Genomic DNA, 121,896 nt, shown 5'->3' with positions numbered 1-121,896 from the left:
AAGAGCTTGAAAGTTTTTTGGAGAGAACAATCACTGCATGGTTACTTGGTTGGATCTTTGCAAGGGACAAACAACAGTATACTTTGCAATACATTGGTAAATGAAGCAGCTTGTGACAGAGAAACCTTGTATGTATTGGAGCAATACATGAGAAAACACAATGTTTAAGGATGTATTTATAGTCATTGAGCCTCTTGACATAATATCTTTTCCAAGGATGAGTTGTAAAATACTTGGATCCATGTAAATATGTGAATTGGATTTTATTTTCTATCTTGGTGTTCCCTTCAATTCCAAAATTTGTTTTTGATTATTTTAGATTCTTTTCATTGTTGATATAGCCAATTCTTTAACGTTTATCTCAAAGTTGAGCTACTGATTCAAATAACTTTTTTCACATGAAGAATGTTGTATAATGCAAATTGATTTTGGTGCCATGCTTCCCTCATGCTTTTGATGTCAATGTGGTTGATGCATATAACTATGTATTTAAATACACATGTCCCTATAGATATGTGTTAAGGGATATATGGGACATAGAGTGTAACCGCCAATAGATGATAGCTCAAACTACACAAAATCACTAAGTTTTTCAATAGCGTTATAAGAAACGAGACTTCAATAATTCCCAATATTCATAAATATGTCTTAGTGTATAAATCTTGAAAAAAAAAACATTGTTTTGAGTGGAAGCACACAACTACAATAAAAAATTGGTGCAATTTTAACAAACAATTTGTAAATTGAATAGAACGTCTTACATCCAAAAAGTGTGCATATATCTTTTTTAATTGAATGTATATTAGCTATTTGTAGACATAGAAAACAACCTGCATCCACCGCCATCATCGTGTTCGTGATTGTGGCAACTTGGATCAACATTGGAAAGGGAGACTGCTTGGGTTGTTGCTCAACGTGTAGCATGAGAAGGAGGGAGAGGAGGAGTTGGTATAAGAGAGCGGAGGAGGGAGAGGTTGAGGTAACAGAAGAGGGAGAGGCAAAAGAGGGTGAGGGACAGGAGGCTCACTTCTTCAAGTGTTTTTTATGGAGGAATATTGATTTTTTTAAAAATATTTTGAGTATGATGTATAAGAGTTTCTATGATTTGAGCATTTCAAAACTCCTCAAAACAATCCAAGACGTAGCGAACTGTTTGCAGGATTTTTTGGACCTCTTTAAGACGAGAGAGAGAGAGAGAGAGAGAGAGAGAGAGAGAGAGAGAGAGATGTCAAGGATCCCAACCTTTATTGGCACAGTGGGAGATGCACTCACCATTCTTTATCATCCTTCTTCCTACATCTCCCCCTTCTTTGTTTTGTCTTCTTTTGCACCCTCTTTTGTGTGTGCCTTCTCTGGCACGATGACTTAGCAATTCAGTGGAGAGTAGATCATGAAGTTCTAAGAAGCTTCAATCTAGGAGATGATCAATGGAGTGGATGTGGATGGCAATGGAACGATCAATTTTTATGAGTTCTTGAATCTGATGCACAAGATGAAGTATAGTGACTCTGGGGAGGAGTTGAAAGAAGCATTCAAGGATTTTGATAAGGACCAAAATAGGTTTAATTCTAATACAGGGCTTTGCCATGTGATGAAAAATCTAGGAGAGAAGTTGACAGTTGGAAGAGGTTGACGAAATGATTCGAGAGGCATATGTTGATGGTGATGGACAAGTGAATTATGAGGCATTTGTGAGGATGATGCCCTCAAAGTAGTGCTTTTGATGGTGTAAAAGTTAAATGATACTAAATTCAAAACTCTACGTTGCTTTGGAGTGGCAACATTCTTCTTGTTGTTATTCCACCATCATATAAAGTAGTGGTGGTTTAATTGTTTGTACAATTTAAATATGAAATTTATTCATTGCTGCCTAGTTTTATTGAGAGAGAGAGAGAGAGAGAGAGAGAGAGAGAGCCTACATAAAGAGCCTAGCATGTAGTGAGTGGATTCAATTTAGCCACCCTTAGCCATCATTTGTCTAAGCCACTAGTGGCCCCACTCAGACAGCTTTTAGCTTGGGCCTATCCATTTACCTCCACCAGTGGCTTCAAAGCTCAAAAGCTAGGCTACAGCTATCTATATCTCTCTCTCTCTATCCCAAGTTCCTCTCAGAATCTTGCTAAACTATGGAAAACATAGACAAAGGTAAAGTAGGCAAGAGGGGGGGGGGGGGCAAGTTGGCACACTATAGCCACTACGAACCCAAGAGATTGGCAAAGACAAAGGCTAAGCAACCACCAGTATGCAAAGAGGCCACGACGATGTGTGCTTGGCATATAGCCTGTTCGCGCTCTCTCCTCGTCCTTGTAGGTGTCATCCCAACAAAGGTCTGACAAGATAGCCTTCTTTTGCCTCTCTTTGTTGGTACCTTTCATGTGTCTTCTGGTGGTGCTTGCTTTCCTTACAATAATGCATTGGCACTTAAACTCACCTAGAGGCATAATCTAGACTATGGAGAGTTGATCAACAAAATACTGCACTCTACATAGTGTGGACCATGTTTGTAGAATTGAGTAAGATTTCTACAATGGAAATTTCTTTGGTTGTGCTAAGATGTTGATTTGTGCATTCCTTCTTACTCGAACTTCATTCTAGATGGATTCTATATGTTTGCCCTGTATGCGCGCGTATTGCTTCTTCGTAATGATGGTTGGTTCACATCTGGTGCATTTTTCCTTGCTTCAAGGAATTCCAATTATTTTGGGATAGTTGCAAGAATGGTGACGTGAAGGTTATATACGGAAAATTCTTTCTTGAACCCAGTCAAAGGCTGTCTTGTGAGTAATTCCTTTCGCAACGGGCACCCTAAGTGTCGAAAGATGTTACCTCTCTTAATAACCTCTCCAATCCAACCTGAAGGATCAAAATTATCTTCTTTCGACAAAGAGACAAGACTTGTTTTTTCATGTTACATTGAGACCTTGACGCCGTGGAAAACACCTAGACAATCTCCAAGGCTTTTCTAACATTATTCCCGTCCGCTTGGAGGAAGAGTAATGAGTCATCAATAAACATCTTAATAAGCAATTGTTTACCATTTTGGATTTGAATCCCTTTAATCTCTCCTCTTGCCTTCTCTTGCTGCCGCTTGCTTTAACATAACAATTAGAGGGTGGGTGCATGCGGAAAACCAAAGCGACGCTAGTGGACACCCTTGACGAATGGACCTCTTGACATCAAAGCAGCCAACTATTCTTGAATTGAAGAGCAATTCTGAGGACCTCCCTTCCCTAAGAGCACTTATAGCTTGACAGATTCGTGGACCGAACCCCAAAGTTTGCAACGTTTCTTGCACAAATGACCAAGTATTCCTATCTTATGCCTTATCTAGGTCTAGTTGCAATAAGATCCATTCCTGTTTCTTTTAAACTTGGCATATCCCATACCTATCATGGCCACCAATATGTTAATCGTATATTGATCTACCTTTAATAAATCCATGTTGGTGGGGAGAGATAACATCAACTAGCACAAGGGTCATTCTTTTAGCAATGAGTTTAGCCAACACCTTGTACACCATAGTCATCATTGTGATTGGTCTCCAGTGTTTGAGTTGAGAGCATGCTAATTGCTTGGGAATGAGCTTAATTATTTCTTTCTCCACACATGATTCAAGCGTACCTTTAGTAAAGGCTCTGTTGGCCATATGCAAGAAAGACGAGCCCATAACTTACTAGAACTCGATTGTGATCCCATCCCATTCTGGCAATTTTTCTTTGCCCAGCTTTTTGAGTGTCATCCACCAACACTCATCCAAGGTAAAGGGCCTTTCCAAGTAGTTCGCTCGGTTTGAGTCCACCAATCTTGGGGTGGCTATACATATCTTAGCCCTGGCTTCTCTAATCATGTGAGAGGGAGAATCTTCCATTCCAATGATTTGGCTAAGATGATCTAACATTGCTTTGCTCATCTGAGTCAAGGTTGTTAATATGAACTCCTTGATTGTTGATCAAGGAAGAGATGGTAGCCTTTCGTTTTCTTAACTTGATCGTTTTGAGTAGTGTGTCTTGGCATGAAGCCTAAGGAGTTTAGTCTCCTCCAATTCCCTTTCATGCAAGGTATGTTTGATCTTCAACCATTCCATGTGGTCTTGGTCAGAGACCTTGCCTTGCATTTTCTTTTCGCCTAGTTTCTCAAATCTAGATCTGAAGATTGAAATTGCATGGCTGTTAGCTTTTTGAGCATTGGTCCAACTCTCTTGATTGCAGTTTGGATTTTTTCAATGCTATAGCATGTCCATGTTTTTCTAAACTATACGGGCATCTTAATGAACTCCCCTTCCATTGAGAGGTACCCTATTTTATTCCCCATTTTCAATTGAAGGGCAAATTTCAAACAAAGCCTTCAATAACATGCATACTACTTGTTTTCCCATTTTCCTTCGCTCTTCTCCCAGCACCACATGGAGACAAACAATGACCATGCATTGGTGGGATTCAAATCGGGGCTTTCTCCCCTCTTTTTCATTATATTTTTGAACCCACTACGCTGACCATCCCATCATGAGGCCTTTGCTATCCCTTGTGTGAAGCCTTCACCATACAAAAAATATGCACTCGAAGGTCCTCCCCCAACCCCTCCTGCTTTATCTAGAGAGCTAGCCACTCTCGACACTGACATGCTTACTTGGCCCGCCACGCTCCCCTCCTTGCCCTGCATGCCATCCTCCTCTCATATGCTAGCTGCCTTCGATGCCTACCATCTGGCGGCTCCCCCCCTTTCCTATTCAACCACAAAATGGGCATTTCCCGAGATTCATGCTAATTAACAACAAAACCACAAACGTGCCCACACACTTGATGTCTCCTACTAGAGCATAAAATCAAGATATATCCCCCAGCCCCCTTTTCCCCTTAGTAAAGCCATGAGGCATGTTGACGACTTTGCACCTCCTCCCTCTATCGCCATCTGCGCCCCTCAAGGCCCCTTCCCTCTTTCACGCTAGCAACAACCCCCCACTAACAATCTTATTGCGAATCCCCCTCTCTCCTCAAGACACTTTCTCCAACAACCCTCGACGTTATTCCCTTTGCAACTCCGACAGCACGCGCGCGCGCGCGCGAGAGAGAGAGAGAGAGAGAGAGAGAGAGAGAGAGAGAGAGAGAGAGAGAGAGAGAGAGAGAGGTCTGACAAGTGGCCACCTTCGAATAAAAAGAGAGACAGCTCCACGTATGCACAATTCTGAAATTTGAAAAAAAACCACCTCCCTACCTCACGCACACGCAAAAGGCATCTTCAACAGATTTAATTTCAGTTGGTACCACTCATGAAAATATCGACAAGCTCCCTTCCTAGTTAGGCTGGGTTCACAGTAGGCGGCGGTAGCACGCAGGTGAACACAACAGCCTGTCAAATGCACCCATGTGGGCATGCGCGTTCACATAGGCGGAGGAACTGCGCGCTGTTTGTTGTCAGCGCATGGAAGGGTTGCCCCTTTTTGCTTCCAACCCCCTTCCCCCCCCCCCACTTGCCCAAAGGGCTTCCACCCTCCACGTCGGACGTTGGACCCGCCATGCTCAGCTTAACTTTTCCTAGCCTATAACCATCCCACCTTATTAAACAAAAATGTCTCAACGTTCCTTTCTTTCCATTTGAGGAGATTACCTTCCCCACCTCCCCCCCAAAAAAAACAACAAACGGCTCTCACTCCAACATTCACAAAAGGACCCCCCCCCCCCCCCCCCCCCCCCCCCCCGCGCCAATTTCCTTATAAAATGGAGCAAAATCTTCTATTGTGAGCCTGTCACATCACACAGAGATCAAGGCTATGGCTATGCTCTTTTGCATTTGAGGGATTCTACAAGCACATGAAACCTTCTCCTCCTCCCCCCCTTATACTAAGCTTAAAATGTATCATTATCTTCTATCGTGAGCCTGTCACATCAACACAGAGAACAAGGCCATGCTCTTTTGCATTTGAGGACTCTACAAGCTTAGTGGGTAATATCAAATTTTAAGCTTATTTGACATGCTCTTTTTTAACATTAAGCTTGTTTGATATGCTCTATGGTGTACCAACATTTTATATGATGGCGTTCTTGTAGGATTGAAGTGTCAAGTGGCCAACGGTGGTTCAAATGGGCTCATTAAGGTCGCATTGATCTTTGCAATTCACACTTTTATGTATTGATCTCAACTTTGTGTGCACATCTTTAACACTATTATTTTTTTATAGTGGTACAATGGACTCCAACCCAAATCAATTTTTCGACTCCCAATGGGAAGATGACGACCCTATTCTCTCCCAACCTCCGTTTTCTCACTTACTATCCATATCCCCACCCTTCATTCCACATGCCACCTCATGGCTACCAAGCCATGATGAACTCTCCCTCCATCTCTCCTCATTCGCCCTTTATGTTAAGACCCCTGAATTATGGTTCTCAAATTCCACCACCTCATCCCTCTCCTTCTCTAAATGCTCATAGCCCACATTCTCCTATGGCTACACACCCTTCTCATCCTCACCCCCTTGAGTGCCAATAGTCCTAACTTCAATATGGATGCCGCTCTCGACAATGTGGCGTCCACTCCATCAGCCAACCCTACCCCTAATGCCATGCGAGCTTCTCAACCCAAGGCAAGCCGTGCCAAATCGACGAAGAGGCAAGAAGCCACAAATGAGGAGGCTGTGCTACAAAACCAAACCGCAACAAAGAAGCCCAAAGCCTCGAAGAAGAAGAGCACCATCGACTTGGGAGACGATGACGACGGCGACAACAAGAAAAGCAAGTGGAAAGATTGGTGGGTGGACCAACTCATTCATATCCGAGGGGGCATGAATGAGGAGTTCAATAATCCCGGGAAGCAAGGGGTCAATTTATGGGCAAAGGTGGCTACTAAACTAGTCGCCACTTACCCTAACTTTGATAAAGATAATGAAAGTTGCCGCAAAAAGTGGCAAGCAGTATTGAAAATACCGTTAAGACAAAGCCCATAACTCAATTTCTGGTAATGATAGGAGGCATATATGCAAATGGTTCGACATAGTGGATGAATACTACCACGCCAGAACCACTGCTACTCCTGTTAGCCACGCTTCTTCGTCCACAATGGAGGATGTTACCCCTACAAACGGTGACACCTTAGAAGAAAACCCCTCTCCACATCAAGAGAAGACCCAACCCACTCTGTCCTCAAGCCGTAAAGTTGCTCCGAAGTACGAGGAGTCCTTGGCCGAGATGGCCGGCACAGGGAAACTTCTCTTGGAGCATCTCAAGGAGACCGCTAGCCAGAATATTGCCTTGGAGAAGGAGAGGCTCAATATACTAGCTGCAATGCGCATGACTATGAGTGATTTTTTGAAGGAGTCTAGGGGGGTGACAAATAGTTTTTCACAGCTTCTATGTTTTTTCAAAATTTTGTTGTAATTTGTCAAAGCTTTCAAAGCTTGCGGATTTTATTGTTGTGCTTCCGAAGTGTATGAAGATGTCTCAAGGTTTCAAAGTATGATAAAAATGCAGAAAATTAAAGTGGACCATGTACTAAATACCTTGCATCATTTCAACGATTGTAGGTTTCAATGGCCATATCCAAGGAAATGGTTCTCTATTGTGCATGGTTGTGTTCTTTAGCCATTTATGAATTGCTAAAGGAGCCCAGCTTTCACAATGATGAGTCCATAGTGCAAACTTGGTTGCAGTGCATGGCACGGTCTGTAAGCCTCAAGAAGATCGCCAACAGAAGGAGTGGTCATGAACGATGGCGTGCGTGGGCATACCCACATCCACAAGGCTTTGTTCGATGCTATCTCCTAAGTGCTTACAATGCTAGCATGTTCAAGCGGTGTCTAAGGGTCAACAAAGAAACCTTAAAATACCTTTGTGGGAAGCTTGCACCCTTCATGCAGAAGAAATCCACAAACTTTCGCAAGGCTGTGCCAACAGAAGATAGAGTAGCAATCGCTCTTACCAGACTTGCTACTGGAGATGGACTCTTGGGCCTTGGTGACATTTATGGATGTGCCAAGAGTACATCTTGTGGAATTGTACTTGATTTTTGCAAGGCAATTGTGAAATCTGGCCTTAGGGATATGTACATTAGATGGCCCACAAGCTCTCGACTTGCGACATTGGCGCGCGAGTTTGAGGCTACAAGAGGAATCCCCTTTGTTGTTGGTGCGATAGATGGTTCCCACATTCCCATCATTGCACCAAGGGACAACCATGTTGACTACTTCAATCGAAAAGGTTTCCACTCTATTTTGCTGCAACTAACCGTATCTGCTAATTGTTCAATATGGAATTATGATGTTGGATGGGCAGGATCAGTGCATGACTCCTTGAATTTCACTAGAAGTGAGCTAGGACAAAGATGTGCAAAAGAGGAGCTAGGCAACTATTGTCTAGTTGGTGATTGAGCTTATCCGGCACGGCCATATATGCTAGTGCCTTTCAAAGGGTGCAAAGAAGGGCTGTCACGCCTCAAGTACTATTGGAATTTCATTCAATCCAGTACAAGGATGCTAGTTTAGGGAGCGTTTGGAATGTTGAAGGCAAGGTTTAGAATTTTGTTAAATCTACGCTATGTGCCATATCTTGTAGCAGCTTGTCTTGTGCTTCACAACCTTTGTATTTTCCACGGAGAATCTTTTGATATGGAGTGGGTGCAGGAGGCAGAAGCAGAATTGGCGGGTCACGTTGGGCGTGTGATAAAGGATCGAAGAGCAGGTGCTACATCCATGATGGAGCTTATGGCAACACGGGAAGTCGGAGTAGAGGAGGCTATGAAGCTGCTCAAGGCAGTGATGAAGGAGGTTCCAATGACCTTGGAGTAAGCTCCGAGAGGCGAGACAGTATTGCAAAGGCAATCTACAAAGAGCATGCATGGATGAATGTCTAAGAAATTTTTGAAAATGAGGCTTTAGAGGAAGTAGATTCATCATCATCTTCAAGTTAGAGCTTTTGTAACAAATGCATTTAATTTAATAAATTTTATGCTATGGTTTGTACTATGCTTTATTGATGCAAATGCTAAATGCTTCTTCCTTTCACTCTTTGTTCCGCGGCTGCCCAATGTTCACACAAGCCGACGGAAGAAAATTGAGTAACTTTTTCTTCTACCCTCTATGTGAACAAACGGGTGGCGGAAGTGTGCATTATGTAACTCTACCACCCGGAAAAACAATTTTTGGAGCCTCTCTTCCGCCTCCTCAATGTGAACCCAGCCTTAGGCTGAACACTTCTTTGCCACGTCACATGTGGGGCCCAGCTGACGAGTTCCCGCCATATGCAATTTGAGAGCGAGAACGAGAGAGAGAGAGATGGCTGGACAGAGCAACCCTCAACTCTCCATCTTTACCGCAGCCGAGGTAAAGTCTCTGTGTCCACCTCAATTCTATTCCAGATGCAAACATTTGTGTAAGTCGCTGCTCCACAGGTGGAATTCTTGGCAGAAGATGAGCAAATCGATATTGTTCCAAACGTCAGGATGGACACCTTGCATATGATCTGTGTAAGGACTTTGTTCCTTCCATTCTTCTTCTCATATATTGTCTGGTTTTGCTTTCAACTTGTCTGAATCATCCTTGAATCACTATTCGTAGAATAAAGTTGGTTGTCTAAAAGAGAATGCAGTAACAATGAAGTTAAAAAATCTAAACTGAAAATCTGAGTGGATGCTAGATCAAGGGTGCACTTACGCAATAGGTTACCAACTTACCACAACACAAGATACCATTTTTTCACCCAATGTCCGGAGTTTTAAATCAATTGAAGGGAGATTTATTGTTTTTGTCTTAGCCAGTGCTTATCTAGTTATTCAAAGTCTATTTGTTATAGATAGGAGTTGTTACTTGTGTAGAGCATGCCCAGAACCTGGTTTTTTGAATAAACTAGGTTTTAATTTATCCCATAACCCTATCTCAAGCTAGACATTGTCAAGCATTTCATTTATGGTGCTTCCTTCTTTGTAGATCGTTTGATGAGAATGACAAGGAACCTTTTTTGTAACCATCTGACACAGCCATCCCTCAAAGGGCTTGGGTTGAGGGAGGAGGGCTATTCTCATCCCGGCATGACATAAATGACATCCTTATGAAAGATGGCATATATAACCTTGTCTTGCTATAAGATAAAACAAATTGCATCCATCTAAAGTGGTGTGGGGATGACAGATGTGCATAGAAAATGTACAAAATTTGTGGGGAATGCGTGTGCGTGTGTGTTTTGGAGCAAAGGGGCGCGGGGGGAGGGGAGGGCTTTGCCCATATGCCTGGGAAAGTACCACAGCACAAAAGTGCAACTTTAGTCAGCTCCGTTGTGTGGCAATGGGTGCTTGTAGTATGTCATACATGGGGCAACCCTCTACGGAGACTCGCATGATGAATTTTGAGCCATGCGTGGCAACCTTAGGGTAGTTGGGAAGGCAATGGCCCTTGGACTCCGCAAGATAGATGGAAACTCTTGGAAAGCCTTATAACCCCATATGGAAAACTCTTGATACAACCACAAAGTAAAGAGTCCCCTAGCCCACATATATAGTAGCCGGTGTGAGGTCGGGCAATTGTCTGTTGTCAAATACCATGACCAAATAAAACTTTCATCCATAAAAATAAGACAATGATCAGAACAGGAATGAAAACAGGCAAAGTGTCTGCACAAACCTTAAATCATGAAATCCTTCTCCAATAGGTGTACGGGTGACCAACCTTCAACCAAGGGTCAATTCATGTGATGAGAAGCCTGCTCGTAGGATGAGAAGCATCTGGAAGGTAAACATAATGCTCTTAATATTCTCCCTCAACAACAGATGCTAAAAAGCTGCCAAGGAAATTGCAATACGCCTACCAAATTTGGAAAAGAAGGAAATCTTGAAGGCATGGGGGCCAAGCTAATAAAACGATGACTTGTACAACAACAATGTGAGTGTGGCAAAGACGGAAGAGGGTAATGTGGGAATCCCCCTTGAAGAACAATTCTTTGACCAAAAGGAGAGAGAGCTGCCAAGGTGACAACACTCTGACATTGTCTTTTTGGGAGGTCGTTTCTCAGAAGCCTCCAAGGTACGAAGGGTGGCGTCTTATCTGAAAGGTGACGTCCAAACATGGGGGTCTACCTTGCTATTGCACAGAGAAGCCTGCCCCTAAGAAGTGGATCAAATTGAATAGAATTTTCACTTTAGCATGGTTAACAGAAGAATATGAAAAAGATGGCATCACGGCTTGACATCATTTGAGGATGAAAAAGGAAGACACTTAGGCTGCCTATTGCGAGAGGTTTCGGGATTTTTACGAGTGTCCTTTGTTCGGAGAACATCGGGGACTCCTATTGGCATTCCAGATTGTAGAGAAGCAAAGGAGCTGATGACGTGGCATTACTTTGACCAAAAGGAGAGAGCTGCCAAGGTGACAGCACTTTGACCAAAAGGAGAGAGTTGCCAAGGTGACAACACTTTGACATTGTCTTTTCGAGAGGTCGTTTCTCAGAAGCCTCCAAGGTACGAAGGGTGGCGTCTTATCTGAAAGGTATGTCCAAACATGGGTGGTCTACCTTGCTTTTGCACAGAGAAGCCTGCCCCTAAGAAGTGGATCAAATTGAATAGAATTTTCACTTTAGCATGGTTAACAGAACAATATGAAAAAGATGGCATCATGGCTTGACATTGTTTGAGGATGAAAAAGGAAGACACTTAGGTTGCCTATTGCGAGAGGTTTTGGGATTTTTACGAGTGTCCTTTGTTCGGAGAACGTCGAGGACTCCTTTTGGCATTTCAGATTGTAGAGAAGCAAAGGAGCTGATGATGTGGCATGACCTAAAGAAAGGACTCTGGACAGAGGGGTAAAATATCCTATGAAAGATGGAAAAGAAGTTTTACCATTTTCAAGTCTTGCTGAGTGGCCCAAATTTTAAAAGTTCAGTTTCTACCAACTTATGGGACCCTGTCCGATGGGGCCAAGGGGACACTAAGGGTTAAAAGATTTGCGTGGAGGGTTCAAAATGTGGCAGTTGTACGGACCTCCGTGAATTGCGCTAATGACGTGGTAGTTGTACCGACTTCCGTGTTTTACGTTGCTCACGTGGCAGGTCGTACGGATTTCCGCAAATCATGTTGGTAGCTCCTAGCGCTAGCTTTTGGGCCCAAATGCTTTTAGACTTGAAGATTTTCATGAACTTGCCTTTGGAAGGCCCAGGGCCTCAATCTTAGGTAGGTTAGCTTGGGAGCACTGCGGAGACAAGGACCCTCGAACATTGTACTTTTTGAAGCATTAATAATAAAGAAATACCGATAGGGGTGCCAGTCTTTGGGGCCAATCTCTCTGGGTGTGGAACTTTGATGTGCCGTGTCTTCTCCCTCTCAACTTTGTTCAGTTCTCTTAGTTTTCTCACGTGTGTTGTAGTAGGGAGTGTCCAAGCCTGTTACAGTGGAACCAGATTGAAAAACATGATGTTCAGTGTGAACTAAGTGTGAGTTTGTGGACTGCATGCTATGTGGATGTACTGTCTTGGGGATCGTCATGGGCATGGTTTGCTCGATTGAAATGTGAAAAGAAAGGATATGAATCTAGAAGTTTTAGTTGATCAAGACATCTGTAAAAAGATCCGCGCGGTCTTGAAGTGATTGCTAAATGGTAACAATGATCAAGATTTGTATCTGATACCCTCGACAAAAATGTGATTGATCAGTGATTGATGTCTTTGTAGAAGTGTTGGATTGGTGGAGTCTGGTCCATGAGTACATAGTCATTGTCTACTGAAGAAAGTTTGTCCTTTGGCTGTTCTTGCAGGCAAAATCGAGAGTGAATACAATTCTTTCAAGAGGGAGGAATGTCACAAAATGATGATGCGGCATGCCCACCTCGAAGAGAAATGGCTGAGTGGACAAGAGAAATTGAGCCAACCAATTGAAAGAACTTATGGAGCACCGGGCGAGGAGGCTAAAGCCCTAAGAACCCAAAGCTTGGACTCTGAGGATCAATTCCGTATAACGCGCTGGCATGTTGACGTGGCGAATGGTACGGATGTTGACGTGGCGAATGGTACGAAATTTTCGCGAATTACATTGGCTGTGCCACCTGGCAGATTGTACGGATGTTTGCAAATTACGATGGCAAATTTGGCTATTTTCAGCGCTAGCTTCTATGAGCAGATGCTTTTGGGTTTTAATGCTTTTGAGAGAAGTGATTTTGGGGCTCTGCTCTTGGGCATCCCTTGTAAGTTTAAAAGGACCCTAGGGCCTCACTCTGCAGGGTATCTAAACGTAGAGTCTGAGAGCAGAGGACCCTCGGGAGTTGTACTTTGCCGTGAGCAATAATAAATAGATATCGAAAGGGGAGCCAGTCTTTGGGGCCAGTGCTTCTAGGCGTGGAGCTCCGCCGTGCCATGTCCACTCTCTCTCTCTCTCTCGCGTAAAGTTTAGTGATTTTGCAGTTTCTGATTTCTCCCTTAAATGTCCAAGCCTGTAACAGTATGTCACAAAGTGATGACGTGGCATGCCCAATTGAAAGAGAAATGGCCGAGTGGACTAGAGAAATTGAGCCAACCAATTGAAAGAACTTATGGAGCACTGGCCGAGGGGCCTAAAGCCCTAAAATCCCAAAGCTTGGACTATGAGGATAAATTCCGTAAAACGTGTTGCATGCTTACGTGGCAAACAATACGGATGTTGACGTGGCAACCGTTGTACGGAATTTCCACGAATTGTGCTGGTTGTGCCACGTGGCAGGCTATACGGATGTCTGCAAATTACGTTGGTAGACTTGGCTGTTTCAGCGCTAGCTTTTGGGAGCAGATGCTTTTGAGAGAAGTGATTTTGGGGCTCTGCTTTTGGACATCCCTTGTAAGTTTAAAAGGACCCTAGGGCCTCACCAGATTTTTCACCTACATGGTATGCCTTAGTCTAAAGTAACTAAGGGGCTAGGAATTAAATAACTCTAACCCCTATCAACTTATGGAGCACTGGTTGAGGGACCTAAAACCCAAAGATTAAAAGCTTGAACTCTGGAGCTGATTTCGCAAATCGTGCTGACATGCCACGTGGCGCTGCTGTCCACGTTTTGTGCTTGCAAATTTCAGTAGCTTTTGGCACCAACTTTTAGGAGCAGATGCTTTGGACTTAAGTGCTTTTAGAACTGATGCCTTTGGGCATCCCTTGTAAGTTTATAAGTGCCTAGAGGGCCACTTCTCAAAGAGCGTCTGGACTCAGAGTCTCAGAGAGAGTTGAATTTCGAGAGGTGTACTTTGCGAAGCATAATAATAAAGAAATACTGAAAGGGGCGCCGGTCTTTGGGTTCATTGCGTCTTGGCTTAGAACTCCATAGTGCCGTATGTGTGTGTGTGTGTGTGTGTGTGTGTGTGTGTGTGTGTGTGTGTGTGTGTGTGAGAGAGAGTGATTGTCCGGTATACTATGAGATACGAGGCCGCTTTCATTGTCTATTTAGAGAGGGCTTTGGACCATTGCCTAGAGTTTGGGAGAGCTAGACGCCCATGTCTATGAGGGCGACCATGATATCTAGGGAAGCTCCATCAGAGGATCAAGACTATTCTAGCACATGTGAGACGCCCAGTACGACTATTTACAGAGGTGGACATTGACGAAGCTCTTCAGCGACCGATGTAGTACTTTCTTGGACAACGCCTGATGCCGGGCATCCTTAGGCATTGATGATGATGATGATGTTTTTAGTCTTTCATTGTACTTCACTTTACTCACTTTATTTAATTTTTGACATTTGTACCGAGACATTGGATTAGATCCATCAAGATTGTATTGGTTTGGTCTCATAGGTCATTTTGGCCTTTTGAAGACGTTTGATATAACATTTCAATTTCATCTCTCTCTCTCTCTCTCTCTCTCTCTCACACACACACACACACACACACACACACACACACACACACACAGTTATTCAAGTGTTTTGGAGTGCTGAAAGTGTTGCCAAGTGTGAGATTGCAGTTATCTCTGTGTCTCCGTCGGATCCCTTGTCGGAAGTGATTATACTATCAGAGCCATGGCTTGACGATGTCAGACTTCGGGAGCGCGTGGAGGGCTGATTTGGGCTGCCGATTTTCACTTGCCGGAGGATGACTTGTGGCTGCATTTCATCACGGAGACGTCCCCCATATCTGTGTTTTTGCATTGAGAGGGGGGACTGATGATATATTGCTTCGATTTTGTCGCAAAGAATCCTTGAGAACCTGCGTTCTTCAATTGGTAGATGGCAGAGGGAGTGCTGCTGTTTGGACGTGTTTGTGGCTGTGTTTTGAAGGCAAGAAGGGGCTTGCGTGTTGCAATTTGTGCCGAATTTCGGCCCAGTGTCTATTTCGAGATTCAACCAGCGAGCAAGAGTGCTTTGTGCAATAGAGGGTGCTAATCTTGGACTCGTTTTCGCTCGGTCTATCTGTCCTTTGTTGAGGAGCTTTGAGCCTTGTCATGGGTTGCTTGCATCCTTGAGCCCTGTTTGTACTGTCTAGAGGGGATTCTGTTTTGCCCGTGGGGTGTCTTGGCTAGAGAGTTTTAGTGGTGGAGACGACATTATTGATGGTACCTCGGAGCATTTAAGGAGGCCTACTCATGATAAAAAGTGCAAGAGGTACTTGACAGGAAGGTGCCAGTGTTCCTGGTGTTTCCACAAGCTCAAAAGCTTGGTGCCACCAATTCCCAGGATTGAAAGCGCTTATGGGACGGTGTTATTTTTATATGCTCAGGTGGTCATCAATTTCACGTTACTAGGGATCTGTGACATGGCAGTTTCATTACTAGTCACAAGGACGTGTGGAAAAACAGCAGTTATCATGCAACTGTGTGGGTCACTGAGTAGAATGTGTGAGCCCTTGACCTGGCAGCAGAGCTCGACTTGCTGGAAGTTGTGCATGGCATAAAATGCAACTTACAAGTAGATATCTTGTGATAAAATCGTGGGCACTTTGTGGCTGACTTGAGAATATTGGTAGAGCTTAACGTATAATCTTGCTGATGCTTGTGTGTGGTTGTCTTATTACTTTCATGTCTCAAAGCAATGTTAGTTGCTTGCTTCCAATGACTCAAACCTATCTTGTATGACAATGTATGTTCTTGCTGTCCCCAAACTTTTGACTTTAGAACACTGTATACGAAGTTGAATTCGGAGGACCTTAATTTAGAGTCAAGTCTCTTATTTCAAAATTTTTCGCGTACAAGTTTGAGAAGGATAGTGTATAAGGCATTGCTAGTAGAAAAGCCAACCTTGAACTTTGACTTTTTATGGACGTAGACAAAGGAAGAAAGAGATTCACAAGGATTGTAGATGACATCGACATCATATCTTGGCTAGATTTCCTTTTGGATAATTTATAAATAACCGTCGATTCTCTTTTCAAGCAAACAATTGGTATCCGTATGGGCACCAATTGTGCTGTTTTCCTTGCTAAGCTCTATCTTTTTACTTATGAGTTTGATTTTATGGAGCGTCTTGTCCTTGCTAACACTTGCCCAATATTTTTCAACAAGTCATGCAATGTGTAGATGATCTTTTTGTTTGGTTCTTTCTTTTCAAAATTTTATGTACTTGGACTTGAGTTTTGCAGATGGAGGAATTTATTACAAGGAGTTTTGTGAACTTAACTGTACCTATGATAAACACCTTGAACCGGAATTTGCCAAGCTAAATATCATCCGTATGCTTCACATTTCTTCAAACATTTCTCATTTAGCGAACTATGGTGTCATTTGCTCTCAACTATTTAGATTTTTTTGTCTTTCTTCTAGTAAATCTACTTTTGTCGTTCAGTCGTGCCATCTTATTTCTTTACTCCTTGAGAAAGGATACTCATTCAAAAGAATCATGAAAAATGTTTGTTCATTTTTGCATTGTAGTAAGTTTATTTTCATTGTTTCTTTCTTTTGATTGTTCAAGATAATCAGTAGTAAATTCAATAAAAGTGGGGTGCTTAAAAGCCCACTTATTGTTTGACTTAGTAACACACTATTTTGATGTTTAAATTTTTAGTGCTTCTAGTATTTTTGCTCTTGCTTGACAAATGCTAGCCTTTATCATGGTTGAGTATGCCCATCACCTTCGGAGGGTGATAGAAACTCAGTTCGTTGGTTTTATAGAGTACGTGAATGACCTCTATTCAAACCTGCACCTACCTCTTGGGCACTGACGACATGAGAAGAGATGTCATAGCTATTGACCAAGCTATGCATGATAAAGGTGATAATTTTATTCTTCCTGTTTGGACAAGCAACGAAGTTGAGGTCACATATTGTCAAGTTTGGATCGTTGTACTTCTTTGGTTATTTTCAGCCTCTTCTTCGTAGGTTCGTAGTAGTATTCATTTCTAGTATTTAGCTTACATTAGGACTTAAGATTTTGTTCCTTTAGAAGTTGTTGTGTGGAGTCTGATTTCTAGGATTAAGTCTTTGAGATGTCTTATTGTTGTTAGTTTAAAGTTGAGTACTTGTTTCAAGTTGTAAGTCAAGTAAGTTGCTTCAACTTATTTTGCTTATGCCTTTTTTAAAAACATTTCTAAGTGAATAATGGTTTGTTTTATCTAGTTTCGTTTAGTAGCAAATATAGTGTTGTAGTTTGGTTTTCTTGTGTCCCTTGCTTTTGTAGTTTTGTGAGTGTTCTATACCCTCTTATAATTCGTTAGTTCAGACTATTGTGAACTTATGAAGGTATATATATGTTCTTGTTGTTGTCAATCAGGGTGATTATGGGCCGTTCAGACCCCAAATACCAGTGAGAGTTCCTCTTTGGTTGGCCATTGCTTTGAAGAAACGCAGCAAGTGCAGAATCCAGCCGCCTGATTGGATGAGCGTAGGTACACTCGGGCACATACAGTTTCCATTTCTGTAATTGTCTGTTGATTATTATACCCCACATTAATTCTTGTTCCTGCAATACAACGTTTTGAGAAATAATCAGAAAGCTGTGCGTTTATTCTGTGCAAGCTCGCTGAAGTAGTATATGACTTGTCTTGCCGATAAAGCTTTATATGAATTTGGGTATCTTGTTGCTTTTGATGAATACTTGTTCCTAGGATATGGATATAAATTTAAACAGGGACAGAATCGTTTTCCGTGGGATAGTAAGGCTACGGTGAACTATACTGCAAGATGATTGCTGAAGAATTTAAGCAAGCAGTTTTTCTTAACATAATTGACATGCTACTATAGAACATTTTCGTAAGAAATTAACCACTCAGTACCTGGTCAAGAAAACACGGGGAAACAGGGCTTGGCACTAACCATGCATGGCGAAGGCTAAAGCACAAAGCCAAACATTATTGGCACAAAGCTTTCAATAGTCGAAAGAGTAGCTAGGGGAAAAGACTAATATATCTGGAGAATAGGCTTGTCACTGCAAATTACTGCAATAGGCACCAAGGCAACAACTGGCAATCAACAGCGGAGAATGCAAAAGCACCTCTGTGTCTTTACAAAAACATGCTGCAATGCAAGTTGAAAGGAGATGCAAGAGCAAGCCACCAAAACTGAGGAGAGTAGAGGCTCCAAAGAGACCAGAAACTGAAAAGACAGGACACTATCTTGAGAGGCATGGAAGACAGTGCAAACTGCTTGGAGGGTGGATAGTGCCGCACTACTCTATTGCACAACCGTAGAGGCATAAACAACTTGCGGCGGGCACTTGATTGGACTGCAACAGCTGTCAAGGCGGAACCATCCACATAGGGAGAGAGTGCCCATTTAAAGGCCAACAGTTGCTCGGTTTACACACCTTAGATGCACTGCCACACATCTAACCCCCCCCCCCCCCCCCCCCCCCCGCAAACCCCCTAAAAAGAAAGAAGAAAAACACCCACACCCACACCCACCCACCCACCACACACATGGGTGCACATGCACATGCGGGCTCGCGCACACAAAATAGGAACACATGTACACATATGGCGTAGCCACACCCAAAGTGGTTGAAGCTTTGGGAGAGGCTCAAAGAGGTCATTAGAATGCCTCAAATTGTTGACATGAAATGTCTTCAAAATGAAAACAATCAATCGGAAGAAACTGAGTATGAAGTTATGGATAGGCCGGAATGGGAATGAATGTTTCGACAATTTTCTTCTAGTGATAGTTGGATGGCACCAACTAGTGCATTTGGCAGATTATGATGATGGCAATGTAGATGCACATTATCTTTGGTCTTTTGTAATTGAGAAGATCTTGAAGCAAGAACATGAGAATAGTAGGGGCTCTATGGGAGCGAGACAATGCTTGTCATCGTCTTCAATTGTACTGCACAGGTCTTGGAACATGTTAAGTTGTTGACAACTTGACACATGCTAAGGAGATTTGGCATCCATTGCATCTTTCGTATCAAGTGAAACTGACAGGTCACTTGAATAGGAAGTAGAATCATTGCAAAACGCCAAACTAAACTAGACAGCCAACACAAATTAAAAGTTCACTTTTTTCTCGAGCAAGAGGGGAGGCTAAGAAGCACTGGCCCCCGAGTCGGGTGCTCCATTGTAGTAATTCTTTGTTGTTGATCAATAACTGCGTAAAATTGTCGATTAAGACCACTCACATAATCTGGGATATACCTTGCACTTTGGCCACATACTTATAGGTCTTTAGAACCTGAGCAACTATAAAAGCATAACTTTTTTACAACAATATACAAAGAAACGTTGACTTAACACTAGGGTTGTGTAACAGACTTGAACACCCCAAGTTGAGAATCTAGCACGACACAAGAGAGAGAATCACTTTAAAATACTTCACACTTAAATCACAATTCAATTGAGTCGACACGGCCCGGCGTAGTTCCATGCCCAGAGAGATTGGCTCCAAAGACTGGCGCCCCTCTCGGTATTTCTTTTTGTATTAATGCTTGAGCAAAGAACAATTGCCCGTGGGTCCTCTTTGCTCAGGCTCGTCAACACATATGAGCCAAAGAGAGACCTAGGGGCATTGTTACTCAAAACGGGAACGGGGAACAGGAACGGGAGGGTCCGGAACGGAACGGAACGGGAACGGGGAGGAGGAGGGGGGGCCGGAACAGGAACGGGGCTAGAACGGTCCACCTAAAGTAAGGATTGAATTACCTCCATTCAGCCTAGTCTCAAATAAACTCCTGAACAACTGCAAAATTGCCCCCAAATCTGCCCCCTAACTTGCCCTCAAACTGCACCAAATATGTTCCCCGAACAACCCTAAATCTGCCCCCAAAAGCCCACCTTTTTTCCCCCAAATGCCTACTTTTGCCCATTCTGCCCCGCGTTTCGCTGTTCCACCTCATGTTCCGCCCATTCTGGAACATCGTTCCGGTTACACCCCGTTCTGGAACGGCATTCCGTTCCCATCTCCGTTTCGGAACGTTTGGGTTGTGTTCCTCTCGTTCCCTGTTACAGTGCCTAGGGGTCTTATTTAAAGGCCCTTGGCCATGGAAAAACAGTTACATGAAAAGCCTTCAAACTCAAAAGCATAGGCTCCCCAAAAGCTGGCGCTAAATCAGCAAGCGGAATTAGCGGAAATCTGTACGTTGCCACGTGACTTGAGCCAGGGCAAAATCCAGAATTCCATACGGCATGTTAGGGCGATTTGTGGATATCTGTACAGTGAGCCCGCTAGTCTTGTTTCTTTCTCTAGTGTTCCTAGGTAAAGGGGTGTGCCGTCTTTTTGGGAATCACCTGATTCCATAAGAATGGCCTTTTGGTCTCATAATGCTCTTGCAATGCACAATAGATGATGATGGATGGGATTTTTAGAGAGTATCGGTCATCTGTGGGCACCTTTTTGACGACATCATCGTATTCTCCAAGAGTGAGGTAGAGTATAGACACTATCTATTACAGCTTTTCCAGGCTCTATGGCAACATAGATTGGTGGTTAATGGGAAAAAGAGCGAGTTTTCTTTGCCAGAGATACACTTTTTGGGACACATTGTCTCTTAGGAGGGTGTAAAGATGGACCTGGCCAAGGTTGAAACTAATTGCGATTGGTCATATTTGAAGAATGTACATGAAGTTCGCAGCTTTTAGGGTGTATGTTCATACTGCAGGCGGTTCATTCGAAAGTTTGTAGAGATTGCTTCTCCATTACACAATTTGATTTAGAAAGGGGTTCATTTTTCTTGGAGACCAATAGAGATTGCAGCATTCAAAACTCTACAGGAAAAGTTGACGTCTGGTCTAGTGTTGATTCTACCAGATTTGCAGAAACAAGTTGAGATTTACTGCGATGTGTGTGGACGCAGTCTTAATGCACAGATTAGAATGTTCTTGGAGAGTAGAATGTTGTAGCGTATGAGAGTAGAATGTTCTTGGAACCGTAGCCGGCTGCACATATTTACGAAAAGGAGCTATTTGGCAGTCATCCATGCTCTCACTCAATGGTGCCATTTTCTACTCGGAGCAGATTTTACAGTTTTCATTGATCACCAAAGTCTGAGATATTTCTTGTCCTAGAAACAACTATTGGACAAACAGATGAGATGGACAAAATTTTGTTACAATTTCATATTCAAATCATCCATGTTAAGGGAAAGAAGAACTTGGTGGCAGACGCGTTGTCTCTCAAGCCACAGGTATTGGCTATGTTGGTGATTCCCTATCAGAACTTTGAGTATATGGTTGATGAGTATGACATAGACCCAGATTTTGTAGACATCTTTGACCGGTTACAGAGTGGGAAGATAGTTGCAGGCTATGCTCTAAAGGAAGGTCATTTAATGCAGAAGACAAGGTTGTGTGCTACTCAAGGGTTGAGGAACAAGGTTTTGAGAGAGTGCCATTGTCCACCTTGTGCAAGGCATCGCGGCATTGACACCACCTTGAAAGGTGTGGAGAAATATTTCTATGGCCAAGGCTCAAGAAGGATGTGGATGATGTCACAAAGTGATGACGTGGCCGGATTGATGATGTGGCTTGATCACTCGTGGACATGGCAGACAGTACGGATGATGACATGGCAGATAGTACGAATGATGACGTGGCAGACAATATGGATTTTCGAAATCTACGTTGACATGCTGACGTGGTAGACAATGCGGATTTTCGTGTTTTGCGTTGATAGGTGTTGACGTGGCACCGTGTACGTATTTTTGTAAATTGCGTTGAGTGCTTTTCTGACAGGATTTTGGAACAAGTTTCTTTTGGGACTTTTTGCTTTTGAGTTTACTGCTTTTGGGGCTCTGCTTTTGGCATCTCTTAAAAGAATAAAAGGAGCCCGAGGGCCTCATTCTGCAGAGCATTTGGACGCAGAGTCTGAGAGGTGAGGACCTACGGGAGTAGTAATTTTCTCAAAGATTAATACAAAAAGAAATACCAAAAGGGGGCGCCAGTCTTTGGGGCCAATACCTCTGGCCACGGAACTACGCTGGGCTGTGTCGACTGTAACCGGCCTATTAACTTCAAAAAGGGCGGTAGACTTTACTTCAAACCTTGATCTAGCTTTCACCCATTATTAGTCGTCTATTCTACCTGTGCTATAATGACACAAGATAGGGGAATGGGATACAGATGCTAGAATGCATCTGTATGCGAGTCAGACACTAGATTGGCCCCTTAATAGGCGCTCCTTTCGGTATTTCTTTATACTTTGAGAGGGTAAATTTACAAAGTAGAGTCCTGGGAATCCTTTGTCTATATCCAACTAGATACCACTTGATTTGGCCAAATTTTGGCAGCATAACAGCCCCAAAACTTGCGCGAAACCAATTCCCCTGTTGGAACTCACTTCCATTGGCATAAACCCTCTGATTCCAACTCAAAAAGAGCAATTACAGCTCGTTGGAATTTCTGGTTTTTCACTTGTTTTGAGCCCCAACACTTCCCATAAGTGTTCTCTGACAAGTGGGCACTGTTCCCAATGCATCTGGCATCCATACGGCTGCAAAACAATAAATTTCAGACCGCTGTATTTTCTGGTTAGGACCTGTTTTTGACCCATTTCAGCTGTCAACTGTCCCTGCACTGTTCCCAATGCCTTGGACTACGTGCCCCTTGATTTTGGCATGATTCCGAGCACAAAACAGTCCCAAAACAGCCCAAAATCAGCAATAAAACAGTACTGATTTTTGTGTGTTTACTTGAGAGGTTATCACCCTCTCGTTTCCCTGCTTTGGAGTAGCAGTTAGCTACTCCTGTTCCTGTTCAGGGAGGCTCTTGCCTCAGCAATAGAGTATCAAACCACAAGACTGTACATGGTCAATCTGATGAGCCCACTAGAGGGGCATAACCATAAAGAATAGGGGAGAGAGAGAGCAGTGAGAGGTGTGCAGGTCATGACATCCTGCACCTCACTGTACATAGAGGGTAAGCCAACACTCCATGAAGCTCTCCCACCTGTGATAGCACTCAAAAACGAGCTCACAGTTGAAAATCTCGTTTTTGCCTTCTCTTTAAGTAGTAAACTGGCCTCAAAGTGCCAAGTGTCACTCATTTGTGCATTTTCCCGCTTTAGACCCTCGGGTCTAAAAATATCTCACCTGCAGCCTCTGTTGACTTGGCCACAGAGTAACAAAATGATCCCCATGTCAAACTGCACGTAATGACGCGAAGGCATTTTGCCGTCCAAAAATAGCAGTCCCTAAAATTTAGGAGTTTCTGCCATTACATTCTTCTAGGTCATCTGACCCTCTTTGTACATTGCAGCCACACCCAGAACTGAAATGTAGCCTATGTATCAAAGGATTCCGCTTTGGCTGGCCAATGACTCCACTTTGGCTAACCATAGTCCTTGTCCAACCTTAGTGCTCTTTAGCCCTCAAGCCTGGACTCTCTCTGAACAGTTCCACACTGGCTATGCAATGCAAGGCAGTTAGATTTCCAGAATGTTGCTATTGATTTCTTGCTTGGAGTGTCCAAGCCGGTAACAGTGGTATCAAAGCACAGAAAGATTCTTCTTCTACGGAGGGTCAGATCCTTTCTGCCACTAATTGCAGGTTTTTTTAAAAAGAATCTTCGGGTCCCGACCTCGGACTTATTAGCCACTCCCACCCTTCGTACATCGTGCATCGGGCACGCTCCCGCTTTCATCGTTTTGTCTTACAGGACATAAATCTATAAAGAATCCCAGATTACACATGGGTTCTTGTGGAGAATGTGACAGAGATAACACCTCTCAGTAAGAAGGTAGATTAAAGTTGAAAAATCCGGCGCGAGAACTGAAGAAAAGAATGAAGATTTGGGCAAATTTTTTGGTGGAAAAGTTTGCGAGAACAGAGTACAAATGTCAATTGCAGATTGGCATATGTGTGAACAGATTGATTAAGTACTCCAGGGACACGAGATTGGCGAAACACCTGAAGAATTACCTGATCGATGAGATTTACTTGAGAAGGCGTGAGGCCATTGATTCTCCTCTTAGGTCAGGAGGAAAGTTGGAAGGAGAGATGAGTACAGATAAGCGAAACCTGTCCTCGCAGAAAGAGATGGACAAGAACTCTAGAAAAGAAGAAGAACCAAAGGACCATCAAAAGATAAGCCAGAGGGTTACAAAGTAGCAGCCGAGTGCGGAAGAAAAGATGTTCAGTGACTGTCGTCTTCCTGCAAGTGCCGGTAGGATATGCGTGATCTAGTACGCGGGTACTTAGAGTCAGTGCCTACTGAACTAGTTTTTGTCTTATGTCTGTTTTGCAGGCGTAATCGAGGGTGATTACAATTCTTTCAAGAGGGGGGTATGTCACAAAGTGATGACGTGGCATGGCCTAAAGGACGGAGCGCAGACAGGAAGGGCTTAAACCTCCCGAGAAGAAGCAAACGAAGTTTTAACCAACTTACTTAGCCCAGTTGAGTGGCCTAGAAGGGGTTATGTTTAACAACCTAACCCATAACTTGCTCCAACTTATGGACCCCGGCCGAGGGGCGTAATGCTGACGTGGCAACACTGTACGGAGTGGCCTTCAAATCGTGGTTACTGACATGGCATTGTATGGACGTCCGTGATTTACGGAACCTGCCTGAGGGTGCACGCTTTAGGATTGGAGCTTTTGGGATCACTGCTTTTCATGTAATTGCTTTTGAACAGGCGAGGGGTCCTTAAATAAGCCTTACTTTTGGCAGATTAACTTGGGAGCTTACCGGAGAGAGGACCCTCGGACATTGTGCTTATTGAAGCTTAATAGAAAATAAATACCGATAAGGGGCGCCAATCTTTAAGGCTAGTGCATCTAGGCGCGAAACTCCGCCGTCCCTTGTCGTCTCTCTCTCTCTCTCTCTCTGTCTCTCTCTCTTCTCAATTGTGTTCAATTGTTTTTAGTTTCTCTCATGTGTGTTGCTTCAGATCTTTGGCTCGGAGTGTTTAAGTCTATTACAAAGGCTCCCATTGTCACAAACTGCTGATGTGTTAAGCCACTGAGAATCCGATCGGGTTAGGGCTCTCAAGTCCCCGAGCCTAACCCTAGCCAATTTGCATATCCCGGCCGAGGGGCCTAAACCCTAGAAGAAGCAAAAGAAGACAAAGTTCTCACCAACTTACAACTCTTCACCGAGTGGGCCAAATATTAAACGTTTTATCAACTTATGGGACCTTGTCCAATGGGGCCTAATAATAAAGCAACCACACACACATAGGGCTTGTTGTAAACAATGATGACGTGACAACAATACGGTTCACCTACAAATCACACTGACCTGCTGACGTGGCATACTGTACGGACACTTGTGCGTTTTTCGTTGACTGTTTATTGACGTGGCATGTTGTTCGGACAACCCATGGGGCGCATGCTTATGGAGACGAGATGCTTTTAGACTTGTAGCTTTTCACATACTACTTTTGGAATGGCCATGGGCCTTTAAATATGAAGGGTGGGTTCTCTCTCTAGCATTCTTGTGGGAGCAGATGTTGAGCAAAGCCACTGGTGCTGTAACCTGTTGAAGAAATATAAAAGATTCGCCATCGTTTTGGGCTAGTGCTCTCTTGGGGTGAAATTCTGCCACTCCGCGTCTCGTGTGTCGTGCATCTCTTTCCGTTTCGTTGTTTTGAAGTGCTTAAAGTTTGTTCCATGTGTTCTTTTATGTTGGCTCGTGGTGCCCTCTCGTTATAGTGGTATCAGAGCTCCAGTCGTGTGCTTTTCTAAAAGCATACCATTCCTACCAAGAATTGACAGAGCACAATGGCGTTTTCGGACTTTATAGGAGTACTTGGAGTTTCTTTCCGACGAGCTTCGTGACATACTTTCGCTTCATCCTCAGCAGAATCTCCCGATGCTGTTAAGTTTTCAACAGTTTCTAACTACATGTTGTCTCTTCTACTACCCTAGGTGGACCCCCTTCTTCGGCACCAGAAAGTGTAAGAACCTCTAACCGGCAACCTTCTTAGCCATCCGCCCAATTGGGGGAGTCTTTAAGAACACGGTGTAGTCGTCTCTAATCCAGTGCAAGTGCCTTTGCCACCATCTCCCCCACCACCACCGCCATCTGGATACAATGGTTGGAGCCTGTATGGATTTCTCTACTATCCACATCTCGGGTTTGTGCCTAACCAACCAAAGGAATTCAGGATGGCAACATGATAGTAAAATTTTTACTTTTTCCATAGTGAAAGATCGGATGAAAGCCTTGCAGTTTTTATAACAACTTGACAACATCTATGCTTTGGGGAACTATATGGAAGAATCAAAGATTTCTCGAGTAGCGGGGTTGCTCAAATATAATGCTATACAGTGGTGGAATTTGATCGTGACACAACCGCATGCCCCAAGGACTTGGCAAGCTTTCAAGACTATTTTTGCACGAAGCTATATGACCTCCCTGTTTGAAGTCCGTATTTTGTCAGAATGGGGCAACTTGAAAATGCTTGCCACGGAGACCATGGAAGACCACTACCAAAGGTTTCTCGACGTCTACCTCCCGGTGTCTTTCTTCGAGTTGATTTTCTTAGAGGACCAATGCGAGCGACATACCATTGGACTGCCGTCACCCTTACATGAATACTGTCTGTCTAAACAAGTATCGACAATGCTAGAGCTTATTGACCATGCCGTGGCTGGCTACAAGCTTATGAAGCGGAAGCTAGAGTTTACTATAGAAGAAACTCCGACAACAAATCAGACACTCGACCACAACAAACAACTCCTCGAGAATCTTGTGAAAGTCAACCTCAAAGGCCTTGTTTGACGCATCAACAACGAGACACTTTATTACATGAAGGCCGATGTTTTGGATGTTTTCAATTAAGGCATAATTATTCAATTGTCCCCTTCGAACAGCAGGTCAATTGTCCCCTTCAAATCGACAGACCTGCTGAGTCGACGCTTGCTTCGACAGCCGATAGAGCCTCAAGACTTGTAACAAATTGCTGACATGTCGAAACCCTAATTCTGTTGAAGTCCTAACCCTAAAATCAGAAACCCTAATTTTGCTCAAAACCCTAATTTTACTGAAACCCTAACTCTAAAATCAGAAACCCTAATTCTGCCCAAAACCCTAATCCAGTTGAAACCCTAACCCTAAAATAAAAAACCCTAATTCTGTTGAAACTCTAACCCAAAAATCAAAAACTCTAATTCTGCCCGAAATCCTAACCCTAACCCTGATTTGCAGATGTGTTGGATTGACACGTGGCCTGTTGTACAGACACCAACGCGATTTACAAAAAGCTGGCAGCTTTTGGCATTGCTTTTTGGACCAGGAGCTTTTGAGTTTTGAAGGCTTTTCACTGTAATTGCTTTTTAGGCCAAGGGCCTTTAAATATGAGGTTAGGGCTCATTCTCTGGCATGCTTCCTGGAGAAGGTGCAGAGTCTGGAGTACCGGCTTGTACTTTGATGATGCAATATAAAGAAATACCGAAAGGGGCGCCAAGGTTTGGAGCCAATACTCTCTGGGGTGGAATTCCGCCACTTCGTGTCGCGTGTCGTCTCTCTCTATTTCAATTGAGTTGTTATTTGACGTGCTTAAAGTTGTTCAGTCTGTTCTTTTCTATTGGCACGTGGAGCCCGTCTTGTGACATTGGTATCAGAGTATCAGGCGTGTGCTTTTCTGAAAGCATACCGGTCCTACAAAAGAGCAGACAGAGCTACTGACGGAATTTTATTTGAGAGATCTTCGCCCTCCCACCTTGACCTATTAGCGACTCCCACCCTTACTTCATCGCGCATCGGGCGCCTTCCCGTCTCACCGCTCATGTCTTACAGGGCATAAGCCAATTAAGATCACTTGCAAGAGAAGGATCCAGATTTGTTTCAAGTCATTGTTTTTCTCAGAAGCAGTGCCATGCAAATGTTGATGTCTACAGCTACCAAGCAGCATACTTCAAGTACTTGGTAAGCTTTCAAGAAAAAAAATAAAAAATTTGCCCGAAGTTATACGGTTTCTGACATCTTCCTTCGGAGTGCAACTTCTGGCAGAGTGGGGTATCCTGAAATGCTTGCCATGGAAACCCTAGCAGATTATATATTGAAATTTCTCGACATCTCTCAGTAAATGTCTCTTCACGAGCAGATGACCTTGGAGGTTTAGTGCTATTGCTATCTTGGGACTATCATCGCCGCCAAAGCAACACTGTTTGTCCAAGAGCTGACGAACCATGCTGTGCTCGGCTAGGACCTCATGGAAGGAACCTAACCCTAATTTTTGGTGCAGGTTTCAAGATGGAAATTCAGTCGACTTTTCGAGCTCGACTGATGTCGAGATTGCATTTTAAGTTTGACTTCTGTTTGATCTTGTTTGGTGATCCTGTTTGGAATTTGTTTGAAATGGATGGTATCTGTTTTGAACCTGTTTTGGTGCCGATTTGAATTGTTTTGACTCTGGTTTGATACTGTTATCAATGATTGGTGATTTTACTCCCGGGTGGAGAAGTGAGAAATACTATTTTGGTATTGTTTGAACCTCAGAACGACGCAGGCCGATGCTTGGGGAGCGTTTCCTTATATGTTTGAAAACCTCCGCAGGCTGATGCCTGGGGAGCGTTTGGTTGTATGCTTGTAAAATAATTGTTGTTGTGACTCCCAGCCCGGACCTGGATGGTTATGCGGGAGGAGTATTAAGAAGTCTGAGCAGTGGTTACTCTCAGCACCTCCAAATGACGCAGGATGCGGTCTGGGGGGCGTTTGGTTGTAAAAGGCCTCTATATCTCTCGGCCCGGACCTTTTTAGGTTATGCGGGAGGAGTGATGAGGGAGTCATTGAATATCTCCCGGCCCAGACCTTGTTAGGTTATGCGGGAGGAGTGTTCATCGGTGGCTTTATGTTTCTATGTCTTGTAACATGCATATGTAAGCATTTGTGTTGCATTGTGATGTGCCAACTACTGAATATTCCTAATTGGATGAGATTGCCTGGGTATGTAATTTTAGTGCATCAAGACACCTGTGGAAGGTTAGTACGGTCTAGGTGTGATGGCTAATTTTACTACGCCGGAATATCAAGAGTTCCGATCTGGACGAAAGGAGAAGCTAACTCCTTGATCAAAACAGCCGAAAGGAGAAGCTAACTCCTTGATCAAAAGAGCAGAAAGGAGAAGCTAATTCCTTAATAAAAAGAGCAAACTGATTGTCCCTCGGAATGACCCTCGGAAATTTTTGAGCTAACTTGAGTTGTTTTGCAGATATGCTGTAATCGCGGACGATTACTCTCTTTCAAGAAGGGGAGATGTAACAAACTACTGACGTGTCGAAACCCTAATTCTGTTGAAACCCTAACCCTAAAATCAAAAACCCTAATTTACCCAAAATCCTAATTTTGTTGAAACCCTAACCCTAAAATCAAAAACCCTAATTCTGTCCAAAACCCTAATTTTGTTGAACCCTAACTCTAAAATCAGAAATCCTAATTTTTTCCAAAACCCTAATTTTGTTGAAACTCTAACTCTAAAATCAAAAACTCTAATTTTGCCCGAAACCCTAACCCTAAAATAAAAAACCCTAACCCTAACCCTAACCTTGATTTGGTGACGTAGCGGGCTGACACGTGGCCTACTGTACGGACACCAGAGCGATTTACAAAAAGCTGGCAGCGCTTTTTAGACCAGGAGCTTTTGAGTTTTAAAGGCTTTTCACTATAATTGCTTTTTAGGCTAAGGGCCTTTAAATATGAGGTTAGGGCTCATTCTCTGGCATGCTTCCTAGAGAAGGTGCAGAGTCTGGAGTACCAGCTTGTACTTTGATGATGCAATATAAAGAAATACCGAAAGGGGTGCCAAGGTTTGGGGCCAATACTCTCTGGGGTGGAATTCCGCCACTTCGTGTCGCGTGTCGTCTCTCTCTATTTCATTTCAGTTGTTATTTGAAGTGCTTAAAGTTGTTCAGTCTGTTCTTTTCTATTGGCACGTGGAGCCCGTCTTGTGACAAGACCACCTCCAGCTAAGCAAGCTAGACATGCAATTGGGCTTCTACTTGATATTTATGTCATAAACATTGAAAGTTCAAATGAATTGTGCAAAGCATATGGAAAAATCAATGGCTTCAAAGCCCTATTTTTCTTTGATCCGGGAGCTACTAAGAATTTCATCCATCGAATTTCATCCATCCCGACTTCCTCGAGTAGATGGATTTTGATTATGATTCCCAAGGGGGAGAACTTGAAGGCGAACTAGCTACAGGGAAAACTTGGAAGGTGGCACCTCTTATGAGTACTCTTCCAATAACCATCCAAGGATATCATGGAAAAGCCGATTTCCACATCATGAAGTTGGGCAATTGCGATGCTCTCTTGGGCATGCCTTGGCACGACGAGAATGAGGCGACACTCCAGTTCCGGAACCGAATGATCACCTTGATATAGAAGGACAAGCCAATCGTCCTCAAAGTTTGATTGTCCGAACTAAGCCCTAAATGAATTTTCTAATTGCCTTGTATTTAAATACCTTTTTTTGAACTTTGTTTGATATATTGTTTGGAATTTGTTTGAAATGGATGTTATCTATTTTGAACATGTCTTGGTATCGATTTAGAGAATTGCTCGACTCTTATTTTGATACTGGTTTCAATTATTGGTGATTTACTCCCGGGAGGAGTATTGAAAAGAATTGATGCTTGAAAATGCTTGCACGTACTCATGGTCTGGACCCTTGTGGTTATTTGGAGGGGGAGTATTGAATGTTTGAAAAGTGCTGTTTTTACTCATGGCTCGGACTTGGATGGTTATTTATGCGGGGAGTACTAAGAAAGAAAGTTTGAGCAGGGGTTACTCTCAGCACATCCAAGCGATGCAGGCTGCAGCCTGAGGAGCGTTTGATTGTAAAAGTCCTGTATATGTCATGGCCTAGATCTCTTTAGGTTATTTGTGGGAGAAGTGATAAGGGAGTCGTTGAACAACTCATGGCTTGGATCAGGATGGTTATTTGTGGGGGGATGTGAACATTCCTAATTGAATGAGATTGCATGGGTATGTATTTTAGTGCATTGAGACACCCGTTCAAGATCAATGCAGTTTGGGTGTGATGGCTAATTTTGCTACGCCAGAATATCAAGAGGTTCAATATGGAATGAGAAAAAATGAATGACTCTCGGAATGACACTTGGATATTTTCGAGCTAACTTGAGTTGTTTTGCAGATATATTGTATTGCGGATGATTCAAGAAGGGGGGATGTCACAATCTGCTGATGTGTCAAGTCACTGAAGATCCAACTGGGTTAGAACTCCCTGAGCCTAACCCTAGCCAACTTGCTAATCTTGACCGAGGGGCCTAAACCCTAGAAGAAGCAGAAGAAGACAAAGTTCTCACCAACCTACAGATCCTCACCGAGTGGGCCAAATATTAAAAGTTTTACCAACTTATGGGACCTTGTCCGATGGGGCCTAATCTTAAAGCAAACACACACACACACACACACACACACACACACACACACACACACACACACACACACACACACACACACACACACACACACACACACACACACACACACACACACACACACACACACACACACACACACACACACACACACACACACACACACACAGGACTGGGCGTAAATAATGATGACATGGCAGCAGTACGGATCACCCGTAAACCACGCTGATTTGTTTACGTGGTAGATTGTACGGACGACCCGGTTTTTGTGCTGATCTGCTGATGTGGCAAACTGTATGGATAGTTTTGCATTTTCCGCTGACTATTTGCTGATATTGCACGTTGTATGGACAGCCTATGGGGTGCACACTTTTGGAGACCAAATTCTTTTAGACTTGTAGCTTTCATGTGCTGCTTTTGGAATGGCCATGGGCCTTTAAATATGAAGAATGGGCTCTCTCTGCATTCTTGTGGGAGCAGATACAGAGCAAAGCCACTGGTGCTGTAACTTGTTGAGGAAATATAAAGAAATACCGAAAGGGGCGCCATTGTTTGGGGCCAGTGCTCTCTTGGGGTGCAACTCTGTCACTCCGCCTCTTGTGTGTCGTGCATCTCTTTTCGTTTCGTTGTTTTGAACTGCTTAAAGTTTGTTCCGTCTGTTCTTTTCTGTTGGCACGTGGTGCTCTCCCGTTACACCCACGATAGCAAACTACCATGTATCTGTATGTACAATGGCATGCTCCATAGTTGTATAGATGCCAAAAATGACATGTCACCTGTGGCAAGTCATCAAGTGCCATGTGAGCAGATTGCTGCCACATCAACATTGGAGTTTGTGAGCTCTCTCCTCTTTCTTCTCTATAATAGGGTTTTGCAATGCCTCAATCTTTGACATACCCCCCTCGATTACATCTGTCAAAACCAACATAACACCAAGTGGCAAGGATTAGTAAACACCGACTCCATGTAAACATGCTCATTACCATCCAAGCATGCTCCACAAAGCATGCATCAACACGTGTTACAACGGTGAACATCATATCTTGGAACATATTGGACTTGCAACCGCTTCCCACGAGTGGTTGAATGAACTTTAATACTTCAAAACAATCGAACAAACTGAACCAAAAAATAAAGTGAAGGGAGATGGAGAAGATGGTGGAGCGAGATGCTTTTGCACAAGAGAGTTGGTGGCCTTTAACCACCATTGTCAATGCCCTCGGTTGGGTTTTTGTTTATTTGAATAGTTTTGAAATGTGGCGGCAAAGAACTGCTAGTCCTCTTTGTGTCGAGGCATCAACCTTCATGGATCAAAGGCAACTTTTCTGCTGTTAATGTATCAAAGTGCCTAGTCCTACTCCGACTCTTATATAGGTTCTTCCTGAAAAGTTTAAAAGCAATTTCTTAACAGTTTTGAGGTTACGTCCACACACACGTGGTTTAAAGTAAAAACAAATTCTAAAAACAAAACACAAAAGTAAGTGCTTTTTAGAGAAAAGCAAGAAGCACATGCTTTTCAAGAAAAGCAAAAAAACAAGCGCTTTTGGGAAAAAAGCAAAATGCAAACACTAATTGGGGACTAAAAAACAAGATAAACGGTCTTTCAATTCTAGTGAAAGCAAATCAGGTTTGTTTTAGAGAGGAATTCTGTAGGAATTTTTAGAGAAAGAAAACACTAGATTCTCAAAAGAAAATTGTGCCAAGATACTGAAGACAATCCCCAAACTGCTAGAGGGAAAAATTCATTTTTCCAAGAGAGAGAAGCATTTTAGAGAGGAAAAAACAAAAAAATCATGGTTTGGATTGAGTAAATCAGCACCGTTCACAAAGAAAAGGGACTAGAGAGAAAGTGAGCGCGTTAGAGATTGGCATGGATCACCTGTTCAGGGAGAGAGTTTGTGACTGGCTACGGAGTGATCGGTTGGGTTTCCGGTGGCTAGATGCAAAAACCTAACCTTAGAATCTGTCACACATTGTTGGGTAAGCTCAGAATATTATTTGCTGGTTGTGAGTCCAAATCTGAAGAAAGAAGATGGAATTTGTATAATCCATTCTCCAGTGTACCCCTTGGCCGGAGAGTGTCTCAAATAACTGGTGACGTGGCTAACCCCGGACACACTGAAATGCGCCGAAAAGGCCGACATGTGGCAGTAGTACGAAATTCCCGCAAAATGTGTTGGCAGTTGCACGGACCCGCAGATTACGCTGATTGTTGACGTGGCCTCCCCGCAAAACACGCTGACCTGTTGACGTGGCAGTGCGTACAGATTTCCGGAAATAACATTGGCTGTTTTTTAATGGAAGCTTTTGGGCAAATTGCTTTTGAAGATTAAAACAACTTTTAGTTTAGAGATTTTGGGACTATGCTTTTGGGGCATCCCTTGTACTTATAATTAAGTGGGCAAGGCCTCACTTCTCAGAGCATCTGGATGTAGAGTCAGAGAGTTAGCACCTGCCTACTCTCTTGTACTTTGAACTCACATTAATAAAAAAAGAAATACCGAACGGGGCGCAAGTCTTTGGGACCAATACCTCTGGGCAAGGAACTCGGTCGGGCTGTGTCAACTTTGTGAATTGTTTTGAAGTGATCTCTATTGTGTCGCGGTAGAATCTCGACTTGGGGTGTCCAAGTTTGTTAGAGTGGTATCAGAGCACAGAAAGGTTCTTCTACGGAGGATCCGATCCTTTTTGAAGCGCACACAGCTTTTGGGAAAGAATCCGTGTCACGATCCCGGATTTATTAGCCACCCACCCTTCATACATCTGCATCAGGTGCGCTCCCGTCTTCATCGCTCTGTCTTACAAGGCATAAAGCCATAAAGAATCTCAGATTACACATGGGGTCCCGTGAAGAATCTGACAGAGATGACACCTCTCAGTGGGAAGGCAAAGAAAAGTTGAAAATCCGGCGCAAGAACCGAAGAAAAGAATGAAGATTTGGGCAAATTTTTTCGGACAAGTTTGGCAGAAAGGAGTACAAACGTCAATTGTAGATTGGCATATGTGTGAACAGATTGATTAAGTACTCCAGGGACCCGAGATTGGCGAAACATCTGAAGAATTACCCGATTAATAAGATTTACTTGAGATGGCGTGTGGCCATCGCTTCTCCTCTCAGGTAGGGAGGAAAGCCGAAAAGACAGACGAGTGTAGAAAAGCGGAACCTGTACTTGCAGAAAGACATGGACAAGCACTCTTGAAAAGAAGCACTTCTACAGAGCCAACCAATATGACTTCCTCGAAGACAAGAGCAAGAAAACAAAAGAATTTAAAGAAGGTGGACACTCGATTAAATTTGAATTCTTTTTTGGGTTCCGAGATGCTCGAATATGGTGGTCCACTCTTCTTCTTAGGAAGGAAGCTCCAGTTAAATGGTTGAAATTCAAAAGGCTTTTTATTTCTTCTTGGTTGACTCGGGAGTACGAAAGAGATATACAAACTGCTTGGAATCATCTTCAGATGACCAAGGGAGATTCTGTTGACGCTTATTGTGAGAAATTTTGAAACTCTTTTCTACCAACCTCTTCATTTAAGAAGGTCTCTTTTAAGGAACTGATTGAGCGGTTTTTCTGCGAACTCCCTACAGAGATCCGAGACTACTGCTTGGAACAAAAGTCAAATTCTATTCAAGACTTGATGGGTCATGCGAAACGGGGTTTTGCGGTACATTCGGGAAATTTGACTTACCCCACTGATGAGATCTCGACTTAAAGAACCAAACAGACCTCTCACAATGAAAGTAGAAAGAGAAAGAGTTCCTAGGATAGAGAAAACAGAGATACACGTCCTTGACTGACTCTTAGAGAAAGGGCTATCTATCTCAAAGAGGGGAAGTGTTTAGGTTGCGGGGAATTTGGACACATCTCCGCAAAGTGCCCCAAAAAGGCACAGCAAGAACAGATCGAAGACAGGCCAGAGAGTTCTAGAGCAGCAGAGGAACGTGGCAGAAAAGGCAGATGAAAGCAGAATTGGTATCACATTGGGTGGGGCCCGAACCGAATCAGATGACCGAAGGTACAAAACTTTGCCGCACTTAGGGCAAAGTGAAAGATCAGGAAGCCCTCATTTTTCTTTGATGGAGGAGCCAAGGCCAACTTCTTGAATTGGCGGCTTGACTTGGAATTACGCCCAACAGGCTGAGGCCACAGGTGGAGGCAGTTCTAGCGGCACCCGGACGGGATGTTGCCATTACACCGATCATCGGCAAACTTTGTTTGCGATGTCAGGGGTATTTAGGGTTCGAGGACTTCTACGTAATTCCCTTAGGAAGGTTGTGACGTCCTCCTCGAAATCCCTTGGTACCACAAGAACAACGCCGTGGTTGACTATCGGATTGAGAAAGCGACTTTGACAAATGAAGGGCAAAGAGATTGTACTTTATGAAATGTAGTTTCTTTACTCAATTTTCTGGAGAGCTTTGAATGATGATTGAAGGTCGAATATGTTTTGACCTCGAAAAAGAACGCCAAGATTTTCTCCACACTCATGCCGATTGCTTTTCTGAGGGCTTGCCAGGCAAGTTGCCACCATCTCGTCCTGAGGATCATACCATTGGTATGATGCCTAGAAGCACACCACCAAACCGGCCACCTTACCGTGTGAGCCGAGCCCAAAATGAAGAGATTATGAACCAAGTGAAAGACCTCTTGGAAAAGGGTCTTATCTAGCCGAGTACTTCACCCTATTGCTCTCTGGTGTTGGTTTTAAAGAAAAACGGATCTTGGAGAATGTGCAGAGCTCTCAATAAAATCACCATCAAGAACAGATTTCCGATTCCGAGGATCGATGATATTCTTGACAGATTACAGGGATCCTCTTGTTTCAGTAGGTTGATTTGAAAAGCAGATATCATCAGATCCGAATCGTGTCGGGAGATGTCTACAAGACAACTTTTTGGACGAGCTTTGGTTTATATGAATTTTTGGTGATGCCTTTTGGCCTTGTCAATGCTCCAACGACTTTTAACCGAATGATGGATAGGATTTTCAGAGAGTACATATTTTTTGTTGGCACTTTCTTTGATGACATTATAGTCTTCTCCAAGGATGAGGCAGAACATAAACAACATCTGCTACAGGTCTTTCAGGCATTGCGAGATTACAAGTTAGTAATCAATGCCAAGAAGAGTGAATTTTTCTTACCGGAGATACGCTTTTTGGACACATCGTCTCAGCAGCAGGAGTACAGATGGACCCGGCCAAGATTGAGACTATATGTGATTGGCCCGATTTGAAGAATGTTCATGAAGTTAGAAGCTTCTTGGGCTTATGTTCTTACTACCGGCGGTTCATTAGAAAGTTTGCAGAGGTTGCTTCTCCTTTGCACATTCTGACATAGAAAGGAGTCCCTTTTTCGTGGGGACCCACAGAGGTGATTGCCTTTCAGACTTCGAAAGAGAAATTGACTATGGAACCGGTTTTGACTTTGCTGAATTTGCAAAAGTCATTCGAAGTATATTGTGATGCTTGTGGTTGTAGTCTGGGTGCGGTCTCAATGCAAGAAGGCCCATTGCCTATGAGAGTCGATTGTTTTCAAGGCCGGAATTGACAACACAGATTTATGAGAAAGAGCTTTTGGCGGTTATCCATGCTCTTACTCAGTGGCGACATTACCTACTCGAAGTTGATTTTACGGTCTTCATTGATCATCAAAGTTTACGCTACTTCTTGTCACAGAAGCAGCTTTCAGTAAGGCAGATGCGGTGGGCTAACATCTTGTTAGAGTTTCACTTCCAGATTGTCCATGTTCAGGGACAAAAGTGCTTGGTTGCAAATGCTTTGTTTCGGAAGCAGTTAGTCTTGGCTATTTCCGCGATTCATCATAGAAGCTTCGAGGACATGGTCGAACAGTACGCCATAGATCCAGATTTTTTTGATGTATTCACTCGAATACAGAATGGGGAGGTAGTAGCGGGATATTCCATATGGGATGGCTACTTGATGAAGAAAACGATGTTGTGCGTTACACAACCGTTGAGGGAAAAGGTTCTAACCGAATGCCACTGTCCACCTTTTACAGGTCACCGCGGCATTGACACCACCTTGAAGGGTACAAAGCGTTACTTCTTTTTGGCCGAGACTCAAGAAGGACGTGGACGATTTTGTACGCAGTTGCTTGGTATGCTAGAAGGTCAAGTTTGACAGGCATAAAGCACAGGGATTGTTACAGCCTTTACCCATTCCCACTCGCCCCTGGGAAAGTATTGCTATGGATTTCATTTTTGATCTCCCGAAGACACAAGAGTGGGCATTGGTATCTGGACTGTTATTGACAAATTTAGCAAGCAAGCTCATTTCATTCCAGTGAAGAAAACAATCAAGCCGGACCATTTAGCGAGACTGTTCATTGCCCATATATTCAGATTACATGGCATGCCTGAGACAATCGTCTCTGACAGAGATCCCCGATTCACGAGTTTGTTTTGGAAGGCTATTTGGGAGAACATTGGCACACGGTTGCAGTTCTTGTCATCTTTCCACCCGCAGACAGATAGGCAATCTGAGATTACAAATGTAGTCGTACTGGATTTATTGAAGTGTTACATTTCTGATGAGAAGACTCAATGGGAAAAAATTTTGCCCTTGGTTTGCCTGCAATAACACGATCCACTCTTCGATGGGGAAGGTGCCATTTGAGATTATTGAAGGTGCTACGAAGGTTCCGCCCTTAGTACGAAAGATAAATTTTTTGAAGCAGACCAGTACACGAGGGACTTGGACATTTTGCTTTCGGGAGGCTTTAGCAAAATCTTAGGAAAGACACAAGAAGGCAGTGGATCCACACCGTCACGATTTGAAATTAAAGGAAGACGATTGGGTGCTCTTACGATTTGAGAAGGCACGCCTAAGAAAGAAAAAGGGAAAGGAGCGGCTTTTTCCAAAGCTTAGCATGAGATACTATGGACCTTTCCAGATAAAAGAAAAGATAAATGATGTCTCCTTTAGTTTGAATTTGCCCGATACTTGGAGAATTTACAATGCTTTTCATGTGAGTCTCTTGAAGCCTTTTAAAGGCGATGTGCTCGATGATGGGGAGCCAGATGAGCAACCCGACGTGGAGGAAAGCGAGGAGATACTCGTTCCAGAACAGATGCTGGCACATAAAGATAGAAAGATTATAGGTAAAGTGATTAGGCGGTTCTTGGTTAATATCACAAAGTGATGACGTAGCTACTCTGCAGAAACCCTAAAACGTGCAAACCCTAATTTCTGCCAAAAACCCTAATCTGCAGAAACCCTAATTCTGGAAACCCAAACCCTAACTGCTTTTGAAACCCTAAATGTGGCTGAAACCCTAATTCGGACGGCAGAAATGCCACGTGGTAGCAGTACAGATATTCCGGGATTTGCGATGAGATTTACGAAGCTGAATTCTCAGCTTTTGAGCGACGACAGTTTGTTGCTTTTCTTCTACGCAATTTGAGCTAGAGAGATAGAGAGAGAGAGTTTCATTGCCGATAAATCATGGTCTAAGATCCGAATGAATGTTGAATGTCATGTGATGTCCTGTCTAGGGATGTCCTGTGATGTCATGTGATGTGACTGTCGATTTGGTACATGTGCTAGATGTGTGTTCCTAGTACGTAGGTACTAACAGTCAGTGTCTGCTAAGACGGTTTATGGCTTCTGTCTGTTTTGCAGGCGTAATCGAGGGCGATTACAATGCTTTCAAGAGGGGGGTATTTCACAAAGTGATGACGTGGCTACTTTGCAGAAACCCTGAAACCTGCAAACCCTAATTTTTGTCAAAAACCCTAATCTACAAAAACCCTAATTTTGGAAACCCTAACCCTAACTGCTGCTGAAACCCTAAATGTGGCTGAAACCCTAATTCGGGTGGCAAAAATGCCACGTGGCAGTAGTACTGATATTCCGCGATTTGTTGTAGGATTGATGGCGCTGAATTCTCAGCTTTTGAGCGACAGCAGTTTGCTGCTTTTCTTCTACTCAATTTGAGCAAGAGATAGAGAGAGAGAGTTCCATTGCTTTATGTCGATTAAAGTCCTAAAGAGGGCTTGTGAGAGAAAGAGTTTGCTTTTGATTGGAAGCTTTTGGGGCTCTGCTTTTGGCATCCCTTGTAAAACTTTAAATACGCGATTTTGGGCTCACTCTGGAGAGCATTTGGACGCAGAGTCTGAGAGTGAAACCCGAACCACTCTCTTGTACTTTGAACATTGATTAATACATAAAAAATACCGAAAGGGGCGCCAGTCTTTGGGGCCAATATCTCTAGGCACGGAACTCCGCCGGGCCAGTGTCACATCAATTGTGAACTGTTTTGAAGTGAATTCTTGTGGTGTCGCGGTAGAATCTCGACTTGGAGTGTCCAAGTCTGTTATAGTAGTATCAGAGCCAAGCACGATGAACGAGAGTACAGAACTTTGCCGAGCATGTGTTATGAGCGCGTATAGAGCTAGGAGAGAGCAAGAGGAGGCGCTCACAATGTACAAGAACTTGGACTTGATGATAAGCTTAATATTGATTATAAGACTTAATACTTTATTAAGAGAGCTAGATACAAGACTTGGATTACATGACTTGAGTACAAGACAAGGCTTGATTGCAAGGACAAGACTTGAACATGAGAACTAGAAGAGGGATTTCCTCATAGGAGCCTCACAATTGGTGTTGGCAAGACTGAGGGGCTTGTGGCCCAAGACCCCTATTTATACTAGTGCTTGAGGAGGTTACTTGAGGAGGTTAGGACTTTCTGGGTTCTTCTTGAGGAGGTTAGAAAATTCTAGAACCTTCTTGATCCTTCTAGTTCTTCTAGAACCTTTTGGATCCTTCTTCAACTTTTCTAGAGCTTTCCAGAAACTTCTAGATTCTTCCGGAATCTTCTCCATGCTTCTAGAAACTTCTAGAATCTCCTTGATACTTTTAGAACCTTCTAGAATCTGCTAGATCCTTCTAGATTCTTCTAGAGCCTTCTAGTGATGATGTAGGCGATGACACATGCGATGATGCAGGCAGCGACTGACTCTCAGCATCCATGAAAGCATGGGGCAAAGTGAAAGACAAAGAAGCCCTGATCTTCTTTGATGGAGGAGCCAAGGCCAACTTCATTTCACCTGAATTGGCGGCGCGGCTCGAGATCACACCCGATCGGATGGGACCACTAGCAGAGGCAGTTCTAGCGGCACCCGGCAGAAGGGTAGAACCACTGTACTTGATGTAAAACTTAAGGGCGAGTTTGTCCCTATTGTATCGGCTTCGGCCATTTCAAAATTAATGAAATCCAATCTGTTTGTTTACTCGATCTTCTTGAGAGAGGTTAATGATGAGAATAGGACAAATATGTATGAACTTGATAAAGAACGCCAAGATTTTCTCCACACTCATGTCGATTGCTTCTTAGAGGGCCTGCCAGGCGAGTTACCACCCGCTCGTCCTGAGGATCATACCATTGATTTGATACCTGGAAGCACACCATCGAACCGGCCACCTTACCGTGTGAGTTGAGACCAAAACGAAGAAATTATGAAAGATCAGGGTCTTGTCTAGCCTAGTACTTCACCGTACGGCTCTCTAGTGTTGTTGGTTTTGAAGAAAGATGGATCTTGGAGAATGTGCATCGATTATAGAGCTCTCAACAAAATCACTATCAAGAACAGATTTTCGATTCCTAGAATCGATGACATACTTGACCAACTACAGGGATCCTCGTGCTTTAGTAGGATCGACTTGAAAAGTGGATATCATCAGATATAAATCGGCCGGGAGATGTCTACAAGACAACTTTTCGGACGACTTTTGGGTTATTTGAGTTTTTGATGATGCCTTTTGGCCTAACCAATGCTCTTGCGACATTTAACCAGATGATGGACAGGATTTTTTGAGAGTATAGACTATTTGTTGGCACTTTCTTTGACGACATCATTGTTTTCTCCAAGGATGAGGCAAAACATAGAGAACATCTGCTTCAAGACTTTCAGGATTACGAGATCACAAGTTGGTGATTAATGCGAAGAAAAATGAATTTTTCCTATCGGAGATACACTTTTTGGGACACTTTGTCTCAGCAGTAAGAGTACAGATGGACCCGGCCAAGATAGAGACTATCCGTGATTGACCCGATTTGAAGAATGTCCATGAAGCTGGAAGCTTCTTGGGCTTGTGTTCGTACTACGTGCGGTTCATCAGAAAGTTTGCAGAGGTTGCTTCCCCTTTGCATATCTTGACACAAAAAGGAGTCCCTTTCTCGTGGGGACCCACAGAGGTGAGTGCCTATCAGACATTGAAAGAGACATTGACTACCGGACCACTTTTGACTTTGCTGGACTTGCAGAAGTCATTTGAAATATATTGTGATGCTTGTGGTCGTAGTCTGGGTGCGGTCTAAATGCAAGAAGGCCATGTCATTGCCTACGAGAGCTGACTGTTCTCAAGGCCGGAATTGACAACACAGATTTACGAGAAAGAGCTTCTGGCGGTTATCCATGCTCGTACTCAGTGGCGACATTACCTACTCGGAGCGGATTTTACTGTCTTCACAGACCATCAGAGTTTACGCTACTTCTTGTCACAGAAGCAGCTATTGGAAAAGCAGATGAGGTGGACGAACATCTTGTCACAGTTTCACTTCCAGATTGTCCATGTACAGGGACAGAAGAATTTGGTGGCAGATGCTTTGTCTCGGAAGTCGTCGATTCTGGCTATTTTCGCGATACTTCATAGGAGCTTCGAGGATATGGTCGATAAGTATGCCACAGATACAGCTTTTGTAGACATTTTCACACGGATACGGGATGGGGAGACAATAGCGGGATATTCTATTCGGGATGGCTTAACATGATGAGGAAAACCATGTTGTGCGTTACACAGCTGTTGAGAGAAAAGGTTATGACGGAATGCCATTGTCCACCTTTTACGGGTCACTGCGGCATTGCTACCACCTTGAAAGGGGTAGAGAGATACTTCTTTTGGTCGAGATTCAAGAAGGATGTGGACGAGTTTGTGCGCAGTTGCTTGGTATGCTAGAAGGTCAAGTTTGACAGGCATAAAGCAGAGGAATTGTTACAACCTTTTCCCATGTCCACCTGCCCTTGGGAAAGTATTGCAATGGATTTCATTTTTGATCTCCCGAGAACACAGAGTGATCACGATGGTATCTGGACTGTTATTGACAAATTTAGCAAGCATGCTCATTTCATTCCAGTGAAGAAAACAGTCAAGCCGGATGACTTAGCGAGACCGTTTGTGGCCCATATCTTCAGATTACATGGCATGCCCGAGACGATTGTCTGCGACAGGGACCCAGATTCACGAGTTTGTTTTGGAAGGCTATTTGGGAGAACATTGGCATGCGGTTGCAATTCTCGTCATCTTTCCACCCGCAGACTGACGGGCAATCTGAAATTGCCAATTCAGTGGTACTAGATTTATTGAAGTCTTACGTCTTGGATCATAAGACTCAATGGGAAAAGTATCTACCTTTGGTGGAATTTGCCTACAACAACACGATACACTCTTCGACAGGGAAGGCGCCATTTGAGATTATTGAAGGTGCTACGAAGGTTCCACCTTGAAGCCGATGAGTACACACGTGACTTGGACACGGCTTTTGCCAAGGTCCACGAGGCTTTGCAGAAATCTCTAGAAAGACAGAAAAAGGTAGCAGATAGCCATCGTAGCAATTTGAAATTGAAGGAGAACGATTGGGTGCTCTTACGTTTTGAGAAGGCATGCATGAGAAGAACAAGGGAAAGGAGAGGCTTTTTCCAAAGCTTAGTATGCGGTACAACGGACCTTTCCAGATCTCAGAAAAAATAAACGATGTCTCCTTCCGACTGAAGCTGCCCGACACTTGGAGGATTCACAATGCTTTTCATGTGAGTCTCTTGAAGCTTTTTAAAGGCAATGTGTCCAAAGATGGGGAGCATGATGAGCAACCCGAAGTGGAAGAAAACGAGGAGATCCTTGTTCCCGAACAGATATTGGCACATAAAGACAGAAAGATTGAGGGTAAAGTGATAAGGCGGTTCTTAGTTAAAGTCAAGAACTATCCTGCATTGGATGCAAAGTGGATGGAGGAGGAGGACCTAGCAGATACTCCTCAGATTGTGAAACTTTACCTTGAAGCTTTTGGTTTAGCATAGTCTATTCCAAATGGAACCCCGAATTCAGCTTGGCCGGATATTTGGTGCAACGGGTATGCACAAGAGGGGAGTTACTCCGCTCCTTTGTCAACAGATGCCTCGATTTTTGATACTAGCGTCACTGATGTCCCTTTGAGCTTCAGGGATACTGAGAGCTAACAATATTCTGCTGTAATGACTTTATGAATTGGAATTCTCGAGCATGATACTGACTTGTTCTTGCAGAAACTGATAGACGAAATGATTGCAGCATTTTGGTCTGAATGATTTCGATAGACATGGTCGCAATAGGGATTAGTCAATCGGGCATCTATGAGGTCTTGAGTGGATGTAGATGCGATTGCTAATTACATTGCCGATAAATCATGGTTTGAGATCCGAATGAATGTTCAACGTAATTTGTCATATGATGTCTTGTGATGTCGTGTGATGTGATTGTCGATTGGTACATGAGCTAGATGTGACATTTTATGGCTTCTGTCTGTTTTGCAGGCATAATCGAGGGCGATTACAATGCTTTTAAGAGGGGGGTATGTCACAAACTGGTGATGTGGCTGCCCAATACACACACACACACCCTTTCTTGGCATGGAATGCAGTCTGGCTGGAATATGGCACCGAAAATTGCACAGCATGCTGACGTGGCATTGTCGTACGAATCCCCGTGATTTACGGCGGAGTTTTTGGGCTGCTAACGTGGCAGATTTGCGTACGGAAATCTTGTCAGCTTTTTATGTGGGCTGGAATTCTACGCAAGGAGAGAGAGAGAGAGCCTTTTGCTTTATTTTTAACAGCTTTTGATTTACAAGCTTTCAGGGCTCTGCTTTTGGCATCCCTTGTAACCTCTTTATAAGAGTTGTTGGGCTCTCACTTCTCAGAGCATCAGGACGCAGAGTCTGAGAGTGAGTCCCGACCACTCCCTAGTACTTTGAGTTGCAGATTAATACAAAAAGAAATATCGAAAGGGGTGCCAGTCTTTGGGGCCAATATCTCTAGGCACGAAACTCCGCCGGGCCAGTGTCGAATCAATTGTGAACTGTGAACTGTTTTGGAGTGAATTCTTGTGGTGTCGCGGTAGAATCTCGATTTGGAGTGTCCAAGTCTGTTACAAAATACGTTGCCGATTAATCATGGTATGAGATTTGGAATGAATTTGAATGTGATTTGTCATGTGATGTCTTGTGATGGCCGGTGATGTGATTGTCGATTGGTACATGTGCTAGATGTGTTGTGCCTAGTGCGTCGGTACTAACAGTCAGCGTCTGCTAATACAGTTTATGGCCTCTGTCTGTTTTGCAGGCGTAATCGAGGGCGATTACAATTCTTTCAAAAAGGGGGTATGTCACAAACTGGTGACGTGGCTAACCCCGACACACTGAAATGCGCTGAAAAGGCTGACACGTGGCAGCAGTACGAAATCCCCGCAAAATGCAATGGCAGCTGTACGGACCCGCAGATTACGTGATTGTTGACGTGGCATCCTCGCAAAACGCGTCGACCTCCTGATGTGGGAGTGCGTACGGATTTCCAAAAATAACGTTGGCTGTTTTTTCATGGCAGCTTTTGGGCAAATTGCTTTTGAAGATTAAAAAAGATTTTAATTTAGAGATTTTGGGGCTCTGCTTTTTGGGCATCCGTTGTACTTATAAATAAGTGGGTAGAGCCTCACTTCTCAGAGCATCTGGACGTAGAGTCGGAGAGTGAGCACCTGCCTACTCTCTTGTACTTTGAACTCAGATTAATACAAAAAGAAATACCGAAAGGGGCACTAGTCTTTGGGGCCAATACCTCTGGGCACGGAACTCCGCCGGGCCGTGTCAGTTTTGTGAACTGTTTGAAGTGAATCTCTGTTGTGTTGCGGTAGAATCTTGACTTGGGGTGTCCAAGTTTGTTACAACTTCCCTCTTAGTTGTCTGGAATAAGCTCCATAGCCCCCTCACGTTGTACAGGAGTGAATGCTCTTTCTGCGAAAATGACTTCACCTTTGTACAGCCTCAGATCGTCTATCATGTTATGATAAGTCATGTGCATAGCAGCTCCATGTCAATGATCAAATCAGGGGAGTCCAATAGGGTAAGCTCTCCCTCCTAAGCCAGTGGTATCTAACCTTGGAAGGTCTGCATTTGTGTAACAAAGGCAGGGGTTTTTACCGGAGTCGTAGCTTAAGACTCAGTTTTCCACAAAGGACATTTTACGCCAACAATGACTCTCCTCACCACGATTACTGCAATGTCTCTTGGCTCAAGGCTTTCCGCACTGCATTGATTTACGGCCCACTCTGTCCAACCTTTTGTTTCCCTTTGGAATGCCGTGCCAAAGCTTTGGTTGTATAGGAGTCTCTAGATCTAGCTTGGTTTTGGAGCTGCTCCTCCTAGAGCTGATGATGGTTCCAGCTATTTCCTTCACAGCAAAGGTAAATGCAGGGTTTTGCAAGATTCATCTAGGTATGTATCAATTAGCTCACCTAGCACTTAGCTACAATCATTACTTTCAAACAAGTAACCACGTCCTTTATCCCTCTTGAGCGCTACATCTCAAGTTAAAGATTTGTCGGCAGATATGACGTTTAAAAGTCTCCATTCTCTCTCTCTTTTTGAATCATCAATTAGGGACACAAATATCTGGTCTCTTAACCACAACCAATAAAAACATGCTCAATTTTGTACATGCATGCTAACAATCAATTACTCACGTCATGTATACTACATGTATCACATCCATACTCATTGTTTTGTGTGTTCTCATACGTCATTGAATCTGTACTTGATTATCTGGACTCCTAAGAACAAGTGTTGAATATATGCTCACATAGCTATGATGTATGCTTAGTCAGTGATTCCATGCATCAATCATCCAATCGAAGGTGCTCCTTGCTCTACGTAAAGTTGCTTTGTCGCACATCATCTAAATGGGTCTATGATTTTGTAGACAAACTCAGTAGCAAGCCTTGTTGTAGTCCACAAGTAAATGCTCACCAAAGAATCACACAAAATGCCAAGCATTCTAAATACTCGTGTGCAAGAAATCCATTAACACATGGCTAGCATACTTTCAACCATGAAAAGTAAGCCTTATAAACATTTTTCCATACTAAACCAAACCATGGGTGGGGCCTTCCAAAAATTCATGCAGGGATATTGAGGGCATTACATGCCAGGCTCACTACTTGCTCCTCTTTCGATGCAACTTAGACGAGAGTTTTGGTGTCCATACGTTTATGTGTACAGCTGCATGGTGTCAGGCCAGTGCGGCTTTGGTACTTTCTAATGCATAGTACAGCTCTCTCTCCCCCAGCGCCCCCCAAAAAAACAAAAAAGGAAAGAGTTGTGTACCGAAGTGCATAGCTGGTGGAAGGATGAATGGTGGGGCTTTATTGATGGGATTTTTTCTAATTGTTACTTTGTTCGTTTCCATCAGAAAAGCTTACTCAAGTCCTAGAAGATGAGCGGGAAGCACCTCGAGAATTTCAACCACTTCCATTCCATTATGTGGAGATATCCAGATTACTTTTTGACCAGTGAGTATTGATGGCTATTGCCAGCATTTTCAGGATTTGTGGGTCTTTTGACATTTCTATGCTGACTAAATTCTACAGTGCACGGGATGACATTACAGATCCATACCTTGTGAGTACATTTGTAAAAGATTCTCAACTCAAGAAAGCAGCTTAAGAAGCTTAAGTTAGCAGGATTGTGTGATAATGTTTTTATCTGAATTAAGAGTGGGAGTACTGTTGTAACCTTCATGGCTTGCAGGTGCGATCACTTCTTGAGGATATTCGGGATGTGAGGTTTCATAAAGTGGAAAGTGGACTGGAAACCCTGTCAGGGAAAACGCATGCCGTTAAGGTGCATTTTTTATATGCCATGAGTAATCACAGTGCATAATGGGGGTGTGATAAGCAACTGATTTCTTGATATGCAACCGCAGCTGAAAAATCTTGCAGCAATGGAGGTTAACATAGTTCGTCCTTTCATTGTGAGGGCCCTACAATGTTTCTACAAGCATGACAATGAGGATTTGATAAAGCAAGCCGCAAATGAACTGGATAGCCAGCCGGTTGCATCAGACAGGGTTCCTCGAGTACGTAAAGAGTATTGCCTTGTTTCAATGGTAGGAAGTTTTGGGCACGAGTTCAGAAGTTTTTCAGTAACTGAATGCGTTTAATTGCTTGATGCAGAGAACGCTCCGACCTAGATGACAGAAATCTCTTAATTCAGGTGAAGTGGATCCAGGAAAAGAAAATTGCCACTGGGACAGCCCCACTTCTAGCAGGAATGAGAAATCCCTGCACAAAGGCGGTGAACAGATTGCATTTACTCAGATGCCAACTGCTTTCTCTAAGACTCAAACTGCAAATCTTGCAGGATACACAACCTCTGCACTGCTTCGCTTGCCCAATCAGTCAATTGGTACTTTGTCTCATTCTGATGCCTTTTATCCTGGCATTGACATGCAAGAGCAGTTGGCCCTCGTTTTTGCTATTGGAGCAGCATAATGAGATAGAGTCTTCAAACTACCCTCCAGTTGATGAATAACTCCGGCGAACTTCGGCATAGTTATTAAGAAGTTGAGATTGAAGGAATATATTACCAATTTATTGGAGGGCTCATAAAAAAGCCATGAAGTGGATACTGTGTATTATTGAAGGTTTTCAAAAATTTAGATTAAAGAGGTTTGTAACACATTTGAGAATTATTTTTAAGTTTGGCATTTGGCGTTTCATGAGTCATGGTGCTGTTCTCTCTTTATTCTTGATGAAAAACAAAGACAGCTGAATTGAGGGAGTTTTTAATGTGGCTAGCATTGTCTGTGCCTCCGCCGGCGACTCAGAGATTGTTGAAGATGTTTAAATTGATTTGTTTTAAGCAAGAGGTCAACGGGTGAAAAAACTACTGAGAGCATCAACCACATGGATGGCTTGAAACCATTACCATTTTGCCCATTTTCAAGAAATGTGTCAAAGCCATGTGGTACAACAGGAAGCTAACCTTTGGAATTGGCACCACGTGGCATGCACTATGTTTGCAGCAAGCAGATTGACCACATCATTATCAAACATGAGGGCATGCTCAAAGGGCCAGAACATTGCTTGGCTTCAGACATCTGCTTCATTTTGATCACATCAAGAAGCCCCTGTTTACTTCATTTTCCCAAATTAAATTGTTCTTGGCAAGGAATGGGAAGAAATCCTTCTTAATTACGAGTCGTGTACACGGAAGAAGAGATGGAAGAGGAGGCTGAGGATGAAGCTGCTAACAATGAAGGCCGGTGATGATGATGGCCAAGCAGGGCAGTTCCAGGCACAGCATAATCTTTTCGACGTGGAAAAAGCTAAGGAAAACAAAGTAAACATCCTCATGAAGGTCAAGCTGATGAAGCGTCGTCGTGAAGCAGCAAACGTCCTATATTCTTAGATATAGTAGCCAAGCGTCAGTTTCATTTGGTCTTATGCAGTAAGTCTTTTTGGCCCATATGGAAAAAGGATGTCTTGATTTATGGGATTGGTATAAGAGAGCAACACACTTCAATAACCTAATGTGTAGAGTCACCTTTTGATGGAGGGGCAAAAGGATTACAAAGAAGGGGGCTAGAATGTCAAGTTCGACGCTTTTTCCAAGGCCTTGCGACGATAAGAAAGTGCTTGCTTTTCTAGCAGTTTGATAGACTTTCTCAATCTTCTACATCGTTGGCATCAACTTGCTTTCTTTGCCAACCAAATGCTTTACTTCGGCATTAGCTTTTTTGTGTGGATACCACTTCTCCGAGGGCAATTTCATCGAAGCCTCCTCAAAGAAAAAAAAAGGCCTCTTTTTTCGAGGGGAATGCACATCAATGGTGGTTGACTTTATTGCTACATGGACATATGTGGGATTCAAATAATTGTTTTGCTTTTCTATAGTTAACATCAACATATGGAGCACAACTTTTGATAGCTTGGAACCACTTGCAGTTCAAGAAGAATGACACTTTATAGTCTTACAACCGAAAGTTTTGGGCTTTTCAAGAATGACTCATTTGTCTTTGGAAGGTAGCTAGGGCATTAATTAACCCACATGACACGACTGTTGTAAGCCGAAATTTCCCATTTAGTTGCAAAAGCTAATACGTGTCGGTTCTTAGGGTGTATGGTCAATTGGTTATACCTCAAGAATCTATCCAAAAAGATATTTGCTTCTTTTCTTTCTACACATTTTTGATGATCGGAAGAGGATAGTTATCTCTAATGGTAGTTACATTTGCTTTTATGAGATTTACGCAAACTCAAAGCTTGTCATTTTTCTTAGGTACAACCGCAAATGAGATCTATCTGCTCAATCTTGTAGATGAATTTTGCATCCTTCAGTTTCTTAATTTCTTCCTTTATCTTCTTAGCAAAGGTCTATAACTATATGGCATTTGTCTTTATGGTTTCACCTAATCTTGCATTGACAAATGTCTGTTTTCGGAGGGTCAACCTCGAAGAGTAGTTGTAGAGATATTACTTTGGGTTACCTCTTGAGTTGTAGAATTGTTGCCTAAAGTAGAAACCTTCAAGCATAAAGGGGTGATGGCCCAATCAAATTGATATTCATGGATGAGAATTTAGATGAGAAGTTGCATGACAAAAATTAGAAGAAGGGCAAGAAGAATACAATGAGGTTCGACAAGAGAAAGCTAGGTCAAAGGATTAGTAAGTCACAGGTTTTAGTGGACTGGTACAAGTAAGGAAAGTTGTACACTTGTGCTATCACAAAGTGATGAAGTGGCATGATTGATTGGACATATGAGAAAAAGAGTTGACTATACAATCCAAGATTCGTATATAATTCATGACGAAAAACACATCGAAGATTCACAATGATACACGCGTGCAGTCGTACTGCCTACTACAGACAGATTGCTTTTTTGTCGATTATTGAAACCATTGACTTTCTGGGGCGCCATAGATTTTGGGTGCGAGTTTTTGATAGCTTTTCCTTTTGGGCCCATGGCCTTTGAACTAGAGGCCTCAAGATCTTTCTATAGATCTTTGCTTTGAAGGGTTGTAGGTCGAAAGGAGGTTTTGGTGGTAGAAAATAGGTTGTCCTTGACATCACATTGCATTGGGGATTTTGTAGTGAAAAGAAACTCTTCTGGATTGGTTTTGAAGAGTTAAAAGTGAGGAGGAAAATGGAATTTTTGAAGCATGCAGGGTTGTAAAAAAAGTCTTTTAATATTTCTAACAATTTGTGGGTGGGACCTTACAAGAACGCGGATCTAGATGGATTCACGATAGGAGTTGCCAAGCTTGCTCATGAGGCAGCTTGCTCTTGCTACACACTCTCCATGGCCAAGAAGTTCTCTCTATATGGGCTGCTTACTATACCTTGGTGAGCCATCTCTCTCTCTCTCTCCTCTCTCTCTCTATTTGTCTAGCAACATCCACCTATGTCCTCCACAACCATCTCTCTCTCTCTCTCTCTCTCTCTCACACACACACACACACACACACACACACACACACACACACACACACACACACACACACACACACACACACACACACACACACACACACACACACACACACACACACACACACACATGGAGTGTGAAGCAAGCCCTTCCACTGATGTGTACTCAGAGATACAAAGCGCAATGAATACGATGGAAATTGGTTATCCTAGTCTCATAAAAAACGAACTCTCAGTAACCAAGCCTATATGTGCAATGATTGGGTAGAAAAGAAACACAATCAATGAAAGGAAGGAGTCTTCTTGGTACCATCAAGGTGGGATTGCCAAATAACAAGTCAAGAAAGGATACCCGCAAAGCAATGGCTTAGTCTTGAAAAAGGCAGATTTAGGGACTTCAAGTATCCAAACAAGAGGAGATATTCGAGGGGCTCATGCAGCATCATACATTTTCCAAGCTGAGAAAATGAGATAGTGAATCAAGTCTTGTTTTTTAAGTTCATAATATATTGACTCAGCTCAAGGTACCTCACTCCCACGAGTGATCTTTTTGTGAAAAGAACCTCTTCAATGATGATCTTGAATAGCTGCGAAAGAACAACAACATTGAATCAGCCAAAGATTGCTAGCCTGTTGGGTGTTCATCAAAGAAACATAGCAGTAGTGAGTACTTGGTTCGAGTTGAGAGATGAGAATGAAGTGTTGTCACTTACTCCTTCTCAGAGACAATTACCTCGACATAGCAGTATCACATGCGAAATCGGAGATTTGGTTTGTGCCTTCGCAACATTGGAGACCGGACTTTCACCCAACAAAGGACATATGCAATACAATAATTGACTCAAAGTGTGTCACCAAACATCCCATACATTTTCTCGATGACTCTCAGGTAGCACATTCAGATAACAATAGTCTTTAATTGCATGGAATTTTGTTTGGTTGATATTCATAAGACATCCTTGCAAAATAGCCCTAGGATATATTTTGGACAATACCACATTTGTTATTGTATCGCAAATTAGGTACCATGAAATAGTGCCATTGTTTTCTAGAAATTAGTACAAAAGTATAATTGTTCAAGACCCTACCAACATCGGTCTTGGAACATATTTGGTGCTCTATCAAATTTGGTGGATCAACCATTTTAGATCACCATGTTCATTAAAGCACATGATCAATATCAACTTTGGTTCTTATTTGTATTGCATTGGTTTAGACAACACCAATTTTGGTGCTTTCACTCACCTTCGATATTACCAAGCGTGTGACCCGAATATAAATCTACCCAAAAGTATATAAGTTTGGCACCTCCACCAAAATTATACATCTTTCTTTTATGGTACTCCTTTGTAGTTTGATATAGTGTTTTATTTTGGTTCTCTATCCAATTTTGGTTCTAACTGGGGACTTTTTGTTTTTGTTTTGGTATTCTCTACCACCAGGTTTGGTACTCTATTGATTTCATGGGTGATTTTTATAGCCATGTTGCACCTAGACCAATTGATGCATCTTTCTTCTATGTCACTCCTCTATAGTTTAGTATGGAGTTTTGTTTTAGTAGTTTATCTGAATTTGGTTCTAGATGGGTACTTTTTTTTGGGTATTCTCTACGACCAGTTTTGATACTATATTTATTTCATGGGTGATTTTTATAGCCCTACTCAATAGCAGAGCACCTTGACTAGTTGGTACATCTTTCTGCTTTGGTGCTCTTTTAAAGTTTGGTATGTGTTTTCTTTTGGACTCTATCGAATTTCGATCCTAGTTAGGTCCTTTTGTTTTTGTTTTAGTATTCTCTACGACTAGTTTTGGTACTATTGATTTTAACGGTGCTTTTTATAGCACTATTCAATACCATAGCACTTGGACTAGTTTGGTATCTTTTTTGAATTTGGTACCTGCATCAGTTTGGTATTTTTTTGAATTTACTATATTATACTTTTATATGGAGTACTCTATATGTGTTTTTGTTTTGGTACTCTGTTTTTGCTTCAATTTTAGGACTCTGTTATCGTTCCTGTTTGGCTATCTATTTATGTGTGTCATTCAAGGTTGTTTTGCTCTAATTTGGACTGTACTGATTTGATAGATGGACCTGTATAAAAGATTCAAGGTACTTACCCTATAGTGAGGTTGTGTTTAGATCCTTGGAGGTAATAAAATCATTTTTTGTTAAGAATTTAAAAGAGTGCTGTACGTTCTGGTGAGTATCTCATGTCCATATGATATATTTTAAGGAGACTTTTAATCAGATGCGCCAAAACAAGTTTGGGCATCAGGGAAATTTTTATATTTGTACATGCTCCATTTGTTGTGGAAGGGGTCACTTAGGTGAGTAGGATGTATTTTGGCACATTAGTATTTTGTGGGAATCCATATGTGCCCTAAACTTGCCGATGGCGAATATCATGCAGAATAAATGCCTATTTGGTAATTGCACCTGATGTGGGGTTAGCAACTTAACATTTTGCTCAAATGAGATTGCATTAGACAATAGATAAGTGATTGTGAAAGTCTTCAAGGATGTGGAAACTGGATAGGTCCATGCCAAAGGAAGTGAGAATAAGTGAAAGGATCTGTTATGAAAAGAATTCAAAGTACTGTATTTATTCGTCTCTTCTCTCATCATCTCAAAAGCTTTGTCAAGCACAAATTCTCCTTTTTAGGTGGTGGACCCAACAGTTTAACGATTGCTTTCTTAAGTTTTCAAGCCACGTAGTTGTGTCCGTTGTTGATTTTGTAAAGAATTTGAAGTGCAAAACGAAATTCAATTGATGCATTGGTGGTCAACCCACGTAACCATATTGGTGCAAATTTTTTATGTGAGAAAATCAGTAGATTTGTTGAGAAGATGCTACACTTTTTAAAATATAAGACAACAAACACCATGACACACTATTTGTTCAATGTGTTTTATGCTTCATGAGTAGTGGCTTAAACAACAAGGGCATCGTTTGCACTCTCATTGGGTATGGTCAAATGGTGCTGCTTCCCGGTTTAGGGCACTTATTTTTGGGGCAAGGTACTATTAGTTGATAGGCTTACATATGACGCATCACTTCTCCACTTCAAGATACTAGAAAGGAGAGCATGAATGGTGTAAGTGCTGTGATCAAAAGAACGCTTTCACATGAGGAGCTCAAACCAGATGGTTGGCCTGTGTGCAAGTGATGTGGTCAGCTTTCTTAATGCAAAATTTTAGCCCACATGAGAAGCCCATAGCAGCTGTAGTACTCAAAGAGATTGCTGGATGGTGTCATAAAATGATGTGCAGATTTTTTTGTGGATACCACTTCTCCCAGGGCAATTTCATCAAAGCCTCCAGAATAAAAAAAGGCCTCTTTTTTCGAGGGGAATGCACATCAATGGTGGTTGACTTTATTGCTACATGGACATATGTGGGATTCAAATAGTTGTTTTGCTTTTCTATAGTTAACATCGGGATATGAAGCACAACTTTTGATAGCTTGGAACCACTTGCAGTTCAAGAAGAATGACACTCTATAGTCTTACAACTGAAAGTTTTGGGACTCTTTTCAAGAATGATTCATTTGTCTTTAGAAGGTAGCTAGGGCATTAATTAACCCAAATGACATGAATGTTGTAAGCCGAGATTCCCCATTTAGTTGCAAAAGCTATTTTGTGTTGGTTCTTAGGGTGTATGGTCAGTTGGTTGTACCTCAAGAATCTATTCAAAAAGATACTTCTTTTCTTTCTACACATTTTCTATGATCGGAAGAGGATAGTTATCTCTAATGGTAGTTGCATTTGCTTTTATGAGATTTACGCAAACTCAAAGTTTGTCATTTTTCTTAGGTACAACGACAAATGAGATCTATCTGCTCAATCTTGTAGATGAATTTTGCATCCTTGAGCTTCTTAATTTCTTCCTTTATCTTCTTAGCAAAGGTCTCACTTTAAGTATATGGAATTTGTCTTTATGGGTTCACATCATCTCGCATTGGCAAATATCTCTTTTCCGAGGGACAACCTCAAGGAGTAGCTGTAGAGATATTGCTGTGGATTACGTCTTGAGTTGTAGAAGTGTTGCCTAAAATAGAAACCTTTAAGCATAAAGGGGTGATGGCCCAATCAAAGTAATTGATATTCATGGATAAAGATTTAGATGAGAAGTTGCATGACAAAAATTAGAAGAAGGGCGAGAAGAATACAAAGACGTTTGACAAGAGAAAGCTAGGTCAAAGGACTAGCAGGTCACAGGTTTTAGTGGACTGCTACAAGTAAGGAAAATTGTACACTTGTGGTGTCACAAAGTGATGAGGTGGCATGATTGACTGGACAAATGAGAAAAAGAGTTGACTATACAATCCTAGATTTGTATTCAATTCATGATGAAAAACACATAGAAGATTTACGATGATACATGCGTGCAGTCGTACTGCCTACTACAGACAAATTGCTTTCTCGTCAATTATTGAAAGCATTGACTTTTTGGGGTGCCATAGATTTTGGGTGCCAGTTTTTGATAGCTTTTCCTTTTGGGTCCACGGCCTTTGAACTAGAGGCCTCGAGGTCTTTCTATAGATCTTTGCTTCGAAGGGTTGTAGGTCAAAAGGAGGTTTTGGTGGTAGAAAATGGGTTGTCCTTGACATCACATTGGATTGGGGATTTTGTGCAAGAGAATAATTCACTCAAAATGTGTCATCAAACCATCCCATACATTTTCTCGATGACTCTCATGTAGCACAATTAGATAACAATAGTCTTTAATTGCATGAAATTTTGTTTGGTTGATATTCATAAGACATCCTTGTAGAATAGTCCTAGGATATATTCTGGACAATACCACATTTGGTACTATATTGCAAATTTGGTACCATGAAATAGTGCCATTGTTTTCTAGAGATCAGTATAAAAAGTATCATTGTTCAAGACCCTGCCAAAGTTGGTCTTGGAACATATATTTTAAGGAGACTTTTAATCAGATGCGCCAAAACAAGTTTTGGCATCAGGGAAATTTTTATACTTCTACATGCTCCATTTGTTGTGGAAGGGGTCACTTAGGTGAGTAGGCTATATTTTGGCACACTAATATTTTGTGGGAACCCATTCTGTGCCCTAAACTTGCTGATGGTGAATATCATGCAAAATAAATGCTTATTTAATTACACCTAATGTGGGGTTAGCAAGTTAACATTTTTCCCAAATGAGATTGCATTAGACAGTAGATAAGTGATCCTAAAAGTCTTCAAGGATGTGGAAACTGGACAAATCCATACCAAAGGAAGTGAGAAGAAATGAAAGGATCTGGTTATGAAAAGAATTCAAAGTACTGCATTTATTCGTCTCTTCTCTCATCATCTCAAAAGCTTTGTCAAGCACAAATTCCTCTTTAGGTGGTTGGCCCAACAATTTAAAGATTGCTTTCTTAAGTTCCCTAGCAACACAGTTGTGTCTGTTGTTGATTTTGTAAATAGTTGTAAGTGCAGAACAAGATTCAATCTATGCATTGGTGGTCAACCCACGTAACCATATTGGTGCAGATGTTTTATGTGAGAAACTCAAAAGATGTTGTTGAGAAGACGCTACACTTTTAATATAAGATGAAAAACACCATGACACACTATTTGTTCAATGTGTTTTTGCTTCATGACTAGTGGCTTAAACAACAAGGGCATCGTTTGCGCTCTCATTGGGTATGGTCAAATGGTGCTGCTTCTTGGTTTAAGGCACTTAGAGATCAGAACAAAATAAGAGAAAGAATAATAAATTACTCCAATTTCTATAACACAAAACTTTGGGTTTTCAAAAAAGTCTACAAATGTCTCAAAAGCTTGTAATAAATCTTAATGGCTCTGACATAATGCACTTGGTAATATCCATTGTGACATCCACCCACCAATGGAGCATAGTGGTGCCATTCCTTGAGTATGTCTGATGGTTGACTCCAACAATCCTTTACGATCTTTGGCTTGAACATTTTTTCATTGGCATATGAGTCATACCATTCTTGAGTAAGGGATTTTCTGGTTACAGGTACTCCCATCTTGGTATGGATAATTGCCTTCCTATATCCAAAGTAGTCATCAAATAAAGCAGATTCTTTTGGAAACACATCCGATGTGTCCCATCCCACTGAGCTGTGTATATTTGCACAATCTGCAAGGCAATGAGGTATGCTGTAGGCATTGTATAAATTTTTTACATTGCAAGGATTGTGGATCAATGAATTCCCAAATAAGTCAAAGAATAACTTCCAACGTATAGGACTATAGGAATGTCGGTCATTGTTTTTGCACTGCCGTCCCCGTACATTAAACATAACAATGTCAAAGCATCCTATAGATATTACTAAAGGAAGTATGTTTCTGGCCATCCACGTTTCCTTTGTCGGTCTTAGGGTAAGTTCATAAGCATTTATGTACAATATTTGATTAGTGACTACAATCTCCATTCCCAACTTAGATTGTATCCACTCAATACTCCCAACAAGCGAGGGTTTATGCTTAGGGGGTCTAAATTCAGGATTCCCTACAACATAATGATACCAAGCTTGGAAGGTATTTGGTACAATGAAATCCGTAGACATCAATATTTTCTTCTCTTCCCTGTTATTTGTGGTAGTGACAAGTCTTTGTACTTCCACTCCAGTTTGGAAATGCTCCTCCACCATAAGGTGAGAGAGTATATCCGCCCATATCCCTCAAGGTAAGATGTCAATCATCTACACACACACACACCATCACTCAAGTTAGTTAGAATGATAAAACCAAGATTCAAACTCAATTCTCATGCCTTCAAAACAATATGTGTTATATCAAAACCAAATTTTTATAACCGTAGTGGACAAAAAAAATACATAGTGTTTCTAGGGAGATACATAAATACAAAAAGGTCCAATGCACCAATTTTTTTTGGTTCCTACAACTGAGGTTCTATCCCTATATTTGTTCACATCTCGGGTGCCAAAGTTTAGCACTTCAACTTGTGCACTAAAAGTCATGTCTTTCTTTTTGTACCATTCTTCCCCCCGTGATACATCTTTAGGTGATAATCCAGTAAAGCAGTTTACATGAGCATGTCGTTCGTTTACGTCATTTTTGTAGAAGTATCTACTCAAGTTTATTGTTATTGGTTGTGCTCAGGCAAAGTCACCAATGCACCTTGGTTTCTCGTAGTTATCAAAAGTAATGGTAACATTGTGAGGGTTGTATTTGAGAATAGGTCCATAGACTCTATTAAACCAATCCTGGGGTACATAATAGAATTGGTTTCCACCATTTGCCTTTTTTCACACTCTAATTATGACCTTCTCACAAAAGCCGTATCTTTGGTTTAACATAAGGACCTTCTTACTAAGTATGAGTTCATGACTTGATATATCCAAAAGAGAGCATAAGTTAAGATAAAGAACATATCCTTGCACTTTAACATCACCTTCTTGGATCTTTTCCTTCACCCAACGCTATGGGTTGGTCATAAACCTATCAGGCACTTGTGTTTGTTCAGGCTGAGCTTCAATATATAACTCCCATGCTACGTAAGTGTTGGGTAAATAACCTCTAGTCCCCTTTGAAATTTGAACCACTTCAATTTCCCAATGGAGACTGAATCCAATCGCATAACTCAAATAGACTCTTTGTGCAAAGTCACTCAAGAGTTCATCTAGACAATTAAGAAATTCCATCTAAACAAGACAATGAGAGAGAGAAAACTTAGTACATATCTGAACCAAAACTGAGCCTACGCTTCTTTTATTCATCAAAATTTGATTTTTATGATTTCATTACAATATTATGGGTGTCTTGCAGCTAATTCTCTAAATATTCTTTTAACTCTCATACCAAGATATTCCCTCAGACCTCCCACGTGAGAACGTGGTCTGTAGTTATCTTCCAACTTTTCTTTTCCTATGATAGCTGCAAGAGCTTCAAACTTCTTAGCAACTTCGGCAATTCTTAACATTTGGGAACGCATTGTGTAATAGAACATGTCTTCTAGGCCTATCCATATTGAGTTGAAGTAGTATGAGGTTGGCAAACCAATCTCATCGACTGTCGTCAATATAAATGAAGAATTGACGGAAAGGTTCCTGGTGACGGGTAAGGTAACTACGGTCAACACTCTTCCAACAAGTTGTGCTTCCTGGTATGCCAAACATTTTGGTCCCGATTTCTAAGTAAAAGAGTTCCCGTTCATCCTTGTACAACCATGTCGCCATATTGTTGAACACTATGGCCAAAACCTCATTCCCCTAGCTAAAGCATTCAGACGTCACTCTGGGATCCATTTTTTACTACAAAAAGAAACACTCAAAGATATTAAAATGATGTTGTTTGAACACTTCAACCATAACTCAAACCAAACACTCCCACTCAAGAAGACAAGTCAAATAAGTATCACCAACCAATGTCACTTATAGATGCATCATGAATACAATGTTCTTTCTCAAACAGCAGGCATGAAGCGTACACGATGTATAACTAAACCAACTAGTATCACGCTTTAGGCTATCTCCGTAACCTTAAGCATTGGCTCTGATACCATCTAAGAGATACGGCTCCCCAAGGGTCTATGCACAAACTATACAATTTACACTTTTATACAATTTCATGATACATCAGAGTTGAGGAAGCATTTGCATAGGGAAGGAGTTCTCAACGTCCTACCAAGCATGGAGTTTAGGCCATAAGCCGGACTGCATCTAGAGGTACCTAGCGACTAGTGCTACCCTTGAATGGGTGTTATGAATGAAAGCGTACTCAAGAAAAATATAACATTGTGGAGGGTGAATATATGTGTACACCGCGTTGCACAGAGAGAGAGAGAGAGAGAGAGAGAGAGAGAGAGAGAGAGAGAGAGAGAGAATATAGTGGAGGGTGAAATAGAGTGCATAGAGACATGAGAAGATGACAACAGAGAATCTTTAAATGCCCATCTAAATGGAACAGACAACCATGTATTAATGCAATGACAAAATCTGGGTATACCATAACATCAAAAAAAAAAAAGACGAAATAACTAGCTGAGCACCGGACCCTGTGTAGGGATCTACCGATCCACCCATCCACTTCCACTCTACTACAGATTTCCACTTCACCGGTGGGAGTGAGCTAGAACACCTCCAACCTACCTGAGCCAGACATAGGCTGAGGCCGCTTCGCCTCCCTCCATGAACCCGCGCTATGAAAGGATCCCAAGTACCACTAGGTGGTAGGGTATCAACACCAACCATATCAGTTTAGGCGCCACGCCTCTTCAATGCCCAACACCGGAGGTTTAGGCAAAGCCAAGGAAAAATCCTCGACCTGTTAGCCGTGTAGGTCATTCAAACGCCGACGCGCTAACCGTGTAGATGAGCCGAACAAAAAGAAGAAGACCTAGGCAACACCCCCGATCCAGCAAAGCCCCAGGTCAACAACCCTTTTGTCTAAGGGTAAGTGATGTAGGTGATCCTAGTCTTGTAGTGATGTTGCCATGAGAAACATAACACATGAGTCCAATCACAATAGCACTTCCCAGATGCACAAACAATCTTTTCCAAGCAGTTAGACTGTACAGGGTCTCTATCCTTACACATCTACCATAAACCATCCAAATCACTTCATGATCCAGCCTCAAAACCATAAACCATAATCCAATCACATCGCACGGGCGAGCACTCCACCCAACTTGTGCGAGCTCAAAATCACTACTTTTTCACCTTTACCTTCTTAGATCTTCAAAAATCTCCTTAGATTCAAAGATATGTATCCAAATGAGATGAATTTTTGCAAACAAGCTTAACACATCATTTCCAAACCTCCTATGTGGTAAAAAAATGCAATTGGACCTTCAAATCTTGACTTGAGACATCATGCACATATGATGTCTATGTGCTCAGAATTAGCACAAACTTGGTATCTAAGCTTGTTTGGGGTGCTATACACCGTGGTATGCTCTGATGTCAACTTTGGTCCTTAAAATTTCCCTTTAGACATTATACACGTATGATGTCTAACTGGCGAAATTGAAGTGAAATTCACTATAAATGTCTCCCACCTCACAAGCAACTCACAACAGCTTTCAGAATTAATTTCAACACTTTTGTGCAAGATATGATCAATTTAAGGATTCACTTTGCCTAGATCCATCTTATGGTCTTTACAAGCCCAAAAATGCTTTAAATTCAATGGGATTTTTCATATTTTCTTCTTAACCGCTCTAGATCACAAGGGTGCACTCAGATGTATCTTTTGTCCTCAAATTTGGCGTCTAGGATATCATACGCGTATGATGTCTATTTGGTCAGAATGGACTTTTATTTCTATCCCAGTGCTTCTTGGTATGTACAACATGCACATGTGCTCACAACAAAATTTGGATATCAAAATTGCACAAATTTACCACTTTTTGACAAGAAAATCCCTCGAAAAAGTAAAATCCCCTCAATTATCACTCTATATGTCCAAATAAAATGAAATCTGGTGTATGTCCTCAACACAACATACAAAATATGGGTGTAAAGTCAAAAGTTCTTTTTGGCTGTCAGAATTACCCTTCAAACATCATATGCGTATGATGTTTGCTGATGAATTTTTGGCCTGAAGTTAGTCACAAGCATCCCCAAGTCTCCAGTACTAGTTTTCAAGCACTTTTCCCAATTTTCATGCAAAAATATGCTTAAAAACACATTTTTTCTCTTTTTTCTGTTTCTCACACTGTCTTTTGTCTTTTGGGTACCAAGGGTTGATCAAAACCCTAGTCTCAAGGTGCACTTAGGGTAAAACACCCCTTTTGAATACTCTGGTGCAGTCAGATTTTGTCCCTAGATGCCTCTTGAGACATCATACGTGTGTGATGTCCAAGTTTTTATAATTTTAGTTTTTCTTCACAAACCTCGTGCAAATGTCCTCTTATATGCACGTCATCAATCAATCATGAAAAAATGTTGACAGAAACCTGTTTATTACATTTTTACCCTCAAAATCAGACCTTTTCGTGATTTTAAATGCGAACAAGCACTTCAGCAAGTAATTCAGTGATGAATAGCTCTAGATCAAAATCAAATCACTTACCTAAAGCTACTCCTAGTCATCATATGGGGTTTTGCATTTATGAGTAGAAAAATGCTTCACTGCCATACACGAGCTAGTAACACTTTTATCACCTCACAAATCACTGGACCACCAACAACTACTCTAATCTACAACTAATACTACAAATCCTAACTAAATCTATCTAGTCAAAGACCCTCGCCAAAACACATGCTTCCTGACTGTCCACTTGATCTCGGAATATCCTCTTCTGGATCCACTTAAGAAAAATGTTTTCATTAGTTGAAACTAAAGCAAGAAACCCTACATGCACTTCATCATTAGGACTACTCATCACATATGGATGTGTCATGGTGGCCGACACTAGGATGGCTATGTCCCTCTCATCCATATGTGGAACCATGTATCCTAGCATCAACTCATCAACCTCTAGTATGAGCATAACAAAGTACTTGTGCTCTATGGAGCAAACTCACTCTCACAATTGTATAAATGGATAAATCAATTTAGCAAGTCTCTGTACTTAATTTGAAGATTCAACAAAAATAATGCTCAACATTTAAATTTAGGTTTGCAAGAGCCCAAACTTGTCTAGATAGTAGTTGTATGAGAGCCCTTCTGAAGCTCTCTTGATCATTACCCAACATAATATTATTGTGGCTTGCTCATTATTTAGTTAAGCTCACCTCATTATCCAAGTACACCATCTGTGCTTGTAGGAAGTCATACTTGATTTCCAAATTGGATCTGCCCACTGTGTCATGCCTTTGCAGACAACGGCCACATTCAATTTGACAATCAAGTATGTGGACTTCTAGATGGTGTGCTTAATCAAATGAGGTGGGATTCATAATAATCACCTTCATATCTTTATCTTATCCTTTATCTTGTGCCTTTTCTTCTATTAGACTTCAATTTTTTCAATTGAGAATCTGTATATGTGTGCACTAATTCATTTGAAGATTTAATAAGTCAAAGAGTGCTCAACATTTTATTTGAAAAGTAGGAGCACATCATACAAATTTTAGGGTATGTAACTCTTGACACCCATCAATCACAGGCACTAGATCATTGATCTCATCTTGGTCAAAATTCTTTGATGCCATTTCATCATTATCCACTGGTTTTGAGGCAATGCTTTCATGTGTCTGTGGTCGGTGGAATTGTGGGTTGAAGTGGTCATGCACTTACTTTGCTTCAATTGATAATGGAGCTTGAATTAAACACATGTTGCAAAAAACATATTGGATATCTTTGACACACTCGCAAGTAAGATGACTCCTATGGTTGAGTGAATGAAATCATAGGCAAAACAATTGCATTTCAACTGCCATAAGAGGTAGCAATTGATAGCACTCAAGTGGTCACAAGCTAGACTTCCAGTTTGTCTCCCCATATTCTTTTTGCCAAACTAGAGTTGAGTTCTTCTTGATTGCTTCAATGTGCCATGGATCTTTGAAGCTACTTTCTCTATTCCTTCTCTATTAGCATAATAATTCTCTCTACCCTCATCACATGTTGTGAGCAACTGTTTGCATAATATCTTTTTGAAGTCTCCCATGACCTCTTTGTTAGAGCTCTAACTATGTAGTCAAAATTTGGGATCCAAAACAAATACCACCCCATACAAACATGCATGCATTTGTGCCTAATGTATTTCTGTATCCCTTGCCACTTGTGCCTTTTCTCTAGCATTAAATTTGTTAAATTCTACTAGCATTAGACATCAACTAGTACACCTTTTCTCTAGCAGTAAATTGGTTAGATTCTTTTGTTTGTCTATCTTCAAACATTAACTAGTACACCTTGCCATTTACAATTTTTTTAGTGTCAACAATCCTTAGGAGCTCCACATAATCCTTGCTCATAACACGTATCTTCTCTATATTACACTAAAAAACCAATGATTGGACAAGAGACACACATCTTTGTGGAGTGGCTTGATAACTTGGATACATTGAGAGCCATCCTTCCTATCTTTGGTTGGTGCCAGTCTCTATCAATGCTCCTTTAATACTCTATAAATCATTCAAAATATAGTATACCATTACAAAGCAAGCGCCACAAAATATTTAGAGGGCCTTGCTAGGTGGCTCGACATGAAATTGGGCATAGGTGAACTAATGCTCCATGATAAATTTCACCACATGATTAATATCTAGCAAAACCTGCTTTAAAAGTTTCATTTTTCCAATGTCTTTCAAGAGTAGATTCAATGTATAGGGTGCACATGGTACCCATGTGAGCAACGGTACTGGTGACCTAGGACTCTCCACAGCAGTATCAAAGCAAACAAAAAAACCCTTGCTAATAGAGCAAATATCAGCACTTGTCTCAAGCGTAATATCTCAATTGAGCTGCTACTCTTTGCCATGTCTATTCTAAATAAGCAAACAAACAAACCAAACAAAGTTAGATTCTAGAAATCCCTTTGTTGGTTGCACAAGCCCTCCACGTTCCTGTTACATCTTACCAACTATGTGTTACCAAAAAGTAACTTCATTACAATAGAACTAAGATTTTCTTTTAGAGTGCACTTATATGTAGGAGAAGGATAAACCATAGATGAAATTGAGAAACAAAAAATGGGAGCGTTGTGAACAAGCTGCTTTTTAAATATACCTAGATGAATCTAGGATAAGCCCAGATTCACCCATTAAAGGAAACTGTAAGGTATAGACCCATGGTAGTCACCCAGAAGACAATATAACCATCCCCTCCATCATGCATAGTATTGACTAAATACCACGACATTTTCAAATGGTCAAGCTTGCACCCTTGTAGTTTGAGGCATTGTTGGTCACAATTTCTATGACATTTTGGGACCCCCCTACAAGATGGATGGCATGTTCATACACCTTTGTGAAAAAGTTAATTGTTTTCTCTTTTGAAGAGGTATCAATTGACTCTAAAAACATTGTGCCCTTTGGGCAAATCACTATTATGCTGAAAAATGGTTTTTTTTGGCAATTGGTCCACGCATCTAGCACTATTGCAGCCAAACATTGACAAAAAATCAAGTGTTGTTTGTTAAGTATCTCCTCGTGGCACCCTTAAATTCATCAACATAATTTGTATGCATTTTGTGATAGTGGGGTTAGATTAACACTAATGGGTCAAGTTGCAAAGAATATCCCAACATTCCATTTAATTTTGGTATTTTTTAAAACGGGTAGCACCTACTTCGTGAAAATTGTAGAAACATATGAGACATGCTGGCAACTTGCATATTTTATTGGATGAATCTTCCTAGATTTGTTCTTGTATCTACTCGTAGGAACACAGGAAGCATCAAAACTACTGTCCATCAGCTTGAAGCCCGGACTTAGATTCACACGGTTGATAACCTTTGCGCTAACCACCTCGTTCGGGTGGCTTTCTTGTTGCTATTCCTCCCCTTTGATATAAAAGAAAATGTCTACAAGCTCTTGACCCCTCATCCATGTGCGTCTTGCTCTCATTGTCGACGAACGCAAAACCCCTCTCCCCCGTCCTCGTGCACACATTGCTCATCAGACTTGGATCACCCCACATATGTCAATAGCTCTTTCTTTTCACTCGTTAGGTAAAAATGGCATTTAGTACAAATTCCTGCAAATATATTATTTTTCAAAGATCATATGTAGGTACTTTGCCAAAACATGCAAAAAGCCATTATAATTTCTTGAAATTCTCAAAATGGCTTGTTACTTTGTTAGCGTAGTGGACAAAATTGCAAATTTGGAAGCACGTTCGTCCACGTGGCTGATTCCCAAGATTTTTTTAACGCAGGCAAAAAAATCTCTCCCGGAATAACGTTGCCCTCACGTAGCCTCCGATCAACCTCCCGCCCCCTCTCCTGCATACCTCAGCCATCCACCTTTTCTGCATGTAGTGTGCCCCGGGGGGCTGACCGACACCAAGCATGCTGGGCAGAAAGAGGCCATGCACGCATTTGTTTTGTCTGCCCATCTGGTTGGTTCTCAATGCCCTTTGCTGGTGCAGATTGGAGCCCAAACGAAGTAATGGGCACAATAAAAAATCTGGAAGCACGTTCGTCCACGTGGATGATTCACAAGTTTTTTTTAACGCAGGCAAAAAAAAGCTCTCCCGGAACAACGTTGCCCTCGTGCAGCCTCCGATCAACCTCCTACCCCGCTTCTTCTCACCTCAGCCTTCCACCTTTTCTGCACGCAGTGTGCCCCGGGGGGCTGATCGACACCAAACACGCTGGGCAGAAAGAAGCCATGCACGCATTTGTTTTGTCTTCCCATCTAGTTGGTTCTCATGCCCTTTGCTGGTGCAGATTGGATCCCTGCTTCAGAGTGTCGCGCTTCCCGTCCAAGCCTCTCTCTCTCTCTCTCTCTCTTCTCTCTCTCTCTCTCTCTCTCTCTCTCTCTCTCTCTCTCTCTCCAAAGGCAATTTCACGAGATAGCCCATGACAATTTGGAAAAAGACTCTATGCTTGGAACTGCTTTGGTCGACATGCTTGTCGCATTTGGTGCAGTCGCGAAAGCACGACACATTCTTGTCGAGCTTCCTCCAGGATCGGGATGGGATGTGGTCTCTTGGTATGCACTTATTGTTACAGGGCATGTGCCAAATGGGGTGTATATTCACGGAAGAGCCTATGAAATCACCTATGCATGCATCTTGAAGGCATGTGTCACAAGATGCCCAATATGGACACAAAAAGATGCTATGCTGATATGGACACAAGAATCAATTATTTTGTTTGTCATAGTCTGTTGGAAAACGTTGTCATGATTGGCACTATCTTGGTTGTTATGTATGTCAAATCTTATGTGCTTGAGAAAGATGTCGTGCTTGGCATTGTGTTGGTTGATATGTATGCCAAATGTGGTGCACTTCAAAAAGCACAAAAAGTGCTTCGGGAGCTTCTTGTCTGGAATGTCGCCTCTTGGAATGCACTGATTGGGGATGTGCACAACAATAGTAGTGCTAGAGTCCGGAGTGTGGACTCTTGGAATGTAGTGATTTTAGGATGCTCTAGATAGTTCTCACCAGATGCAATCACCTGCACATGCATCTTGAAGGCATGTGGCTCTACGCACAACAAGAGCAGGGCTAGAAAGATTTCGTGCTTGGCACTACCTTGGTCGATATGTATGCCCAATGTGGTGCACTTGAGAAAGCACAAAAAATTGCTTAAGGAGCTTCCTGTCTGAAATGTCACATCTTGGAATGCATTGAATGTGGGATGTGCATAACAAGAGCAGATCCATAAATCTCTAGGCTGTTTTCAGCGGATGCAAATGCTTGGAATGCACTAGTTGTGGGATACGTACTAGAGAAGCAAGGCGAGAAAGCTCGCTGTCGAGAGTGTGGACTCTTGGAATGCACTGATCGCAAGATTTTCCCAATAGGGACAAGGGAAAAAAGCTCTAGTCTGTTTTCAACAGATGTGAAGCGAAGGGCCTCTCTCCAGATGCAATCACCTATGTAGGCATCTTGAAGGCATTCGGCTGTGTCGCGCTTTATTGATTGTCGCAGGCAGAATCCAGATGGGAAGTGAAGGCATCTCTCTAGGATTTGTGGAAAACAAAGCACAAGCTCTCTCTCTCTCTCTCTCTCTCTCTCTCTCTCTCTCTAATTTTCTCTTCTACGTTCTTGTTTTCTCTTACCCTCGGACTCACTTCAATTCAATACAAATCCGGCTAACAAAGCACTCTAGTTAACATCTCCAGCGACATTAAATTTTTTTTATCTCTTCATAGAAAGATTGGTTCTCCCTAAATACAAGATGATAGAACTACAATTTGAGATGTTCTTGTGGGCTCTCTCATCAATGAGATTTGTTGAATGTTTGTACACCAATGCCTGTCTACTATGACATCAATGGAAATTTCTACCTAAGACATTTAATGATATATGACATAATATTAACATATATGAAATTCTTCCGCTTCTAGTTCTCCTTCCTAAAAGAGAGACTATGTGCCCTATCCTGTCTCATCTATGTAGGAAGGGATGTCCCTCCTCGAGTTCCCCCCCCCCCCCCCCCCCCCCCCCCCCCTCCCTTCCTGGTCATCATGATCTTCCATTCAATGCTTGAGTTGTGGGTAATAACCTCCCCCACCCTTCACTCATTCAATCCAATGTTCCATTTTCTCTGTCTTCTTCTCTTGGCATCAGCCCTCCCCCATCCCCCCTTCCTTGAGCGGGCAAAAATACTAGCACATGCCTATCAATAGAAAGCAAGGCCAATTATCAACCATGGTGGGACACAGGATAACCAAGGCCATCCAAGCACATGTCCATTCCCTCCTCATGTCCCTCCCAATGGGGCCTCCAATCTATCCTCCAAAGACCTTCTATACCAAGGGGCCTTGGGGCTGCTAGGCAGGTCGTGCATCATGTCCTAGAGGTACACCTTTCATCACATTTTTTTTTGTCCACATGCAAAATCTTGAAGTTGATTTGGATTTTAGGGTAGCGGTAAGGTTCTTATTTAGTAGGACCTCAACCTCGGGCTAACTTTGTGAACAATGGATAAGAACTAAATAATGTTCTCGACGGGCCGAGCTTGAAAGCATACACTCTTTTCCTAAGAAAAATTACCTGTTGGTTTTGAGGGAATTAAAAAATGGTGCTCGATTTCTTGAGTGCATGCTCTCCTCTATTCTTCTTTAGAACCTAAGGTCTCTGTCCTCCCAAGATACCCATATGGATGAAGTTCCCAAATCTTGCCTTTCAACAGAAAAGATTCGATCTCATTGTTTGCATGTGTTTGATGAACGGGTTGTCACTCCGTCTCTATGTTCATCTACATTGCATACTCAGTCTTTAGAGAAGACAAGATTTTTTCCCTTCACTTTACATGGAATGGGTATGTTCATGTTTTTGTGTTGGAGATGGTTTCAGAAATTTTCAGCCATGGAGATTCTTGAAGCAGGTCTCTAGACGAAGTTGAAGTAAGGAAGGAGCCACAGAAGACTTTGTGTCGCTTTCGGCGCGACCCAAAGAAGCAAGCGTTGCAGACCTTTATGAAGTTCAAGTACCGCTCGACCCGCACATTAGAGTGGGCCGGCAAAGAGTCCCTTCCAGGATTCCGGATGCTATTGGCGATCTCCCTCGGCGCCATACAGTTCGGTACCAGTACCTCACTTTGAAAAGGAGGGGATGTCACGTGACACATCCAACCCTATGTGTCCATGGACAAGCTACAACATGATCAGGGTTCAGTCAGTCCATTCAAGTCTAGATTAGCAGTGATCTGGCACTTTTGTGAGTCTATTCGTAGACCGTGCATGCCCAATCACGGAGTGTAGATGCATATCCTCTGGTTGCACACAGCATGATCATCAGTAGTGGAGATGGACCTCTCCAAGTATGTTATCAGGAGGACTTCTCTAAGCTCCCAATGGCCATTGACATCTTCATCAATGGAAGGCAAGGTTTTGAGAAAAATGTGGTGGATAAATAGCTCTCACATGCTTGTTCTGTGTGCCATGTTTTTGGACATCTCATTGACCTCTCCCCCTACCCTTGAGCAAAACATTGCCCCTTCTCCCCTCAAAGGAAGTAAATCTATGAACAAAGAATAATCTAGAAAATCCATGAGCAATAAAATGAGGCTTAATGATAGTAGGAAGGTGGATAGCAAGAAGACCAGAGATCCAAATTGGTTTGTCATATTACAGACTCTAAAAGATCAGGAAGAGCTAGAGTACCGTATAGGAGAATCTATACAAGCAATGCCCTTGGAGGTCCATGAAAACTCCAAAGCAATAGAATTCAATATGAGCATGCTTAAATCAAAGATCAATCATCTTGACAAGGAGTCGATGATTGATCTAAACAAAGAGAATATCCCCGTCGAACTTGTCCCCCAGTCATGGGCTCTCCTTGCATCAACACCTAAAAAAAAATTGTTTCTGTCTTAAAATTTGGGAACCCTCCATGTTTCTAATTTTATATGTTTTCTCACCTTCAAATTTTGGTGAGATTAATTGTAATTTTTCTTTTAAGCATTGGTACTACTAATGGCATAAATGACTCCTACTCGTACTACTGGCTCTACATAAAATAAAAACTACGTAGTATCCCCAATATTTTGTAAAATTGAAATTGCTTAAAGAGTTGAAAAAACCCTGGTATCAAGGACATAGGCACAGGCAAGGGCAAACCTAATGAATGCAAGCCAAACTGCTCTCACAAGCAACACTCATGAATTTATAGTTCCTTGTAGCTAGTTATTATTTTACGACTATGCATTGGTTTGATTATTGTGTGCAAAGAGGCATTCCCTCCTCATGATCATGCACACTACAGTTATGGATACATGCATAAACTTGCACATGGAGGTCTACAATTGGCATCTTGAAGTTTTTTGCATGATGTTCTTCTCTTTGATTGGTCCTTATGATATCCAATGGTGCACTAGCAGCCATTCAAAGTAAAGGCTTCGAATAAGTAACAAAGAGGGCACTTTTGCAACAAGACCAATTTTAGCATAGCTATAAAATCCCTCTACAGAGTTGTACTATGTAGCTTGCATGACCATGAAGGGTAATATAAATAACTATGTGTAAGGACTCATGGGGACATGCATGCTAGTAACCTCCCAACCGTGCTCTCTTATAGAGTTCCACCTAGCATACATGCCTGATAGTCCTTGCCCTCATAGTCACCGTAGGACCCTTCCCTTACCCTACTCCCCCTTGGAGAATAGTTTTTGTCCTCAAAAACAAAAACAAGAGTTCATTTCTTAATTTCCTAATTTTCTCACAATTGAAATCTTCATTAGGTTCATCCTATCGCTTAATTAGAATCTTTGTAAACATCATAAGTTATTCTCCACAAGTAGTTATGATTGAGGAGATAAACATTTGAAATTCCCATAGCATAAACACTTCATAAGAAAAACATGTCGATGAACCTATTAAAAAAAAGAAGGTAATGACTACCAAAATGTGCCTAACTACCTTACAACCACTTAAAGTTTTTTGTACTTTTGCAAAATCATATTCATATATAAATAGACAACCTTGGTCACATAATTGTCTAAAAGAGATTGCCTTAATGATCCTGAGAATGAGAGTGATCAACACTTTAGGACCCATCATGACACATATGAAAATATGGCACCAATGTCATAGTCCATGAGGACTCATGCTCTCCACATGTGGAATATGTCTCATGATTTTTTGACTTTTCAATGTGAGTCTCTTGTGTAATAATCTTAGACCTTACTATCCCTCGTGATAGATAACAGGTGACGTTTATTAATTTTCTACCCTTGTAGTCATGGGTTATTGTTAGCAGCAGGCTAACACGGATACCATTTTTCGGAGTTCTCATTGTAACACACTTATTATTTTGATAAATCAGGAATATTGTAACTCCTTTTTTTTTTTGATAAACTCTGTAATTAATGAGCCAGGGCCTCAAGCTTCCAAATTGTATCAACCTGTCATTACCATTCTTTGGTAGAACTCCCAGATTATTAGTTTTGACCATCAAAAACCTTGACTAAGGTATAAAATCCAATTTTTTAAAGTTATTGTTAAGTTTTGGATAATGAAATACATAGCGTGAGCTAACGGTGCTGACTCATCTCCTTCTCGTGCTTCCTACTCCCTCCCCGGTTGTCACATTGCAGTCGTGTTTGTTGATTGCAACCATAAGTAAGAGCTCTACGCATTGACGTAAACACATCACGATATTTCGTAGCTTTTGGCGTCGCCGACCCGTGGCTTAATTTCTTCATAACTAGGAATTTACACTTTCAAAGCATAGGCGGGGTATTGAGGCATCATTGCTAAGCATATAGATGCATTCTGGGTCGAAAATGACTAGGTAAAAAATCCATTGTTGTTAATAATCGCGATTTTGGCACTTGACCTAAAGTGGGGTTTGAGACCATAATCATGTGTGCTTAGGTCTTATAAACATGTCCTAGAAGTTTCATTATGTTTGGATGTCATCTGATGCTGTAACGGATGTGATTTCTTTGCCGATGAGCGATTGGCTTTTGGTGATTTCAGTCACTTGAGTGTAGCTTGAGTTAGATGCGAGTTATTAGTTGTTTTTCGAGATATTGACAACCTCTTATAGCCTCCATGCATTAGTCGAGTCAGCTTCATCCCATGGATTGACAATTTAATCGTGGTTCTCACTAAAACTGCAATAAGATAGGATGGTGAGGTTAGACATGCGTCCCACATTTGGCACCACTGCCGGAAAACGAAGAGACTTAAACTATGAAAAAACACGAGCGTCTTGTGAAGTTATCCTTTAACTTCCTCTAGGAGCACCTAGAGTTCAAAACTTTCTTTTAGAAACCACATAGCCTAAGATTGTCGTCTTTTGCTGTGTAGAGGTAGCTTGGAAGTAATAGTACTTGCTGAGTGCAGTTAGGATTGTAGGATTGTAGAAATAGATTAGGATTTTGAGGATGATTGGTAGAGGAGACAAGTCTTAAGATCAATGCTCAAAAAACCATAAAAGACAAGAAAAAGAGTGTTTGTGGACACTTTCCACAAGCCCATTGCATGAGAATCTAGGAGTACGGTAAGTAGGATCCGAGGAGGATTTCAGAACATTGCTCTCTCTGAAAAAATCATTGTGAGTTGTTATTGGAAGTTGCAGAATTTCAGCTCTACGGCTAGAAATAGCACGAAAGACTTCAAACCACTCAATCCGACTGGAGAGTAAGCTTAAAATTTGTCTGAACTAGCTGGTAAGCTCAAGGACACTTCGAGGTAAAAATTTCAAGAGTTGTCCAAAACTCAGATTATTTACTTTCTCTTGACATTTTAGGCCAAATTAAGTTTGACTTGATTCATAGGCTTAAAATAGCTCATAAAAAGACTATCCATTGAAAAATTGTAAAAATTGGTTCATTTCAAGCTTGAAGTTATTAATCACGATTATTAACTTTTAGCTCAGATTTGACCAAGGTTCATACCATTGAGTCATTGCATGTGTACAAAAAACTTTTGTAAAGGCACAAAATATTTGGATCACCAAACTGACAAAAAACTGGGTAAAAATTAAAGTCTGTACTGACTTTCTGAACCTTGAGTATAAATTGGGAAAAAATTTGTCCAAACTTGTTGAAATTTGATTCATAGGCTTATATTGATGTGATAAACATGTGTAGATGCAGTTGGCCAAAAAGATGCAAAAAGCTGCCAGTTGTAAATAATCGCAACTATTTACATCTATCCCATTTTTCAACTTTTTGACCAAGTCAGCATACCACTAGTTTTACCATGTTGTAATAAGCCCACAAATCAAATTTGGTAAGATTTGGATCACTATATTGAAAATTGTGACCAAATTTGCAAAGTTAGTCTGCGGACAGAAAATTGATAACCATTTGACCAAAACTTGTCCAAACTTGATGAAACTTAGCTAGGGACCTTAACTTGAGGTGCTTAATAGATCTGTATCAAAGTTGGGACAAAAATTTACAAAAGTTTAGTTGGAGTAAATAATCGTGATTATTTACATCTGCTCCAAAACTTAAAAAATTTGCAAATTTGAGTATCCCATAAGGTCAAGCATATCAAGTAGATCCCACAAATCAATTTTGGTGAAATTTGGATCACAAAAGTGAGACTCAAGCCAGATTCTTAAAATTAGAGTCTACGGACACAAAACAGTTGATAAACTTGATCAGATTTTGTCAAAACTTGTTGAAACTTGTCCAGGGACTTTAACAGGCTGCATACTTGCCAAACCAAATCAAAAAGTGTAAAAAAACTAGAAAAAATAAATAATCACGATTATTTACTATTGCTACCCAAGGACATTAGTTTTGACTTTTGAACTTGTAAAGTGTTAGACCAGCATAATACAAAGCCACCGAGCAATTTTGGGTTCAATCGAATCCAAATTGGTACATGTTCACTCAGTTTCCAGGTTGCAGATTAATCCGTTGATTTTTTGCTAAAGTCGAATTTGAAATTCAATTGGTAACTCCCATAGCTCGATTTGAAGTGATACACATAGACCAATCACGACAGTTAGCAAAAACTCTACTGTCTTTATAGAAGAATAGCTAACTTGATCAAATTTGTACAAGAATCAGGTTGCAGACGAGGAATCGGCAATTCAGTAGTTGTTGCAATCAAGTCAAGTGGAAATTGACGACAAGTCAATCCAATGGTAAGTACTCTATCCAAGGCTTCACCAGTCTTTATGAACCTTAGATCTGGTCGTGTACTAGGAAATCAAGTCATATTTGGAGAAACCACCATTAGAGTATCCACCGAAGAAAGCGTGAATCAAGGCAGCTAATTTTCAGAAATGGGTCAAAAAATACAGTGGATCAGGGGATCCATACGACCACTTAGCAAGCTTTAAGCAAGTGCTAAGAGCAGAACGTATATTCGATTTCCATACTCAATTCGAGGGGTTTGGAATGACAGTAGAAGGAAAAGCATTGGCATGGTTCCAAAACATTTCACCAAGGTCAATCATGGACTTGAATACATTAGCTCAAGGATTTGTAGCTACTTGTTCCGAAACAGGGATCAAACATAATAAGTAGCTCAAATCTACAGCTTTAAACAGAAACATGGTGAGGCTGTTAGGGATGGTGCAACTCGAATGAAACAATACATTGCCAGATGCCCAGGGCTAGAGATACCTGCAAAAGAACGACTCGTATCTTGTTTCTAGAGGGACTGCTAAACAAAGAAATTCATGCTATACTTTGTAGTAAAAATCATACAACCCTAGAAGAGTGTGTGTCAAATGCTATTGACTTAGGAGACAATTGTGATATTTTTAACGAAAAACATGTCCCTAAGGATAACCAAAGTGGGAAAACAACATCCACTAAACCAGCACAAGTGGGAACGGCTACTGCAGCACCACTTTCAGTTGTAGAAGATATGCTCAAAAGGATGAACGACATGATGAACAACATGAAAAAAGAACCTATGAGGGGACCAAGACAAGGGATACCTCAACAGGGACAACCAAATAGGCCCTAAAAATGGTGTGCAATTGAGGATAAATGGACCAACCATGAGACCTGCAAGTGCTACTTTTGACCAAAGTATGATGGGAATGTTAAGTACGTACCTATGAGGCCACAAGGACAACCCATGTACAGATATCAGCCTAATATGGCCCAAGCTCAAAGACCACCATTGGGTATGGAAAGACCTCAACCTGTGCTGGGTCAAAAAACTCCATACCCAGGACATAATGCAGTGCATGTAAAGTATATGCACTCCGAAGGAGTCATAGATGAACAAGCATTAGTGCCTGCTACACCCTATACGGAGCCTAGTCCATCTACAATAATGGTAGAAGGAGATTGGTATAATTCACATCCACCACCAATGGAAGAAACCGTGGATTATGCTCCACCAGAGCTCGCACCAATGTATTATGTAACTTATCAAGGTGTTAGAACTCCCATGGTAAGACCCATGATTAAACCAAGAACAAGAAACTGTCACAACTCTGGTGTAGATGATCATTGGAAAAATGAATGTCCAGAGCCTGACAAAAACCTCAAGCCAGTTGAAGCCTATTACATACAATGTTGCAAAAAGGGAGGACACTTTCTGGAAGATTGTCCTAAAAATCCTCTAAACAAGGGTAAAATAGTAGTAAACGCAGTCCAAGTGATACCTAGTAGTTCATCAGAGAGTGAACCAATTGTACAATCAAGATAATCACTAGAGCCCAGGTTAAGAAAAAGAAACACAGCTCCTCTAATGATTCAGAATATACAAAAGTTTCCTCTTAAAGGATCAAAAGAAGAAAAAGCAAAAGATACAAGATGAGAAAACAAAAACGACGGGTTGAAATCGAGGAGAAATCAAGAAAGCTATTCCAGGAAAAAGTGAAAGAAACTGGAAGTGAAATCAAGGAAACAAACATGAAATATCGAGGATCCATTTTGGTTGATAAAAATTTTGAGCCTATTAATGCAGCCTTGGAAGCCTACCAAGTAGGACTTAAAGTAGGCCAAAACATAGAAAACAAATGGAAAAACTATCCTTTTCCAGACATGGAAGCAGCTAAGCTAGAAGCTTATCAAAATTTGGTAAGAATCACGCCAGAAATGCTGGAAAAACAAAAAACCCAAGCTTGAAAGTATCACAAAACCTAAGAGCTTGTGGTAAGAGACACTAAAGAAAAACCTGATGTGGTGATAAAACCCCACCTTGAAACAAAAGAACTAGAACTCATAGTGCCGGACAGCGAAGATTCCTTAGATGGAATTCCATTCGTAGAGGAAGACTGCCCAGGAAACTTATGGATAAAAGTTAGAGAGATCAATGATGGGAGCCTAACTCTAAAATCAGCTCCTATAGAGGAAGTTTGGTTGGATAACCTACCTAATATGAATATGGATGTACAATCCTTGTATGGGGATTGCGGATCTGAAGCTTCAGGTATGTCGAAACTTTTTACCTTGAAAACATTACCCTCTTACTTGGTAGATAACGAAGATGAATCCATAGTGTGTAAGACCACTCAAATAAAAAGAGTTGAACAGACCCTAGAAGTAGACAACATTCATTCAATCATGTCTACACCCATCCAATGCACTCTTACCTTGGGAGAACTGTTAAAACTTAGACAATATTCATGGAATGATCTACTGAAAACCCTAGAGAAGGTGGGGATAACGGGGCTAATCTCAAAAAAATTGGAAAATTTAAAAAACTAAATGGACAACAAAGAGATTCGATCTGTTCCAATGAACAAAGTCGGAGAATATTACGAAGGGGAAGAAGGAAACACTACCCTTCCAGTGAAATATAATGACATTGAAACCATGGAAATACTGGATAGTGGAGCAGGCATAGCCATAGCCACGAAAGCAGTATGGGAATCTTGGGGACAACTAGTCATTAGAAAAACTCGAATGAAATTGCAATTGGCTGACGGACACATTGAAAGACCATTAGGGCTGCTTAAAAAAGTGATAGTCAATTTCTGTGGAATTGAATATAAATAGACTTTTGCCATAGTAGACTTTGGGAAAAAACTCAATTATGAACTCATATTGGGAAGACCTTTCATGCGACATGTACAGTTTATCCAAGATTGGGGAAACAATTATATGTACTTGAAGCAAGTGGGATCTATAACAAGGGTAAATCTAAAAGATCACACATATAGAGATGTCTTGAAAACACCCATACAAGAGTTTGATTCAATCTCTTCGGCTGAAACAAAGCTTCCATCCTGGTTAAACAAAGAGACTCCTATTTGGATGTGTGGAGCTTCAGAAAATGGAATTTTAAAACGAGAAAAATGTATTCTAGAAAGGGATTGCACAGACGAAACCTATGTATCTGAACCCTTTCCAGAGTATTTGTTTGAGCCATTCGAGTGGACTCAAATTTTAGCGACAATGGATGTATGTGTGAATACGTCTATACCTACTCAATTTTGCAATGAGAATGGCTACGGCAGAAGTCCCATCCAAATGATTTTAACCCTCAACATGAAGATGAAGATGAGGAGCCCAAGGACTTGATGAAAGCTCAATAAATCTTTTCAAACCTCTACTACGATGAAACAGATGAGTTAGATGAACACTCAGCTACCTCGGAAGATTCGGGGCCAGAAAAAGAATATGTGAGAGCTAAGCTACTCTTGAAAGGAGGGGAGGAATTTTTTTTTGACTTTCCTAACCAGAAATCAAGAAGACAAAAATGATAAAACATCAAGAAAAACAAAGAAGGATACTCAAGCAAACAAACAGGATAAGAAGCCAATCATGACACGAGTTGAGCAAAAAAATAAATATCAAGAGCTGAAAAAAGCTCTCAAGGAGATATATACGACCAAAATGGAAACCACGGAAGAGGATGGTAAGGATGCAATGAGTGTTTCATCTCATTACAAAAATTATACTCTCCAAGATCAAAAAATCATAATCAAACAACCTGTTAGGGAACTACGAAAATAGGGCGAGTCCTACGAAAGGCCCAAAAATGCTAAAAAAATAGACTTGGTTGAACTAGGAGAAGAGCCTAGACCAGCTTACATTGCAAACAACCTAACAGAGAAAGAAGAAGCTCTTGCTAAGCTTGCTAAAACAATACCGAGACATCTTCGCTTGGTCTTACAAGAATCTCAAGGGTGTTGATCCAGAAATCTGTCAACATACCATACCCATGAGAGATGATGCGAAACCAAGTAGACAAAGGCCATACACATATAATGAAACATTTTCCAGGAAGATAAAAGAAGAGATTGAAAAACTAAAGGAAGCCGAATGCATTTACAAAATTGAATACACAGATTGGGTGTGTCTCCAATTGTGGTAGTACCCGAGAAGAATGGAAAATTACGAGTGTGTGTCAATCTCAAAAAAGTGAACGCAACTACCATTAGAGACAACTTTCCTCTTCCAATCACTGAGTATGTTTTAGAACGAGTTGCAGGAAAAGAAGCTTACAACTTCTTAGATGGATTTTTGGGATACAATCAGCTTTTAATTGACCCAAAAGATCAACATAAAACTGCTTTTGCAATAGGATGGGGTATTTTTGCCTATTAGGTTATGTCGTTTGGGTTAACTAATGCTCTAACCACATTTCAAATTTTGATGAGACACTCTTTTAAAGAATATCTTAGAAAATTTCTTAGAAGTATATATGGATGATCTATGCGTACATTTATCAATCCGGGCTGATAATTTTGAACACCTCAAAAAGGTATTCGAAAAATGTAGACTTTATAGGATTTGCTTAAATCTTGAAAAGTGCACATTCATGGGTAGACAAGGAAAAGTTCTTGGACATATAGTGTCTAAAAATGGCATAGCTACTGATATTGAGAAAATTCATGTCATTACTAATTTTCCTAGACCAACAACAGCTAAGGGGGTACAAGCCTTCATGGGGCATTGTGGATATTACAGAGGGTTCATCTACATGTACGCTATAATTGCAAAACCCATGTATAGCTTGATTACACATTTTGAGTGGACCGAGGCATGTGAAGAATCCTTCATGAAGCTTAAGAAAGCTCTCACCTCAGTTCCAATATTGAAAGCACTAGATTGGAATAAGATATTCCACATACATGTAGATGCTTCCAATTTTGCTATCGGTTGTATACTAGCTCAACCAGGAGACGGGAAAATTGACTTTCCTATTTCTTATGTCAGTCGACAGTTGAACATGGTGGAAAAGAATTACACCACCACCAAAAGGGAAGGATTAGAAATGATCTATGTTGTTAAGAAGTATAGACATTACCTATTAGCCAACAAGTTTCTGTTCTTTGTGGACCACCAGGCTTTGTTGTACTTGGTCAACAAGCCATGCAACACTGGAAGAATAGTGAGATGGTTCATCATCCTTTTGGAATTTGAGTTCACTGTGGTTGTAAAAAAGGGCACTACACATCAATGAGCAGATCATTTGTCAAGGATTGTTTCAGGAGAATCACCTAAAGGGGTAGATAATGATCTACCAGATGCATATTTTGTTCTCCGTGGAAATGATACCTCGATGGTCAAAAAACATGGTGTCATTGATGACAAAAGCTCAAGTGGATTCACAAATACCACTTCCTATTACGATGGATTAATCAAGCAATCGGCTATGTATCAATTACTAGCTGGTAGGCTATGCAAAAGAAATTGAGATGGAATATTGCTCTTATGCATTAATCCTAAAGAAAAAAAACAGTACCTAAGTCAAGCACATGTTACCATAGTAGGACTTCACTTTGCGGAAGACCAAACTATGCAACAAATCTTGAGACTTGGAGTATTTTGGCCGACTATGAGGAGTAGATGTTCGATCTTTTGCAAAGTATTGTCCTCAGTGTCAAAAACTAACACCCATACCTCATGTAACATTGTTTCAAATGTCACTTATTCCTAAGTGGAGTAACTATCTGTTTACTTACTTATCAAGCCAAACATTTCCTGAGGATATGAGTAAACGCCGTCAAAGAGCAATTGAAACTGAAGCAAGAGACTATGCTCTTATTGGGAACCAATCGTATCGAAGAGGTAAAGATCAAAATTTGCATCATTGTGCAAGTGAAGACGAGTATATTCCAATTATAGAACAAGCACATGCTGGATTAGCTGGAGGTAACTTTTCTAGTGAGACCACCGAAGAGCAATCTTGATGGCAGGCATATGGTGGCCAACACTTTTTGCAGATGCCAAAGAATATGTTTGAAGGTGTGATGCTTGTCAACAAGCAAAAATGCCAACACGTGTAGATAGCATGCCCTTAAGACCAATGATGGGGGCTAGAGCTTTCGGGAAATGGGATATAGATTTTGTTGGGCCGATACAGCCACCTGCTTATAGAACCGAGGCTCAATACATCATTGTAGCTACAGACTATTTGACCAAGTGGACCGACACTAAAGCAACTCAGAATAATGATGCCAGAACCACTGTCGCATTCTTATATGAGTATGTATTCACGAGATATGGGCTGCCAATAGAAGTTGTCAGTGATCGGGGAACTCATTTCCTCAATGAGGTAATTGAGTATTTGTTTAATGACTTTATGGTCATCCATAACAAATCAGCTCCCTATCACCCACAAGCAAACGGGCAAGCTGAGCATACGAACAAAATTCTTAGCTCGGTGCTGATTAAAGTGGTTAGTTCATGAAGGACAGACTGGGAAATGAATCTCTATGATGCTCTATGGGCTTATCGAGTTTCATTCAAAATAGCTTTAAATGCTACACCCTTTAGCCTTGTTTATGGTCTTGATGCCATACTGTCAATATAATTTCTATTGCCGACATTAAGGGTAGCAAGGAATCTTGAGTGGGCTGGACGTGAATTGTCAGAAAGACTTGAAGATTTGGAAAAGCTAGATGAGAAAAGGCTAACTGCTGTAGCTCACATCTATGTACAAAAGCGAAAACAAAAATAGTTTTTTGATTCCCACTTAATCACAAAAATCTTCAAGAAAGGGGACTTAGTTTTAGTCTAAATTTCCTTACGCAACACATTCCCAAGTTTAAGAAAAAGGGAAACGGACGGTTTATCATTGAAGATGTATCTCCAAGTGGAGCAATAAAATCAATTTCCACCGTAGATGGTGAACCAATGGCTAATTGGATTAGTGGATGTCGTTTGAAGAAATACAATTTGTCACTAACCAATGAACTGCTAGGAAGAATGCATGCAACCACGCAAAGGAGGATTAAAGGATAGCATATTATGAAGCCCAAGAGGAAGCTCGGCTTCGGGTACTCAAATGGAAAGCTGCTCTTAAGAATCAACAGATACCGATTCCCATCAACACTCTGGAAATACATGACCGACAATGGGGATTACCTGAAGATGCAGTTTCAACAGATGATGACTGGCTAGACGGAATGGACCTGCGCATCAAAGTACAACTCAACAATCATAGCACCAATGCTTTGGTCGACACAGGATCTAGAGTAAATGCAGTCAGTTATTCCACGTACAAGAACGCAACAAGTCAAGCATTGACAGCAGGAATAACGACAATCAAAGGATGCAACAAGAACCCAACCCCAACATTGGGAGTAGTCAACTTGAACGTGATAGTACATGGATGTTCATGCCGTCATGAGTTTGTATGCCTAACAGATGAACACATGAAGAGATGACAATTCTTAGAATTCCTTGGATGCGGATATACAAAGCATACCAGATTGGGATACAAATCAACTCAAGCTATCACCTAAAGGTGAGAAACTCATTGTTTCAATTGCACCAAGCAAGGAGGAATGGAAAAGAAGCAATCAACAGACTAAACCACAAATTAATCAATCTTCTCCATCCCCTCGAGAAGCAAATGCTACAAGTAGCATGCAAGGAGTCAGGAAAATTTGGGTACCAAAATCACAGCTTAAGGATAAGCTAATTCAAATCTAGATGCCCAAAACATCACCGACAAAACAAAAGAAGGTTCCAAGGGTAAAAACACAGAGACCAGCATCTCCAAGCAAGGAACCTAGATTGAAATGTATTTGGAAGAAAAAGGAGCACTTATCTTCTCCACAAATCGTAAAAACAATCAAGCAATGCGAGTTAAGTCTCAAAAGACTCCAGCACACCATACAGCACCAAGCAAACCAAGCTACCAATGGCGAGAAAAAGCTCGACAACAGTCAAAAGTGCTACCAACAGCTCAAGCAATTAGCGTACTGAAGAATCCTGATAGTACAATCAAATAGAGAGCACCCACAAGCTACAAGATTTGCTCCTTGGAAGATAGCATCAGAAAGCCTCGACATGAGAAACCCTTGAATTAATTACTCAAGACCCAACTCTTGCACATCATAGTGGTTTGAATTGCATTGATTTTCAAAGAATGGTAGAGCCAACCACAACTATGCACGATAGAGCCAACCACAGCTATGCATAGACACGATTCTTCAACCCATGCACACCGTCGTCCCGGAGTATGCCATCTAGGAGGGGTGGAAGGGCACTAAGTAATTAAGGGCAATGTTTGAAGAGGGAGGAAAAAGTTCGATGTTAACGTGTGATTTTTTGTAGAATTACCTATAATGTTTTTATAATTCATCATCAAGGAAAAATTTACTGATAATATCTTCCGAGGAGTGTAAGTAGTATATATACTATCAAAAAATCATTAAAAAATAGTCCTTTTCGATTATTTCTCATCATTTTTATTGATAATGAGACTCAAAAATAGAGAAAGCCAACAAAAAACAATAAAGCTGTGTTTTTCAATAAATTTTATTGGATTTTTGATTTACTTTTTTAGAGCATTTTGTTATTTTCTTTGATTTTTTCAATAAACACGTCAAAAATTAATAATAAATAACAAATAAGCTCAGATGAAAAAACGGAAGACACAATGGTGGTCAAAATTTTCAATAAAATCAGAAGATGGAAGCGGGAAGTCTAAATTAGGCGGCCATACCTACTTTTGCAAAATTCTTGCAGAATGAGCTATAGGAATCTGATCAAGGAAATGTTTGAGTCTAACATAGATTTCACGGCCTACTAGGACTAACAAGGGAATCAAGGGAAAATTGGTTCGGAAAATCCGGGTATAGATATCCAAGGTACGCTAAAACCACCTCATTTCCACCTGTGGCCTTTGCAGAGAGAGCTTTTCGACCTCTTTCGCGCATCTTTTTCGGAGTCTACAATTGCTCGTTTTCAGCACCGTCTCACATGAGACATGAGGGGTAAGTTCTTTACTCATCAGTGATCCATTTTGTACGGCCAGTAGCTAGTATAAACCCCTAGAAAACACCCTAGAAAATTGAGCAGTGCACGAAGACCTATGACCAAAAACTGACCATAGCAGATTGTCAGCTCGACCAAATCGGTTGAGATTTGTATTGTAGCATGCCCTAACATAGTAGAACCTTTCTATATCATCATTTGACCATTCGGTAGGGGTCGAGGGGGTCCCGAGTAGAAAAGCTAGGTTTTTGGCAGATGCCAGAATTCCGATCTGACTCCACAGACAGCTTGCCTACGAGGTTCATATACAATGTATATGATTGGTTTTGTAAAATCAATCAAGCAAAGCCCTCGAAAAGCAGAAAACAGCTCGAAGGCTACAAAGCGTCAAATTCGACATACGGGGTCAAACTCACTCCAAATGAGCCAGAATTGGATGAGTTGCTTCACGACTATGTTGCGGACAAGTCCAAAGCCCCCAAAATTGACTGAGTATAGTCACAGAAATCAGAGATTTCAGAGTCGACAAAGCACAAAGTGATGCCGGTAAGACCAAACCTGACCAAATTCAATTTATTGTTTTAGGTGTATAGAATGTGTTTAGGTCAAAAATTTTAAGTTTAGCAAGAAAATTATGACTGCTGTAAATAATCGCGATTATTTACTTTTGCACTATTTTTGCTTGAAAATTGTATCATCACCTCACCTATCATGTGTACACACCTATTACATGCCAAAAATCAAGTATGAGCCAAAATGAGCACCTATAACTTGGAAAATTGCCAGAAAGTGCAAAGAAGTCTTTGCAAGCCAATTTCTGGGTTATGGACCACATTTCTTGATTCAAATCACCTCATATCTCATACATAGAGTCTATACAATGCCTAGAACCAATTTGTACCAAAAAAATGTTGATTTTGGTAGAAATATTAATAATTGCGATTATTTACTTTCTAGCCAAAATGGAGGAATTTTGATATTTTGCCATCATACATCCAAAGTACATGATGTGTTAATCCCACTAGCCAAGTTTGAACCAATTTATGGCTCAAAATCTCAAATTTCGATTATATCTACTGTTTTAGAGACCTAAAGCCAAAATCTAGTATTATTTTCACCCTATGCATCCAAATGAGCCCATATTTCACTCAGAGCATGTATTTGGTATATACTTCAAGCCTGTGATGCCAAGTTTGCAAAAAGTTAGAGAAATTTCTCAGTTGTTGTGAGGTCCCCACCCCACCGTATCAACCCGCGGATTTGATGGTGAACCTGGTGGCCACTAGATCTATTGCGGAAGCAAACAAAATGGTTCAGGGTTCGACTAGCGGACGATCTCTCATCACAAAGTGAGTCGAGTTCGAGCCTACTAGCGGGGAGATCTAGCTCCACCTCGCAGGGGAAGCGTACTTGAGCTATCTAACGATCCTAAGACCCACCTTCCAAGAGGAGAGAAGCCTCGAGTGCCTTTTTTCCCATGTTTCAGAGGCACGTACTCTCGAGAATTCCCCGCTCTAGGGGCAATGAGCATTACTAATATTGAGTAAGCACTATGGGGACAGAGAGTTCCCGACCAATCGGGACCACCCATCTCGTAGGCATTGGCAACCTGAGCCAAGCCCCCACTTTCCACTCCCATACTCACACTTCCTTGTGTGATCTAATTACTACCACAAAGGTTGTTCAACATAAACATTCCTTGTTTTAATTTCGAAGCACATTGTTCGTTAAGACAGCCCTTCAACCAGTATTGCAAACAACACCAAGACAGTATTCTAGTAAAAGTTCTACTCAAACTTATTCATTAAAATTCCAATGTTCTGGAGGTACAACATCCCCCCTCCAGCGAGAGTTCACTCCTCCCGTTGTCGCCTAGCTGCCCATACAACTAGGTATGTCCACCGCATAGAAAGCACTTCATGGACACTCCCACCGCATAGAAAGCAAGAAGTGGGTTCCCACCGCATAGAAAGCAAGTCGTGGGTATCCACCGCATAAAAAGCAAGTCGTGGATTCAAGAGCCCTTAACGAGGAACTCTGCCCCCTGTGATCAGTAGGGGGGTCAGGACTGATTCAACATTGGAAATAAAATGAACATGTCGAGCTAAATTTTCCCTAGCAGACATTCTTTCCTAATTGCAACCAGCATACCCACCAATCATTTCCTTCCTACTTTAGAACTTAATGTACAATGAATTTAATGCCGAGGTTTCCGTCGGATTTCTCCAACATGTTTGGGGATATTTTCATTCTTAACTAAACGTGTGCAATGTTAAATTAAACAACTTGAATGAAATTATGATCTACCTCTTCCATTTCTTCGTCGATGGCCCGTGAGATGGCCGGTATTTGTTCCTCCATGGGAGCTTTTTCCTTTCCGTTCACCTTGCTTGTTCCTGCCTCGTGGTCGTGTGCTCCACCAAAGCGAGTCCTCTTAACCGGGGCCATTTTAAACTCACTACTTTAAATGATTAGCTCGGAGAAAGAACTAAGGTTCACAAGTGTCATAACAATTCAATAGGTAGATTAGTAACATAAAATAATCCCTCCTATATGCGAGGTTTAGAATTTTCCATATAGTAATCATTATGGATGACACATAATCCTATGGGAACCAGCTCTAAATGATAATTACTCGGCTTACATGATTAAGAATGATAGGATTTCACTAATGGAATTACCAGAGAGATGAATTAAGTATGATTAATCTCTTTCCTAGCAACTAGATGATGCAGATTTATCTTATGCGTATGTGTGAGGAAAGTCGACTCGTAGAGACTTAATGACAGATTAATTATTCCTTAATTACATCTTAATGCATAAGAGAATGGATCTAATTTAGCTACATTGTTAATAAAAAAGTGATTTTTATCAATCTACACAGTTACCGGCTTATCGATTAATCACTATGCTACCTAGAGAGAGAAAATTCTGTTAATCATGCACTAATCATTAATCGAGGATGATGAATGGCTGATAATTCAGCTTTGGAATGATGATTACATAATAGAATATGGTTAAAGAGAATTTAGGGAGTAATTATAGAGAATTACGACTAGGAATAAGCATAATAGACGAGAAATTTAGGTGGTAATGAAAAGGATTTGCAGAAATCATTAATTAAACCGTGGTTACCGTGATTAAGGGCTGATAATCCTCTCGATTCTCTGATCTAATCGAGCTTCTTGAGGCGAGAATTCGATAGCACCTCCCTCCTTGCTTCTCCTTCAAAAGGTGTGTGTTCCGACAGCACCTTCCCAGAGTGTGTGTAGGTGTGTGTGTGTGCACTGTGTGTGTGTGAGCATATGTGTGTGTGTGTGTGTGTGTGTGCAGGCCTTTAAATAGGCTCCTACAGGCTGAAAATCGACCAGCCTTGCTAAATGCAACTGCAGGAGCACTCAGTCTCTGCATTGGCAAGTCCAGTTCCCCTACCCACCAAGTGTCAGGTTGGCTTGGTTAAGTGGCTCTGAGACTTAGTTACTGGCTTGGAAACTTCCCAAAGCCTCCCACAAGGCAAGAGGGCGGCCCCTAGCTGCTAAAGCTGGTCTGGAGTGGGCTGGAACCTGTTCCCACACAGTCCCGGGCTCCGGTGCCTCCTCGCTCAATTTTTGGAAAAAATGATTTTTGGCTAAAACAAGTCATACGAGTCGGATTTTGATGCCGTAAATTGCTATACGGAGCTCTAACTAAGACGTACTGGACTGAGTACCTGCCATATTTAGCAGCCCCCGAGGTTCGAAAATGCATTTTTTTAAAATTCAGGGTACGGGTGCAATTTTTCGAGACGATCAAAACTGAACGGGTCAGGTGACCAAAAACTTGCTATTTTTGGAATTTTTATACAAAAATTATTTTAACTCACATTTCGAAGCTTTAAAACATTCTAAACATCCTGGCACTGACAGAATTTGGAAAACTGCTAAAAATAGTAACTTTTTCCATTATGTTCGTTTCAAGGTACAATGGTGCTCTTTTGATCGGGGTCAGAGACCTTACAACTGTAAATAATCACGATTATTTACTTTGGTTGCAAATTTTTGTTTGAACTTGACATTTTTGTTCCTTGCATGTTTTTATGCACCTATGCTTGTTCAAAAATTGATTTGAAGCAAATTGCACTAAAATTGTCTGCATTTTAGACTAAGGACACTGCAGAGAAAAATCCGGCAAATCTACTATTTTTGACACTCTATTCACTAAAGAGGAGCCATGCAAGCAGCAGAGAGGGCCAAGAAGAAACTCAACCAAAAAGAAAAGTTGCAGGAGCTACCTGCATACCAACTGGACCCAGATTTAGTCAAAGCCGCCAAGGCAACCTATCTTTCAAAAGAACAGCTTGAAGAGCATCACACCATAGTGCTCACCGACAGATTCAAGTGAGGAGGGACATCAGGTAGAGTTGCAACTCCTACCAAAAGAAGTGTATGATGTCACCACGAAGCCTGAGACCAAAGAAGCCAACCGAAGGCTAGGACTCAAAGATTTCTATGAACAGGAGCCGTGCGGTGTGGATTTCCAAAAATCTTACGAGCTTTTATCCATAATCAAAGAAGATGGAACTGCATAGATTTCTGACCCTCAGGGAAGTAAAGTTGAAGTGGTGATAACCAAGGAAATAGTAGAAGAAGCACTCATCCTGCCCACAGAAGGAATGACAATAAGGGCAAGGGATAGGAAAATGGCAGGTACTTTCACCAAAGAAACCGCTGCAGCCACCTTTGCTAATCTTATTCACAAACAGATTGACGAGCCATCCACGTTATAGCACCAACACCTTCATTTTCTTGCTAAAAGGCCACCAAGGTATACCACGCCCGATCATGCGGTTGCCGCCACCTTCATGCAAGTCCTTAAGTCAACAACCAGGCAATCTGTGGACCACGCACAATATGTCTTGACCACTTTGAAAGGCACAAAGAAAGAAGGAAAAATTGCTTACCTGGGTGCACCAAAGGTATTGACAAGAATTGCGTACCATGCCATGGGCATGGCCGACAACCTACCACCTGCCCCAGACCAAAACACTTGGATAGTGTTAGCTCAACCATCTCCTCGAGCTACAAGATTGGCCAAGAGATCCTACAAATCTAATGAAGAATCGGTTGAAATCTTGCCAAGTGATCCTACAAATCTAATGAAGAATCGGCTGAAATCCGTGGCAGCACACGAAGAAGAGCCTGTGCAAAAGCAAGCCCAGTTTGAAAGAGAGAAACACGCATACCAATGCATCCGACAAGCACAAGGAAAGGACCTGGAAAAATAGGTGCCTAGTGGACTTAAGGGACCAAGGACCAAGCATCACACCAGGAAGCAGGTTAAGGAACCCGCTGACGTACTGGAACGGATGTACCAAGAAGCAGAAGCTTTAAAGCTAAAGGAAGCTAAAGAAGCGGCAAAGAAGGCAAAAGAGGTGGAATAACATCAAGAGCATGCAGAGGAGACCACTGCACAAGGAGAAGCAAAACATGCCCAAGGTGATGTGTCTCCTTGCATCTCTTCTCCTGTCTGTGAACACTAATATCAACCAATGCCGAGACCACCACCATCACCAACAGTTAAAGACACAACAAATGAGCCAACGAAAGAAGCAAAAACTGAACATGAAAAGGAAGATGAATCTGCACAAGAACTAGACCACAAAGAGGCAGCTGAATCTTCACAAGAAGCTAAATCTACACAACGAGCAACTGGATCTACTCAAGAGCAGCCAATAGAGAAAGAGCTAGAGACATAAAAGGCGGCAAGTCATGCAACAAAAGAGGACACCACATAGTTTGAGTAGCCAAAGGAACAAAAGGCAAAGGAACCACCCTCTACCGCAGCATAGCAAGAGAAGGACGAGGCACCACCCTCTACTTCCACGAAAAAAGAACAGCCACAGCTACAAGAACAACAACAACCAGCTATCCTGACACAACCAACAGACACCCATGAGGCTGCAAAAACATCAAGACATCTAGCACGCAATGAAGAATGGCAATCCAATGACAAAGTCATCCATCAGGTTAACAAATATGCTAAGCAAATACAGGAGATGACAGAAAGGCTTCACTCAGCAGCACTTGGTCGTAGCACACGGGCCAAAGAGTTAGAGATGGTGATCGACGCACTCCAAGGGGAGTTAGATGACAGACTTAATGTCATCACTGATCTACAAAGGTAAGTGTAGGAGCTGAGAGCGGAAGCTGAACAACATCAGCTCGCTAGAGATAAGCAACAAAAAGAAATGAAGGAGTTGGGTGAATTACTTACCAAACTCTCAGATGCATGCAAAGCTAAGGATGATCAGCTAATGGAAGTTATAAATGAACTTCACACTACCATCCTATCAGCTCAAAAAATACAGGTACAGCTAGATGTAGCCAATGCTTCTCTACAGTACTTAGAACAAAGAATCAATGATAAGACAATATTCTTGCGGCATATACGAAAAAATCCAGCCGTCACCTCGATCAAAGGTACAGAAAAGGTCTACAAGGAACTAGAAAATAAAAATAAAGTCCTTGAGATGGAGTTGAAGTTAGAGCAATCTCAGCGCAGAGACTTGGCCTTGATGCAGGTCCAAAGAGAAGATGAACTGCTGAAGGACATAGCTGAACTCAAAAGAGTCAACCAGCTAACGAGAGAGGGAAGGCCGAAAACATAACAAGAGGCAGGAACTTTGAAGTAGCCTCAGATAGAAATACCCTCAGTATCATTTGCTAAATGGAGACACAATCCACAGTAGAGCTCAGTGGCAAGGAAGATTTTCAGGTACCCATTACAGAAGAAGAAACAGTGTCCATGGTCCAACTCTCAAAGGCTGATGAAGATGCACTAAAAGAAAAAGTTACACAAGAGGTAGATGAGCAGTGCAAGGCAGCAATGGATTTGGAACTGAGAGTACTTCATTCTGTCAATGTCATAGAACTCACTCACAATCAAATAAACGTGCAATGGCACCAACAGTCCCTGCCCTACCCTCTAGTTAAAGTTGAGTTGCTACAGGTAAAAGAAAGGCTTTACACAGACATGCAAGTCGAGGGTGTAGATAAAGACCACCCAAAGTGGAGGTTGAGCTGGCTGAACAAAAAACCAAGATACTTGATTCTGTTCACGACAGCACCTACGGCCCTACAAAAAGATCCAACTTTCTATCATGTACCAAGAGTAAGGACCTAGATTGCACATGAGGCACTACTAAAGAAGCGTCCAACTTGGCTAAATTACCCCAGATTTCCTGCTCCAAAAAAGGTACCAGCGATTGAAGAATACATGGTGAAAAGCCTAAAGGGCACCGTGTCATTTTTTAAAAGTCTACCAGATTTGTCATGCGCTATGCTATATAAGATCTACAGAATACTGCTTACATGCATCAAAGTGTTCAATGAGCCAAAGCATGCAAGCACTCCTTGGATGTCATTCCTTGAGGGTAACAAAGGTTTGTGCTATGATCTCAGTGGCCAACCTTCCAAAGAAGTCCTCCATGGCTTCTACGCCAGATGCATGTTTCTACCTTCACACAATATGCTGGCGTTTGAGGAAGCATTCTACACGGGATTCTTCACCTGGCGAACGAAAATATTTGCGCCAATGATCAGCAACCTCACATCAAGGTTTGTAGGCTACTCAACGGTGGAGCTCAAAAACAGAGTAACTATGCAGTTTTTGCAAGTGTCAGATAAAGAAAGGAAGATCAGATACCAAAAGGCACTAAGTGCGCTTAAAGACCACCTCGCCAGCACCATCCCGAAGACTAATTCAGCCCATAAACCTATGTCAAGGGATGACACGGGCGAGGAGGGGGGGAATGTTAGCAGCAAGCTAACACCGATACCATTTTTCGGAGTTCTCATTGTAAAACACTTATTATTTTGATAAATTGGGAATATTGTAACTCCTATTTTCTCGGATAAACTCTGTAATTAATGAGCCGGGGCTACAAGCGCCTAGATTGTATCAACCTGTCATTACCCATCTTTGGTAGAACTCCCAGATTATTAGCTTTGACCATCAAAAACCTTGACTAAGGTATAAAAGCCAATATTTGTAAGTTATTGTTAAGTTTTGGATAATGAAATACACAGCATGAGCTAACGGCGCTCACTCCTTCACGCTTTCTACTCCCTCCCCGTTTGTCACATTGCACTCACGTCTGTTTCATTGCAACCGCAGGTAAGAGCTCTACGCTGATGTAAACACATCACGGTATTTTGTAGCTTTTGGTGTCGCCGACCCGCGGCCTAATTTGATCATAACTAGGAATTTACACTTTCAAATAAAAAACTAAGCATAAGCAGGGTATTGGGGAATCATTGCTAAGCATATAGATGCATTCTGGATCGAAAACGACTAGGTCCAAAATCCACTGCTGTTAATAATCGCGATTTTGGCACTTGACCTAAAGTGGGGTTTGAGACCATAAACATGTGTGCTTAGGTCTTATAAACATGCCTTAGAATTTTCATTATTTTTGGATGTCATCTGTTGCTGTAACGGATGTGATTTGTTTGTCGATGAGCAATTGGCTTTTGGTGATTTCAGTCACTTGAGTGTAGCTTGAGTTAGATGCAAGTTGTTAGTTGTTTTCTGAGAGATTGACAACCTCTTGTAGCCTCTATGCACTAGTCGAGTCAGCTTCATCCCATGGATTGACAATTTAATCGTGGTTCTTGCTAATACTGCAATAAGATAGCATGGTGAGGTTAGACATGCGTCCCACAGTTATTAAGAGACAGATCGAAAGGATGTCACCAGGCTGAACGTATAGGCGGACACCACATTTGTAGTCAATTATTTTGTCGAGCTAGTGTAGTGATACTCTAGGTAAATCTTGATTCCAGAGTAGCAGGTCAATTCCCTTAGTTGTAATATTGTCATGATGATTGTAAAAGTCCATGTGAACTGGCCACTAGCCATTTAGAATACCCTAGGTATAAAGGTCAATAAATTTAATGTGAAAGAAGGTTTATCTTTAGAGAAGAAAAGAGCTCTGTTGTACATACACTCAAGCTACGAAGCAGCTCCAACTTGTAATCATCGCAACTAATGATTGGGTAATCCATTTTCAATTCCAAAATATGCATTGTGTTCCTCTCTCTTTGCTCTTTCATTCAAGTGTAAGTATTGTTAGTTTTGTTGAGGTTCATGAAACTACACAATCAATCGTTTTGACCATAGGAGAGTGTTCCTAGACCATAGGGCAACCTTTCTGGACTGATCTATTTCAATTTTCAGGACCTTTTTCATGATGGATTGTGATTTTGTTACCTTGTTGAATTGAGACCAGACTTGGTAGGATAGTGCCCCTAGGTGTCCTAAACCTCCTCCTAAAGTTTCGTTGTATTTTAAGTCCATTCAAGTGCCGAAATGGCATGATGACCTAGAGCTGTGGAGAAAGAATATAGGCAGATTTCCATGATCGTTAAGTGTTGGTTTGCTTATAGAGTTGTTGTGTTTGCTTGTTAAAGTTCACTTCTTGAGATTGAGGATCTCAACGAGTCTCCATGGCCCATCCGAGTCACTTCCATGAGTATTGACATTATGTTAGTACCAAAAAGTTATGATGCACACGTCCGTCGCGGTGACCAGCTAATATTGGCGCCGCTGCCAGGGATATGATCCTTAGATGGTGAGTGACCTATTGCATATTTAGAGCGTTCTTTTTGAAGATTTGTCTCTCCATTCCATTTACACTTTAGTCGTGAAGCAGCTAGACACGGGGTTTAGTGCTTGATAGAGTCTAGAAGTCGAGGACTTGCTAGATCTATTCTTGAGAAGTAAAGAGGGTTGTGAGTGAGATAGCCAAAAGCATTACATTCTCCAATTTTTTCATTACTTTCACAGTGTTGTTTCGTTTTTTGTTTCGACTTTATTTTGTACCATTTTGTTTCTTTTGGTTCACCATAACATGGACTATAAGATGACCAAGTTTCATGTCAAACATGGATCGCGATCCATGTACCTCGTCAAAATAATTTGGCTGAGACTTGAGCAGTAGATAGCTGGTACCATTTGAAACAACTTTCCTAAAAGAACCATATGCAAAAAAGTTGTAAAAAGTGAGTCAAAAGAGCAAAAAACCTATTCAAAGAGGGAAACCCTAAAACAGACCTAGGGATTGACTTTTGGATGAATTAAAAAAGTCCAAATCACAAAAAAACCATATAGCAGGGATCACGAGACCAAGGGCAAGGTGTGTCTCAAGTCTAATTACTATCTGACACATAGGTACATGGATCGCGATCCATATTCCTTTGACTGATACCATATTTGCACCATAGCTAGAGGACATCACAAGGAGTCTAGTAATCTTTTCAAAATTGGATTTGGATATCAAAAACCAAGCCAAAAGCCCAAAACTGCCAAGTACTCTGTAAGATCCGTAATTTTTGGGTCTCTTCTAAACATAAGAAAAATAGCTTTCAATATTTATTTTGCCAAAATTTGACTTAAGATGCTTGATTGACAGTATTGGAAGGTTCTAAAGTAAAAAAGCAATGTCATTTCCATGTTCCAGTAGGTTAGACGGACAAAAATCCGATATTTTTAGCTTTTTTATGCTTTTTATGCTTTTAGGTGTTTTTTTGCAAAAAGCAAAGTCGGATCCTTGATCTACGTGTTCCTGGTTCAATTTTATAAAAATCTGCTTTTTGAGTGCTTTTCACACTATTTATAGCTTTTCATGATTTTTTAGTGCTTTTTAGTGAAAAGCGAGTCCGCTTTCTTATTCCAGTGTGGACAAGGAGAACCCGTGGTTCAATTTTAGAAAAAAAAATCTTTTACACTACTTTTAGAATTTTGTTTTTTTCGGCGTTTTTGAAAAGCAATGTTCTTTTTATGATGACCTAAATATAAAAATATTAATTTTAGTCTCCGTCGGATTTAAAAATGATCACCCGGAGCAAAAACGGGGCCAGATGGAATTTTTACGGGAAATATTTTTATAAAAAGCAATACTGTAAATCTTGGGGCAGTACACAAAAGTCATAATTATGTCGGGACATCACGATGTGGCATAGTCTAGCTACGGTTTCCATTAGTTGGCCAGATACTGCTCGGATGGTCAGTTTTGTTGTAAAAATTGAATGGTAAGTGGGAGAGTTGACCATCAAAAGCAAAGGCTTGTTTTTAGGAAAGACTGGAGCTTTTTTCCAAGTTCTAGGCTGAGAGGTAGCGCCATCTTTCTGCTTGGGGGTTACTCTAGCCTGCTAGACTTGCCTATAACTTGCCGGTTAGTGCTCAGTTTTCAGTGCCGTCTGTTGCGTCTACTACCGCAAGGCTATATGTATCTATTATACGGAGTGGTGTAAGTTCTTCATCACCATATCCATAATCTCTTCTCTCAAGAAGAAGAAAAGGGACACTCTCTCTCTACTTGCTTATTATCTTCTCTCTCGTTTCACTGTGCACGCGCTCTCCGGAAGCTTTTGTGGCAGCAGATACCTCTACCTAGCTCTCATCACCGCTCTCTTGAGGCAAAGCAAGAAGCCTTTTAACAATCCCTAATTGATTCTAAATCACGATGAGAAGCTCTAAACACCATAGCTATCATCTCTCATCACCGCTCTCTTGAGGCAAAGCAAGAAGCCTTTTGACAATCCCTAATCGATTCTAAATCACGGTGAGAAGCTCTAAACACCATAGCTATCATCTCTCTCTCTCTCTCTCTCTCTCTATGTAGTTTTTCTGAGTAGTCACCCCCTCGGTGATTGTTTTCCCGCATACGAGTGAGTGCATGTATGGATTAACCGAGTACATACGAAGTTGCCCCATGAATATTTCATCATGTTTAACATGCTGACTTATGCACTTGATGTATTTATAGTCACATGCGTGCATAAAATGCGCTTTTTTGTTCACGTCATAGAGGCGATAGGAACAATGTTTTTGTCATAAATCACAAACCACTATGAATCAGCCTGAACCCTTTATACCATGGATAAAAAAAATTTATTTAGAACAGTTTCTCTCTTTGGTGTCATGTGAAAAACACGCACGAGTGAAGAGATATGGTAAAAATACAGCTTGCTGCCCAACCAAAATTTTTGACTCCACGCTTCTCGGAGAACCACTATATAGATTCACAGGATGGGAAAACCCACTTAACCAATTGAAAATCTTGATGAAACTTGATTATAAATGAATTTAGGTCTCCGTTATCACTCGGGAATGCGAGTTATTAATCACTCTATAATCGGTTTTACCTACACCCGTAGGGGTGCTACCAGGGGGTACCATATGACGTCGTGATTTGACCGAGCTGTTTTGATATGTTTTATGGTTTGTTTTGCTGAGTTGATTCCAATGATTGGATGGCCATAAACTTATGTGAAGGTCTATGGTTAAACATCCCGAACCGCATAGTCAGATATGAATAAAGTGGCTTTCTTTTGGGGTTATCGTTTATTGTGTGAGCACCATATGGGTGGAGTGATGTGATAGAGTGATAGTCTATATTATGGAGCTACACTTGATGCATTGTTTTGAGGACAAATACTTTCAATTGCATATTTTGCATACTCCTGAAAATGTCAAAAAAATTGTTTTTTGCATATGTGAAGTTATGGTTTATGGTTGACTTACAGTTCGGAGCTGTTTTGTATCGTGTTATGGTGATGGAATGTTATCATATGATGTATGGGAACTCATGGATTGATGTGGATGGCTCTTATGCATGGTTGTGATTGCTTTCCACTTCCTAGGTCAATAACTAACTCTATGTGCTAGAGAGGTGAAATGCAGATGTGATGCATCGACTTTGCATGGTTGGATGTGGTAAAAATTGGATTTTTATATCATGATTAGTTGCTGTTCGGACTCTTTTTATGCATGAAATAATTATGTCTTAACGGTCACATGTGTGTAGACTCCGATTGATTGCAGGGATTGTGTCAAACTCCAAGTGTGGAAGTTGGTTCAATGTGATTATGATTCATGGTCAAGGGATGAGATTCCCTTAAGGATTGTGGTTGAACTTCTATGGTGTAAGCCGGTGTAACTCATGGTTTTTTTTGTGGATTTTGTTATGTTGCCAAAATACTATCAAAAGTTATGTTCCAAAGTGGTTATGCAGGATTGGTCGTGCCTCACCCAAGTTGGGTAGAGTGCTCGCACGTGTGATTTGATTGGATTATAGTTTATGGTTCTCGAATTGGATCATGAAGTGATTTAAATGGTTTATGGCAGACGTGCAAGGGTAGAGACCCTGTACAGTCTAACTGCTTGAAAAAGATTGTTTGTGCATCTGGGAAGTGCTATTGTGATTGGACTCATGTGTTATTTTTCTCATGGTAGCATCAGTACAATACTAGGATCACCTACATTGCTTAGCCTTAGACAAAAGGGTCACTGACCTGGGGCTTTGCTGGATCGGGGGTGTTGCTTAGGTTTTCTTCTTTTTGTTAGACTCATCTACACGGTTAGAGCGTCGGGGGTTGAATGACCTACACGGCTAAAGCATCGGGGATTTTGCCTTGGTGTTGCCTAAACACCCGGTGTTGGGTATCAAAGAGGCGTGGCACCTATACTGGCATGGTTGGTGTTGATACCCTACCACCTACTAGTACTTGGGATCCTTTCAAAGCTCGAGTTCATGGAGGGAGGCGAAGCGGCCTCAGCCTATGTCTGGCTCACATAGGTTGGAGGTGTTCTGGTCCACTCCCGGTGAACTGAAATTCTCTCTCTCCAATAGAATTCAAACCCCATCAGAGTATCAAGGTAACCATTTTACCTTGGTACACATTCTTTCATATTTCCTAAGTGCATCAAAAACCTCATTTTTCCTGAACACCCTGATACAAACCTTACAGTAGAATTAGCTATAGGTAGGAAGGTTAGGTCTTCTACTTTAGTGGGTTACTTTAATTTTGTTTTGGATGGTCATAATACTTCTACAAACTTCGGAGTCTTACCCATAGGAATTTACAATGGTATTCTAGGAATGGATTGGCTTAAAGCCAATGATGCTCACATACATTGTAAAGACACTTCATTGACTTTCAAAAATGATCAAAAATCTAGAGTTACAGTTACTGGAAAACGGGGGAAGCCTAAGATTAGACTAGTGAACTTTACCAAACTTATGAAGAGTCATAGGAAGAATGAGAGGATGTACGCGATAAAGCTTAACCCTAAGGAGAAGAAGATAGATTCACCTGAACCATAATGGATAATAGAATTTGATGATGTATTTCCTAAAGAACTTTCACAGCTACCACCTAAGCATAATGTTAATGATGCAAAAGAGCTTACTCCACAAGCTCAACCAGCTGCTTGTAGACCTTAGAAAATGTCAGTACTTGACTCTGCGGAACTCAAGGAGCAATTAACTCAACTCCTTGAACAAGGCTTTATTTGACCCAACATTTCTCCATGGAGTACTCCTGTTCTCTTTAATAGGAAGAATGATGGTACTCTACGTCTTTGTATTGATTATCGTAGATTGAACCAGGTAACAGTAAAGAATAAGCATGCAATACCAAGGATTGATGAACTGCTTGACCGATTACATGGATCTTCTATTTTCACAAAGATTGATCTTAAGTCAGGGTATTACCAAATCCGAATCAAGGAGGACATACCAAAGACAAGATTTAATACTTGTTTCGAATATTATGAATTTATAGTTATGTCTTTTGGACTTACTAATGCTCCAGCAACTTTTAATCGTCTCATCATCGACGTATTCTGAGATCATCTTGATGATTTTGTTCTTGTCTTCTTTGATGATATCGTGGTTTACTCAAGAAACAGAGAAGAACATGAACAACATGTGTGGCAAGTACTTGAACTTCTCCATCAAAATCAACTCTATTCCAAACGTAGCAAATGCACCTTCTTCACTGATAAGGTGAAATATTTGGGATTTATTGTATCCAAGGATGGTGTTTCTACTGATTTAAGTAAGATCAAAGCTGTTATAGCTTGGCCTACACCAAAATCAGTACAAGAAGTACATGGCTTTCTTGGTTTGGTAGGATGGTATCGTACATTTATTGAGGGTTATGCTAAGATTGCATCTCCATTGACTAATATGCTTAAGAAGGCTAAAGTGTTAATGAACGTGCTCAAGCTAGTTTTGAGAAACTCAAAGAAGCCTTGGTGAATGCTCCAATACTACAGCTTCCAGACTTCTCAAAGACATTCACTGTGCTCACTGATGCAAGTGGACAAGCAATTGGTGGCGTTCTGTCTCAACAAGGAAAACCAGTAGCATATGAATCTTGTAAGTTACGTATACGTGAGTTAAATTATCCTACACATGACTTGGAATTATTGGCGGTTGTGCATGCTCTTAAAGTATGGAGACATTATCTTCTTGGAAGGAGATTTGAACTACATACCGACCATAAAAACCTAAAGTGGATCTACACCCAGCCTGACCTGAATATACAGCAACAAAGATGGATGGAGTTGTTATGTGAATATGATATTGGGATTGAACATAAGCCTGGGAAGGAAAATCTTGTGGCCGATGCCTTGATCAGGAAGAGTACTGTGGCGACTATCACAACCTCTACTACTTCTTTAATTGATCTTATTCTAGATGTTTGTATTTGGTTAGATTTGCGTCTAATTCATCATTCCAACACTCAATTGGAATGTCTCCTTTTCAAGCATTGTATGGATAAGAGTGTCTTACTCCTCTCAAATGGATAGACCCTCTCATACGAGTCCAAGCATCCAAAGAAATGTTGGATGAAAACTATAAACCGATCTTATACAACAAGATATTAAGACTGCTCAAGATAGAATGAAGAGTTATGCTAGCCCAAGATGATCTTCCAGACTTTTTGAAGAAGGCGATATGGTATTTATAAGAGTAAAACCCAAACGTAGTTCTTTATCAATGGGTAAGTATAAGAAGCTAAGTGCTAGATATTGTGGACCTTTTGTAGTCACAGAGCGTATTAACGATCAAGCTTACAGACTCTTATTACCACCACACATAAAGGTATATGATGTTTTTCATGTCAGTTTACTGTAGAAGTATATACCTGATCCACAATATATTCTTGATGATTCTCTATTATCTACCTCTATTGACGGAACTTTTGAAGTATACCCTGAGGTAATACTTCATAGCAGAACCAAACCTCTATGTAATCGAACTATCATTAAACACCTTATTAAATGGTCAACATATCCTCAGGAAGATGCAACTTGGGAACGTGATGATGTAATGAGGCTGAATTATCCAGATTTCATGTCGAGGTGAGGACACCTCAAATTTTTCAAGTGTGAGAGGATGTAAAATCCCCAAATTTTGGGTTTCTTCTAAAATTAAGAAAAATAGCTTTCAATATTTATTTTGCCAAATTTTGACTTAAGATGTTTGATTGACAGTATTAGAAGATTCTAAAGTAAAAAAGCAAGGTCATTTCCCTTGTTTGTGCATCTGGGAAGTGCTATTGTGATTGGACTCATGTGTTATGTTTCTCATGGCAGCGTTGCTACAACACTAGGATCACCTACATTGCTTAGCCTTAGACAAAAGGGTCACTGACTTGGGGCTTTGCTAGATCGGGGATGTTGCCTAGGTCTTCTTTTTTTTTAGGCATTGCATTAATACATGGTTGTCTGTCCCATTTAGATTAGCATTTAACGATTCTCTATTGTCATCTTCTCATGTCTTTGTGCACTCTATTTCATCGTCCACTATATTCTCTCTCTCTCTCTCTCTCTCTCTCTCTCTCTCTCTCTCTCTCTCTCTCTCTCTCTCTCTCTCTCTCTCTCTTCTTAGAACGCGGTGTACACATATATTCACCCTCCACAATGTTATATTTTTCTTGAGTATGTTTTCATTCATAACACCCATTTTTTTAGGGGTAGCACTAGTCGCTAGGTACCTTTGGATGCAGTCTGGCTCATGGCTTAAACTCCATGCGTGGTCGGGCGCTGAGAACTCCTCCCCTATGCAAAATGCTTCCACAAATTTGATGTATATTGAAAATTGTATAAAAGTGTAAATTGTATATTTTGTGCATAGACCCCCTAGAGGGGTATCTCTCATACTATGAGCAAGTGCCAGAATTGACCTAATGTTCAATCCAGAGATCCATTTTCAGAAATTTGATACCATAGGACCTACCAATCATGATGATTCTGATGGTACCAGGAAAAGTCAATTTGTGCTCCAAACATGGATCGCGATCCATGTACCCATAGTAACAGCTTGACCTGAAACTTTCTAGATCAGTAGTGCACACATAAGGGAACATATGTCCAAGTCCAGTTTTGAAGAAAATTTAGCAAATTTGGGTCAAAAGGGAGCAAAACAGGTGACAGAGTAAAAACCGTTGTGCAGACCTAGTATTGGGCATTTAACCTATGAAACCAAGTCCAAATCCAAAAAAAATTGAGATTTAGCTTGTGGACATAGTCAGGAAAAAATTCTTAAGAGATCAAGTCCAAATGTGGTTGAACATGGATCGCGATCCATGTACCTGAACCTCAAAATTTGATGAAAATTGGTACATAGCCTGCATATGACCTTGTCTACATACTCTCAAAATTGGAGAAAATTTGGAGAAAAAAAGTTTGACAGAGGAACATGGATCGCAATCCATATACCTCAGCATAGTGGGGGTATTTGAGTTGATCTTGTAGACATACTTGAGAGCATCCCAAATCTCAAGTTTGAGCTAAAAATACCTTCTACTAGAGACCAAGATACAAGCCAAAATTTCTGCGTTCTGGTCTTGAAACTGTTTTGAGTGCTGTTTCAGGTGCAGTTCAGTAAAATTGCTCTAACTTTTGATAGACAACTCCAAATTGAGTCAGGTATAGCCAGGAAGAGAGCTTGTGGGCATTAGGTTTCCTAAATCCAAACTTTTAGGGTATCCCAAGACTAGTATCCTGAGACCAAGAAAACCACAAAGACCTAACTTTTGAGAGACCTGACTAAGGCCAAAAAGGGATAAGTTGCACTAAGCCAAAGTGGGTATGTAAGAGACTACCTCGAGAGTTTTGAGTGAGTCTTAACCATGACAAATCATCCACCACGTGGGCTATCTACTCCACTTAGAGACATGAGAAACATTGCAATGCCGACAACAGTGGGATTTGGAGAATACCTAGAGGAGAGACATCCGCTGATAAACAAATCGAACGTGAGATTCATTAGAACCAATGAAGCCATGTGAGTTCTTACAGATTACACTCACGAGGGCTTGTATAGGTTCACAAATGGAGATCCATATATCTTCTACAAGTGTGTAGAGCCCAATGCTAGAGAGTTGACCACCCATAAGAACCTCTATGCATTCATGTATACAAATGCTCACGGAGTGCAAGTTTTGATGGTAGATAATTATGGAAGAGAGTACAAACTTGTCAATCCAATTAACTTAGAACGATACACATACAAGGGTACGCCAATCTCTACTTACTTCTAGCCAAATACGATGCAAGAGTACACATCAGAGATGATTCCACCGGGATTTTCTCCAAGACTAGAGGAGAGGACGAGAGACATCTTTCCAAGAGACCATAAATTGGTTAGATTAGTGATTGGATCACAACTATTAAGACCATATCAAGTGGCCCAATGTGTCAAAGCAAAGTATGATGGGTCAGAGGATCCATATGCTCACGTCTCACTCTTCAAACAAGTTTGAGAGCTAAATAGATTGCGGATTTTCATACTCGGTATGCAGGATTTGGATTGACATTAGAGGGAACAGCTTTGACGTGGTTCCAACCTCTAAATAGAGATGATTTCCCAAACATAGCATAAATATTACAAGAGTTTATAGAGGATTTCTAAAAAAGGGGAACCAAACACAACACATTGTCCCAGATCTACGCTTTCAAACAGAAAAAGAACGAGAGAGTGAAGGAATCTCTGCTCTACTTCAAACAATACATAAATAGATGTCCTTTGAGAGAGATACCGCAAGATGAGATATTATTAGTTCTCTTCATAGAGGGCTTGAGGAATGAAACTCTAAAAAAGGACCTACATTTAAAAGGATGCACGACATTCAATCAAGTCACTAGAGAAGCTCTATATCTAGTTGACAATTGCAAGGCCTACGGAGAGGTGACTGAAGATACACACGGCACGACTAGTAGTGCCTCATCTCCGAAGAGAGAATCCAAAACAAAGCAAGATGTTCAAACTCCTTAGGAACCAATCATTCATCAAGTGATTGAGGGGGTAATTATAAGAATAAACCAAGGCTACATACAGAACCAGATTGTACGACAACCTCAATTGGGGATATGTAATACTTGTGGAGGGGATCACCCCACCCATGGTGTAGCACTCAATTGAATCCTCAACAAATGTCAAGGCAACAACCACCTCTTCTGAATGGTGGTAGAGTGGTAGTCAACTGCTTGGCCAACGCATATGCCACAACCCATGAAAAACTTATACTCCATGGATGCGAATATGCTCATGTTCATAGCCAATCATGAGTATGTTTCAAAGAACATTCTTACCAGGCAAGAGAAACCATTTGATAGATCACCAACTATGAAACAAGAAGGTCCATGTTATGAATGTGGAGGTGACCATTGGGCACAAAGTCGTCCAAACAAGGGTCCACAAATAGAAATATTTGTATTCTGTGAACGTTGTGGGAGAGACCATCTACGCCAACACTATGCTAAAAATCCAGACTACAAAGGGAAAGCAACAATGAATGTTGTAGGTATGATGCCTTCCTCAAGCGGATCCGAGGTAGAGCCTGCAATTCCTTTAAAGGTGATGACTCGAGCTCAAGCTCAAGCTCAAGAAGCTGCCAAAAACATACTAGTCGAGGAATGCACATTGCCACCTCAAATAGAAATCAAAAACTTATTCGTGAGACTTGCAAGAAATTCTTGGAAATCCAAACGAGACAAAATGAAAGCAAAGAGGCTTCAAGAGAAAGCTTCTTTAGAAACGGAACTGAATCAAACAAAAGAACAACTTAGACAAGAGCAAGAAAGCAAGAAAAATGCAAAAGAACCTAAAGACTCAAAGACTAACTCGGGAGGTTTAGTCTTGGTCGACAAAATCTTTGAACCTTTAGATGCAACTTTGAAGGCCTATGAAGCTAGGCTAAAACCCAATCAAACCCAAGAGGATAGATGGTTATTATATCCTCATCCACGGTATGAAAAAGAGAGGTTGCGAATGTGCAAGGAGCTCATCCAAGCGGCCAAAGCTCTTATGGAACCAGTTCTAGATGCTCCAAAAATGGAGGTGCTAATTCACAAAAAAATCTACGAATTGGAAAGTCATGGTATTGTAAACAATGACCAGGAAGATCCAGAAGTTGAGGCACCTCTAGATATAAGGGAAGTAGCCAATACCACAGATGGGGTGGCCTCACAAGAAGTGATGCCTATTCCGGAGATAGAAGAACCGTGGCCACAATCCTTATGGGAATCAATAAGAAACCAAAAAGATGGTAGTGCTACCTTACATTCAGTACCTATCTTTGAGATAAACATGGATCACAAATTTTTCCCATGGGATGTAAGATCTGTATATGGGGATGCCGGGTCTGTCGCATCTGAAGAGAGTAAACCACGCTCTCTACAGACTTTGCCATCTTTCATTGGAGAACTTGAAACAAAATTAGAGGTTAAAATGGTACCTTCTCAGTATAAAGCCACACTAAAAATGATGGATACCAAGAGCTTGCATGAATTGGCGTCTTCTCGTATACAATACACACTTTATCTCTCAGAGCTACTAAAAATTAGACCGCGTCTATGGGGCCAAATGGGCAAAAACCTACAAAACATGGGGTTGAAAATACCTTCACATGACTAACTTGCAGGCAAAAATATGGATAACACCTTGCCTAAGAAGCCACAGACAAAGCCAATACCAATAAATAAGGTGGGTGACTATTGTGAAGGAGAAGAAGGAAACACCACCTTACCACTTCAGTACAAAGGAGTAAATACAATTGCTATATTAAATACTAGGGTAGGAATTGCCATTGCAACCAAAGAAATATGAAAAAAAGGAAAAATCCCGCTCTTATGAAAACTCAAATGAAACTGCAATTAGCACATAAATACATAGGGAAACCGATAGGAATTTTAGAGAAAATCATTGTATCCTCGTGTGGCATAGAGTATGAGCAGACCTTTGCCATGATGAATTTTGACAAGAGCGTCAACTTTGACATCATATTGGGTAGACCATTCATGCGTCAACTCAAAATGGTACAAGACTGGGGCTATGACTATATCTACCTGAGACACAAAGAGGTCACAACAAAAATCAGTGTCAAAAATCATAGTTATAAAGATGTAGACCGAACCCCAGGAGAAGAACTAAACTTTACTACGGATCAGAAAGATGAGATATCGGCTGAGTTGCAAGACAAAGCATATATTTGGATGTACAAAGGTCCTGAGAGTGTAAGTTTGAAGAAGGAGGATTGTATTCTCAATCGAACTGTGGAGGACATGGACTATATTGTAGAACCTTTTCCTGAAGAAATGTTTGAACAATCTGGATGGGATCAAATTCTTGCCACTCTTGATGTTTGCGTAAATGAGGTGACCAACACAAAATTTTGCGATGAAGATGGCTATGATATAACTCCATTATTTACTAAAAAGATGTTGAAGGAATCTAATGAGGTTTGTGAGTGCGAAAGCAAAAAATGTCAAACAGATGGCTACATCTTGGAACATGGTACCAAAGTGCAAATGAAGGAATCAGAGCAACCACGAGAATATGTCATCATTGACATACTTGAAGAATCAACAAACGTTGTCTCAAAGATGCAGACTTGAGAAAAAGAACAAAGGAAAGCACATGAAGAAGAAAAGTTTCCAAGCTTCGCATCAAAAGTTCAACAAACTCAAGGTCAAGAGAAGGATAAGGATGCAACAAAAGATCGAGTGTCTCCAACATTGATCAAATTCAGCATATGCGAAGAAACGGGACTCAAAATCCCATGTTCAGTTGTGATAGATCTAGAAGCAACAAAGAATCTAATGTCTTATGATACGTGGATAATGATGGAAAAGCCGCCAATCATCAAGCTAGAGGAAATCGTGTACACAAGTTCAAAAATACCAATTCCTAGCTTTGGCATGGCCGAGTCTGTACTCAAGTTGAGTACTGGAGAGTACAAGGATACTTTCCAAATAATCGAATCCCATCACATCAAGGAGAGTCTGATCCTGACAGAAAACTGGAGGAACATCTTCTTTTGAAAACAATCAAAAGCTTCAACAATGACAACGGTAAGACTCCATGAAGCTTCTCAAATCCATGCAAAGAAGAATTTGCCAACCATCGTGGAAAAAGGTAAAGAAAAGGTAAACACTAGATTATATCAACCTCTCAAGACGACTTTACCTTCAACGAGCCTACATCAAACTTCCAACAAAGCTTCTACATCAAGAGCCAAACCATCCGCAATCCAATGGAAACCCAAAAAAAAAGTCTATCAACCAAAGTTTCCATCACATCAAAGCATTAGGAAGAAGTCAAAGAGAATCAACCAAGTATTAGTATCCAAAGAGCACATCCAAGTCAAAGACCCAGTTTGGATACATGAAGCACAAGTTCAACCACAACAGCAAAAAGTGACAGGGTGGGTAGCATCAAATGAGTCAATCATTGCTCAAGGCTACTTCCAAGGAAACACTAGTGTTTGGGCCAAAAAGACTAAAGTAACAGCTTGGATGTACTCACCTCAACCAGCAAGTTCTACAAAGAACAAAACGCACTATCAACACAAGGCAAACAACTCAAGCAAGAGAAAAAACAACAATAGAAGGCATCAAAAGAAAAGATCAAAGAAGCAAACAATGCAACAAGTTTGGGTACCAAAGTCAACTGCTAGTAAAATTACCCATAAAAGACAGGTGGAGCAATGAATGATTCTAGTTAAGTTACTCGAATCACAAGGATTTTATGAAGGTAACACTCAAATATGGTTACCAAAAGTTGTAGCTCAATCTGGAACAACCAAGAGAAATCATGTAGCACAAGCTTCTATCCAAAGGCAAGCAATGACAACCAAAAGCCAATGAAAGACAATTGCAACCAAGGCTGCTATAATCTCTAGATGGATACCCCGTCAACAACTCCAAAATCAAGGCTTATACAAAGGAAATAATCAGGTCTGGATATCAAAGCCTAGAGTCCATCAAATTATAGAAGAAGGTAAAATGCCAAAGACGGTCACACAAGGACCAAAAACAAGATGGGTTCCAAAATTGCTCATGGAAACTCAAACACAAAGAATCCACACACAGATTCAACCACTTCTCATGAAAGATAAAGCAAAGGCTACATCACTCACTCGACAAGCAAGTCAAGAGGAGCTAAAATATGCCAACCTACTCGAAAAAATGGTGGCATCCAAAGACCGACACAATGGAAGAGGCCTAAATTTCCAGAACTTATGGAATTGGGTTTCTAGCCTTGAACAGGTAAGTCCAAGTCGCCATTAAAAATACATGGCATAAAAGTTAGACTCGGATAGCTAAGCCACTAAATGAGCAAGGTGTTAGTTCCAAACCTTCATGTAATATTTTCTATGGTCTAAGCGTCTTAGTTATTCTAGGTACTTCTCAAGCTGGAAGAGTTGAGCATAATTACATTGTGTCACTCATGCTGGTATAGGTGAGCATAAGAGTCAAAGTCATTGTAGTATAGTGGTAAGTGAAGGAGGAAGTCCAAAAGACAAGCACTCAGCAAAGTGAGATATGTGTGGAGAAGCTTCTACATAAAAAACCCTTCTTGGAAATGCGGAAGCTATTGAGACGTCCTTTGATGTCACATGTGCTACATTTGTTCCTTGAAGCACCCATCATCTCCATCTCTTACACTGCATGCTTTTGTTCGATAAATTTTCATATGCATGTAGAGTGTCCCATAATTAACACTTGCATTAGACACTCTTCCTTTGTTTCTCCAAAGCACTCACCTTGCATGACAGGTACTTCAAGTCCAAATGCTCAACTCCAATAAGAGCGTATAACAAAGGCACTTTTTTCCCACCGGTTTTTTTCTTTGGTCATCTAGGTTTAAGACCCTAATCTAGAAACCCTCATCATCGACTTCTTGTATATATTCCTTCTACATCAACAATAAGGAAACGATTCCCCAATCAATCGACAACGACTTGGAGCAAAAATTGCAGGTCTCCATATGCTTATCAAGAGAATCTTTTACATCAACAATAAGGAAACGATTCCCCAATCAATCGACAACGACTTGGAGCAAAAATTGCAGGTATCCATATGCTTATCAAGAGAATCTTTTATCTACTCCAAGGTCGATAACAAAGCCCCATCAAACAATGGCAAGTCAAAGAATGGCCGACAATGACAAGCAATGACAAATTTTGCAAGAGAGTCATCAACAACAATCAAAAGTAGCTCACACAGTGCTTCAACATTGGTGACCTATTGTAGACAACTCGAATTACAATGGACATGGAAAGCATACCCATCCTAAAGTCCACGCCACAAAGAGGATTGGTTCTATAAACTCAAAAACATTAAAATCCTTCTTCATGGTGGCCAAGACTGGCAACAAAGAGAAGACTACACAATGAGAGGAAAAGTTATCTTGAAAATCAATAATCAAGTCACGTATCAACAACATGGCAGATATAAATCACTCAAGGAAGGGGGGAGCGTCATCAACGACAAAGCTGAAGTCCAACCTTGAAGACAAAGCTAAAGACAACCCTATGACAAGACTGCACAAGGTCGTGTCAAGGGACGACATGAATTAAGAAGGGGGGAATGTTAAGAGACAGATTGAACAGGTGTCCACCTTGCCGAACACGTAGCCGGACACCACATTTGTAGTCAATTATTTTCTCGAGCTAGTGTGTAGTGATACTCTGGGTAAATCTTGATTCCAAAGTAGCAGGTTAACTCCTTAAGTTGTACTATTGTCATGATGATTGTAAAAGTCCATGTGAACTGGCCACTGGCCATTTAGAATGCCCTAGATATAAAGGTTAATAACTTTAATGTGAAAGAAGGTTTATCTTTAGAGAAGAAAAGAGCTCTATGGTATGTACGCTCAAGCTACGAAGCATCTCCAACTTGTAATCATTGCAACTAATGATTGGGTAATCCATTTTCAATTCCAAAATGCGCATTGTGTTCCTCTCTCTTTGCTCTTTCATTCAAGTGTAAGCATTGTCAGTTTTGTTGAGGTTCACGACAACGCGTTAGTGAGCCTAATCATTATATTTGAGTGCTTAAATCAATGTTTTTAGTCGTTTTGACCATAGGAGAGTGTTCGTAGACCATAGGGCGACTTTTCTGGACTGATCTGTTATAGTTTTAAGGACCTTTTTCATGATGGATCATGATTTTGGTACCTTGTCAGATTGAGACCAGCCTTGGTAGGATAGTGCCCCTAGGTGTCATAAACCTCCTCCTAAAGTTTCGTTGCATTTTGAGTCCGTTCGATTGCCGAAATGGCGTGATGACCTAGAGCTGTGAGAAAGTACATAAGCAGATTTCCTTGATCATTGAGTGTTGGTTTGCTTGTAGAGTTGTTGTGTTTGCTTGTTAAGGTTCACTTGTTGAGATTGACGATCTCAAAGAGTCTCCATGCCCCATCAGAGTCACTTCCTTGAGTATTGACATTATGTTAGTACCAAAAATCTATGTTGCAGATGTTCGTCATGGGGCGTGACTCGCTAAACATGGGTCCATTCTTGTCTTAAAATGAACATCCTATGTGATGTAGTTTCCAGAAATGGTTTGTAAGTTAGATTGAGATGAGCATACCTACACTCCTCTCCCACAAAAATATTACCATGAGTGTAACATGAATATTACATAACACCATCAATCTTAGAGTACCACCAAATGACCTATGTTTACAAGTTGAGTCATTGTAATAGCTAGACTTTGTATCATGATCTAGGACCCTTGCCCTCAATGTAAATGATCATAGAGGTCTCAACATGGGGACCTTTGGGTATATCGTTGAATCACATTTATAGGAAAACATGTCATGCATGTACAAGAGATCATAGCAGCTAAATAATTGACTATGAATCTCAAAAAATTGGAAAAATAAATGCCACTTAATTGGTTTGCTACAGTTTATAGCCACATTCATTGATAGGAAAAAGAATCATTTGTTGCATGTAGTACAAAAATGATAAGATACAATCATGAATGAGTCGCTTCTTGTCATAGAAAACAAATAAATGCCTTGATACAAATATCCATAGCTGAAATATAGTAGAAAATGTATACAAGGAAAAATAAATCTTGTGTGTAGTCTTGAGGGGGTCACTATATATAAAATTGTGTATATCACTTGCGTTCAAGGATTATTTCTAAACCTCCTTATCTATAAATTTTTTGCAAATAAAATTACACCCTTTTTCTATTCAATCTGTAAAGTTTTCTTGCAATTCCATTTTATAGTACCCTTCTGTATGTGAAAATGTGAAAAAAATAAAAAATTAATGACCACTTCTATTGCACTCACATGATAAACACATAATTATTAAGTGACCCCCCCCCCCCCCCGAGTGTGCAGTCCTTTGTAGATTCCATATCATAAAAACTTGTGTATATATGCACCATTGTGAATGCCTTGCAAATCTTAATCAAAATCAAGATTGTTGAATGTTGTAGATCATCATAGAAGTGTTCACAAAACCCTCTTTTTGTAGAGTAAGTCCACAAACTTGGCCTTGCCTCATAGGGATGTGTATGGCATCACACCCCTTATACAAAGCCAAGTTTGTTCAAGCTTGAATTTCCTTGTCGGTCCATCTTCCGCTTCTTGATAGAGTTTTGGAACCATGTGTTGCCTTAGATGTAGCCTTTTCACATAAAGTAAGAGCCCTGTTGTAGAGGAAGACACTCTTGTGTTGGAATCAAGCCCTTGCTTATTCATGGTCATTCCTGCATGCCAAACCATACCAAGTTACTTACATGCATTATCTATCATTGAGAAATTGATAAGAAAATGGAAGAATTCACCGAGCAAGAAAAACCGAGCAAAGATAAATCCGAGAAAATTGATACAAGAGATCAATAATGGTGAAAGAAAAAAATTATGCCATGCACATTACTTTCACTACCGCAAATCCGACACTTAATGGACACAAAATGAGATTTTAGAAACATTATGAAAATTAAAAACTCGAGACACAAGCAAGCAATCTCTTTATACTCGAAACATATATAATTCAATTCCATGTGGCATACCTAGCCTCCTCTCAAAAATAGCCCACCAAAAATTTGGCACCTAGATTTTGCAATAAAGTCAACACACAACCTTGTAAGACTACAATGCTATCCGAGAACCTCCTAAAGCATGAAACAACTCCACTTTTGTAAGCAAGCAAAAACAAGTGCCTAAAGCAAGTGAGAACACGTGTACTCTCTCTCTCTCTCTCTCTCTCTCTCTCTCTCTCTCTCAGCTTCGTAGTGCAGCACCCTTGAGCAACCCTCCCTTTCCTCTTGCCAATTCAATTGATTGAGAGGTAAACATGTCTAGCTGTCATGGGATCTGATGAATGGATTTGTGAACATAGGTGCTGACCTGCATGAGGTCTTAGACCGTATTTTAAGGGAGGAGTCCAAGATAAAAGCAAAGCGGCAAGGTATTTTGACAAGAGTTAGTTGTGGAAAGCTCTAGTTTATTAGGTACCAAAAGTTCTCGTCTCGCTTAAGTTCCGTGGCAACTTGTGCAACATTGGATTCTAAGCTACCTCTTAATTCTTTGAGACCTTATAATTGCAAATTTAAGGATTAAATAAATCTTGAAGAGGTGCATTGCAGGGACCTCCAAAAGGCTACTTGATCTAATCACTTTGCTTCTAGAACCACTTTTTGTGAGAATAATTTTTTGCTTAATGATTATATCGTGATCATTAAAAAAAAGCGATAGGACCCAGAGCCAATTGCAAGTTCTTTTGCATAGAAAAGGCCCCCAAGTCTCAAGTGCATTTACCTGCAAGATGCAGAGGTGAAGTCATGAAACAACAACTTCTTAAAAGCTCCTATATTGTGTGTGCTCTCAGTAATGAAACATCCAACGTCATAGGATATCCAGGCGTGCCTCACTCACATAATGGCAATTTAAAGCTTCAGCCGGCTAGGATCCTTTGCACCAGCACGTAAACAAGAGCAAAAACCAACACAGGAGCATAGTTGTTTCTTTTATACACTGACGTCTATGGATGCAATCCTATGGATGCAATCCAATGCCCCAGTCCCTTCAACCATGGGAAAAGAAGTCCTCCCATTGCTCGCCATCACATTGCACGTGTCGGTGTACTATCATCCGCTGTAAATATCTCAACATCATGCAGCCTCACCATCGTTTGCCCAAGAGGCACACTATTGAATTATATGCATGTGGCGCCGCTTTCCTTTGCTGTGGCACTACATGCTACAACAACAGATCCTTGGTTTGCTTGACGTTTTTTAAGGAAAACTTACCAAAATACCCCGAGTCTAATTTGTGGCAATTTCCAAAATATCCCTCAAATTTCAGAATTTCCCAAAATACCCTTGTGTCTATTTTGTTGGATTGTTCAAGATTTTCAACTCTTTATTCCTTTTTAACAATTGAGATCCGTTTTAATTGAGTGCTTAGCGTATATGTAGTTTGTCACAAATTACCTCAAAAAAAAAGGCAGTTATGTGTAAAAACAAGAAGCAATTCATTTCCAAGGCATACATAACCAACTCAAATTCTAGTTTTAGCATCTTGTATTCATAGACAATCAATCTTCTTATTAAAATCTACAAATGTCTTATCATTGGAAAAATTTAATCTAGCAACCTGGGGTATTTTGGGAAATTTGGAAAATTTGAAGGGCATTTTGGGAATTTATGACAAAATATTGGGGATGTTTTGGGAATTCTTGAAATTTGAGGGGTAATTTTGACCTCTCTGCAACCGATTTTTAAAAAAGTGATGACCTACCCTCATGACCCTAATTCCCCTCCGTATTCTGTTGCTGCAACCAGTCCGCGCCGGCGGGGACTGGTTGCAGCAACAGACCAGGGAGGGGAAGGGTCATGAGGATAGGGGGATACTTTAGCTTGGTGTATGAGGGTGAGGCATTTCATAGCAACTATCCAGCTCTTGATTTTGTTCAATCTGTGCATGAGCAAGCTTATACAATGCAAGACGCGCATGTGGGAGCCGGTGCCTGCTTTTAGAACTAGTTTCACAAGCTCCTTACTTGGAGGCTTCTCTGTGTGGCTTGTTGCGCATATCACACACATCTACAATGCTGCAATGGGGCGATCCGAGTGCAGGCGCGTGCAAGCGATGGTGAAGCGGTCCTTCAAAAACCCAGAAATGCGACGAACTCTCACTTTTGGCACCAAAAAAACGTGCTACTTTGGTCTTCACACCAGTGAAATTCATGGAGAGAGAGAGAGAGAGAGAGAGAGAGAGAGAGAGAGAGAGAACTCTGCACCAGCTGATCATGGTACTACGCATCCAAAGGGAGCTTACACCCGCAGGCCTGGTTTCTTCTCTGTGCACGTCTTGCAAGATGCATGGACCTGGAGACACCACTGCTTTTTATCCGTAGTGGTCTTGATTCGCCTTATGTGGTAAGCCTTCTTGGCTATTATACTCATGGCAAAAGATTAAGGCTTCTGGTGTATGAATGCATGCAAAATCGGAGCTTGCAAGAGGCCTTGTTTGAAAAAGCTACCCTGAGCGTCTGGATTGGAAGAAGAGATTCAAGATAATAGGGGACACAGCCAGAGTTTTGGAGTTTTTGCATGTGGGATGGAACCCTCCCATTATGTCAAGCCCAACAACATCCTCCTGGACCGAAATTTCTCTGCCCGCATTGTTGACTTTGGGATTGCCACGTGAGGGTCGAGCCCTACTGCATTGTAAATTGTGAACCTACTGGAACCGTTCCGCGCTGGCACGAGCGTGAGCACGGACTGGTTTCGACAGGTATCACAATGCCAGCAGAATTCATCTCTAAGCATGCGCCTTCCTTTGCAAGTTGCCACCGTGCCCATCAGTCCACCGCAAACGTCATCTGGACATAGGGTTTCACTCTATGGCTTGTATTCACAACGCTTGTATAATGAACCACATCCAGGGAGAGGCCGAGGCAGAGGCATCATAAAGTTGGGCAAGCAGTACTCTTCTTTCAAATAAAAGATGTCGTAGGTGTATGTATCAGAGGGGGAGCAAGAGACAGAGAGGAAAGGACGCTTGAAGCAAGACAACAAGCAGAGGGAGTGGAAGGCTGCGTCAGAGACGGAGGAGTAGGCTATATGGGGCAATGTGGGCTCAGACCCTTCCAATTTCATTTGATTAAATCGCAACACGCATCAAGAACTGAAACATGTGTGGCAATGTAGGGCTCAAACCCTTCCAATTTTATTTGATTAAAGAGGCTTAACGCTTCCTTTGAATCTCCAATTTGTGCACATCCTGAGATGATGGCGGACCATGAAACAGAATCCCTCTTCCTCATTTTCTTGAATATGATCATTGCACTATCTAGATCACCATATCGTCCATACAAGGTGATAAGAACATTCCCAACAAAAATGTCTTGCTCAACCCTTCTTCAATCATCTTCATATGGACACTCTGGCCTTCTTTCAGGGCTCCAAAACAAGCACAAGCATTGAGTGCACAGATGTACATTACCTTGTCGTGTACCATAAGCTATTTACTCATCTGAACAAAATTTCTAGTGCTTCTTCGAGTCTATTGTTCTCGGTGAGTGTGGTAATTAATGCACCTTAAGGCACCACGTTTTTCTTAGGCATAGTGGCAAATATATATCTCGCATTTGTCAAGCTACCACAACTTTCGTACATTGTGATAAGGGCAGTTGCCACTATGGTGCCCGTTTCATAGTTTCTCACAACAAGTGAGTGATGAATCTCACAACCTTCTTCTTGGGTGGTGCATGCTTCAAGAATGCTTATGAATGTGATCTTACTCGGGGCAAATCCTACACTTTCCATTCTATGGAAGAGCATCATAGCCTCTGCACAGAAACCTTGTTGTGTAGCAAAAGATATGATGGTGGTCCATGACACAACATTTCTTTTGGAGATAGACTCAAAAACATTGATCGCATCTTTGAAATGCCCATTGAGAGCAATATAAGTGTGAATAAGAATGTTCTGTAAGTGCACATTCTGTGTTTGGATGACATTGAAAGTGGCTTGAGCATCTGCAACACTGCCACAAGCACCATACATTTGACATACATGAGCTTCTCTTGAGAGTCGAGCCCCTTCCCCTCCCTCTGGCACATGGCCCTTGCTGCCCTTAGCTTTGCCAGTGGCATGCAGCTTGTCCGCCCAATGGGGAAAGGTGTAAATGCCAAGAAAACTACTAGAATCCAAAACACCTAGAAGGAAATGGAGTTGAGAACTACTACTCGGATAGAAGCAAGACCCATGTCAACGTGCCAAAATTTTTGAAGGAACAATATTTGATTGAATCAATGTGTTCAATTATAAAAATTGCAGAGGCGGCAGGGCAAGGGATTGATTGCAAAAATAGAGGGTCCCGTGTCATATGCACATGAGTCAAAGCTACTTTCAAGATACAATTGAAGATCATGTTTTTTTGAAACTAGTCTTAATGTTAATAAAACAAGTGACTTGATGTACATGCTACAATGATGCCTCAACCTAGGCACCCACAAAAAGTAGCCAAATTTTTGCGCTGAGAATATAATGAGGGACATGCATAACATGATCATTGCTAGTCAGTAGATTGAAAAGGATGTGGAAGACTTGGTGCGTTAATGGAAGGAAGGAAAAACTTAAATTTTTCTTTTATAATCATATATATCTTTGTGATTAAAAATCACTAGCTCAAACAATGTCGTGTAGTTGCATTGTGTGATTAAGAATATTTTGTTTGTGACATAAAGGCATCCTAATCTCAAATGTTTTTGTTGCTATGATAAAGCAACTTCATCTTCGGTATCTCCTCATAAGAATAAAGATATGATGTTATTTTGTTATCACGGCTTGCTCATAGCTAGACTTTACCTCGTGCTTGCCTTTCAACATAGAATGAGTGTGTTGATTACAGTGAGTGTATTGATTACATGATAAATGACATTGTGTAAAATACGAATGTTAGTGGTGATTGTGCAGTGATTTAAAGGGTTGTTTAGTTTTTTGAAAACTTTGGTGTAGTCCTGCAATTAGGAGAGCCTCTCAAAGAAAAGGATGAGGGTCTTGGACTCACAATCCTTTACGTAATGATCAAGTGTGCTCTGTGTTAGTCATCACAGAGGACTTTGATGACAATGATATTTGCGATGATGAGAGCGAGACCAAAACATTGGAAAACCCGCTTGCCCTCTTTTGCAATTCGCTCTAAGTAATAAAGAATGTCTAAAGGGACTTGCTCCATAATTTTGCTGCTCGAAAATATTCACTCGCCAATTTGTATAACCCCATTGTGAATGCCTTGCAAATCTTAATCAAAATCAAGATTGTTGAATGTTGTACATCATCATAGAAGTGTTCACAAAACCCTCTTTTTGTAGAGTAAGTCCACAAACCTGGACTTGCCTCATAGGGATGTGTATGGCATCACACCCCTTATACAAAGCCAAGTTTGTTCAAGCTTGAATTTCCCTGTCGGTCCATCTTCCCCTTCTTGATAGAGTTTTGGAACCACGTGTTGCCTTAGATGTAGCCTTTTCACATAAAGTAAGAGCCCTGTTGTAGAGGAATACACTCTTGTGTTGGAATCAAGCCCTTGCTTATTCATGGTCATTCTTGCATGCCAAACCATACAAAGTTACTTACATGCATTATCTATCATTAAGAAATTGATAAGAAAATGGAAGAATTCACATTAGGCATGTGATGAAGCCTCTTAAAACACTGCCTTGGCCTTTTGCATGTTCCCAATCTTGGAGCCCTTCATATCTTGTTCGAAAAAAAACATTTTATGCTCTTGGGTTTTGGCTCTTTGGCAAAGATCGTGTGCTTATTGGGGTCCGATGCATTCGAGATTCATGATTTTGAGGTCCCTTTCCCTCATCCTAGCATGATTTCAAGAACGGCCTAGCCTCTACCCTTGTTGTGAATGTTGCGGTTTTCTTTGCTTTACATAGCCTTGACCTCATGGCTTCGCTCTTCAATTTTTCAAGAGCAGGTGATTAAAAGCCTTGCCATTTGGCCTCAAAATCATGTAAGTTTTGCGATTAACAAACTTCAAACCGTGTGCTTGATCACTTTCTTCCAGCATTGCAAGGCCCATCACTTTGTTTCTTTGCATGTGTGATGTACATTGTATGGCTTGTTGAGCCATTCAATGTTTGCATGGTTTTCTTCTTGCTTTGTCATGCATTCATGATCTTGTATGCCCTTTGCTAGCTTTGATTCCAAAGAGAATAAATTTTTGAAGCTTAATTTGACTTTGATACCAATGGCTATGTTTACTCTCTCTACGTGTGTGTGTGTGTGTAGTGTAGATTTGTGCATGCCTAAATGATCGGGAAGATTTCAAGTTTGTAGTCCTCCGTTTGTTCTTCAAACTTGGAAGAGGGATCTCAAAGAGGCTATGAGGCTTTCATGGGGACCCCTTGGAATGGTCAAGGCTTGGAACTCTTAGTGCCCAAGTTTCAAAATAGTGTGAAAATGAAGCTTGCCATGGCTTGCAAATCATAATGAGCAACACTAGGGGAAGAAGAGAAGATGCACCCTGTACGAGCCTTCTCTCACAACTTTGCAAGAGCAAATTCTTTGCCCTTAGCCTTGTGACCATGCCTAGCCCATATTCATTAAGGAGATCTTTAGACTGTCCATGGTCTACCAAAGACAATTTTCACTAAAGGGATGCAAATTTTAGATCAAAGTTGTGGATCTCTCTCTTTTAAGCTAATGGAACACGACTATGTTTTAGCACAACATATCATTCTCGGTGAGATTGTCAAACAGAAAGAGTAAACCAGGTGATTCAAGATATTCTTAGGGCTTATTGTTCGCAGGAACCAAGAAAGTGGATTCATATCTCCCTCTGGTAGAATATCCATATAATTCCTCTGACCATAGAAGCATAGGCATGTCCCATTCAAAGCTCTATACAGTCAGGAATGTTTAGCTCTGTTAAATTTCTTAGATCTTACTATTAAGATGGAGGCCTCAAACAAAATGCTTGAAGATATGGAAGCCTAGACCAAAGCTATTTGTAAGGATATTCAAGCTACTCAAGGTAGACAAAAGCATTATGCGGATAAGAGGAGATTTGACCAAACTTTTAAAGAGGAGATAAGGTATTCCTTCGAGTCAAAGACCCAAGGAAAGCAACCTATATTTGGGAAAATACAAAAAGTCTAGCTCAGGATATTGTGGACCCTAGGAGATTTTCAAAGTAGTAAGTGGTCAAACTTACAAGTTAAGGCTACCCTCTAACCTCAAAATTCATTATGTTCCTAACCCTGATCAACTTTTGGATATCAAGCAAATAGTTGTTCCAACCCAAGGAGTCCTTGAGCTTCAACCTGAATATGTCCTAAAAACTTGCAAAAGGAAGCTTAGGAATAGATGCATCATCAAGCACCTAGTCAAGTGGAAAGACTTCCCTAAGGAAGATGCAACATGGGAAGATGAAACATCTCTTTGCAAAGATTATTTCTATTATTGAGATGAAGAAATCTAAAATTTATCATGTTGGGGAGGATGTAAGGTCTCCACCACCCTAGCAGAGGGGGTCTCCATGCAAGATAAAATTATTAGATCATTTTGATCATAAATAGAAAGTTTCCATTTTTAGCAATTTTCCACTCCGATGAGCTATTGATGTATGTAATAATGTAGGCTTTTCAAAAAGGAAATTTTAACTTTTTTGTCACTTTTGTCCAAAATAGTAAGTTTTGAGGTGTTTGCATATCTATCTAGATGCGATCATCTCATCTAAACCTACCCCGCCCTAAATTCCCATAAAAATAGTTGTTTGCTCAAAAAATTGCTAAATATAACAGGTGTGTGCATATGATGCTTTACCTTGTCATTCTCAAGCTCGTCTTTAAAAAGAAATTTTCAAAATTGAATTCTAAGAAGTTAAGCTCACCCTAGTCCTTATTCTAAAGCTAATAGATTTAATTCGTATTTCTAAGGTATGTATGTGTATGCATGTGCATGTGCATGTGCATGTGTAGGGATGCCCATAGGATAACCCATATCTATGGAACCATTTGTTTTGGAAACAATGACTCTAAACATGGGGTTACATGAGGTGTAGCACCCAAAGTTGGTATGGAAGGCTTAGGGAATGGGTAATTTTGACCTTTCTTGCCAAGTAAGTGAGGTTAGGACACATTTACCTATGAAAATAGCAAGAGGGGGTGCCCTATGAAACTAGGAGCTTTCTTGATAAGCAAGGGGCCAACTTAAGCAGGGCGCCAGCTTGCTAGAATCTATATAAAGACACCTTCTTTCACATATTGCACACACACTGAAGACAAAGAAATTCTATTGTTGTGGAAATTCATTGGTGAAGCAACTTCAAATCCTTGTGATACCAACAACTCCTAGCCACCTTACCGTAATGTATTTTGTTGCATCAATTCACTTCTACGTCTTATTTCTCTTCTCTTCTCGAGAAACTCCCAAAATACTATTATCATTTCTTATTCTTATTTATCTAAAGCTAGCTAGGAACAACAAAAATTCTACTTGTTATAATTCTATACTATGATTCCTCTCTATGCATGCAAGATGGCATCAATTCAAAGCAAGAGTTTTACTTGTGCAATCAAGGTTGTGTTGCTCTGTATGCACTCCTTTGTGTTGGTATACACATGCGTCTTGTTGATTTTCCATTAAAAATTGAGGAAATGAATTTGAAACAAAATAATCAACTACTTTTATAGGATGATAGTGTAATTCATAACCTAAAATTTGTGTATGCATCAAGCTTGGTGAAGATATTCCATGGCCGTCCATGAATGTGAGGAAATGAGATTAGTGGGGAAAGGGTACAAAGGAAGCTTTTTGTCCATGGCGCGAGCTTCTTTCTATGGATTCACAAAAATAGCTTGCTTGGCTAGAATTTTGCTTGAGCTCTTTGTCCATTGAGCGAGCTTTTTTCTATGTATTCTTCGAAAGATCTGTCTTTGACCAACATCTAAGGGGTCCACGCGTTCGACCAGCTTGATACTAAACCTACCTCCTCAACACTCTGAAAACATGCAATCCATGGGCTTCATTTGCCAAGGGAACCACTTTTTCGCTCATCTCTAAAAGGAATGTGCATTTTCTCAAAAATCCACTGCGTATTTCCATCATCGTCAACTCTTGGAGCCACAGCGATCCAAACGCAGCCATAACATTGTTGTGTGCTATTGAAGGTGAGATTTTTTAGGGCAGACCAGCCATGTGACACGAGAAAACTCAAAAGCTCGCTTACATAGCTCGTTCCAAACCTACAACAATCAGCTTAGTGTATAAGTAATAGTATACATTTATCATAAGTATATGGCAAAATTAAGCACACTATATGTTTGAGCAATGTGTGTCATGGACATATGTTGTCGGTATTAAAACATTTGTATTCAATTACCTTAGTTCCATTGGTTTCTTTACACATTAGCTTATAGCTTCTCAAGTTAATTAAGTAATTAGTAGTGAGAACGGAATCCAAGAGAACTTGTTTGGTGGTTTGCACAATCACGAGGTTGGAACTAGTGATGGTAAAGGCAAAGGACGAATGAAGAAGTGTCAATCATCTACTCATGAAAAGGCTAAAAACTTTTTGATTATTTAATGTTCATTGCATCACAGGTAATTAGGAAGAAAAAATTACCCTATAAATATTGGGCCACTCCCAAGTGGAAACTACTTAGTTTGAACTTGTTATTTTCTTAAGTTTGAATTATTAGGAAGCAATAGTTTGATGATATATTGTTTGAAGTAGGAAAGATTGTTTGCTTAGGAAGGACTCTCTGAACCTTACTTCGAGGTTCATTTTAGTCCAATATTGATTTAGTATGAACTCCCCTTTGATCACAGGGAGGTAGCTCGCATTTCTACATGGGAGATGTACATTTCTATGTATAATGCTGACCCATTTCTATGAGGTAGCTTAGTTCATTTCTATGGACATATAATGTGACGCGCTTAACTCACCCAGAGGGTTACTCTAAGAGGTCTAGCACTTATTGGTTGTATGGGGAACAGGTGAAGGTCGTCTCTCTTGGATCTACAAAGCTCTAAAACGGCGGTTAGTCTCTTCAATGGTTATGTTGTGGATAGGGTCGTGGTGCCAGTGGAGGGGAGGCTCGTTGGTGGCAGCAACGATGCCGCTTCATGGCATCTAGTGGCTAGCTTCCCCCTTGATGGAAGGTGCGAGGCTCATCTTAATAGCCTGATCGTGGTGTGGTCTCCAGAGTTTTGATGGTTGCGTCTGACTTTCATGTCTTCTGGTGGTTCGATCTGCGAGGTGATAGCGGATCATGTCTCCCCCCCCCCCCCCCCCCCCCCCCCCCCCCCCCCCCCCCCTTATGATATGTTTAGCTCCAGTCATTGCTTGTTCTGCTTGGCTCTCGGTTTGTTGTAATGGATCATCCTGAGGGGGTGACAGCCCTGCTGGTTTCTGTGGCAGCCTCATGATGTTGATGTATTTTGTCTGTATGAGTCCCAGTTCTTTGGATGTATGTTTTTGGATGTGGTGGTTGTATCTTTCGGAACCTTGGCTCAAGATTACGAGCGGGACGAAGGTTGTAATTTTTTTGCGCCCAAAAAAGAATAAACAAACTTTAGATGTAAATTGAGAAAACAAATAGTTTATGTGATGTGAACTAAACAGTCTGTCGTTTCTCTTAAAGAAAATTTTAGAACTACTTTAAAGTATTTATGATAGAAATGCCATCGCATTCTTTCATTTCACATCGCGAAGATATTAAATAGGTGGGTCAAATTTTGCCTCCGTTTCTTTTAAGGGGAATTTCACTTGGGTACTCCTTGCAAAAGGCAATGGTGAGAAAAGATAAATGCAAAGGCAATGGTAATTGGGGCCAGCCAGCAGGAAGATGGCGAGCCTGGGAGGCAATGCGGAGTACATGGCCATGGCACATGATGGGAGAAGGCAGGTGGCACGAAGACGGGTCTTCGTGTGGATGGCACTTGCAAAAGGGGGGGGGGGGGGGGGTTCTCTAATGTAAAAACACTCTGTGCAAACCAACACATGTTATTGGAAAAATGGCTTAGCTTGATAATCTTGAAGCGTTCAAGTGCTTCTCTTGGGTTCAATACCTTACCTCGCTCTTGTGCTCTCTTAAGGTTTTAAGTGGGTAAACAAGGAGAGGAATCTCATGGAAAGGGAATCTCATGAAATTCCTACTAACGAATTCATATAAGAGCGAAAAAGTAGGTACTTCTTTCTCAAGTTTGATTAGTTGTGACCAATCTCTCTCTCTCTCTCTCTCTCTCTCTCTCTCTCTCCATATTCAAAAGATGGGTTCCAAGCCAAATGAACTTACAAAAGCATGTTGTGCTTGATATGGTCTACATGGTCACTATCCTTCTCTCATTCCCTCTTGACAAACACATGCACATACAATTGAGGTTGTTGTTGTGACTTGTTGATTGGTATGATCTAGAGGGTCTCCCACATGAAACATGCACATACACCTCATGATTGAGGTTCCTTTCCCGTTACTATATTTGTTAAGTTTCTTATGAAACTCTAG

The 121,896-nt window shown here is 41.1% G+C and overlaps 2 protein-coding genes and 1 pseudogene across 2 annotated transcripts; 2 read left to right on the top strand and 1 right to left on the bottom strand.

Annotated features, from left to right (window-relative positions):
• The first annotated feature begins 1,411 nt into the window (after positions 1–1,411).
• Positions 1,412–1,715, top strand: LOC147432090 (calmodulin-like; annotated as a pseudogene).
• Positions 1,716–9,111: 7,396 nt separating this feature from the next.
• Positions 9,112–48,449, top strand: PSF2. The gene is made up of 8 exons (XM_086491507.1): positions 9,112–9,310; positions 9,379–9,453; positions 17,630–17,744; positions 47,142–47,241; positions 47,320–47,350; positions 47,480–47,572; positions 47,655–47,807; positions 47,905–48,449. Exons 1-8 carry the CDS (start codon positions 9,263–9,265, stop codon positions 47,923–47,925), a joined length of 636 nt encoding a protein of 211 aa, XP_086347633.1. The 5' UTR covers positions 9,112–9,262; the 3' UTR covers positions 47,926–48,449.
• A 65,516-nt stretch (positions 48,450–113,965) lies between these two features.
• On the bottom strand, positions 113,966–114,433 carry LOC147432088 (putative pentatricopeptide repeat-containing protein At3g01580). Its single transcript, XM_086493014.1, has one exon. The coding sequence runs from the start codon at positions 114,431–114,433 to the stop codon at positions 113,966–113,968; it is 468 nt and encodes a 155-aa protein (XP_086349140.1).
• Positions 114,434–121,896: the final 7,463 nt, after the last annotated feature.

Source organism: Adiantum capillus-veneris, chromosome 20 (genome assembly GCF_014529385.1).
Source record: "Adiantum capillus-veneris isolate H3 chromosome 20, ASM1452938v2, whole genome shotgun sequence".
Taxonomy (NCBI): Eukaryota; Viridiplantae; Streptophyta; class Polypodiopsida; order Polypodiales; family Pteridaceae; genus Adiantum; species Adiantum capillus-veneris.
This window is presented reverse-complemented; position numbering and strand designations above follow the sequence as displayed.

What these genes read in the sequence shown, in the direction of transcription:
- PSF2 (XM_086491507.1), top strand. Translation starts at nt 9,263, where the DNA reads ATGGCTGGACAGAGCAACCCTCAACTCTCCATCTTTACCGCAGCCGAG. An exon ending in TCCAGATTACTTTTTGACCA is followed by an intron (nt 47,242 to 47,319) that starts GTGAGTATTGAT and finishes TAAATTCTACAG; the next exon opens with TGCACGGGATGACATTACAG. An exon ending in CATCAGACAGGGTTCCTCGA is followed by an intron (nt 47,808 to 47,904) that starts GTACGTAAAGAG and finishes TGCTTGATGCAG; the next exon opens with AGAACGCTCCGACCTAGATG.
- LOC147432088 (XM_086493014.1), bottom strand. Translation starts at nt 114,433, where the DNA reads ATGTATGGTGCTTGTGGCAGTGTTGCAGATGCTCAAGCCACTTTCAAT.